Below are 144,179 nucleotides of genomic sequence, written 5' to 3' on the forward strand. Positions count from 1 at the left end.
ATCAAAAGTTAAAGAAGAGAAAAATAAGGGTGGAGTGCAGAAAAGTCAAGCACATAAGAGACAAAGATTACTAGATTTTAAAAGCACGGTGAATGTAAGGGCACGTTATTTGAATGCCCATGGTATTCGTAACAAGGTCAGTGAACTTGCAGCACAAATCAGTACAAAGGGCTATGTTTTAGTGGTCGTTAGAGGGTTGCAGGGTGGAGAGGATTGGGAGTTAAATATCCAAGGATATCAGGTAATAGGGACAGAAGGGCAGGAAGGTAAGGGGGTACGGTAGCTCTCTTAAGTAAGGATGAGACCAGGGCGATAGTGAGAGATGATATAAGATTTAAGGAGCAGAATGCTGAATCCATCTGGATAGAGATTAGGAATAGTAAAGGGGAAAAAAAAATCACTAGTGGGAGTTGTCTATAGGACACTGAATAATAACATTACAGTGGTACAGGCAATAAATCGAGAAATATCTGAGGCATGTAAGAATGGAACAGCAGTTATCTTGGGGGACTTTAACTTGCACATAGATTGGGTGAATCAAGTTGGTCGAGGCATCTTGAGGAGGACTTCATAGAATGCATACATGATAGCTTTCTTGAGCAGCATGTTACTGAACCTAAAATGGAATGTGCTATCTTGGATCTGGTCCTGTCCAATGAGACAGGTAAAATTAGTGAACTTGTAGTTAGGGATCCACTTGGAAATATTGATCACAATATGATTGAGTTTCTCATAAAAATGGAGGTTGCAATAGTTTGATCTAAAACCAGGGTATTACGCCTAAACAGGGGAGACTAGATGAGGGAAGAGTAGAATAGAGTCGACTGTGGTGGGATGATTAAGAAACAGTGAAAGACATTCAAAGAGATTTTTTACAGTGCTCAACAAAAGAATATTCCAGTTGAAAGCAAGGACAGTAAGGGTGGGGAGAGTCTGTAGTTGGGAAAATTCTTGAAGCTATTATTAAAGAGAAATAACAGGGCATCTGGAAAGAAATGGATCCTTCAGGCAAACACAGCATGGATTCAGCAAAGTTAGGTCCTGTTTGACAAAGTTACAGGAGTTCTTTGAGGATATAACAAACGCAGTGGATAGAGGGGAACAGATTGATGTTGTTTACTTGAATTTACAGAGGGCTTTCGATAAGGTGCCACATAAAAGACTTATCCATAAGATAATGATGCATAGAGTTGGGGTGATGTATTAGCGTGGATAGAGGATTGGTTAACTAATAGAAAGCAGAGAGTTGGGATATACAGGTGTTTCTCTGGTTGGCAATCGGTGGTGAGCGGTGTGCCACAGGGGGTCGGCGATGTTTGCAATATACATTAACGATCTGAAAGAGGGGACTGAGCTTAGTGTGCTGAGTTTGCTGATGACACTAAATTGAGTGGAAAAGCAAATAGTGCAGAGGATATGAAGAGTATGCAGAGAGATAGAAATGGGTTAAGTTAGTGGTCAAGGGTCTGGCAGATGGAGTACAATGTTGGTAAATGTGAGGTCATCCACTTTGGAAGGAAAAAATGTAAGATCAGATGATTATTTAAATGGTAAAAGATTGCAGCATGCTGCAGTGCAGAGGGACTTGGGAGTGCTTGTGCATGAATCACAAAAGGTTGGTTTGCAGGTGCAGCAAGCTATCAAGAAGGCAAATGGATTGTTCGCCTTCATTGCTAGAGGGATTGAATTTAAAAGCAGGGAGGTTATGCAGCAACTGTTCAGGGTACTAATGAGGCAGCACCTGGAGTACTGTGTACAGCTCTGGTCTTCTTACTTCAGAGAAGATATACTGGCTTTCGAGGCAGTGCAGAGAAAGTTCACCAGGTTGGTTCTAGAGATGAGGGGGGTTAGACTATGAGAAGGGATTGAGCTGTCTGGGACTGCAGTCATTGGAATTCAGAAGAATGAGAGGAGATCTTATCGAAACATATAAAATTATGAAAGGATAGATAAGATAGAGGCAAGAAAGTTGTTTCCACTGGTAGGTGAGACTAGAACTAGAGCTTCAAGATTTGTGGGAGTAATTTAGGATAGAGATGAAGAGGAACTGCTTTTCCCATAGAGTGGTGAATCCATGGAATCCTCTTCCCAATGAAGCAGTGGAGGATACCTCAGTAAATATATTTAAGACAAGGCTGGATTGATTTTTGCATAGTAAGGGAATTAAGTGTTATGGGGAAAAGTCATGTAGGTAGAGATGAGTTCATGGCCAGATCAGCCATGATCTTATTAAATGGCAGAGCAGGCTTGACGGGCTAGATGGCCTACTCCTGCTCCTATTTCTTATGTTCTTATATAGTATACTGTATATGAAAAATGACTGGAGAGCAATACATTACATATTTGAGTTGAGATGCATTCTATATTGAGTTGGAGTTTATTGGTAAACAGGGAGGAATGACACAGCACTTAACTGAACTAAAGTAAAATGAACATTCCTAGACTGTTTCAAAACTCAGTAGTTTGATGTTTTATATTCTGCGTTTTCTTCATTCATTTTTTGCCATTTACGTTGTTTTTCCTTTTTTGCCTTTTAGGTGTTTGATGTTTTATTTGAACAGAGTCCATGATGTTTCTTTATTTTGTGACAGTCCGTGGGGAGAAGAATCTTAGGTTGTATACAGTGTACATACTTCAGTAATGAATGTACAAACGTTTGTACTATGAATCTTTGAGGGAGTAGTGTTTTTAATATTTTAGTAATATTTGAACAATATTGTAAATATATTGTTTGGTTAAGCATTCTTTGTTGTTTACATAATTCATTATGGGTTCTACATCAGAAGTATGTGAATGGCATACGTTATTACACCATCATGACACATATGAGTGCCTCACTAAAAGAAATGAAAATTAAGCACTCAACTATCCCCAGCTCCCGTGTTTTTCTTTTGATTATTTCTGGAGTTACAAGACATAACATATTCCATGAAGGATTTTATATCATTGGTCATTTCCAGCATTTTCCTTCTGCTTTGCAGATCCTGTAATAGCTCCAACCCGCACTTCACTGCTTCTACAAATACCTTCGTTTTTTTTCTCTTACTCTCTGTAGCTCCTCTCATTAATCTATCAACCAGACAGCTCTGTATACTTAGGGGTCAAAGTGATTCTGTTTGTTCTATCCACCCACCTGCATTTCTGCAACTTAAAAATAATTCTCTCTTTTATAAATACCAAATGATGACTGCTTCCAACATCTGCCCATTTTGATTTCTTGTCACCAATGCTGATTTGGGGAATAAGAAAATGTAAATTGAAGAAATGTTCCCTGCACTGTTAAGACTTTCAGGTATGATATGCAAGCCTATGCAACCTTTTTTTTAGAATTCATAAAGATCTTTCAATTTTACTGCTGCTGCTAGTTCTTTCTTGGATTTTACCTTTTTTTGGATTTTAAATCAAGTGAATCTCTTAATGCCCACGGTTTCAACCTTTACATTGAAATGACCATCATATTTCTTTATCTTTTTATGTTCCTATTACCATCAATTCTATTTTTTATGTTGCTTTCAATTGAATTGCAATCAATTCACTTGTGTCTGCTTATTAATTTTCCCCGGGATACACCTCCTTCCCTTTCTCCTATTGTCCACTCTCCTCTCCTATCAGATTCTTTCTTTTCCAGCCCTAGACCTTTCCCATCCACCTGGCTTCATCTATCACCTCCCAGCCAGCCTCTTTCCCCTTCCCTCACCTTTTTATTCTGGCATCTTTCCCCTTATTTCTCAGTCCTGAGGAAGGGTCTTGGCCCAAAATGTCAAATGTTTACTCTTTTCCATAAATGCTATCTGGCATGCTAAATTCCTCCAGCATTTTGTGTGTGGTACCATCAATAATATTCGGAATTAGATAGGCTTTAAAGAAAATAAGAACAAAGGCAGGAGAAGCAGGAGAAGATTATTTGACTTACTGAGTTTTCTTAATTCATGGCTGATTCTATGCCTTGGCTACATTCTTTCAAATTGCCAGGAGAGGGTGCAGAAAAGATTCAGGATGAAGTTATCTGGACCAAAGGCCTAGAATTGTGAGAGAATAAACTTACGTTCATGCCATCAAGTTGGAGGAGCAACACCTCATCTTGTCTTAGTGGTCTCCAACCTGATGGCATGAACATAGGTTTCTCTAACTTCCAGTAACTGTCCCCTCTCTTCCATCCATCTTCTTTAATTCCCCAGCTGGCTCCCCTTTAACTCTCCTTTTCTCCTCAGCTGCCTATCATCCCCCCAGGGTCCCCACCTCCTTCCCTTTTCTCCCATGGTTCACTTTCCTCTCCAATCAGCTTCCTTTTCCTCCAGCCCTTTAGCTTTTGCACCTATCACCTCTCGGCTTCTCACTTCACACCCTTCACCTCCTAGCATGAGCTCCTGCTCCTTACCCCACTTCTTATTCTGTCTTCCTTTGCTCTTCCTTTCCGGTCCTGAAGACATGTCTATTCTGTTCCATGGATGCTGCCTCATCTGCTCAGTTCCTCCAGCATTTTGTGTGTGTAGCAATGAACAGACTGAGATTGTTTTCCCTAGAATGAACAAGACCAAGGGGTGACATTATAGAGATTTATAAAGTAAACTATTCCTGCAACCTGGACTCACTTTCAAGGACTCCTGATCTCATGTTCTAGAGGTGGGGGAGGTGGGAACAGCAGGGACTCAGTCCCCCTCCTTCAATAAGCATCCACTCTGTTAAGACAGCATGTGTATGTATCTTTACAGATCTGTTATTGAAACGCTGTTCCAAAAGCTGTTGAAATTAACTTTCTGGGAAAAAGTTCTGTATTATACAATACTATGCAGAAGTCCTAGGCACATAGCTGTGTATATGTGCCTGAGATTGTTGCACAGTACTGTAGGTGATATATGAATAGTGGGAGCATGTCTATAAGACCATAAGACATAGGAGCAGAATTAGGCTATTCGGCCCATTGAGTCTGTTCTGCCATTCAATCATGGCTGATCCTTTTTCCTTCCCCTCCTCAACCCCAGTCCCCGGCCTTCTCCCCATTACCTTAGATAACATGTCCAATCAAGAACCTATCAATCTCTGCCTTAAATACAACCAACGACCTGGCCTCCACAACTGCAAGTGGCAACAAATTCCATAAACTCATCACCCTTTGGCAAAAAAAAAATGTCTCTGCATCTCTGTTTTAAAACGGCGCCCCTCTATCCTGAGGCTGTGCCTTCTTGTCCTTATTCTCCTACCACGGGAAACATCCTTTCCAGATCTACTCTGTCTAAACCTTTCTATGTTCGAAAAGTTTCAGTGAGATCCACCCCCTCATCCTTCTGAATTCCAGTGAGTACAGACCCAGAGCCATCAAATTTTCCTCGTATGATAATCCTTTCATTCCTGGAATCATCCTTGTGAAAACATAAAAAATACAATGGAATCTGTTTGTCCAGGCACATACAATCAATCTATATGTATGTGTATATATATAGAAGAAGATATATACAGGAGAAGCTTCCTAAACCTAGCTCTAATGTGGTCAATGAGACCCATTGGAGCACATATCCTCAAGCCAAAAGAAAAGGTTTTATCAAAAAAAAAGTTTTAACAGCCAGCTAAGCCATTCCCCACAGTCTGACAGCACTTCAGTGTTTCAGATGTTTAAAAACCTCTTTGATATTCAGAAATATTCAAGCTCATTCAAAATGATTAAAAATTTATTTTCCTATTTAAAAATTTAAAGATAATTAATTTTTGTTTTAAAAATAGATTGAATTACCGCTCAAAAATGAAGATAAATAAATGCATTTAAATGCGCAAATTGCTTCATATCCCCCATTACAGTCATTTATCTCTATGGGTGTCAATAATCTTAAACCACTCCATCTTCTTGTGGTTTCAGTGGGCAGCTTCCCTGGTTCAATTAGTATTATGAAACTTCAGTATTCTCGGCACCATGCGAAGCTTCCTGGGAGTTACGGAGAGTAACCCTGGCATTTGCACTCAAAACTCTCAGCAATTCTTTGGAAAACCTTGGTCAATAACTGCCACACAAATGCCACTATTTCAATGCAAATACGATCAAACATCAAGGAAGTAGAAAATACCAGCTGTCACCAATCGTCGTGACCTCCATAGCCAACAAAATATATCCTTAACACAAAATCATATCAGGAGCATAAACTTCACAGCATTGTAATATTATATGATTCTACAAATGAGATTTTGAGCCCATGAATCTCATTCCGTGCTTCAAATTGTAGCATTGAACTATGAGATCTGTTTTGGTGCCGTATTTTACAGACAGTGGTTATCATGGTGGGAGCTGACAGATTATACTCTCTATGCCATTAATCTCTCCCCAGTATCCATTACTTAACTGGTATCTCAGTGTAATGTTGAAGCATTACATAGCTTGCATTAAGATGATAACAGTGGTGTTCCAAAGTCACTTTTGAGGGTATAGCTAACCTGATCAGAATATAATTCTGTCCTTTTTTATTGTGACAAATTCCTGTGTTAAAGGTTTTCTAGTGGCAGGTATTGTTTCAAATCGAATTGTGTTTTTATAGCTACAGTCTATCTGACATCAACTGGCTGTGTCAATGGAATTTCCACTCCCTGGTGCCGGTTTAGTTCCAGCAGTTAGCTTTAGGAAAATGAAAGGAAATATCACCTATGGTACTACATGGTTAAGGGGCACCACAGTAGTGTGGTGCTTAGTGCAACACAATTTCAGTTTGGGGTGTTATGGGCTTCGGAGTTCAATACGATTCAAAGGTCATTTTATTATCAAAATATGCAACTCTGAGATTTGTTGTCTGCAGACAGCCATAAAATACTGAAAAGCCACTGAACCACCATTTTCTAAGTATCCGACCTTGCACTAAAAGATCAAGAAAAAAAAACTCGTAAATCCCAACCCCCCCCACCCCTCCCTTGCACAAAACTAACAGGTCACCTACATGGAGAAACAAAAAGAACATCAAACCCCAAAAACCCCAGCCCACCAATCAGCAACAAGAAAGACTGGGCGACAGCACGAAAAAAAAGATAGAGCTGAAAGAGACCAATATGAACTACAGTTCAATCCATAAATCACAGAATTTCAATAACATCTTTGAGAGCATCAGGACTCAGCCAGGGCAACGGCCCCTCCAAGGCAGTAAGGAGCTTTTACATCCCCTGTGGACATGTGGGTTTCTTGCAGATGCTCAGGTTTCCTCACACATTCCGAATGTTAATATGTTCATTGGTCATTGTAAATTGTCCTGTGATTAGGCTAGAATACCAGAATTTCTATGGGTATGAAACACAGAGTGCTACGGCGCTACATTCATTCCACACTAACACATGGAAGCGAAAGTTGGACGTCAAAGCAAAATGAGAGAAGACTCAAATGTGTTTTTTGAGAAGCATGATGAAAATATCGTGGAAGGACAGATTAACGAATCAGGAAGGGTTGCGAAAAGCCGGAATAAGAAGAGGGCTGATATCATCAGTCAGGAAGTGGCAGCTGGAATTTCTGAGGACAGAGAAGCTCATACATCTTGCAGTGATGGGAAGAAAAAGTCACAGTTGACAGCACAGGACATTCTTGAGTTGCATCAAGGGATGGACAGGCAGAAGTTTTGTAGAGCTTCTGAGAATTTGTCAGATTAAAAACAGATGGAAAGCCATGATCATGTATGTCATAACAAATGGCACATAAAGATGATAATGATGATTAGACTCAGGTTGACTAGGTGGGATTTTGGGCAATGTGCCTTATTGTCCACATTGTATCTCAAACTAAAATAAAATTCTTGATGAATGGTTCTAATGAATGAAATGAGGAATGTGGATTTTAAAATAACCCATTTTCATTGTAATCACTTTGAATGGTGAAGTTTAATGTGATTCACTGATTACTTTGTTAACAATTGAAGGAAGGTGTTCTCTAATTACTTACTGTGTGGGCAAATTTCAACTTACCGTTATGTACCTTCCCACTGTTGAGCACATCTAGAAAGAGCACTGTTGCCTGGAAAGCAGAGTCCATCATCAGAGATCCTAACCATTCAGACCATGCTCTCATCTTGCTGCTGCTGTCAGGAAGGCTCAAGTGGCATACCATCGGGTGCAGGAACAGTTGATACCCCTCAACCATCAGGCTCTTGAACCAATGGGATAACTTCACTCATCTTCACTTGCACCATCACTAAACTCTTCCCACAAACTATGGACCTAACTTTAACGACTGTTCATCTCATGTTCTCAACATTTATTGCTTTTTTATTATAATTATTTGTTTCCTTTTCTATTGTATTTTCAGAGTTTGTTGTCTTTTGCACATTGGTTGATTGCCCATCCTGTTGGATGCAGTGTTTCATTGATTCTATTATGTTTCTTGGATTTACTAAGTATGCCTGCAAGAAAATGAATCTCAGCGTTGTACAACTTTGAACTTTTGATCCATGCAAAATCAGCAAAACATTAGATTTCAGAACCTGTCAAATATTGAAAAGCCTAAATAGAGTAGATTTGGGAAAAATGTTTCCTATAGTAGGGAAGAATGGGACTAGTGTGTGTCAGAATAGAGGGACATCCATTTAAAACAGAGATAAGGAGGAATTTCTTCAGCTAGAAGATGATGAATCTATGGAATTCATTGCCACTGATGACTGTGGAAGACATTGATTTTTTTTTTAAAGAGGAGGCTGATACATTCTTGATTAGTCAGGGTGTCAAAGGTTATGAGGATAAGGCAGGAGAATAGGGTTGAGAGAAATGATTAATTTGCCATGATGGAATGATGGAGCAGCTTTTCTGAATTTGCCTCCCATGTCTTATGATATAAAATTAAGTAACAGTCAAACCTGTAAACTCACACAACGGCACGTACAGTGAAAAACATTCTGTCTTATTTAAACACTCAAGCTGTGTGTGCTTTTTCCTCACAGATGTACCTGAGCTCCTGCATCCTCTAGGATAATCTCGTGTATGCCAGGGCTACTATGTACCTACCTGTTCTCAAATCATTCCAAAGTGTTGAAATCCTGTTAACACATTTGCATTCTTCACCACAGAAACCCCACAGCCTTTTGTAGCAAACCTGGTGTACCAGGACTCCATGAATGTAGTTGTACTTACACAGAATGTATTGTTTTAGGAATAGCACCATCTAGTGTGAGGAGAATTATGCAATAAGAATGATCAGAATAACAACATAGCTTCAGAATCAGAATCAGGTTTAATATCACTGGCTTATGTTGTGAAATTTGTTGTTTTGCGGCAGCAGTACATTGCAATACATAATAAAAAACTACAATTTACAATAAGAAATATATATATAATTAAATTAAATGAGTAGTTCAAAAAGAGAGCAAAATATAATAGTGAGGTAGTGTACATGGGCTCAGTGTCCATTCAGAAATCTGATTGTGCAGGGGAAGAACTTGTTCCTAAAATAGTGAGTGTTACTCAGGTAATTCATATGTGACTATTTTGTGAAGAATTTGGACATTGTGCTACGTCTATGTAGGATAGCGGGGTGAAGATATGTCTCTTCCAAAGGAGGTGTATCCTGCTGGCTTTCAGGTCACCCTTGGGCAAGCCACAGCACCTGCTTAGCCCCCCAGTCAGGGTCAGGTGAAGCCATGGGAGCAGGTGGTGGATGGTCGTATGAACAGCTGGTGCATATCACAAGTCCTGGTTATGCGACCACTGATGCCAGGCAGAGCATCTCTGAAGAGTATTGATTATGGCTGGGGTCACCCCAGTTGTAAAGACACTGCCTGGAAGAAGGCAGTGTCTTTCTGCAAACCACTGCTGCAGAAAAAATTGCCAAGAATAATGATAGCTATGATCGCCCATGTCATACGATATGGCACAAAATAAACGAATGAGCATTGTTTCTATTAACACTTGACCCAATTGATCAGTACTCTAATAGCTGCTAAGCTAGATCGATCTAGCAATCTCTCTATCGGCACAGTGCAGAACAGGTCCTTGTGGTTCAGTGGGTTGTACTGCCCAGCAACTCACCTATTTAACCCTAGCCTAATCACAGGTCTCTGGGTGGACGGTAGCTCATCTAGGAGAGGGAAACTCTGATTTCAAACCTCCACTGCCTTGCGGCTATACCCGCTCACGGGAAAGGCTTTGGGAGTAAACCTCGAGGAAAAATCCGGAGTCGGAGTCCCAAAGTTGGCTGACTGCCTGACCCAGCACCGACACGGCAACTCCTGTGATGCTGCTGGCACCAAACTGTATCGACTTTTGTTGTTCCTTTGGACCTGTCAACAGCATGGAGAGGGGGTTCCCACTGCATGGGTGACAGACGGATCTCCATATCAACTCTGTCCTGGCTTGCACTCTGCAGAGGCCACTCCCCAGTGACTACCAGAGACGCAGTACCCATGGTCAACCACGCCCGACAGAGGCCACAGAGAATCATAGAACATAGAACATGGAATAGTACAGCACATTACAGGCCCTTTGGCCCACAATGTTGTGCTGACCCTCAAACACTGCCTACCATATAACCCCTCCACCTTAAATTCCTCTATATACCTGTCTAGTAGTCTCTTAAACTTCACTAGTGTATCTGCCTCCACCACTGACTCAGGCAGTGCATTCCACACACCAACCACTCTCTGAGTGAAAAACCTCCCTCTAATAAACCCCCTTGAACTTCCCTCCCCTTACCTTAAAGCCATGTCCTCTTGTACTGAGCAGTAGTGCCCTGGGGAAGAGGCGCTGGCTATCCACTCTATCTATTCCTCTTAATATCTTGTATACCTCTATCATGTCTCCTCTCATCCTCCTTCTCTCCAAAGAGTAAAAGCCCTAGCTCCCTTAATCTCTGATCATAATCCATACTCTCTAAACCAGGTAGCATCCTGGTAAATCTCCTCTGTACCCTTTCCAATGCTTCCACATCCTTCCTATACTGAGGTGACCAGAACTGGACACAGTACTCCAAGTGTGGCCTAACCAGCGTTTTATAGAGCTGCATCATTACATCACGACTCTTAAACTCTATCCCTTGACTTATGAAAGCCAACACCCCATAAGCTTTCTTAACTAACCTATCTACCTGTGAGGCAACTTTCAGGGATCTGTGGACATTTACCCCCAGATCCCTCTGCTCCTCCACATTACCAAGTATCCAGCCATTTACTTTATACTCTGCCTTAGAGTTTGTCCTTCCAAAGTGTACCACCTCACACTTCTCCGGGTTGAACACCATCTGCCACTTCTCAGCCCACTTCTGCATTCTATCAATGTCTCTCTGCAATCTTTGACAATCCTCTACACTATCCACAACACCACCAACCTTTGTGTCGTCTGCAAACTTGCCAATCCACCCTTCTACCCCCACATCCAGGTCATTAATAAAAATCACGAAAAGTAGAGGTCCCAGAACAGATCTTTGTGGGACACCACTAGTCACAACCCTCCGATATGAATGCACTCCCTCCACCACGACCCTCTGCCTTCTGCAGGCAAGCCAATTCTGAATCCACCTGATCAAACTTCCCTGGATCCCATGCCTTCTGACTTTCTGAATAAGCCTACCATGTGGAACCTTGTCAAATGCCTTACTAAAATCCATGAAGATCACATCCACTGCACTACCCTCATCTATATGCCTGGTCACCTCCGCAAAGAACTCTATCAGGCTTGTTAGGCACGATCTGCCCTTCACAAAGCCATGCTGACTGTCCCTGATCAGACCATGATTCTCTAAATGCCCATAGATCCTATCTCTAAGAATCTTTTCCAACAGTTTTCCCACCACAGACGTAAGGCTCACTGGTCTATAATTATCCAGACTATCCCTACTATATTTTTTGAACAAGGGGACAACATTCGCCTCCCTCCAATACTGTGGTACCATTCCTGTGGACAACGAGGACATAAAGATCCTATCTAGAGGCTCAGCAATCTCTTCCCTTGCCCCTTGGAGCAGCCTGGGGAATGTTCTGTCAAGCCCCGGGGACTTATCCGTCCTAATGTATTTTAACAACCCCAACACCTCCTCTCCCTTAATATCAACGTGCTCCAGAATATCAACCTCACTCATATTGTCCTCACCGTCATCAAGTTCCCTCTCATTGGTGAATACCGAAGAGAAGCATTCATTGAGGACCTCGCTCACTTCCACAGCCTCCAGGCACATCTTCCCACCTTTATCTCTAATCAGTTCCACCTTCACTCCTGTCATCCTTTTGTTCTTCACATAATTGAAGAATGCTTTGGGGTTTTCCTTTACCCTTCTCACCAAGGCCTTCTCATGCCCCTTTCTTGCTCTTCTCAGCCCCTTCTTAAGCTCCTTTCTTGCTACCCTATATTCCTCAATAGACCCATCTGATCCTTGCTTCTGAAACCTTAAGTATGCTGCCTTCTTCCACCTGACTAGATTTTCCACCTCACTTGTCACCCATGGTTCCTTCACCTTACCATTCTTTATCTTCCTCACTGGGACAAATGTATCCCTAACATCCTGCAAGAGATCCTTAAACATCGACCACATGTCCATAGTACATTTCCGAGCAAAAATATCATCCCAATTCACACCCGCAAGTTCTAGCCTTATAGCCTCATAATTTGCCCTTCCTCAATTAAAACTGTTCCTGTCCTCTCTGATTCTATCCTTTTCCATGAATCACAGGACAATTTACAAAGACCAATTGAGTTCTTAACCGTTATGGCTTTGGACTATGGGAGGCAACCAGAGCACCCAGAGGAGATCCATATACTCAGGGGAAGTATGGGTACAGACAAACTTCTTACAGATGCTATTGAAATTAAGCACAGAATTCTGATGCCTCAAGTTAACCGCTACACAACCATTGTGCCCTAATAATTAAAGTATTATAATATCTGCTAAGCCAGATATTTTCTTTAAAGATTAACTTTTACTTATATGGTGGAAAATTTTGGGAGGTTTGCAACCTAATCCTGTTGCTGATAAAAGTGAATTTGAGTCAAAGTGATATATCATCCCAGTGAAGACTTCAGGTCAGAACAGCCCCAACAATTAATGTCTTTTGTTGTGCATGAGTCTGTGGAAGTTGAACTGAGAAAACTGAAAGGGATGAAACTGAGAGAAAGTTACAGTTTTATTTTTCTACTGGAATATACTATCCTGAGATATAGGACAGAGACCTGTTGTGTTACCTGTGGGAAGATATATCATAATAAACATGGGTTTGATGAATGAACAACAGAGGAAGATTCTCTATGAGACATAACAGAAGAAACATCATGGCTTTGGAGTGCTGGATCAGCACATTGAAGTAGATTGTCATGGATTCATGAGACAAAATGTCCGAAGGTCATACAGTTCAGACACACAGACGCAGACTCGTCAGCACTTCAGCATGCTGACAATGCTGCCCATCCGTCTAGTCCCAATTTCAGTGTTCAACCCATACTCAGAATCATCCAGGAATCAAAGATTCAACCTACATTTATTATCAAAGTATGTATGCAGTATTTCAGCACTGAGATCTGTCTTCCCACAGACAGCCATGAAACAAAACAAACAAAAAACAAATCACACCAAAACACAGAGTATAAAACACCAACCCACAAAGTTATTGAAAGAGTCCAGTCATATTGAATACAGCCCAGTTCAGAATCAGAATGGGGTTTATTGTCACTGACCTATGGAATGTTGTGAAACTCCTTGTTTTTGGAAGTAGTACAGTGCAAGATGTAACAAAATTACTATTGTTCATTCATTGTGTGCTGGGATGTATGACGCGGGCGATCATGGTCTTCCTTCTCTATCCATTACCTTGATTGCTCTTGGCAAATCTTCCTACAGAAGTGGTTGCCATTGCCTTATTCTGGGTAGCGTCTTTACAAGACTGTTGACCACAACCATTATCTTCTGAGATTGTCTACCTGGTGTCAGTGGGTGCAAAACCAGGAATTCTGATATGCACAATCTGCTGATGTGACCATCCACCACCTGCTCCCATGGCTTCATGTGACCCTGATTTGGGTGGAGGGGGGTTGCTAAGCAGATGCCATATCTTGCAGGCTATTGGAGGGAAGGAGATAAGGAGATAAAAACTTAACTCCACCCTGCCCCCCAAAATTACTCTAAGTTTCAATAAACTTAGCATAAATAGTGCAAAAGAGGATTAGAGAGATGGAGTTCATGTTGTTTGTATACTGTATTTGAGGTAGATAGTTCTGTGTATTTTGTAATATGATTGTAACTGCATCAAGGGGTGCATCATATTCGGATTCATTTATAGTCTTATGTTAACTTTGTGAGTAATTGAAGATGGTATGTCCTGGTGCCTAAAAATGCGGACGGATCTTTTCGCTATTTAAGTTAATTTTTAACCACCTAATAAACACCCTTGCACGAGAGCGCTGAGGGATTCCAGACATTTTTTCCCCCTGTGGTCAAAACCCATGTATCATAACAATATGCCTTCTTGACTTTATAAACCTCTCTAGGGTCACCCTTAATTCTCTCACGCTCAACCCACTAACTCCACCGCTACTTTATTATTTCCCATCAATCACTTTATGGACATATAATCAAGCTATGTATATAAGCTATCTTATGTAGTTATATTTATTGTGTGTGTTTTTTTAGGTATTATAGCATTCATTAGGTCTCTATTCATTGGAGCGTAGAAGGTTGAGGGGGGATTTGATCGAGGTATTTAAAATTTTGAGAGGGATAGATAGAGTTGACGTGAATAGGCTGTTTCCATTGAGAGTAGGGGAGATTCAAACGAGAGGACATGATTTGAGAGTTAGGGGGCAAAAGTTTAAGGGAAACACGAGGGGGTATTTCTTTACTCAGAGAGTGATAGCTGTGTGGAATGAGCTTCCTGTAGAAGTAGTAGAGGCCAGTTCAGTTGTGTCATTTAAGGTAAAATTGGATAGGTATATGGATAGGAAAGGAGTGGAGGGTTATGGGCTGAGTGCGGGTAGGTGGGACTAGGTGAGATTAAGAGTTCGGCACGGACTAGGAGGGCCGGAATGGCCTGTTTCCGTGCTGTGATTGTTATATGGTTATATGGTTATTATCTTTTGTGGTTTTTTGTGCTGCATCAGATCCAAAGTAACAATTACTTCATTCTCCTTTACACTTGTGTACAGGAAATGACATTAAACTATCTTGAATCTTGAAAGGTTGTCAGGTCTCCCTGCAGATTGCTACCAGATGAATATTATTTGTGATTCACCCGGGTGACAACATTTAAGATCCTTAAGGCTATTTAAGCCATTGTACCTCACAGATATCAGCTCAGTCAAAAGAAAATGTGCTGGGATGTGAAGTTATTATCTTTTTATAGTGGGGACCAAGAGACATCTGGCAAGGTCAATATTTATAGCACATCTTTAATAGTCATTGAATTGAATGACTTGCTTTGCTGTTTCAGAAATCCTTGACGAATTAGTTGCAAACTACTGACAAACAAATGATGTTCAAATGAACCTAAAAGGAAGAAAGAAGGGAGAAAGAGAGGAGGAAGGTAGAAAGGAGGGAGGAAGGAGGGAATAGGAAGTGCAGAAATGAAGGAAGCAGGAAGAGAGGGAGGAAGGATTGAAGAAGAGAAAATAGAAGGAAGGGAGGAAGGAAGGAAGAAGAGAAGGAGGAAGTACAGAGGGAGGAAGAAGTGAAGGAGGAGGGGAGGAAGTAAGGAAGGAGAAAGGAAGAAGCAATGAAGAAGAGAGGAAGGGAGGAAAGATGGAAGGAAGAGAGGAAGGAAGGGAGGAAGATTGGAGGAACTGAAGAAAGAAAAGAGGGAAAAAGGAAGAAAGGAATATAGGAAGGAAAGCAGGAAGGAAAGGAGGAAGGGGAGGATGGAAAAATAAGGACATGTTGATTTGAACAGGCCAGACTAGATAACGATGGTAGATTTGATCCTGTAAAGGTAATTATAAGACCATAAGATATAGGAGCAGAACTAGGCCATTCAGTCCATCGAGTCTGCTCTGCCATTTCATCATGGCTGATCCTCTCAGCCCCAATCTCCTGCCTTCTCCTCGTATCCTTTCATGTCCTGACCAATCAAGAATATATCAACTTCTACTTTAAATATACATAAAGATGGACTCCACAGCTACCAGTGGCAAAAGAATTCCACAGGTTCACCACTCTCTGGCTAAAGAAATTCCTCCTCAACTCTGTTCTAAAAGAACATCCCTCTATTCTTAGATTGTGTTGTCTGGTCTTAATCTCTCCACATCCACTCTATCAAAGCCTTTCAGCATTCGATAGGTTTTAATGAGGTCACCCCTCATTCTTCTAGTGAATATAGGCCCTAGCCATCAAATGCTCTTCATTTAACAAGCAATGCAATCTTGGAATCATTTTTGTGAATCTCCGTTGAACCCTCTCTAGTTTCAGGACATCTTTTCTCAGATAAGGGGACCAAAACTGCTCATAATACTCCAAGTGAGGCCTCTCCAGTGCTTTAAAATGTCTCAACAATACACCCTTGTTTTTACATACTAATCCTCTTGAAAGGAACTACAACATCATATTTCCTTCCTCACCACAGCCTCAAATTGCAAATTAACCTTTAGGAAATCCTGCAAAAGGTCTCTCAAGTCTCTGCATCTCAGTTTCTTTGTATTTTCTCTCCATTTAGAAAATGGTCAACCCTTTTATTTCTTCTACCAAAGCGCGTGACCATACACTTCCCGGCATCTGCCATTTTTTTGCCCATTTTCCTAATCTATCCAAGTCCTCCTGTAGCCTCTCTACTTCCTCAGAACCACCTGCCCTTCCATCTATCTTCATATCATCTACACACTTTGCAACAAAGCCATTAAATCCATTACGCAAACGTAAAAAGAATCGGTCCCAACACAGACCCTTGTGGATCAGCACTAGTCACCGGAAGCCAACCAGAAAAGGCTCCCTTTATGTCCACTCTTTGCCTTCTGCTAATCAGCTGCTGCTTTATCCATGCTAAAATCTTCTTGTAGCTTGATAAGCAGCTTCACGGATGGCATCTTGTCAAATGCCTTCTAAAATCCAAGTACACAACATCAACTGATACTTCTTTGTCTATCATGCTCGTTATTTTTTCAAAGAATTCCAACAGAGTTATCAGGGAAAATTTTCCCTCGAGGAAACCAGGCAGACTACAGCCTATTTTATCATGTGTCTCCAAGTACCCTGAGAACTCATCCTTAATAATTGACTCCAACATCTTCTCAACCACTGAGTTTAGATTAATTTGCCTATAGTTTCCTTTCTTCTGCCTCACTCCCTTCTTGAAGAGTGGAGTGACATTTGCAATTCTCCAGTCTTCTGGAACTATTCCAGAATATAGTGATTCTTGAAAGATCATTACTAATGCCTCCACAATCTCTTCAGCCACCTCTTTCAGAAACCTGGAGTGTACACTATCTGATGCAGTTTCCCAAGAACTTCCTCGCTAGTAATGGTAACTTCAAACACTTCCTGACCCCGACACATGTGACTGACTTTGCAGAATGTGACACAACTCAAGATCAGATGCTATCGACTCTTGCTGATGTTCCAGCACAAACTAAGCAGTTTTATTCTCTTTGAGGAAAGTAGCTACTAGGTAGAACAACTCCAAACTAGATAAGCCATTGTAGTCATAAATAGACCTGTTTGCTGGCAGTAAATACCACTTATATGGAATTTTCCTTTTGATTTTAGAATGCTGCACATGCATTTTACTTAAAATAATGACTCTAGAATGTGGGAGAAGCTCGATGAAGGTGGTGTGGAGTGTGTGGTGTAAAATAAAGACGTGTAAAAGCATGGCTGAATATTTAGCTGCCAAAAGCAGTAATGTAAAAGAAAATCAAAGTTTTGCAGAGCTAGTTTTTAATAGCTGAAATAAAACACAAGATTCTGAATACATTTCTGAAAATTTAAAAAACAGTCATAAGATTTCAAGTTGAAGACACTTCAACAGATGTTGATTTGTAAGTACAAAGAGGGCACAAAAGAGTACTACATGGTAAGTATTTTTGACCTCTGTTACGCACAGATATTGCTAACAAAAAATGAGCCCTCCGATTCCCTAAGGCCATAAGATATAGAAGCAGAATTAAACCATTTGCCCCATCGAGTATGCTCCCCCATTCCAGCATAGCTTACCCATTTCCCTCACAGCTTCAATCTCCTGTCTTCTCCCTGTATCCACTCATGCCATGACCTATCAAGAATCTATCAAACTCTGCCTTAAATATACCCAATGATTTGACCACCACAGCTGCCTGTGGCAATGAATTCCTCAGACTCATCATTCCCTGGCTAAAGAAATTCTTTCTCATCTCCATTTTAAATGGACATTCTTCTGTTCTGAGGCAATGTACTCTGGTCCTAGACTCCTGCACCATAGGAAACATCTTCTCCACATCCACTGTACTGTGGCTTTTCAACATTTGATAGATTTCAATGCATCCCCCTCTCATTCTTTTGAATTCCAGTGAGTACAGGCCCAGAGCCATCAAATGCTCCTCATATGACAACACTTTCAATCCCAGAATAATTTTCATGAACCTCCTTTGAACTACCTCTAATTTCAGAACATCCTTACTTAGATAAGGTGCCCCAAACTGCTGATAATTCAAGTGAGTTCTTGCCAGTGCCTTATAAAACCTCAACATTACATCCCAGCTTTTATATTCTAGTCCCCTCAAAATGAATGCTAACACGGCACTTGCCTTCCCCACCACCAGCTCAACCTGCAAGTTAACCTTAAGGGAATTCTGCACAAGAGCACCCAAGCCCCTTTGCACCTTAGGTTTTTGAATTTTCTCTCCATTTAGGAAATAGTGTGCACTTATATTTCTTCTACAAAAGTGCATGACCATACACTTCCTAACACAATATTCCATTTGACACTTCATCCAACAATCTCTTTAATCCCCTACCATCAGACAGGAGGTACCTTAGAATGAAGACAAGAAACATAAAAACATAGAAAACCTACAGCACAACACAGGCCTTTCGGCCCTCAAAGCTGTGCTGAACATGCCCTTACCTTAGAAATTACCCAGGGTTAGCTATAACCCTTTATTTTTCTAAGCTGCATGTACCTATCCAGGAGTCTCTTAAAATACACTATTGTATCCGCCTCCACCACCGTTGCTGGCAGCCCATTCCACACACTCCAACTCTCTGCATAAAAAACCTACCCCTGACATCTCTTTTGTACCTACTTCCAAGCACCTTAAAATTGTGCTCTCTCTTGATAGCCATTTCAGCCCTGGGAAAAAGCATCTGACTATCCACACGATCAATGCCTCTCATCATCTTGTACACCTCTATTAGGTCACCTTCTTCAGGATAAGAAATGTTAGGATGGAAAACAGCTTCTTCCCCCAGGCCATGAGACTACTGAACTACCTGGCACCACCCAGGTCTCATCATGTATCAAGCCAGAGCAGAGATATACTGTTTATTTTTTAACTTGTTATGTAAATGCTCCTTATTATTTGTTAATTTATTTATGGTAATATCACCTTATGTGTTATGTCTGTGAGTTATATGCATCTTCATCCAGAAGAATATGGTTTCATTTGGTCGTATACATGTGTACGACTGAATGACTGTGAACTTGAACTTTAAAAGAAAGCATGAAGCAAGCAATACAGACAAAACCTGCAGGAACTCAGCAGCTCAGGTACAAACTATGGAAATGAATAAACAGTCAACATGTTGGGCTGAAACTCTTCTTCAGGACTGGAAAGGAAGGGGGAAGAAGATAAAATAAGACGTTGGGGGAAGGGGAAGGAAGATAGCTAGAAGGTGATAGGTGAAGTCAGGTAGGTAGGAAACGTAAAGGGCTGGAGACAAAGCAATCTGATAGGAGCAGAGAGTAGACCATAGGAGAAAGGGAAGGTGGAGGGGACCCGGGGGAGGAGAGGTGATAGGCAGGTAAGAAGAGGTAAGAGGGCATAGTGGGTAATAGAAGAGAGAAAGGAGAGAAGATGAATTTGTTAAGACAAAGATGAGTCATGTCAGTCAAATGGATGGTTATCTTGGAGAAGAGTTTAGCTGTAGAACCTAGGACTGTTACATCTAACCAATTTTACAGTGAGTACTTGCCAGATATCTTTGTAAATGATTTGCAGCATATTTCTCTCAAGATAACTAATCAGAAATACCAAATAGACTTGTTGAAAACCCTAAGGAGCATGAGAACACAGTTGTATTATCTTATGTAACTTTTACAAAAACGGGAGAATTACTTCAATATGTGACGTGGAAACTATACAAACATGAAATTTCCTTCCTGGCAATAATGTTTAGAAGAGTTCTCATTATGTACTGAAATGTCACAACTGATGTTCTATAAACACAAGAGATTATTCAGATGTTGGAAATCCAGAGTAACACACACAAGATGTCGGAGGAAGTCAACAGGTCAGGCAGCCTCTATGGATAGGAAAGCTGACAACAATTCAGGATGAGACCCTTCTTCAAGACAATCAGGACACTAGTCTTGATGAAGAGTCTCGGCTTGAAAAGTTGACTCTTTTTTCCCTTTCCATAGATGCTGCCTGACCTGCTGAGTTCTTCCAGCATTGTGTATGTGTTACAATTGATGTAACGTATTTGGGAACTGCCTCTGTAAATTACACGATGGTCATATCTTCGGGAAGGGTCTTTGAAAGATTAAATCTGTTTCTGTTTCTGCAGCTGTTGACTGACACTCATTGCTGAGTAAAGTACAACGTTCAATGTAAATGCTATTATCAAAGTACATATATGTCACCATACACAACTCTGAGATGTATTTTCCTGCAGGTATTATCAGCAAATCTATACAATAATAATTACAACAGGATCAACAAAATATCAACCAGAGTGCAGAAGATAACAAACTGTGCAAATTCAAATATAAGTAAATAGCAATAACTAGCGAGAACATGAGATATTAAGTCCTTAAAGTGAGATCATTAGTTGTGGGCGCATCTCAAAGCGGATGGGCAAGTAAGTGTAGTTATGTTCTTGAACCTGTTGGTGCAAATCCTAAGGCTCTTGTGCCTTTTACCCGATGGCAGCAGTGAGAAAAGAGCATGGCCTGGGTGGCGGCAATCTCTGATGATAGATGCTGCTTTCCTATGACAGCATTTCATGTAGATGTGTTCAATGGTTACAAGGGATTTACCTATGATGCACTGGACCAAAACCATTACCTATGGTAGGATTTTCTTTTCAAAGACTTGTGTTTCCATAACAGGCCATGATTTAGCTAGTCAATACACTCTCCACCACATACCTTCAGAAGTTTGTCAAAGTTTTAAATATCCTGCCGAATCTCTGTAGGCTCCTAAGGAAGTAGAAGCACTGACATGCTTTCTTCGTAATTGCACTTATGTGTTGAATCCAGGACAGATCCTCTAAAATAGTAACACCCAGGAATTTAAAGTAGGAAAGCTCTCCACCTCTGATCCTCTGATGACTACTGGCCCATGGACCTCTGATTTCCCTCTCCTGAAGTCTACAATTAGTTCTATAATTGCTATCATTTCTGATTTTTTTTTGTTGAAAAGAGTTGATATGATCTGGAATCTTCATATCACAGCCTTAGACAATCTCTGCAACTTGTCAGACATAATGATAAAAGAAGTTGTAAAGCCAGCTTTTAAGGAGGTAGTGTAGATGAAGTAAACTTAATGAGAAATCTGAATGGAAATTAGTTTAATGCTGAATTGGATCTTGTCAGTTACATTGTTTCACGTCGTTTCATTATCTTTTACTTGATGATCAGCTAGTTTTTTGAATATGAGAGAAAGCTGAACAAAATCTCTAATCTGGAGTGAAATCCCTCAGATAAAACTATAAGATATAGGACTAGAATTAGGCCATTTGGCCTATCGAGTCTGCTCTGCCATTTCATCATGGCTGATCCAATTTTCCTCAGCCCCAATCTCCTGTCTTCCCCCCGTATCCCTTCATGCACTGACCAATCAAGAATCTATCAACCTCTGCCTTAAATATACAAAAAGATTTGGCCTCCACAGCTGCCTGTGGCAAAGAACTCCAAAAATTCACCTCTCTCTGGCTGAAGAAATTCCTTCTCATCTCTGTTCTAACAGGACACCCCTCTTTTCTGAGGCCATGTCCTCTGGTCCTAGACTCTCCTACCATAGGAAACATCCTCTCCACAACCACAATATTAAGGCTTTTCACCATTCGATAGGTTTCAACTAGATCACTCCTCATTCTTCTGAATTCATGAATAGAGGCCAAGAGCCACCGGTCTTCATCTGAAAAGTCATTCAATCCTGAGATAATTTTTGTGAACCTCCTCTGAACAGCCACCAGCTTTAGTACACCCTTTTTGAGATAAGGGGCTCAAAACTGCTCATAATACTTAAGTGAGGCCTCACCAGTAATTTATAAAGTTTCAACATTACATCCTTGCTTTTATATTCTAGTCCTCTAGAAATAGATGCTAACATTGAACATAGAAATTTACAGCATATTACAGGCCTGTCAGTCTACAATGCGATGTCGACCATGTAACCTACTCTTGAAACTGCCTAGAATTTCCCTAGCGCAAAACCCTCTATTTTTTTAATCTCCATGTACTTAACTAAGAGGTTCTTAAAAGACCCTATTGTATCCACTTCCACCACTGCCACCGGCAGTGCTTTCCATGACCCACCACCCTCTGTATAAAACACTGACCTTGACATCCTCTCAGTACCTATTTCCATGCACTTCAAAACTACGCCTCCTCGTGTTAGCCATCTCAGCTCCATGAGAAAAGCCTCTGACTATCCACACAATCAATGCTCTTCATCATCTTATACAGCTCTACCAGGTCACCTCTCATAAAAACATAGACAATAGGTGCAGGAGTAGGCCATTCAGCCCTTCGAGCTGCACCACCATTCAGCTTTACAATTCAACCGCCAGGACTTAAGAACTTTTTAAAAGCTATTATTAATGCTTTTTGAGATAGTGATTTAGATGCATATCATATTTTTTTTACTGAGTTAAGTATTGTATGTAATTAGTTTTGCTACAACAAGTGTATGGGACATTGGAAAAAAAGTTGAATTTCCCCATGGGGATGAATAAAGTATCTATCTATCTATCTATCTATCTATCTATCTATCTATCTATCTATCTATCTATCTATCTATCTATCTATCAGTATGATCATGGCTGATCATCTAACTCAGAACTCTGTACCTGCTTTCTCTCCATACCCCTGATCCCTTTAGCCACAAAGGCCATATCTAACTCCCTCTTAAATATAGCCAATGAACTGGCCTCAACTGTTTCCTGTGGCAGTGAATTCCACAGATTCACCACTCTCTGTGTGAAGAGGTTTTTCCTCATCTCGGTCCTAAAAGGCTTCCCCTTTATCCTTAATCTATGACCCCTCATTCTGAACTCCCCTAACATCGGAAACAATCTTCCTGCATCTAGCCCTTTAGAATTTTATACGTTTCAATAAGATCCCCGCTCAATCTTCTAAATTCCAGCAAGTGTAAGCCTAGTTGATCCAATCTTAATTCATATGAAAGTCCTGCCATCCCAGGAATCAATCTGGTGAACCTTCTTTGTACTCCCTCTATGGCAAGAATGTCTTTCCTCAGATTAGGGGACCAATACTCCAGCTGTGGTCTCACCAAGGCCTTGTACAACTGCAGTAGAACCTCCCTGCTCCTGTACTCGAATCCTCTTGCTATGAATGCCAACATACCAGTTGCCTTTTTCACCACCTGCTGTACCTGCATGCCCACTTTCAATGACTGGTGTACAAAGACACCCAGGTCTCGTTGCACCTCCCCTTTTCCTAATCGACCACCATTCAGATAATAATCTGTTTTCCTGTTCTTGCAACCAAAGTGGATAACCTCATATTTATCCATATTAAATAGCATCTGCCATGAATTTGCCCACTCACCTAACCTATCCAAGTCACCCTGCATCCTCCTGACAGCTAACACCGCCGCCCAGCTTCATGTCACCTGCAAACTTGGAGATGCTGCATTTCATTCCCTCGTCTAAATCATTAATATATATTGTAAACAACTGGGGTCCCAGCACTGAGCCTTGTGGTACCCCACTAGTCACTGCCTGCCATTCTGAAAAGGTCCCGTTTACTCCCACTCTTTGCTTCCTGTCTGCCAACCAATTCTCTATCCACATCAATACCATACCCCCAATACCGTGTGCTTTAAGTTTGCACACTAATCTCCTGTGTGGGACCTTGTCAAAAGCCTTTTGAAAATCCAAATATACCACATCCACTGGTTCTCCCCTATCCACTCTACTAGTTACATCTTCAAATATTCTATAAGATTCGTCAGACATGATTTTCCTTTCACAAATCCATGCTGACTTTGTCCGATAATTTCACCTCTTTTCAAACGTGCTGTTATCACATCTTTGATAACCGACTCTAGCATTTTCCCCACCACCGATGTCATACTAACCGGTCTATAATTCCCTGGTTTCTCTCTCCCTCCTTTTTTAAAAAGTGGGGTTACATTAGCCACCCTCCAATCCTCAGGAACTAATCCAGAATCTAAGGAGTCTTGAAAAATTATCACTAATAGACAATAGACAATAGGTGCAGAAGTAGACCATTCGGCCCTTCGAGCCTGCACCGCCATTTTGAGATCATGGCTGATCAATTCCTATCAATACCCAGTTCCTGCCTTGTCCCCATATCCCTTGATTCCCCTATCCATAAGATACCTATCTAGCTCCTTCTTGAAAGCATCCAGAGAATTGGCCTCCACTACCTTCCGAGGCAGTGCATTCCAGACCCCCACAACTCTCTGGGAGAAGAAGTTTTTCCTTAACTCTGTCCTAAATGACCTACCCCTTATTCTCAAACCATGCCTTCTGGTACTGGACTCTCCCAGCATCTGGAACATATTTCCTGCCTCTATCTTGTCCAATCCCTTAATAATCTTATATGTTGCAATCAGATCCCCTCTCAATCTCCTTAATTCCAGCGTGTACAAGCCCAGTCTCTCTAACCTCTCTGCGTAAGACAGTCCAGACATCCCAGGAATTAACCTCGTGAATCTACGCTGCACTTCCTCTACAGCCAGGATGTCCTTCCTTAACCCTGGAGACCAAAACTGTACACAATACACCAGGTGTGGTCTCACCAGGGCTCTGTACAAATGCAAAAGGATTTCCTTGCTCTTGTACTCAATTCCCTTTGTAATAAAGGCCAACATTCCATTAGCCTTCTTCACTGCCTGCTGCACTTGCTCATTCACCTTCAGTGACTGATGAACAAGGACTCCGAGATCTCTTTGTATTTCTCCCTTACCCAACTCTATACCGTTCAGATAATAATCTGCCTTCCTTTTCGTACTCCCAAAGTGGATAACCTCACACTTATTCACATGAAATGCCGTCTGCCAAGTATCTGCCCACTCACCTCATCACATGCCACAGTGCCACCCAGCTTAATATCATCAGCAAATTTGCTGATGTTATTTTTTATGCCTTCATCCAAATCGTTAACGTAAATGGTAAACAGCTGTGGTCCCAATACCAAGCCCTGTGGCACCCCACTAGTCACCACCTGCCATTCCGAGAAACACCCATTCACTGCTACCCTTTGCTTTCTATCTGCCAATCAGTTTTCTATCCATGTCAATGCCTTCCCCCCGATGCCCTGAGCTTTGATTTTACCCAGCAATCTTCTATGTGGGACCTTATCAAATGCCTTCTGGAAATCAAGGTACACTACATCCACTGGATCTCCCCCGTCTAACTTCCTGGTTACATCCTCGAAAAACTCCAACAGATTAGTCAAACATGATTTACCCTTGGTAAATCCATGCTGGCTCGGCCCAATCCTATCACTGCTACCTAGATATGCCACTATTTCATCCTTAATAATGGACTCTAGCATCTTTCCCACCACCGATGTCAGGCTGACAGGTCGATAGTTCTCCGTTTTTTCCCTCCCTCCTTTCTTAAAAAGTGGGATAACATTAGCCATTCTCCAATCCTCAGGAACTGATCCTGAATGTAAGGAACATTGGAAAATGATTACCAATGCATCTGCAATTTCCAGGGCCACCTCCTTTAGTACCCTAGGGTGCAGACCATCTGGACCTGGGGATTTGTCAGCTTTCAGTCCCATCAGTCTTCTCATCACCGTTTCCTTCCGAATGTCAATCTGTTTCATTTCCTCTGTTACCCTATGTCCTTGGCCCATCCATACATCTGGGAGACTGCTTGTGTCTTCCTCAGTGAAAACAGATCTAAAGTACTCATTAAATTCTTCTGCCATTTCTCTGTTTCCCATAACAATTTCACCCAAATCATTCTTCAAGGGCCCAACATTGTTCTTAACTATCTTCTTTCTCTTCACATACCTAAAAAAGCTTTTGCTATCTTCCTTTATATTCCTGGCTAGCTTGCGTTCATACCTCATTTTTTCTCCCCGTATTGTCTTTTTAGTTAAGTTCTGTTGTTCCTTAAAAACTTCCCAATCATCTGTCCTCCCACTCACCTTAGCTCTGTCATATTTCCTTTTTTTTAATGCTATGCAATCTCTGACTTCCTTTGTCAACCACTGTGGCCCCTTTCCCCCCTTTGAATCCTTCCTTCTCTGGGGGATGAACTGATTTTGCACCTTGTGCATTATTCCCAAGAATACCTGTCATTGCTGTTCCACTGTCTTTTCTGCTAGGCTATCCTTCCAGTCAACTTTGGCCAGCTCCTCCCTCATGGCTCCATAGTTTCCCCTGTTCATCTGCAACACTGACACCTCCGAGCTGCCCTTATCCCTCTCAAATTGTGGATAAAATCTTATCATATTGTGATCACTACCTCCTAATGGTTCCTTTACTGCGAGATCGCTTATCAAATCCTGTTCATTACATAACACCAAATCCAGAATAGTCTTGTCCCTGGTCGGCTCTCGTACAAGCTGTTCCAAGAATGCATCCCGTAGGCACTCTACAAACTCCCTATACTGTGGTCCAGCACTAACCTGATTCTCCCAGTTCACCTGCATGTTGAAATCCCCCATAACTACTGCGACATTACCTTTGCCACATGCCAATGTTAACTCCCTATTCAACTTGCACCCAATATCCATGCTACTGTTTGGTGGCCTGTAGACAACACCCATTTGGGTCCTTTTGCCCTTACTGTTCCTCAGTTCTATCCACACAGACTCTACTTCTCCTGACCCTATGTCTCCCCTTGCAAAGGACTGAATCTCATTCCTCACCAACAGGGCCACCCCACCCCCTCTGCCCACATTTCTGTCCCTACGATAGCATGTATACCCTTGTATATTCATTTCCCAGGTCTGATCTCCCTGCAGCCACGTCTCCATTATGCCAACAACATCATAATTACCCATTCGCACCTGGGCTTCAAGCTCATCCACCTTATTTCTGACACTTTTGCATCCACTATTTCTTGGGCTACCTCCTTAAGCACTCTGGGATGCAGACCATCTGGCCCTGGGGATTTATCTGCCTTTAATCCCTTCAATTTACCTAACACCACTTCCCTACTAACATATATTTCCCTCAGTTCCTCCATCTCACTAGACCCTCTGTCCTCTACTATTTCTGGAAGATTATTTATGTCCTTCTTAGTGAAGACAGAACCAAAGTAGTTATTCAATTGGTCTGCCATGTCCTTGTTCCCCATGATCAATTCAGCTGTTTCTGACTGTAAGGGACCTACATTTGTCTTAACCAATCTTTTTCTTTTCACATATCTATAAAAGCTTTTACAGTCAGTTTTTATGTTCCCTGCCAGCTTTCTCTCATAATCTTTTTTCCATTTCCTAATTAAGCCCTTTGTCCTCCTCTGCTGCACTCTGAATTTCTCCCAGTCCTCAGGTGTGCTGCTTTTTCTGGCTAATTTGTATGTTTCTTCCTTGGAATTGATACTATCCCTAATTTCCCTTGTCAGCCACGGGTGCACTACCTTCCCTGGTTTACTCTTTTACCAAACTGGGATGAACACTTGTTGTACTTCATCCATGCAATCTTTAAATGCTTGCCATTGCATATCCACTGCCAACCCTTTAAGTATCATTTGCCAGTCTATCTTAGCTAATTCACATCTCATAACTTCAAAATAACACTTCTTTAAGTTCAGAACCTTTGTTTCTGAATTAACTATTTCACTCTCCATCTTAATGAAGAATTCCACCATATTATGGTCACTCTTACCCAAGGGGTCTCGCATGACAAGATTGCTAACTTGCATGACAAGATTATTATCATTGCTCAATACCCAATCTAGAATGGCCTGCTCTCTAGTTGGTTCCTCGACATGTTGGTTCAGAAAACCATCCCGCATACATTCCAAGAAATCCTCTTCCTCAGCACCCTTACCAATTTGGTTCACCCAATCTACATCTAGATTGAAGTCACCCATTATAACTACTGTTCCTTTATTGCACGCATTTCTAATTTCCTGTTTAATACCATCCCTAACATCACTACTACTGTTAGGTGGCCTGTACACAACTCCCACCAGCGTTTTCTGCCCTTTAGTGTTATGCAGCTCTACCCATATCAATTCCACATCCTCCAGGCTAATGTCCTTCCTTTCTATTGCATTAATCTCCTCTCTAGCCAGCAACGCTACCCCACCTCCTTTTCTTTCCTGTCTATCCCTCCTGAATATTGAATATCCCTGGATGTTGAGCTCCCAGCCTTGGTCACCCTGGAGCCATGTCTCTGTGATCCCAACTATATCATATTCATTAATAACTATCTGCACATTTAATTCATCCACCTTGTTACAAATGCTCCTCGCATTGACACACAAAGCCTTCAGACTTGTTTTTAACAACACACTTAGCCCTTATACAATTATGTTGAAAAGTGGCCCTTTCTGATTTTTGCATTGGATTTGCCTGCCTGCCACTTTTACTTTTCACCTTACTACTTTTTGCTTCTACCCTCATTTTACACCCCTCTGTCTCTCTGCACTTGTTCTCATCTCCCTGCCACATTAGTTTAAATCCTCCTGAACAGCAGTAGCAAACACTCCCCCTAGGACATTGGTTCCAGTCCAGCCCAGGTGCAGACCGTCCTGTTTGTTCTGGTCCCACCTCCCCCAGAACTGGTTCCAATGCCCCAGAAATTTGAATCCCTCCCCCTTGCACCATTTTTCAAGCCTCGTATTCATCTGAAATATCCTCCTATTTCTACTCTGACTAGCACATGACACTGGTAGTAATCCAGAGATTATTACCTTTGTGGTCCTACTTTTTGGTTTATCTCCTAACTCCCTAAATTCACCTTGAAGGACCTCATCCTGTTTTTTACCTATATCATTGGTACCTATGTGCACCACAACCACTGGCTGTTTACCCTCCCACTCCAGAATGTCCTGCAGCCACTCAGAGATATCCTTGACCCTTGCACCAGGGAGGCAACATACCATTTTGGTGACTCATTTGCGGCCACAGAAACGCCTATTTATTCGCTTTACAATCGAATCCCCTATCACTATCGCTCTCCCACTCCTTTTCCTTCCCTCCTGTCCTCTTTTCCTTCATCCTCTGTCGCTTCAAGGAGAAAAGGACAAGTTCACTCAACCTATTCTCGTAACGCACACTGTCAATCCAGACAACATCCTTGTAAATCTCTTCTGCACTCTCTCTATAATATCCACATCCTTCCTGTAGTGAGGTGACCCGAACTAAACACAATACTCCAAGTGGGATCTGACCAAGGCCTTATATAACTGTAACATTATCTCACAGCTCTTGAATCCATCCCACGGATGGATTCAATGCCAACACACCATACACACTTTTAACAACACTGTCAACTTGCGCAGTAGCTATGAGTATCCTATCGACATGGACTCCAAGATCTCTCAGATCCTCCACACTGACAAGTCTTACCGTTTATATTATGTTTTGTCTTCAAATTGGACCTACCAAAATGAACCACTTCACACATATCTGGGTTGAAGTCCATCTGGCACTTTTCATCCCAGTTCTGCATCCTATTACTATCCCACTGTAACCTCTGACAACCCTCAATACTATCCACAACACCCCCAACTTTTGTGTCATCAGCAAGTTATTATCTTACCTTTCTATTTCTTCAGCCAGGTCATTGATAAAAATCACAAAAAAGAGAGGTTCCAGAACAGATCCCTGTGGAACACCACTAGTCACTGACCTCCATGCAAAATACAAACCATTTACAACTACCTTTTTCCTTCTGTGGGCAAGCCAATTCTGGATCCACAAAGCAGGGTCTCTTTGGATCCCATGTCTCCTTACTTTCTGAAGGAGCCTTGCATGGGGAACCTTATCAAATGCCTTACTGAAATCCATATACACTACATCACTGCTCTACCTTCATCAATGTGTTTTGTTACATCATCAAAAAAATCAATTAGGCTCTTAAGGCCTTGACAAAGCCATGCTGACTATCCCTAATTAGATTATGTCTCTTGAAATGCTCATAAATCCTATCTCTCAGGATCTTCTCCAACAACTTGCCCACAACTGAAGTAAGACTCACTTGTCTATAAATTCCTGGGTTATCTCTACTCCATTTCTGTAACAAGGGAACAATATTTGCAACCTTCTAATCCTCTGATACTTCTTTTGTCCCTATTGATGATGCAAAGATCATCACCAGAGGCTCATCAATCTCCTCCCTCGATTCCCACAGTCACCTGGGGTATATCTCGTCAGGACCCAGTAACTTATCTAATTTAATGTTTTTCAAAAGTTCCAGCAAATCCTCTTTCTTAATGTATATATACTCAAGTGTTTCAGTCCACTGTAAGTCATCCCCACAATTGCAAATGTCATTCTCCCTGGTGAATACTGAAACAAAGTACTCATTAAGTATCTCCGCTATGCCTCTGACTCCATGCACATGTTTCCACTAATGCACCTGATTGTCCTATTCTCACATAGCTCATCCTCTTGCTCTTCACATACTTGTAGAATGCCTTGGGGTTGTCCTTAATCCTGCTCAGCAAGGCCTTCTCATGGCTCCTTCTGGCTCTCTAATTCTATTGTAAGCTCCTTCCTAGCAACCTCGTAATTTTCTAGAGCTCTAATTGTACCTAGTTTCTTGAACCTTTCAAAAGTTTCTTTTTAACTGGATTTTCTACATACTTTGTACACCATGGTTCTTTAACCCTACCATCCTTTCCCTGCCTCAATGGAACATACCTTTGCAGAATTCCATACAAATGTTCCCTAAACATTTGACACATTTCTGCCATGCATTTCCCTGGGAACATCTGCTCCCAATTTATAATCCCAAGTTCCTGCCTAATAGCATCATATTTCCCCTTACCCCAATGAAATGTTTTCCCAAATGGTTTGCTCCTTTCCCTCTCCAGCATTCTGATGAAGGGGCAGAGTTGTGATCATTGCCTCCAAAATGCTCTCCCAGCGAGAAATCTGACATCTGACCAGGTTCATTTCCCAATGCCAGATCAAGTACAGCCTCTCCTCTAGTTGACTTATCTACATATTGCATCAGGAAACCTTTCTGAACACACCTAACAAATTCCTCCCCATCTCAACCCCTTGCTCTAAGGAGTTGCCAATCAATATTAGGAAAGTTAAAATCTCCTGTCACAACAACCCTATTATTATTGCACCGTTCCAGAATCTGCTTCCCTATCTGCTCCTTGATATCCCTGTTACTATTGGTGAGGGTCTATAAAAAACACATAGTAGAGTTATTGCCCCTTTCTGGTTTCTGACTTCCACCCACACTGACTCAGTAGACTATCCCTCCATGACTTCCTCCTTTTCTGCAGCCATGACATTATCCCTAATTAGCAATGCTACACCACCACCTCTTTTGCCTCCCTCTCTGTTCTTTTTGAGACATCTAAAGCCTGGCACACTCAGCAGCTGTTCCTGCTCCTGAGACATCCAAGTCTCTGTAATGGCCACAACGTCACAGTTCCACGTATTGATCCACACTCTAAGTTCGTCCACCTTGTTCATGATACTCCTTGCAATAAAGTAGACACATCTCAAACCATCACGCTAAGTGCATCTTTGCTCTAACACTGCCTATCTTTCCTCACAAACTCCCTACAATCTGTCTCCATTTGTGCTTCAACCTCCCCATCCTCTGCCTCTTCACTTCGCTTCCCACCCCAGTGCAAATCTAGTTTAAACCCTCTCCAATAGCATTAGAAAACCTCCCTGCCAGGATATTGGTCTCCCTCGGATTCAAGTGCAACCCATCCTTTTTGTAGCGGTCACACCTGCCCCAATTTGCATTTGCTTTCCTCATCATAGAATGCAAATTAATCTTTAGGGAATCTTGCGCATGAACTCCCAAGTTCCTTTGCATCTCTGCTTTTTGTATTTTCTCTCCATTTAGAAAATAGTCAACCCTTTCATTTTTTCTGCCCAAATGCATGATCATTCATTTTTGGACACAGTATTCCATCTGCTATTTCTTCATCTATTTTCCTAATCTGTACAAGTCCTTCTGTTGCTTCTCTACTTCCTCAATACTACACCTATCTTAATATTATCTGCAAACTTTGCAACAAGGCCATCAATTTCATCATCTAAATAACTGAGATATAGCTTAAAAAGTATTTGTCCCAGGACTGGTCCCTGTGGAACACCACTAGTTACTGGCAGCCAACCAGAAAATGGTCCCTTTATTCCCACGCCTTGCCTCCTGCCAATCAATCGCTGCTTTATTGATGTTGGAATCTTTCCTGTAATAGCATGGGCTTGTTGCTTGTTAAGCAGCGTCATGCATAGCAACTTGTCAAAAACTTTCTAAAAATGCAAATACACAACATCAACCGATTCTCCTTTGTTTGTCCTGCTTGTTATTTCTTCAAAGAATTCTAACAGTTTTGTCAGGCAAAATTTTCCCTTGAGTAAAGCATGCTGACTACAGCCTATTTTATCATGTTCCTCCAAGTACTCTGAGACCTCATCCTTAATAATCGACACCAACATCTTCGCAACGACTAAGGTCAGACTAACTGGCCTATAGTTTCCTTTCTTCAGTCTCTTCCATTTTGAACAGTGGAGTGACATTTACAATTTTTCAGTCTTCTGGAACCATTCCAGAATCTAGTAATTCTTGAAAGATCATTACCCATACCTCCACAATCTCTTCAGATAAAGCAATTTGATCAGCCTGGGGAAAATATTTTATTTTGCTGGCTTTCAGTTTCTGACATAGAAATTCAGATTAATCCTGAATCAATCAAAGTCACAGGAAATCTTGTATATCAGGTTTATAACATACTTATGGTGAGAATTAAAACTATGCTTCAACAAAAATATAAAGTAGACTCCAGTGAGTAACCCACCACCGTTGCTTTGCTATACTTCCACAACCTGATATATGTGAAATGCCTGCAGACACTATTAAGTTTTATTTTCTGCTTTAAATTTATCAAGTGACATGCAACTACTAGACACATGGACAAGGCTCTGTTATTTTGGGGTGAGGATTCACGTTGGGTTATAGAGCAGTTACACAGGGAGTAATTTTCTGTAACCTTTGAAGATTACAGTTTAATCTTTAACTGTCTGTGTGGGATGAAGATTAAGAGGCACTGCGGAATCAGTTTACGAACTACATGCTCCCTCTGGCCCCTATTATCTCAATGCTACAACATTAGAGTTCTGCAAAGGTCAACATGCACAATGGACAGAATTATCCAATACTTTTATTTTACTGTTGTGTTGCCTATATCCAATTCTTTCTCTTGAGTTCTTGCTATCATTGACCAAAAAGACAGAGCATTAATGTCTGCAGGCTTATTAAAAATGAATGGTGTGACTTACAATAGGTTTCCTGAATCTTAATCATAACCATGGTCATCTGCACTTCAATTATGATTTTTTTTACATTTATATACAGATGTATAATTTTCCAGAATATTTATTGGTTTTTATTGATGCATTTTCAGATCAGGTTCAAGCAATAAATTAAATCAATTTGAATTTTCTTATGATATTATTATGTAATCATTATTTTGATTTAGTTGTACTTGATAGAATTGAAAGCCATTGTATGGTTATATGTTTAATATCCAACAATACTAATTTTGTTGTTTGTTAAAGAAATGGTCGGGCTTAACCAGGATGTTTAATGATATGTCTATATAGAACTCTAATAAATACTGAAAATACCCAAAATAATTATTTCTAATAAAATAATTAAAATAAGCAATAAACATGGTCATTCTATCAGAGACCTGAAAGCAGGTGGTCATGGCAGAACTATCAGTGCCTTGGTAAAACTGAACTGAGGAGGTGTCTGAGCATAAAAAAGTAAATGCCGGGAGCTGGTTGAGCAGTGCCAGAGACAGTGGTGGACTGCATGATGTGAGCCTATAGAGGTGGGGTGAAGAGGTTTTGCTGGCTAATTATTTTGCAGAACCTATTCTGTCCTTGGCATTACAGGGTTTGCAAAGATGCAAAGAAAAGAGCCATCAGGACCATCACAGAGGCTGCTGAATGTGCTTCCAGCTAGGTATGGATGAAGAGGTGTACACAGTGGCCCAATGCTTCTGGAATACAAGTCCGAGCCTGATCCATCTGGGCTGGATTACATGAGTGACGGTGCCTGAAAGATCCAAAACACCCAATGACTCCAGGTGACGTTACTGATCCTAGGATGTATCTCAAGATCAGTAGTGTCAATAGTGATTTCCTGATATTGAATGCCTGATTTAATTTATTCATTTTGTTTTGCTTGTTTTTATTAGTGACTTTGATGTGGCCAGGATGATGTTGAAATAGTTTGAATGATAGAGGGAAAATAAAACTTCAAACAGTTTTTCCTCAATTTACCTCAGATTGCATTTATCTGAGTTGCTACCTTCCATCTTCCTTCTCCCTGTTCCCTCTGTTCATACTTACAGCCATGATTGACTCTGTGGGAAGGGGCTAGGATGGACCCCAAGTGGCAACAAGGGCATTTTGAGGACAGGTAACAATCCTTAATTTGTATTCAGTATTCGTTTGTTCATTATAAGCCATGTTGTATGACATGGGCAATCATGGTCTTTCCATGACCACGATTGCTCTTGGCAAATTTTTCTGCAGAAATGGTTTGCCATTGCCTTCTTCTAAGCAGTGTCTTTACAAGACAGGTGACCCCACTCTTTCTTAGTACTCCTCAGAGATTGTCCATCTGATGTCAGCGGTCACATAACCAGGACTTGAGATATGCATCAGCTGCTGATATGACCATCCACCACCTGCTCCCATGGCTTTACATGACCTTGATTAAGTGGATAAATAGGTGCTACACCTTGCCCAAGGGTGATCTGCAGGCTATCAGAGGGAAGGAGTACTTTACTTTTGGTAGAGATGTATCTCCACTCTGTCGCCAATTTCATGTAGAAGCTTAAAAAAGGGACACCACGAGCTTGGAAACAGCAAAGACATTGAAGAATTGCTTTGGTGGAATTGTAGAAGACACACCAGAACAGAAGATCAGATGCTTTACAACTCCATTGAGTGAATTATTCCCACTTTCTGGTTGCCTCTGTATTCTCTCTGTGACTCTGTGGGTTTCCCATGGGGTCTCCTGTTTCCTATGCTGGTTATTGAGTGATATGACTACTGAAAATAGCCTCCAAAGTCAGTAATTTCACACAGAGGGTGGTGAGTATATGAAGTGAGCTCCAGAGAAAATGGTAGAGTCCAGTATGATAACACTGAAAGACATTTAAGCAAGTACATGGATAGAGGTCCACGTCAGGACCACCAGACTCAACAACAGTTACCTTCCCCGAGCAGTAAGGCTGATCAACATCTCCACTCACTAGCTCACCACCACTACTTTCTAAATAAGAGAAGATCTGCAGATGCTGGAAATCTAAGCAATACACACAAAAAGCTGGAGAAATTCAGCAGACCTGGTAGCATCTATGGAAAAATTTGCTTTGCTGTTTCAGGACTGGAACATCAACTGTGCTTTTTACCATAGACATTGCCTGGCCTGCTGAGTTCCTCCAGCATTTTGTGTGTGTTACCACTACTTTATAATTTCCTGTCAGAGTCACCTTATGTACAGACATTCCTGTGGCAAATGTCACTTTATGTACATACAATCAGTGTACATTTATAAGCTATCTTATGTATTTATATTTATTGTGTTTTTATTATTCTAGTATTCTTTATTTTATTATGTTTTTTTGTGTTGTATTGGATCCAGAGTGACAATTATTTCACTCTCCTTATACTTGTGTATAGGAAATAACCTTGAATCTTAAATCTTAAAACCATAACAGCATAAGAGTCTGCTTTGCAATTTCATCATCACTGATCCATTTTTCCTCTCAACTCCAATCTCCTGCCTTCTCCCTGAATCCCTTCATGGCCCGACTAATCAGGAATCTATCAAGCCCTTCCTTAAATATACCTAATGATTTTGTCTCCACAGCCACCTGTGGCAACAAATTCCACAGATTCACCACTCTCTGGCTGAAGAATGTTGAATAGAAAAGGTTTAGAGCAGGGGTTCCCAACCTGGGGTTCATGGACCCCTTAGTGAATGGTTGGAGTCTATGGCATAAAAAAGGTTGGGAAACCCTATTTTGGAAATATGGGCAAAATGCATCTTGGTTGGCACGTACTGTTCGACCACAGGGCCTGTTTTCACATCATGACTCAATGACTGATGGTAGAATCAAGGCAGTGTTACTGTAATTGGCTAGTAAGTAAGAACAGATTATAATGAAATTAATGGGGAAGTTAGATTCATTAGATTGCTCTGACAGCCAAATGGACTCCTTTTATGCATCTGCCACTGAAGGAAATCAAATTGTTTTGATCTCCTTAGTCTTGTTGGGGAGAGTCATTCCTATTACTTGATACAGTTTTGAAATTGCAATATTAAGTGAGAGGAAGGTGACAGGGCTGTACTGCCCACACTGGCATCAGATCAGAATTCCATGTTTATCGACATCATGATTTTCCTGGTTTACATACTGTGGTGAACTACATATGCCTGTCTGGACTGCTCCTGTGGCTCCTCCCACAGACCCCTGTATAAAGGCGATTGAGGCCTGAGCCCGGCCTCATTCTCCAGGATGTAGTGTTGTTCATTCTTCCAGTCAATAAAAGCCGATATTTCGCTTCTTACGTCTCAGAGTGAGTTATTGATGGTGCATCACATACGTCTGCTGAACAAGAGCTGTCAGCCAATGCCACATCTTTTCCAATATGCTGTTCTGCAGATTTCAGCAAGATGTGTGCTCAGTGCCACCTTGGTCCCTGAAGTGCCCAAGGAAAAGGGGTTGACATGTCTACTTCGATGGGCATCATTGCCCAACATGGCCCTTGTAGCTACAAGTGAGAAATATTGCATTTTACCCCCCATTTTTTGGCACAAGGGTATCAGTTTTTATTAGCCACACTGGACAATATTTTTTTTGAAAGTGTTGCTTTGTTAGAATTTTCTTTTGTTTATGATAGTTGCTTGAAGCTGACCTCAAATATAATTTCAGACTACTTATATCACGTAGGAACCTGGAGAAACGAGAAATTAACTTTTATTGAATACAATGAGTTTAATTGCATAGTGGTACTGACATTTTGCAATAGTTTAATGAAGTTGAAATTGTTTTGTTGATGCTTTACATTTATACTCAGTGTCTGAGGCTTCTTGCTTAAGTATCCAACAATAATCGGCCAGCATTGATGGATTCCAGTTGCCCTGATACTGTTTCTCCATGACCACAATGTCCTGGTGAAACATTTCACCATGCTCGTCACTGACAGCACCAAGAATTGCAGGGAAGAAGTCTAAATGGGAATGCAGAAAATGAATCTTTAGTGACATATTGCACTTCATGGTTTTGTACGCTTGAAGCATGTTGTCAACTAGCTGCATGTAGTTTGGTGCTCTGTAGTCGCCAATAAATTTTTCAACAACATCCTTGCATGCCTTCCATGCGATTTTCTCCATTTCCACTAGAAGTTCTTGAATTGCCTGTCGTTGATGACCTGTTTTGATTTGTGGACCAACAAAAATACCTTCCTTATTCTTGGCATCAGTTATTCTGACCTGAATTATGAATTGAAATTATAAATGTAGGTGATTTTATAAAAAATGGTGCATGTTAGGGAAAGTTGATGGTGTTCTTCATGATCTACAGCCCAAAATCCATAAGATACACCCAAAAGTATTTCATTAGTAAAATCTTTGTTGTCCAGTGTTACCGCTGATTAAATAACCAAATAATTTATTTGTAAGTCCACTTAAGAATCAGAGATGGCCAATGATACAATAAAAATTTGGGCTTGTATTTTAATTGATCACATGAAAGGAAGAGTTATGAAATAAGATTTTAATATATTTAGTTATAACTTTTTGAAACTACAAAAATAATTAAAACATTGCATCTGATTTTTTTTAACCACAGTAGAACCTATACCTCAGGGCACAATCCAATGAAGCAGACAGTTAAATGAATCATTTTTCATAACATAATAAATGCCCATGAGGGAATGACTACTTGCCCTTCCGCCACGCAAGAACAAATCAGATATTTTCAGTGAACTCTCGAGTTAAAGAGAAGATGACAGTGGGTGCCTCGATACGTAACAGACAGAAGATGGTAAGTGAATGACTAATGACTCTGGCCACCAACAATGGCAACTAATCAATCCTGAATATAATGTGTAATTCAGTTTAAATTCTGCTCTATTATTCAGTAATGCTGTAAACCATTTGCTGATGTTTGAAATTTCTGGTCAGAATTAGGAACAGGGATCCATACAATACACTGATGCATATGAATTAGAGCTATAAAAATACTTATATATACTAACTGTAATGTAAACCGGAAAGAGTGGCCAAACAATGATCGCAATAATTCAGGAATTACAATAAAACTGATCTATGATTTGTAGCTTTTGGCTGAAAATGGAACATAGCATATACAAGTTAACTTATCATTTTATTAAGTATCCTGCAAGAGATCCACAACCTTGTTATAGGAAACCTGCATGCTCAATGACCCAGAGAGCTGTATTGGCTGGAGTCAAGGCTTTATGCTTTGGCTTTTGGTAGGGTCACCCATGCCAAAGAAGGCAAAGGGTAGAAGCCGCACTGAGAAGTCCACTGGTCCTCTAGGTTCAAGGGTCCATCTCAGGGCTAACAACCCTTTCTAGCCTAAAAAAAATTGTTATGGAAACAGCAACTAAGCATCCTTCGACATCTGTGGGCAACTGAGGACACTGAACCACAGCTGGGGAACAATAGAGAAGTTGGCCAAGGACAGACAGAGATAGAGGAACTGCATTGCTGCCCTAAATGCCGGTGGCATAAAGGGTAATAAATAAATAAGTGTTATTAAGTATAATACATGCAGTCTGAATTTACTTCAAATTTAGATCTTTAGATTATCATATTGGTATCACATTCATGTTTATCTCAGGAACTTTGGGCTCAAGAACTTGTCCAGAGATTCCAGTTAGGCTGGCAGTTCAGTATTAATCTGAAAGAGTTTGGCTCTGTCGGATGATCTGTCTTTTGAATGAAATGTTTAACCGATGTCATGTCTGTCCTCGCAGACACGTAGAAACAATCCCATGTCATTAATTAAAGAAAACCATCATTCAACCAGTCTTGGCTAACTTTAACCGTCACTGAATTAGATCACATAATTTATTATTTTTCATGAAAACTTGTGGTAATTGAATTGGTTGTGGTACTTCCTACATTGCAATAGTGAAAGTATTCACCATCTGTAAGTAACATGGAACATCCCAATGTATATTAAATGAAACTAAGTTTTTCCATTTGTTTTAAAGCAAGATCTTATTTATGATTTCTCACATTCTCACATTGGACACCATGGTAGCATAGCAGCTAATGTGACGCTATTATAAACTTGGTGCTTTACGAGGTTTAGAGTTCAATTCCAGAGCCATCTGTAAGGATTTCTATGTTTTCTCCCTGAACTGCATGGGTTCCTCCCTCAGTCTAGAGGCATACAATTTAGTGGGTTATTTGATGTTTGTAAGTTGTCCTGTGATTAGGCTAGGGTTAAATAGGTGGGTTACTGGACAGTGTAGCTTGTTGGGCTGGAAGGGTCTGTTCCACGCTGTATCTCTAAATAAACAATAAAAATAATTTTAAAAGAATGCATGATGAGATAAGCCAGTAATTCATATTTCAGTAGATCTGGAAGTAATGCTCCCTGATGAAAATTACCACAGATGAGAGCCACCATATTTATTATGTGTCATAATGCAGACTATGCTCCAAGCCTATGCTGTTGCTCAAGATGGTAAAGTTTTCTTCCTAGAATCAATCACCAATCCTAGATGGTGGGATTGAAGATGATAGATTGCAAGCAGGTGACCTTGTCAAATACAGTTTCCATGTCAATTGATGAAGAACTTTGGGTCTGGCATTTAGAACACACTTAGGCATGTGTCCAAGCTGCAAAATAATTCTAAATTCAGATATCAAGGACTGTTAAAAAAATATTTTGCTCCTAATTCTGCACAATATCAAAGAAGTGCTTATTTAAATTTATCTTATAGTCTTCTGGCATTTAGTATGCTGAATACAATAGAGTCATAGGACATTACAGCAGAGGAACAGACCCTTTGGCCCATCTAGTCCATGCTGAATTATTAATCTGCCTAGTCCCATTGACCTGTAACTGGATCAGAACCCTCCAGACCCTTCCCATACATGTACCTATCCAAATTTCTCTTAAATATCAAAATCAATATCCATCACTTGCACTGGCAGCTCATTCTACATTCTCACCACCCTCTGAGTGAAGAAGTTCCTTCTCATGTTCCCCTCAAACGTTTCACCTTTCATTCTCAATCCATGACCTCTAATTCTAGTCTGACCCAACCTCAGTGAAAAAGTTTGTTTGTATTTATCCTTTCTATACCTCTCATAAATTTGTACACTTCAGTCCAAAACCAGAAACATTTGGAAGAGCTCAGACTTTCAAGCAGCATCTGTCAGGAACAGTGGCAAACTCAGGAGCAGGAATCTCAGAGACTTCGGCAATTCAGAAAAACAGAATGACAGGAATTAACTGTAAAAATGAAGAAGAACTCAGGCAAACTGTACAGAATCTTGAAGGACTGAAATTGTTTACGGTACGTAGAAGAATTTGGTGCGAGTTTCACCAGACGAGGATCCACAATGACCCAGCGAAGAAGAGTTAGCATGTCCCATTGAAATACACCATGGATCATGTAGGAATTCAGGACTAATCAGACAGCCCCAATGTTCAGATGAAGCAACAACCTCCAAAGACAACAATTACAATGCAAGACATTGAAAATCCCCTGCTAATTTAAGTACCTCAAATTGAATAAAAGTGATAAATGCAGAGAGATTAACAATTACAATGATACCAAATGAGACCCTTATAACACAAAAAGTGAAAATCCAGAGTTAGTCCAAAGACAAACAATTAGACATAAAAGGTAAACAATCCAAGGAACACGGCATACCCACCAGGTGACACTGAGAAAATACAGTACACATACTGTCTGAAAAATAATTGTTTCTTTTCTTTTTTAAAATAATTTCTGGTTCTGCTGATGGGTGAGTCCAGAACTAGCAGCCACAGTTTAAGAATAAGGGGTAGGCCATTTAGAACTGAGATGCGGAAAAACATTTTCACCCAGAGAGTGGTGGATATGTGGAATGCTCTGCCCCAGAAGGCAGTGGAGGCCAAGTCTCTGGATGCATTCAAGAGAGAGTTAGATAGAGCTCTTATAGATAGCGGGGTCAAGGGATAGGGGAAAGGGCAGGAACGGGGTACTGATTGTGTATGATCAGCCATGATCACAGTGAATGGCGGTGCTGGCTAGAAGGGCCGAATGGCCTACTCCTGCACCTATTGTCTATTGTCTATTGACAGTATCGGTAGAAAGAGAAACAAGTTGAAGTTTTGTGTCCAGATACTCATCCCCAGAACTGGGGTTAGAATGAAGTGATTACAGTTTCCAAAGCAGAATGGTTGGCGTGGAATTGGGTGGAGTGGGGAGGAACGAGGTACAAGACAACACATTACAAAGGAAATAGATTAAGACAGATTAGATGTTAAGGATTAGAGTAAGACATTCTACAGAAACAAGCAAAATATGAATTGCTGGAAGAACTCAGTGAGTCAACAGCATTTGTGCAAAAGGATGGTCATCGCTTCGGGTTGAGACCCTGTATCAGTCCTTATGCAGGGTCTTCAATTTGCCTCCAGAACTTTGTATTTTCTTCCCAATTCCAGCATCTGCAGATACCCTTGTGTCAAAGTGAGCTGAGAAGTTGACAGATACAGTACATCTAAATGGGAAACAACGTGAGGACAGATATATATATATATATATATCTGTTTGTGTAGCCTCCAAACTGATGGCATGAATATCAACTCCTCCCTCAGGTAAACAAATTCTCCCCATGTCCCCCCTTCCTCTATTCTCCACGCTGACTTTTTACTTCTTCTCATCTGCCCATCACTTCCCCTGGGTCTCCTTCTTCTCTTTCTCCTCTGGTCCACTCTCCTCTCCTATCTGATTCTTTCTTTTCCACCCACCTGACTTCAACTATCACTTTCCAGCTAGCCTCTTCCTCCTCCCTTCACCTTTTTTATTTCTGGCTCCTTTCCCCTTCCTACTCTGTTCTGAAGAAGCTGAGAAGCTGTCCCGGCCCAAAGCGTTCTTCGTTTGGTCATTTCCATAGCTGCTCCCTGACCTGCTGAATTCCTCCAGCATTTTGTGCGTATTCTTGCCTACTGTTTCTGATTGAATTTATCTCAAAATGAGCAGCTTGGAAAAGTAGTAAATTAATAAAAAAAGCAGTGGAAGCAGCTCAAATGGCTTTAATTAGTTCATATTGTTGAGGTAATCTGGAAGTCTAATCAACAATAACTGGAGAGAAATTACCAACATCTATAAAAATAATTTCAAATTAGACATATTGCTTGTTGGAGTGGTTCATGCATTTTTCTGTGCAGTGTTAACATCCTCTATTGAATTTTCTTTTCCCACTGATAGAATTCTGACTGCCTGTACACAGAGAACTGGCTGTTAGCTAGGCTTATCCTGAAACTTAGACGTCTACAGAGACCACTGTTCTTGGGGATTGTTGAAATGCTGGTTAACAGTAACGACGCAGTGGGAGTCACAAGCAATAAGGCTGACATTAGCAAGCAAGCACCATCAAAAACAAACATCTTTAGTCATTTGGGATTTGTTTTGAATAGAACTCCAATATTTTTGTTACGTGTACACAAATTTCATATCTGCTTTTCTTGCAAACAAACTAATGCCAAGTTTATTATAAAATGAATAGTTGCCAAGAAAAACTCAAAACTACAATGCTGTGCAAAAATCTTAGGCATATGCAATATATATAGCTAGGGTGCCTAAGACTTTTGCACAGTTCTGTAGTAATTTTATGTATTGCACTGTACTGCACTGCTGCAGCAATCCCACAAATTTCATGGCATATGTGAGGGATGATAAGCCCGATTCTGATATGGGTCTTTATTGTGGACTGCGAGTGGGAAGGAAGCAGGGGGAGAGGAATCATGGTTAGAAAAATGGGAAGCAAGAGGGGAGGGTGTGGGAGGCAATGATCAATATACCAGTTGTTTGGAATCAAATGACCTTGTCTGGTGTCTCAGGACTGGGTGTGTTGGCAGCTGCACCAACCTCTGCCCCTGGCACTCCTGCCCCAACCCCCTCCTGCAGCAGTCCACTCTTATCATTCCCAATATTCTTTGCTCCCACCAGATTTATAAACTTACTGGCCACTCTATGTTCACAAATACAGTACTGTGCAAAAGTCTTAGGCAGTCTAACTATATATGATGTATGTGTCTGAGACTATTGAACAGTACTGTAAAGACTTTTGACAAAAACATGGTTCTGTGAATAATACTTCATGGAAATTTGTATACCCCCTTACATACCATTTGGGTCAAATTTGACCCGTTTTGACATTTGATAGCAGTGAAAACACCCTAAATACTACTTTTTAGCCGAAATTTGATGACTTTTCCTAAAGTGACCCAAAATGTGCAAAAATAAGAATATTTAAAGATTTTTATGCTTTTGTACAGGTGCTACAAAGTTTTGTACATTGAGGCTGTTCCGGGTCAAATTTGACCCGTATCTATTGAAATTGATTTTAGATCTCTGAAACATTAATTAAGGATTAATCACCCATTTATTAATGTCAGATAGGCTATTTATACATTCTAAATAGATCTGTGGTTCAAAATTTGGTATAGACACTTGTTATGAGGGGATTTTTCGGCCGGGTCAAAATTGACCCAGACCATACTGTAAAGGTATAGAATATGAACAGTTTGTAAGGGATGCATTAGGACGTTTGCAGCTTTCATCTTTTATTTCCCATTTGCAAACTCAGTTCACTAACTAATTACACCAGCGCTCTCCCTACCTCCTTAAGAAAGCCATTTCAAAACTTGATCCTGAGTTTGGGTTTAAATACCTGTTCCTTTATTGTGGCTACCTATACACTCATAGGCCACTTTATTAGGTACAGCTGTACACTTGCTCATTAATAACAAGTATCTAATCAGCCAATCATGTAGAAACAACTCAATATATAAAAGCATGCAGACATGGTCAAGAGGTTCTGTTGTTGTTCAGACCAAAATCAGAATGGAGAAGTTAAAAGGAAGATGAGAGTTGATATTGCACGACTGAAAAATTATGCTGGTGAGGTAGTAATGGGGGACAAAGAAATGGCAGTTGAACTTAATGAGTAGTTTGCAGCAGTGGTCACTGTGGAAGACAATATCAGTGTACCAGAGGTCCATGTGTGTCAGGGACAAGGAGTGCGAGCAATTGTTGTTACAACGGAAAAAGTGCCAGGGAAACGTAAAGATCTTACTGGGGATAACTCACCTGGTTAAGATAGATTACATACCAGAGTCCTGAGAGAGGTTACTGAAGAGACAACAGATGCATTGGTCATGATTTTTCAAGAACCACTTGATTCTGGCATGGTTCCAGAGGATTGAAAAATAGCAAATGTCACTCCACTCTTTAAGAAGGGAGGAAAACAAAAGAAAGCAAATTAGAAGCCAGTTCGCCTAACATCAGTGGTTGGCAAAGTGCTACACCTGCCCTTACACTTCCTCCCTCACCGCCATTCAGGGCCCCTTCCAGGTGAGGCGACACTTCACCTGTGAGTTGGCTTGTGTTGTATACTGCATCCGGTGCTCCCGGTGTGGCCTTTTATATATTGGTGGGACCTGACGCAGACTGGGAGACCGTTTCGCTGAACACCTACACTCGATCCACCAGAGAAAGCAGGATCTCCCAGTGGCCACACATTTTAATTCCACATCCCATTCCCATTCTGATATGTCTATCCATGGCCTCCTCTACTGTGAAAATGAATCCAAACTCAGGTTGGAGGAACAACATCTTATATAGCGGCTGGGTAGCCTCCAACCTGATGGCATGAACATTGACTTCTCTAACTTCCGTTAACACCCCTCCTCCCCTTCTTACCCTATCCCTGACATATTTAGTTGTTTGTTTTTTTTTCTCTCTGTCTGCCCATCACTCTGCCTGTTCTCCATCTCCCTCTGGTGCTCCCCCCTCCCCCTTTCTTTCTCTGAGGCCTCCCGTCCCATGATCCTTTCCCTTCTCCAGCTCTGTATCACTTTTGCCAATCACCTTTCCAGCTCTTAGCTTCATCCCACCCCCTCCGGTCTTCTCCTATCATTTTGCATTTCCCCCTCCCCCCACTACTTTCAAATCTCTTAGTATCTCTCCTTTCAGTTAGTCCTGACAAAGGGTCTCGGCCCGAAATGTCGACAGTGCTTCTCCTTATGGATGCTGCCTGGCCTGCTGTGTTCCACCAGCATTTTGTGTGTGTTGGTTGGCAAAGTGTTGGAGTCTATTATTATGAACAAACTTGCAGGATATTTGGAGACTAATGATAAAATAAGTCAAGGTCAACATGGTTTCTTTTAAGGGAAATCTTGCCTGAAAAATTGGTGAGAATTCTTTGAGGAAGTAACCAGGAGGGTAGACAAAGGAGAGGCAGTGGATGTCATTTGCTTCAATTTTCAAAAGACATTTGATAAGGTGCTACACATGAGGCTGCTTAACAAGATGAAATCCTATGGCGTTACAGGAAAGACACTGGCTGGAGGCAATGAGTTGGAATAAATGGAGGCTTTTCTGGTTGGCTGCCGGTGACTAGTGGCGCCTCTAATTGGACAGTATAGGCACCACCACTTTTCCCATTGTTTATCAGTAATTTAGATAATGGTATTGATGGCTTTGTGGCAAAGTTTGTGGATGATACGAACATAGGTGGATGTTGAGGAAGCATTACAATTGCAGCAGGACTTGGACAAATTGGAAGAATGGGCAATAAAGTGGCAGATAGAATATAGTGTTGGAAAATGAACGATAATGCATTTTGGTAAAAGGAACAATAGTGCAGACTATTATCTACATGGGGAGAAGACTCAAACATCAGAGGTGCAGAGGGACTTGTGAGTCCTTGTGCAAGACTCCCAGAAGGTTAATATACAGGTTGAGTCTCTGGTAAAAAAGAAATCAAATGCAATTTTGGCATTTATTTCAATGGGAATAGAATATTAAAGCAAGGAGATAATGCAGAGGCTTTATAAGATACTCATCAGCCACACTTCGAGTACTGTCAACAGTTTTGGGCCCCATATCTCAGAAAGAGTGTGGTGTCATTGGAGAGAGTCCAGAGGAGGTTTATGAGGATGTTTCCAGAATAGAAGGGGTTAACATATGAGGAGTGTTTGGTAGCTTCTGGCCTGAACTCACAGGAATTTAGACAAAATGTGTGGGGATCTCATTGAAACCTACCAAATGTTGAACGGACTAGATAAAGTGGATGTGGAAGGGTTTGTGCTATGGTGAGGGTATCCAGAACTAGAGGGCACAGCCTCAAAATTCAGGAGCGACCTTTTAGAGCTATGGTATGGAGGAATTGTTTTAGTCAAAGGGTAGTCAATCTGTGGAATGCTCTGCTACAGACTTCAGTGGAGGCCCAGTTGATCATTTTCCTGATCGATCAGGGCATCAAAGGATATGGCAAGAAGGCAGGTATATGGGGTTGAGTGGGATCAAGGATCAGCCACAATGTAATGGAGAAGACTCGATGGGCTGAATGTCCTAATTCTGCTTCTATATCTTATGGTCTTATGATCTAGGTGACATTGACTGTGGAATGACGTTTCTAATTTGAGTATCTCAGAAACTGCTTGCCTTCTGGGATTTTCACAAACAGTCTCTGAAGTCCCCTTTGCCATCCGATTCCTAAGTAGACATTGAACCCGTGAACACTACCTCACTTTTTCAATATATATATTATTTCTGTTTTTGTATGGCTTTTAATCTATTCAATATATGTATACTGTAATTGATTTACCTATTTGTTTATATTATTATTATTTTATTAATTTTTCCTTCTATATTATGTATTGCATTGAACTGCTGCTGCTAAGTTAATACATTCATGACACATGCTGGTGATAATAAACCTGATTCTGATTCTAAAGTTTACTAAGAATGATGTGAAAAACAAAAAGCATCCAGTGAGTGGCAGTTTTGTGGGTGGTATTTGCTTTGTTAGTGAGAGTGGTCAGAGGAGAATGGGCAGACTGGTTTAAGATGACAGAAAGGTAATTCAAATAACCACATGCTACAACAGCGGTGTGCAGAAGAGCATCTTTGAATGCACAACTCATTGAATCTTGAAGTGAATCCACTACAGCAGCAGATGACCACAAACATACTCTCACTGGCCACTTTATACAGTACAGGAGGTATGTAATATAGTGGCCACTGAGTGTATCCACCTGGAATCATAGCATACTTAGAGGAAAGAAGGAAATTACTTTGTCCCTCATGACCTGATGAGCACTGACTTATTAGTCCAATCAGTCCCATTATACCTTTCTTTCCCTACAGTCCCCAGATAATTTTTGGGAAGCCTGATCAATTCTGCTTCTAAACATCTTGTAATCCAAGAGTTCCTGATCATAACTAGACTCTAAATTAAAATAAGATTTTCTTCCAATCAATTTGTGTTTTGCCCACATTTGAAACCTGCTTTACTTTTTAACCTTGCTCCTACTTCTTCCAGAACATTTCAAATCTATCTCTGCCTCACTCTATCTGCTGTTAAGATCAGAAGGTTTTGACTAACAATATACACCCTCTGTTCATCATCTGACAATTTCAAAACACTACATTCCAATAATAAGCAATTATTATTATTACTAGTTTCTTTCTGTGTTAGCACAATTTATCAGTCCTTGTTTGTTGGTAGTTTTTCCATTGATTCTATTGTCCTTCTTTGTTCTACTGTGAATGCTTGCAAGAAAATAAATCTTGGGATGGTATTTGGTGACATACTGTTTACGCACTTTGACAATGAATTTACTTTGGACTTTGAACACTGAACTTTAAACACAGTTCACAATTAGATCTACCTCATTTTGTGCATGTTGCCCTGTATTGGCACGTGGTTTAAAAAAAAACCCTCAATATTAAAATTCACACCCATGTTTTCGAATTATTTCATAGACTTGTTCCTTCCCGTCCTCATAGCCACCATTGGTCTGTAATCACTAAGATATCAGAATTCTGTCAAATCTACGGTGATAAACAACCTACCTTCAGTTGTCACAGTCCCTCTTCATAAACCTTTCAACCTCTGTAAAATTGAACTTTAACCTTTCTCTCTTCAACAAGCCTTTCAGTAATTTTGTTTAAAAATCTGAATGTAGGAATATACAAAAGACATTAGAAAACAAGAACAGGTAGGACATCGAACATTAGTACAACACAGGAGTAGGCCCTATAGATCACAAAGTCTCTGCTAACAATGATGCCAGTCACAAATAATTCCAACAACCTGCATATCATCGTTGTCGCTCCATTCCCCATCTGTCCATGTGCCTGCCAAAATGCCTCTTAAACCTTGCTGTCATTAATCTCTTTAAAACATTATATTTAATATTTTAGAATGCCTCATCATCATTATGTACCATGTCGTATGATGTAGGTAATCATGTTCTTTCCATGAACATGACTGTTCTTGTCAAATTTTTCTACAAAAGTGGTTTGCTATTGCCTTCTTCTGGGCAGTGTCCTTAGGAGGTGGGTGACCCTAGCCGTTATCAGTACTCTTCAGAGACTGTCTGCCTGTCGTCAGTGGTCACATAACCAGGACTTGTGATATGCACCAGACGCTTATACGACCATCCATCACCTGCTCCCATGGCTTCACGTGACCCTGATCGTGAGGCTAAGCAGGTGCTCCACCTTGTCCAAGGGTGACTGCAGGCTAGCAGAGGGAAGGAGCACCTTACACCTCCTTTGATAGAGGCATAACCTCAACCCACCACCCATAAATTGCCATACAATAAAATTTCACAACACATGCCAGTGAAATTAAATCTGATTCTGATCTGAAATCTGAAAATTAGCATAATAGTGCAGAAGTGGAATAGTGAGGTAGTGTTCATGGGTTCATGGACCTTTTGGAAATCTGATGGTGCTAGAAAAGAAGGTGTTTCTACAATATTGAGTGTACATCTTTAGGCTCCTAAACTTCCTCGCTGATAGTATGAATAAGGAGGCATTGTCTGGGTGGTAGGTGTCCTTAATGATGGATGCCTCCTTTGAGGAAGCGCCTTTTGAAGATGCTGTTAATGACAGGAAGATTTGTGGCTGAGATGGAGCTGTCTGAGTCTATAACCCTCTGCATTGACTTCTGTGTTCAAGCTTCCACACCTGACAGCCACGAAACGCAGAAAACCATGGAACCTGTTCAAAGCAAAACATCAAACTCCCAATGCACAAAAAATCATGCAAATGGCAAAAAGAATAAGCAAAAAACACAGATTATAAAACACCAACTCACAAACTCATCGAAAGAGTCTGCGCATGTTCAGTTCAAAATCTGAACTGGGTTTATTATCACTGACATTCAGTAGTTGTGAAATTTTGTGACAGCACTACAGTGCAAGACAAAACAAAATAACTCACGTTTGTTCCTTATGTGCCGTGTCATATGACGTGGGCAATCATGGTCTATCTGTGACCGTGATTGTTCATGGCAATTTTTTTTTCACAGAAGTGGTTTGCCTCCTTTTGGGCAGTGTCTTTACAAGACAGGTGACCTAAGCCATTATCAATACTCTTCAGAGATTATCTGCCTGGTGTCAGCGGTCACATAACCAGGACTTGTGATATGCACCATACGACCATCCACCACCTGCTCCCATACCTTCATGTGACCCCGATTGGGGGGGCTAAGCAGGTGCTACAACCTGCCTAGGCTAATAGAAGGGAGGAGCACCTTTGCTAGAGACATATCTTTATCCTACTACCCATTAAATGTTTAAGTCTCTTTATGTGCCTCACTGTCATTTTATTTTCTAATTGCTGATGATTCTATGAAGCAGCTGGGGCTATTTTACCACATTAAAAGTTTTTTAATGTCAAAAAGTCAACTCTCTCTATGCCTCTCATCATCTTGTACTCTCAATCAAGTCACCGCTCATCCTCCTTGGCTCCAAAGAGGAAAGCCCGATCTCATTCAACCTATCTTCATTAAGCCTACTCTCTAATCCAGGTAATCCTGGTAAATCTCTTCTGCACTCTTTCTAAAGCTTCCACATCCTTTCCATAATAAACTTACTACAGTTCACTATTGATAAATGTTTCCTTGTCATTTAAATTAATAAAAGAAGTTATTGAATAAATATTGAATAAAGAAGTTATTGTTACCAGTTATTGAAATTATTACAAATCAAGGACAAAATGTTGCAATAGTGATATTAAACATAGCTTCATTTCAAAGACTGAAATTTATTTAGTTCACCTACAGTATTTTTTATAATCTGCACCTTTACAGTTCCATTTAAATGAAGTGTAAAGAGGTAACTGAGCTCATAACATTCTATTTAATTTCATTGGAACATTAACACACCTAAGCAGTTCCAGGCTATACTTTGCCATTTGGGAGTACACAATGTTAAATGTCATGGTCAAAATAAAATTTAGTGTTTCTAGCTATTTGCAGTTTTCTTCCTTCTGCTCCTGGAGGAGCCAGTTATAAATTCGTAGTTGACCTGCACGTCTGAATTGTGGTAGTGTCCACGACTGGACACAGTCCTGTCCTACAGCCAACAATAGTGGCTCGGCTTGTGGGTATGCTGCCTTGCAGTGCCAGAGACCCTGGTTCAGTCCTCATCTTGGGTGCCATCTGCATGGAGTTTGCTCATGCTCTGTTAGCACATCATACAACTGAACAGCAGATTGTTCCATATAACTGTCCTCGCCCTCAGACTTCTTTTACATTTCTCCCCCCTCATCCACCGATGTCTACTATAAACTAACGGATTCTCACAGCTACCTAGACTATACCATATCCCACCCTGCTACTTGTAAAAATGCCATCCCCTTCTCTCAATTCCTCCGTCTCTGCCGCATCTGTTCTCAGGATGAGGCTTTTCATTCTAGAACGAAGGAGATGTCTCCTTTTTCAAAGAAAGGGGCTTCCCTTTCTCCACCATCAATGCTGCCCTCAACCACATCTCTTCCATTTTACAGATGTCTGCTCTCCCACCACGCTATCAGGGATAGGATTCCTCATGTCCTTGCCTACCACCCAACCAGCCTCCGCATCCAGCACATAATTCTCCGAAACTTCCACCACCTCCAACTGGATCCCACCACCAAACACATCTTACTCTGCCCCCCACATTCTGCTGTTCACAGTGATCGTTGCCTATGCGACTCCCTTGTCCATTCATCCCTCCCCACTATCTCCCTCCTGGCACTTATCCTTGCAAGTGGAACTAGTTCTACACCTGCCCCTACACCTCCTCCCTCACAATAATTCAGGGCCTTAAACAGTCCCTCCAGGTGAGGCAACACTTCGCCTGTGAGTCTGTTGGGGTCACATACTGTGTTTGGTGCTCCTGGTGCGGCCTCCTGTATATTGGTGAGACCCACTGTAGATTGGGAGACCGCTTCACCGAGCATCCATGCTCCATCCGCAGAACAAGCGGGATCTCCCAGTGGCCTCCCATTTTAATTCCACTTCCCATTCCCATTACAAAATGTCCATCCATGGCCTCCTCTACTGTTGGGATAAGGCCACACTTAGGTTGGAGGAACAACACCTAGTATTCTGTTTGGGTTGCCTCTAACCTCACGGCATGAACATCGATTTCTCAAACTTCCAGTAATGCCACCCCCCCCCCAACCATTTTCTATCCCCTTGTCCCTCTCTCATGCTATCTCCTTGCCCACCCATCACCTCCCTCTAGTGCTTCCACACCCCCATTTTTATTTCTTCCATGTCCTTCTGTCCCTTTCATCAATCAACTTCTGAGCTCTTTGCTTCATCCATCCCCCTCCGGATTTCAACGGTGTTTCTCTCTCCCCTCCCCCCACCTTTCAACTCCACTCCTAAGCTTTTTTTCTCCAGTCCTGACAAAGGGTTTTAGTCCCAAAATGTCGACTGTACTTTTTTCCATAGATCTTGCCTGGCCTGATGATTTCCTCCAGCATTTTGTGTGTGTTTACCCCTCATCAATCCCTATCTATCCAAATACTTGTAGAATACCTTCCAATAACTTTCTCACTACTGATGTCAGCCTCCCCGGCCTAAAATTTCCTGGTTTATTCTTTGAGCCTTTCTTATACAGCGGAACAACATTAACTATGCTTCTACCCTACAGTACCTCACCTACACTGAGAATGGTATAAATATCTTTGCTAGGGCCCCTGCAATTTCTGTACTTGCTTTCCACAGGATCTGAGGGAACACTTTGTCATTCCTGGGGATTTGCCCACCCAATTTGCCCGAGGGCAGCAAACACCTCCTCCTTTGTAATCTGTAGACAGCCCATGATCCTGCTGCTGCTTTGCCTCACTTTGAGAGATTCTGTGTCTGTCTCCCGAGCAAATACCAAAGCAAAAAATCTGATAATTAGTCCTATCATATATATATATATATAGAGTAGCAAGAGTGCCTAAGACTTTTGCACAGTACTATATTTACAATCCTTGGGATTCATTTAAGATTGTTGGCTTCTATGTTAACCAATGTTTAAATCTCTACCAGAATTGGCCTTCCTGATTTGACCTTTGACATTATCTGAATCTATCCCATAATAAGCCTTCCCTTTGATCCCTCCCTCCCATCCCCAACAAAATCACTAACACCATTCTCCACCCCTTAAAACATTTCTATTTTCTACCATTTCTCATTTATGAAGTCTTAGGGCCATAAGACCAAAAGATAAAGGTGCAGAATTAGGCCGATTGAGACTGCCCTGCCATTCAATCATGGCTAGTTTATTATCCCTCTCAACCCCATTCTCCTGCCTTCTTTTGCGGTGCTTCTCTCACCTCTGATGCTGCCTAACCTTCTGAGTATTTCCCACAGTCTCTGCTTTCATAATGTTGTTATTCACTTGGTTGCTGCTACAGAATTCCATCACCATGGAATGTGACGGCAACCTGACAGACCAGGCAATGTAGCTCTGTTTCCTACTAGGATGACATCCAGTCCTCAGAGACTCCTCCAATCTGAATTCAGCACCATCACTTCATTCAGTAGGAATAGTGCTTACTATGAGAACATTCAGTACTATGGAAATTTCAAACTTCAAAGTAAATTTACTATCAAAGTACATATATATCACTATATATATATATATATATCTATATATATAAAACCCTGTCATTTATTTTCTTGCGAGCATACTCAATAAATCCATAATAGAATAGTAACCGCAATATGACAGGCCACACCCACTCCCCTTTCAACCAAAGTGGAAAAAAAACAAAGACAAAATGCTTAACAGAAATTACGACATTCCAAAAAGAAATATCGATAAGTGAATGTTGCAGTAACTGTAAGGTGCTCTGCCTCAGCAAGCAGTATTTTATATAGAATTTGACATATGTGATTTACTACTTGTTTAGCGAGTGTCTTTTGTATATCAACTCAAATTGATACCGATGTATGCTAACTCTATAGCATCTGAGTGAATTGTTAGTATCATCCACAGCCTATATTGTAAATATTATATTCCTTTAAACAATTATTGAATTTTTCTTTATGTAACTAGTAGAACATTAAAAACTAGTTCATAAAAACCTTGCTGTATATCATAATTTAATTCAGTAGTTTTGCTTTTTATTGATTCTCTTACAGGGGATATTTTATATGTTTCTTTCTAGTAGTGATTACAACATTAATGATGTTTGGCATATACAGTATATTGATGTTAAAAGATAATAAAATGGAATGAAACAGCCCAATAATTCTGGCTCCATACTCAATCTTATGATGTTGAGACTGAACATATTCAGACAACATGCTTCAATCATGATGAAGCTGATTAATAATGAAGCCCCATCAGTCATTGATCTGGGACCAGGGAAATGTCATTCATCCAAAGTCTCGCATATCTACATACATAAAAATCAGAATCAGGTTTTGTATCACCGGCAAATGTCGTGAAATTTGCTGTTATGTGGCAGCAGTCCATAAGAAGAAAAGAGAAGAGTAATAAGTGTTACGCCTGTGCCCCAACTCTGAGGGGCCGAAGGGTACAAAGTAGCCCCCTCCTTTTTGAGAATCGCAAGATCGCTATTAATTCAGGTCAGGAGACCCAGGAAATGAAAGAAAGACACGCAGAATCCACAAGGGGTTTGGAATGTCCTTGCCCCTCAGCGATACAGAGTCACGGGAAACGGCCATTGTCTCTTGGAGATGGAATTGTGTATTGAGCACTGTGCTATTCATCGAAGCCCTCAAGGAATGAGCAACGTGGGCTAGTTGGGGGATGGCAGCATCCCAACCTGATTGACATCTGAGACCCCGTGAGTAAGGATAAAAGAGGGACTGGGGAACAACCCCTTTAGACGCACCAGGAGAAACGCTAGAAATCCGTGACAGCGTAATAGCGACAGCCGGTGGAAAGCCCACGTGCGTCCTTTTCCATTTGCCTCGGAATTGGTGGGTCTCACTACGGAAGAATGGCTTTAGCTAAAAAGGAGAAACCAGCCCCAACGACATTTCAAAGGATCGACATCATAAAAAGGAAAAACGGGCAAGTTCTAAAAATCCGTCTTTCTCTCCAACCAAAAGCTGCAGCCTGAATGAACTTGAGCGACTTTTATATTTCCATCGGACAATACATTATCCCCTAGATGACGATAGAGCTATTTCTTGTTGATTATTATTATACCCGCGCTTTTAGATTTAGTATTGATGACGTATATTATCTGTATGTTTGCATTGATATCATTTTTGTGTATTTTTATCAATAAATACTGTTAAAAATAGTACCATCAGACTTCAACGGACCTCTCTATCTTTGCTGGTAAGTGACCCAGTTATGGGGTACGTAACATGAGGAAGTGTTCATGGGTTCAATGTCCATTAGGAAATCAGATGGCAGAGGGGAAAAAGATGTTCCTGAATCACTGAGAGTGTGTCTTCAGGCTCCGGTACCTCCATCCTGATGGTAGCAATCATCATCCTCATAGCTTGTCACACCGGACAGCCAGCCGCTCTAGTGTTGTTTGGTTGATGTTGAGCAGGTCAGTGTCAGCTAAATCTGGTGAGAGTGGGCATTTGCGCAGGTCGTGTTCAATGTTCTGCACCCTTTCGTCACACTCAAAGGATTCGCTGGTCTTTAAACCCCACTTCACCAAATTGTTTCCCGTCCTACAAACTCTCACTCTCGCTCTGTTGAGAGTGCACCATTTCCGTCTGTCAAGCAGTACCCCCAGGGTCTGGCGACATTTCTGTGGGTCTTCCACTGCATTGTTTGGTGGGGTTCTGGCTTCTGTTTGCTGCCAGAGGTCAATCCTGTATGTTTGGGGGGATGTTCCATGCGGTAGTTCCTCCACTGTAGCAAAGCTTTTCCTCGATTTTAGGCGGTTGGAAACTGGCACATGATGATGTAGTGGGTGCCGTGGATCCGAGCTCTGTTTACCTTTTTCAATTTTTGTTGTAGTGTGTCTTTGGATCTTTGGGGGAGCAATGCCTGCAAGTCTGTAAATGTTGTTAGTGGGTGTGGGGCGCAGTGTGCCCGTGATTATTTGGCAGACTTCGTTAAGCAACGGGTCTATTTTCTTTGCATGGGCTAATCTGCCCCACACAGGTGTACAGTATTCTGCAGGTGCATAGCAGAGTGCTAGGGCAGTTGATCTAAGTGTGTGAGCATTAGCTCCCCATTTTGTGCCTGCTAATTTTTTTGAGATAGAATTGCGAGAGCCAACATTCCTTCAGAGTTTTTGGATGTGGGTGGCAAATGACAGCATCCTATCTGGTGTCACGTCCAGGTAAATTGGCGTCAGATGGTGTTCAAGCTCTTTCCCACACCAGAAGATCTTGAGTTTCCGAGCTGCTTCTCGATTCCTCAGGTGGAATGCACACACTTGAGTTTTTGATGGACTTGGGTTCAGAGACCATTTTTCATAATACTGCTTCATTGCTTTGAGGACTGCTGTAAGTCGTACTTCAACTTCTTGGAAGGAGTTAGCTTGTGTTGCTATGTATAGGTTGTCTGCATAGATAAACCTGCCTGTGTTAGGAAAGGTTGGTTGCTTGTTTGTGTAAACATTAAATAGCAGAGTTGCCAGGACTGATCCCTGTGGTAGTCCATTCTTTCGTGAACGCCACCTACTATTAATTCCATTCATTTCTACATAAAATCTATGATTTTCTAGAAGGCTTCTTAGTACTTTGACTGTGTTTTTGTTCTTTAACATTTTAGATGACTTCAGTAGAAGGCCTCTGTGATTCACAGTGTCGTATGCTGCTGTTAAGTCAACGAATACTGCCCCTGTAATTTGTCGCATTTCAAACTTATCCTCAATATACTGGGTTAAGTTCAGGACTTGACCGCAGCAAGAGCAGCCTGGCTTGAACCCGGCTTGGTCTGGTGATAGAAGACCTTCGATTAAGGGTGATATTCTTTTCAGTATGAATCTCTTGTAGAGTTAATAGAGGGTACAGAGATCTCTTGTAGAGTTAATAGAGGGTACAGAGCAAGGAAATTGGTCTGTAATTTTTAGAAATGCTGGGGGCTTTATTGGGTTTTAAGAGAGCAACAACTTTGGCTCTTCTCCAATTTTTAGGTATTTTTAATTACCTTAGGCAACAGATAAATAAGGGACAGAAGCCAGTGGAGTGCTTTAGGTCCAAGATGTTTAAGGAATACATTAAGAATCGCATGTATGCCAGCAGCTTTGTTGGATTTTAGCTGTGATACTTCATCCTTTAATTCTTCTAGGGTGAGAGGTGGGACGTTGTTATTCCCGTTTGAGAGAGCTGACTCCATCTCCTGATGTTGCTTTTTCTTTTGCCTCTATTCCTTGTTATTTGGTCGACCATTTAGTATTAGTTGGTGGGCAACCTGACTGGGTGTTACAGCAGCAATCCTCTGTGGTGGTCTGTTGTCTGAGTTGAGTTTCCGAACAGTTGCCCATACCTTCTTACTGTTCTTGGTCATGTCTGTGTTTTCTGTCAGTTCCTGCCAACGCTGTTGTCTCTCTTGGCTCAGTAGGGACAGAACGACTCTCCCATTTCAATTGTACCTTGACCATACGGGTCTTGGTCATATAAGTTGACATACTCATCATAACTTTGCTTGATATCACTAGTCAATCCCTGAATATATTTGGTTCTGCAGCCTCTAGGTATGTTCTGCCATTCTACTTTCCAGATTAGTTGGACAAATTCATCATAATGAACAGGTTCTGGTGTCATGGTATTGATCAGTTGATCAAGGAATTCTGCAAAAGATGTCCAATTCACTTTCCTCAGGTTAAATCTTGGTAGGTACTTTGATGGTACAGTTCTCAGAACTGGAAGGGATTTTACCTGGACTGGGCGGTGTTGGGATTTGGGTGTATGTTGGAGGACTGTTCGTGTGAAGAGGTTGGAGCTTGCCGAGGTAACAAAGGCAAGGTCTGGGTTGTATCCTTTTCTCCATCTGGCACCTGTGAAGGTAGGGGTGTCCTTTGACTTGTATGGTAGCGCAAGGCTGTTGTTTAGAGCCTATGATACAACTTCTTTTCTTTTTGCATTGTTATCTTCGTATCCCCAGTTGATGCTATGGCTATTAAAGACACTAATAATGAGGTACATTTTGTCCTGGAGATCTAGGTTAGGTGACCACATGAATGGATCATTAGGGGGTTTGTAGACTGAGATGATATTTATGTGTCTTGTTTCAACTTTCAGAAGTTCCATTGAGCCAGCTTCAATGTTTGCTGTGCTCATTACTATAGATTTATCTTTAACTAAGATTGCACTTCCATAAGTTTGGCTAGGGGTATCAATAGCCAAGTGCATTTCTGGAACATAGGGTTGGTTGTTCAGCATGTGAGTTTCTTGTATGCACAAGATGTCCGGTTTTAAGTTTGCAAGGATTTTTGCTTTACTGTGGCTGAAGCCTTCGATGTTGTGGCTAACGATTTTCATGATTTCCAGTGGGCTGAGGGTTTATCCTTTTACCACCCAGTGGATTACTTGGTCTGGCGCGAAATGTCAGTATGGTCTCCTTTCGGATTAACAGGGCCATGGCGTGAACGTTCCTGATTCAACCCCGACTCAGTAGCAATGAGAAGAGGGTATATCCTAGATGTTGAGAGTCCTTAATGATGGATGCTGTCTTTTTGAGGCATTACTCCATAAAGATGTCCTGGATGCTGGTGAGGTTAGGGTCCATGATGGTGCTGGCTGAGTTTACAACTTTCTGCAGCTTATTTTGGTCCTGTGCAGTGTCCCCCCCCCCCACCCCCATGTACTAGTCAGTAATACAACCATTTGGAATGCTCTCCACAGTACATCTGTATAAACTTGTGAATGTCTTTAAAGACATACCCAAATCTCCTCAAACTCTTAATGACACTGCCCAGAAGAAAGCAATGGCAAACCACTTCTGTAGAAAAAATTGCCAAGAATGACCATGGTGAAAGATCACGATCCCCCACGTCATACAACACGGCACATAATAATGATGTTGATGTGCACAAAAAGAGAAAAAAAAACAAATATTATAGAAACAGAGCAAAATAGTGTGCAGCACACACAAAATGCTGCCCTGAAACATTGACTGTTTATTCATTTCTATAGATGCTGCATGAGCTGCTGAGTTCCTTCAGCATTTTGAATGCATTGCTCTCGATTTCCAGCATCTGCAGAATCTCTTTTGTTTGCAAAATAGGGAGGTAGTGTTCATGGGTTAATGGACCGTTGAAAGCTGTGATCCATTAAAAGCCTCCCCAGCATCAAGGACATCTTCAAAAGGGAATGCCTCAAAAAGGTGGCATCCATTATTAAGGACCCCCATCACCCAGGACATGCCCTCTTCTCATTGTTACCATCAGAAAGGAGGTGCAGGAATCTGAAGACACACTCTCAACATTTCAGAAACATCTTCTTCCTCTCCACCATTAGATTTCTGAATTGACAATGAACCCATGTACAATACTCAATTTTATTTATGTTTTTATCTTTCTTTTTGCATACTTACTTAATTTAACTTTAAATATGTATTCCTTATTGTAATTTATAGCTTAAATTATTAAGCTATTTTAAGCATTGTGGTCTGGTGGGTGTTCATCGTGTCTGATGATGACAGGAAACCTGTGCAGGATAGTTTTTAAAGTATAAAAGCCATTGCGGTGGGGCAGTCCTGCTCTCTCAACCTCAGAAGTCTGCGTCCAATAATACAAACAAACGTTGCAAAATGGGGTCTTCCTTGTTGTAGTGGATGACCATGACATCTTCTTTGCCTTCACTCTCTATGGAGCATTGGAGTATCCACTTCCTAGCTGTTGGATCGCATCACCCAGTCCGCTGGAGCTGACTTTACATGCTAGGACAGGCATGTTCTTACCTCAATGGGTTATGAGGCCCGCTGGCTACCTCACCAGGTTTAGCCCACCTGTTGAAGCAGTGTACTGGAATGTGGCATGCAAACAGCTACTTAGAGCCACAGATGAGAGCTATGTGTTTGGTGGGGGACCAAAGTTGAGTGACCTGCCCCATTTTGAACATGAAAAGCCCCTTCACCAGACGTATTACCCCTCCCTGGACACCCCACACACCCCATTACAATGTACTGCAGCTGCAAAACAACAAATTTCATGTCATATATAGTTTCAGTGATATTAACCCTGATTGTTGCCTTACATCTCAAAGAACTTCTGAGAATCACAACAGATTCATCATTAGTCATTTCCAGATTCTACTCAATCATAGAGTAGCAAACACTTTAAGGAGAAGATGGATTCCTTAAGTACAATCTTTGCTTTCCTCGTTATGATGGTCTGGATTAATTAAGTAGCATTTTAAGGGGAATTGGATGGATTAGAGAGAAAGATCTGATTAAATCCATGAGGATGTACTTCAAGAGTCTCAATATTTCAACTACACCTTGACAAGAATATTGAAAGGCCAAGATAGAGTGGATGTGGAGAAGATGTTTCCTACAGCGGGAGAGTCAAGGACCAGAAGGCACAGTCTCAGAATAGAGGGACGTCCATTTAGAGCAGAGATGAGGTAGAATTTCTTTAGCCAGAGGGAGGTAAAACTGTGGAATTCATTGCCATAGATGGCTGTAAAGTCATTGGGTATATTTAAAGTGGAGGTTGATGTATTATTGATTCATAAGGAAGTTTAAGATTATGGGGTGAAGGCAGGAGAATGGGGCTGAGAGGGATAATAAACCAGCCATGATAGAATGGTGGAGAAGACTCAATGAGCCAAATTGCCTAATTCTGCCAAAATGAATCAAATTTCAAAGTTTCAAAGATTCAAAGAACATTTATTATGAAAGTATGTTTGCAGTATACACCAGGAGGGAGATCGGTGGGAAGCAATGGGGGGATGAGTAGACAAGGGAGTCGCATAGGGAGCGATCCCTGTGGAAAGCAGAAAGAATGGGGGAGGGAAAGATGTGTTTGTAGTGGGATCCCGTTGGAGGTGGTGGAAGTTACGGAGAATTATACATTGGACCTGGAGGCTGGTGGGGTTGTAGGTGAGGACAAGGGGAACCCTATCTCGAGTGGGGTAGCAGGTGGATGGGGTGAGGGCAGATGTGTGGGAAATGGGAGAGATGTGATTGAGAGCAGAGTTGATGGTGGAAGAAGGGAAGCCCCTTTGTTTAAAAAAGGAAGACATCTCCTTCGTCCTGGAATGATAAACCTCATCCTGAGAACAGATGCGGCAGAGATGGAGGAATTGTGAGAAGGGAATAGCATTTTTGCAAGAGCCAGGGTGGGAAGAGGAATAGTTCAGGTAGCTGTGAGAGTCTGTAGGCTTATAGTAGATATCAGTAGATAAGCCGTCTCCAGAGATGGAGACAGAAAGATCAAGAAAGGGGAGGGAGGTGTCGGAAATGGACCAGGTAAATTTGAGGGCAGGGTGAAAGTTGGAGGCAAAGTTAATGAAGTCAATGAGTTCAGCATGCGTGCAGGAGGCAGGGCCAATGCAGTCGTCGATGTAGCGAAGGAAAGGAGTGGGACGGATACCCGTACAGACTTGGAACATGAACTGTTCCACAAAGCCAACAAAAAGGCAGACATAACTGGGACCCATGCGGGTGCCCATGGTTACATCCTTGGTTTGGAGGAAGTGGGAGGAGCCAAAGGAGAAATTATTGAGAATAAGAACTAATTCCGCTAGACGGAGGAGAGTGGTGGTAGAGGAGAATTGGTTAGGTCTGGAATCCAAAAGTGTTCAGTTCAGTTTAGTGCTGTGTCATTCATTGACTGCAAGCCGCGGAGCCAGTCTGCACTGCAGTGCCCTGGTCAAATCATACAAAGTAGCAAAAAAAGAGTAACTAGAAGCCAGAAACACAAATAAAATGAACCACAGTGTCCTCCAAAAATGTGTCCACATCCACGAGCTACACCAATCAAATCCTGCAGCATGGGACCCAAGATCCCTACACCTTCCTCCGGCAGATCGTGAGCGAGAAAGAGAGGGAGACGAGTCAAGTGCAGGCAGACGCCACCGAACACATACTCGCCTTCCATTCTCATCTTCGTCGATTACAGCCTTGCTCAATGCTTCAATTGGCAAGGGGTAATGGCTTCACTCTCCATCATTAGGCCACACACTACAAGCTCATCCTTGCCGAATTCCCCCAGAGGCAGCAAAAGTGCAAATCGCTCAGTTGGCCCAAAAGAATGTCAACAAAATGCAAATTACAGACCTTAATTGCACATAGTTCAGCAGGAGAAGCATATTTGAAAGAAGAAGAAGAAGAAGTGGTTTGGTGAACTGTCTGCAAGACATCTGGTTGTTCGCTCACACTATCTTGAAAACTACACAACATATCTCAGTGATAATAAACCTTCTGATTCCAATTCTGAACTGTGCTTCTTATCCACAAATCCTGACCAACCTGCCGGATACTTACAGATTTTCTGTTTTCTATTGGCTGCTTGGTGGGTTAAATTCAAATCGCTGACCAACCTCAATTAATATTGTCTATTAATAGAGATTGTGTAACCTCTGAGATTGCTAAAAATCTAGGCAAATCAAATTACTCTTCTATAAAACAGTGAAGTCTCATGTATGAAATTAGTTTGCGACACCAAATCCCAAAACATAAGATAACAAGTTTAAAAACAAAATCATTTCATTCATGGCTGATTTTGACAAGGTAGCATGAAATTTAAAAACAAGTTAATTTATCACTATGAGGGATAAAGTCACTCCTCTTGGTGACTGTTTATCAATTGAGTCTGAACAAAAGCTGATAATAGCGCAGATATTATCAATGTGCTTCTGATATGTCAGGGTTGCTGAAATGTAGGAAAATGATAAATGTAAGATGTTATTGTCCACAGGATATATATCATTTTTTTGTTGCCATTCCATCCAATTTAGAGGTTCAACAGAGAAACACTAACTCCCACACCACTAACAGGGCAGCGCAGTAACGTACTGGTTAGCACAATGCTTTACAGTAGCAGCGACCGAGTTCAGTTCCTGCTGCTGCCTTTAATTTGGTATGTTCTTTCCATGACTGTGTATATTTCCTCTGGGTGTTCCAGTTTCCTCCCACAGTCCAAAGATGTATTGGTTGGCAGGTTAATTGGTCTTTGTAAGTTGACCCGTGATTAGGCTAGGGTTAAATCATGGTTTGTTGGGTGGCATGCCTCAAAAGGCCAGAGGTGCCATTTCTCTTAATACATAAATAGTAATATAAATTTCACATTTCCTGTCTTATACATATGGGCAAAGAATAAAGGGAATACTGTTGGATCTGCTTGTGTATAAAAAAATCTAGCTGTTGAGAAAATGCAGCATCAGACTTCTTAGTTCATTAACAGCCAAATAAATGGCTGTGCAATGTATTCTTAACTTCACTTAAAAGGGGATAACCATTATTTTTCTCTGAAATCTATAATTTCCAAATTTTGTCCCTACTTTAAAATTAATTTTTTTGACCAAGTATTTCTGCAGCTATAAATACCTCCTTCTTTACCTTGATTTCCAGTTGCGTTGAGTTACATACATACACAAGTCTGCTCTACCATTCGATCATGGATGATACCGGTAGCGTAGTGGTTAGCGTAACATTTGTACAGCCTGGGTTCAATCCCAGCAGCTGTCGTAAGGAGTTTGTGTGTTCCCCCTGTAGTTTGGGTAGATATATGGATGGTCGGGGTATGGAGGGGTATAGTAACTGTGGAGGTCATTGGGAGTAGGCAATTTAAATAGTTCAGCATGGACTAGATGGGCCAAAGGACCTGTTTCTGTGCTCTACTTTTCTAAGATTCTATGACTCTATTTATCATCATAAGGTAATAATAGGTAAAGAAGGTTTTTCAGTACACCAAATCAGGAGATCCTGATGATCTGCAAGGTACAGTGATATCCATCTTTTGATGAGGTATTTCCAAGGAGTTCCTCTTGATTCCAAAGTCCATTTCACATGCAAAAGTTTATGTTATTTGTCCTAATGTTGGTCCCTAGCTGTCTGAACATGTGTCCCTTGTGTAATAGAATGCAATATAGTAGATTATCCAAGTCCAAAACAGCTTAATAATCCTCTCAAGTGCTACCATTTCAGTTGAATTGTTCACAGCTCTACAGCCTTCCTCAATAACTCATTCCTCTAATAGTAATGTTCTGCCTTGTAGTTCTTTACAACACTTAATCCAATGCTTAAATATATTTCTTGCTGCTTCTGAATAGAACAGAATAGTGTTTCATTTCTACTATTTCTACTGTTTTGACATTGTAATTCAACATCCCATTGGCTTTGAAAATTACTGCTCAGCAAAAGCACTTTCAGCACTGGTCCTGTAATGCATGCTATTGTTTGTTTTTTATTCCCCCTCCTTCCAGTTTTTGACATTCTACATTAGCTTGCATTAGATTTCACCTTCCATTGCTCTGTCTGCTTGAATGGATGGTTAATTCATGCTGGAATCTTCAGCTTGTCTCACACAATTCTGAATCCTGCATTCTGAGATATTACTTGCCAATTTGACCAATTTGCATTCTGTTTTTCATTCCAATCTATTTAGGATAAAGTGTATTTTTCCTGCTTAATGAGGTACCTGAGAAGCATCTTTGCAACACATATTAGGGACATATTAGAAGTGGATATATTGTAAAAGAAATGTTTGGTGTTCATTGTGCAGTCGTTTAATCAGAGAAGTCCTATATTTCATCCTTAATCTGTGTTGAGTTTTGTATGATGATGTGGAAATGGCAGGTTGGCTGGTGGTACGGTCGTGTACTGAGTAACGCAATCACTTTACAACCCCACTGACTATCGATCAGGGTTCAATTCCGCTGCTCTGTGTAAGGAGATTGCACATTCATTCCATGACTGGGTTGCCTCTGCTGGCTCTGTTTTCCTCAGTTCCAAAGATATATAGTAAGCTGTGCACATGCTGTGCTGGTGCTGGAAGTATGGTGACTCTTGTAGGTTGTCCTTGCTGATTTGATATGACACAAAATGGCACATTTCACTGTATATTTTGAATATTGAGGTACTTGTGACAAATAAAGCTTATCCTTTATTTTAAACAAGACAATGATCTTGGTATGCCTGATGCACCATCAATAACTCTCTCTGAGACATGAAGTCGAGATATCGGCTTTTATTGACTGGAAGAAAGAACAAGCAGTAGTTGACCACCATACTACATCTTGGAAAATGAGGGCCAGGCTCAGGCCTCAATCGCCTTTATACCGGGGTCTGTGGGCGGAGCCACAGGAGCAGTCAGCAGGGGGCATGTCCAGACAGGTATATGTAGTTCACCACAATGCCTACACTAGAGAGAAAAAGAATGTCCTGCAATTATATTAAGGCTTTCATGTTGTCAGGTTGTTTCTGTCACTATGCAGCCAATGAGATACAACGCTGTTGCAATGTGTAAATACAGCAACCAATTCCACAAATACTGATGTGAAAATGACCACAGATTTCTCGTTCATCATATTGACTGAGAAAAGACTTTTGGTAAGTGAGGAGACTGAGGTGAGCAAGGACCCCCACCCCCACCACCATTTAATCAATTTTTACAGGAGCACCATTGAGACTTCCCCGACCATTTGGCACAGGAATTGTAAACATCTAACCACAAGACCCTACAAAAGATTGAGAGCACTGCTGAGAGGATCACTGGGCTCATTCTCCCACTTATTAGAGATATTTATCAGGAATGCTGCATGCATGGGGTCCTTAGCATTGTCAGTGATCCCTTCTGTCCATCTAAAGGTCTCTTTGACCCCCCCCCCCCCCACCATCAAGCAGGATGCACCATTAGGATGGGAAACAGCTTCTTCCGCCAGGGTGTGAGACTACTGAACTCCCTGACACCACCCAGGTCTCATCACAGATGAAGTACCAGTAGCATTATACTGTTTATTTTTTTAACTTATGTCATAAATGCACCTTATTATTTCCTAATGTATTTGTGTATGTGTGTTGTGCACCTTGGGCTGGAGGAACATTGTTTCGTTTGGTGGTATACATGTGTAAACAGGTGACCGTTGAATATCATATTTTATTGTTAAACTGCACTTATTTATTCACCCTGGTAATGCTAAAATAGCTGCCTTTGCCTTTAAGATAAAATGATGATGTCATTATTCATGTGTGGAGTTAAAAGACGTTACAAGGTTCTAGAAAGAACGTTGAGTGCTTTTCCCAAGTATGGTGAAGAAAAGTGGATCATATTTATAATATTCATATACTTTTATTTATACTTGTTTGTACATCTAGAATATTGGTAATGTGACATACTTTACATGTAGATGTTTTAGATTTTCATGAGTAAGGTTTCGGTGCTGGATAGTGTGGTTGTGTGAAGTTTCTTATTGCTCTAGTAGGTTAGTCTTTCTAGTAATCCAACAACAAGGCTATATAGTGTACAAGTTCTTGTAAAAGTTCATTTCTGTCTTACTTTATTGTTTCATGACCGAATGTAATGGTGTAATGTGAATGTGTTAATATCTGTTCATGTAGCATGAGCAAGGAGAACCCGTTTCAGGGTTTAGCCTATATGTATTTGGAAATTAAGCATGTGTGTGCCAATGTGAGTATATCTCTTAGTTAGGATGAGTTATATTTGTTCATATTTTTGATGTTGCGTATAAGGAACAGGATTGGTGTGTTTCTCATGTTGTTTGTATTGTTTTTTAGAATTACACAACCATACTGGTTTTGTATATTTTGTTTTGCTTATTTTCTTACTACATATGTAACTAGTTGATACACAAGGGTGTGGACCAAAATTAAGCTGAGCTTGTAACAGCAGGAATGGTGTTTTTTTAATTTGTTTTGTTGTTTTCATTTTGATACTCTCCTTCTGCATTAAAATATCTAAAACAGGTAAAGGAATTAAAGACCTGAAAAAATATTTGTTGTTCAGTATGTGTATTTTTCCCAGGCTACAAAACATGAGTACGGTTGAATGACAATAAACGAACTTGAACAATGCTCTTTTTCAACGTAATACCATGGGCACATTTCTGTCCACCTGACAAGACTTCAAATTAATGGTACAACATTCCTCCAATAATACAATGGACTGCCATTTGTACTCAAGTATGATGACCCCACACTCTTCTGATTCAGGGCCATGGAGTAGCCCTAAAATAGGTCAAAAACAGATGAGCAGGAAGATCATCCAAGAATTACTAACCGTTGTAGCAATCACATGGCATGCTTACAGGATAAAAATTGACTGCTTAATTTTGAATAGCCCAGGCAATCAAATGAAGTCGAGACCGTAATGCCAATGGAGTGCTAATCAGGATGCCATTACAGCTCAGGGAATTCCAGAGTTCTGAGATCAATTCCAGTGCCATTCTGTAAGGAGTCCCTGTGCATTCTCCCCTGGACAACATGGTAGCTCAGGCTACCTCTCACTGTCCAAGCATACAACAGGCAGGTTAATTGGTCATTGTAAGTTGTTGCGTGATTATATTAGGGTTAACTGAGTTTGTCAGGGGTTGCTGGGGCAGAAGGGCAAACTCAATGCAGTATTGCTAAATAAATAAATAATGGCCTGTCACTACCTTAGAACCAATCTTATGGTCCACATAGTTCAAAATTTTGAAACCACAGTGTTTCAGATCAATCAGTTTTTGGATCAAGTGAGAGTCCTTGTTGAAAAAAAAGTTTCAGAATTTCAGCTCATACTTTCTTTGTTACGTGAGGAAAGAGAAACCCTTTGTTTGAGATCCCAATAGGAGCTGTCACCATGGAAACAAAGCATAAAACATCATCCCCTCAAGTGGAGAGCAAAACAAAAACGATTCTGAGTAAATATATCAGAAGTCATTGGTGCTTAACACACATTGACTTTTTGGTGAAAGTTATTCAATATTTCATTGCTTCAGGCTCCACTGTTTCAGTCTTCACAGATTAGACAAGATGGTGAGATAGATTTTGTGGGGAATTAGAATTTTGTTAAGCAATTAACATCTCTGTGTTACCACAATGCAATTAAACTTCCTCTTCACTTCGAAATGGAGGGCAACTGTTGTCTGCACCTGGTATTGAGCTGAAAGGATGATTAGTTAATGAGGCAAACACTTATTAATTTCTAAATTAGAGAGACCATGGAAGTACTATGGCTCAATCAGCAGCAGGAGCAGGCCATAGCGATGAGATTTCTCGCAGGTTGATGACTCTTGTTTAAAAAGAAAGCTTTGCGGGCATTCAGGCTTATTCTGAAAGTGATGCTTGTTTAAGGCAAGCAGGGTGGCCATTGTTGGGAGTACACCAGTGGTGAGAGTAGGAATACCAGGCTTTGACTCAAAGGAGGCTTTGGCTCGAAAGAGGCGTTGGCTTTGGGTAAATTTCTATTAAGACTCCCTTTTTTCTCTTACTGTACCTAGTGTAGTAAATGTGTGTTATTCATGCTGGATGTTAGAGTCCTGGGAGACTGTGCAATCAAGTCAATCAAGATTTGTATAGCTCAGCAGAAAGCCATTGATTAGACAATCAAGATTTGAATAGCTCAGACTCAGCAGAAAGCAGCTGATTAGGCAATCGAGGTCAGGTGACCAAGCAGTTTGAAAAGCTCAAACAAATAAATAGAGGGTTACCTCAAGCTGAGTGGCCTGTGAGTGAGCGGGCCAGTGAAGGACCAGAGATTAGAGGCTTTGACTCGAGAGATTCTGGCAGTTGGACTGTGCAATCAAGTCAATCAAGATTTGAATAGCTCGGACTCAGCAGAAAGCAGCTGATTGGGCAATTGAGGTCAGGTGACCAAGCAGTTTGAAAGCCTCAAACAAATAAATAGAGGGGTAGCTCAAGTAGAGCAGCCTGTAGAAAGTGACCAGTGAGTTGGTGAGCCAGTGAAGGAGTGGAGATTTGAGGCTTTGACTCGAGAGTCTTTGATGAGAAGAGGCTGAGGATGAGCTTCACTCCAAGTGAGGTAAGGCTGGGTAAGTTCCTTTCAAAGGAGAAAGTTTCAAAAGTTGAGGTAAGTATCGGGTAGGTCATGGCAGCTGAGATCAGCCCTGTGGTTTGTTCATCCTGCAGCATGTGGGAAATCAGGGATACTTCCAGTGTTCCTGACGACTATGTGTACAGGAAGTGTGTCCAACTGCAGCTTCTGGCAGACCGCATTGAGCGTCTGGAGCTGTGATTGGATTCATACTGGAGCATCTGCAATGCTGAGAAAGTCGTGGATAGTGCGTTCAGTGAGTTGGCCACACTGCAGGTAAAGGCTACACAGGCAGAAAGGGAAGGGGTGGCCACTAGACAGCGTAGCAGTAGGCAGGTAGTGCAGGAGTCCCCTGAGGTCATCTCCCTCCTAAACAGATATACTGTTTTGGATACTGTTGGGGGAGATGTCTCATCAGGGGAAGGCAGCAGCAGCCAAATTCATTGCACCATGGGTGGCTCTGCGGCACAGGAGGGAAGGAAAAGGAGTGGGAGAGCTATAGTGATAGGGGATTCGATATTAAGGGGAATAGATAGGCGTTTCTGCGGCCGCAAACGAGACTCCAGGATGGTATGTTACCTCCCTGGTGCAAGGGTCAAGGATGTCTCTGAGTGGCTGCAGGACATTCTGGAATGGGAGGGTGAACAGCCAGTGGTCGTGGTGCACATCGGTACCAACGATATAGGTAAAAAACAGGATGAGGTCCTTCAAGGTGCATTTAGGGAGTTAGGAGATAAACTAAAAGGTAGGACCACAAAGGTAATAATCTCTGGATTATTACCAGTGCCACGTGCTAGTCAGAGTAGAAATAGGAGGATATGTCAGATGAATACGTGGCTTGAAAAATGGTGTAAGGGGGAGGGATTCAAATTTCTGGGGCATTGGAACCAGTTCTGGGGGAGGTGGGACCGGTACAAACAGGACGGTCTGCACCTGGGCTGGACTGGAACCAATGTCCTAGGGGGAGCATTTGCTACTGCTGTTCAGGAGGATTTAAACTAATGTGGCAGGAGGATGGGAACAAGTGCAGAGAGACAGAGGGGTGTAAAATGAGGGTAGAAGCAAAAAGTAGTAAGGTGAAAAGTAAAAGTGGCAGGCAGGCAAATCCAGGGCAAAAATCAAAAAGGGCCACTTTTCAACATAATTGTATAAGGGCTAAGAGTGTTGTAAAAACAAGCCTGAAGGCTTTGTGTGTCAATGCGAGGAGCATTCGTAACAAGGTGGATAAATTGAATGTGCAGATAGTTATTAATGAATATGATATAGTTGGGATCACAGAGACATGGCTCCAGGGTGACCAAGGATGGGAGCTCAACATCCAGGGATATTCAATATTCAGGAGGGATAGACAAGAAAGAAAAGGAGGTGGAGTAGCATTGCTGGTTAGAGAGGAGATTAATGCAATAGAAAGGAAGGACATTAGCCTGGAGGATGTGGAATCGATATGGGTAGAACTGCATAACACTAAGGGGCAGAAAACACTGGTGGGAGTTGTGTACAGGCCACCTAACAATAGTGAGGTTGGGGATGGCATAAACAGGAAATTAGAAATGCGTGCAAAAAAGGAACAGTAGTTATAATGGGTGACTTCAATCTACATATAGATTGGGTGAACCAAATTGGTAAGGGTGCTGAGGAAGAGGATTTCTTGGAATGTATGCGGGATGGTTTTCTGAACCAACATGTCGAGGAACCAACTAGAGAGCAGGCCATTCTAGATTGGGTCCTGAACAATTAGGAAGGGTTAGTTAGCAATCTTGTTGTGCGAGGCCCCTTGAGGTAAGAGTGACCATAATATGGTGGAATTCTTCATTAAGATGGAGAGTGACATAGTTAATTTAGAAACAAAGGTTCTGAACTTAAAGAAGGGTGACTTTGAAGGTATGAGATGTGAATTAGCTAAGATAGACTGGCAAATGATACTTAAAGGGTTGACGGTGGATATGCAATGGCAAGCATTTAAAGATCGCATGGATGAACTACAACAATTGTTCATCCAGGTTTGGCAAAAAAATACACCAGTACACCCATGGCTGACAAGGGAAATTAGGGATAGTATCAAGTCCAAAGAAGAAACATATAAATTAGCAAAAAAAAGCGGCACACCTGTGGACTGGGAGAAATTCAGAGACCAGCAGAGGAAGACAAAGGGCTTAATTAGGAAAGGGAGAAAAGATTATGAGAGAAAGCTGACAGGGAACATAAAGTTGACTGTAAAAGCTTTTATAGATACATGAAAAGAAAAAGATTGGTCAAGACAAATGTAGGTCCTTTACAGTCAGAAACAGGTGAATTGATCATAGGGAACAAAGACATGGCAGACCAATTGAATAACTACTTTGGTTCTGTCTTCACTAAGGAGGACATAAATCTTCCAGAAATAGTAAGGGACCGAGGGTCTAGTGTGATGGAGGAACTGAGGGAAATACATGTTAGTCGGGAAGTGGTATTGGGTAAATTGAAGGGATTAAAGGCAGATAAATCCCCAGGGCCAGATGGTCTGCATCCCAGAGTGCTTACGGAAGTAGCCCAAGAAATAGTGGATGCATTAGTGATAATTTTTCAAGACTCCGTAGATTCTGGATTAGTTCCTGAGGATTGGAGGGTGGCTAATGTAACCCCACTTTTTAAAAAAGGAGGGAGAGAGAAACCGGAGTATTATAGACCGGTTAGTCTGACATCGGTAGTGGGGAAAATGCTAGAGTTGGTTATCAAAGATGTGATAACAGCACATTTGGAAAGAGGTGAAATCATCGGACAAAGTCAGCATGGATTTGTGAAAGGAAAATCATGTCTGACGAATCTTATAGAATTTTTTGAAGATGTAACTAGTAGAGTGGATAGGGGAGAGCCAGTGGATGTGGTATATTTAGATTTTCAAAAGGCTTTTGACATGGACCCACACAGGAGATTAGTGTGCAAACTTAAAGCACACGGTATTGGGGGTATGGTATTGATGTGGATAGAGAATTGGTTGGCAGACAGGAAGCAAAGAGTGGGAGTAAACGGGACCTTTTCAGAATGGCAGGCAGTGATTAGTGGGTTACCGCAAGGCTCAGTGCTGGGACCCCAGTTGTTTACAATATATATTAATGATTTAGACGAGGGAATTAAATGCAGCATCTCCAAGTTTGCGGATGACACAAAGCTGGGTGGCGGTTTTAGCTGTCAGGAGGATGCAGCGTGACTTGGATAGGTTAGGTGCGTGGGCAAATTCATGGCAGATGCAATTTAATATGGATAAATGTGAGGTTATCCACTTTGGTTGCAAGAACAGGAAAACAGATTATCTGAATGGTGGCCGATTCAGAAAAGGAGAGGTGCAACGAGACCTGGGTGTCATTGTACACCAGTCATTGAAGGTGGGCTTGCAGGTACAGCAGGCGGTGAAAAAGGCAAATGGTATGTTAGCATTCATAGCAAAACGATTTGAGTACAGGAGCAGGGAGGTTCTACTGCAGTTGTACAAGGCCTTGGTGAGACAGCACCTAGAGTATTGTGTGCAGTTTTAGTCCCCTAATCTGAGGAAAGACATTCTTGCCATAGAGGGAGTACAAAGAAGGTTCACCAGATTGATTCCTGGGATGGCAGGACTTTCATATGAAGAAAGACTGGATCGACTAGGCTTATACTCACTGGAATTTAGAAGATTGAGGGGGGATCTTATTGAAACATATAAAATTCTAAAGGGATTGGACAGGCTAGATGCAGGAAGATTGTTTCCGATTTTGGGGAAGTCCAGAATGAGAGGTCACAGTTTAAGAATAAAGGGGAAGCCTTTTAGGACCGAGATGAGGAAAAACTTCTTCACACAGAGTGGTGAATCTGTGGAATTCTCTGCCACAGGAAACAGTTGAGGCCGGTTCATTGGCTATATTTAAGAGGAAGTTAGATATGGCCCTTATGCCTAAAGGGATCGGGGGTATGGAGAGAAAGCAGGTACAGGGTTCTGAGTTGATGATCAGCCATAATCATACTGAATGGTGGTGAAGGCTTGAATGGCTGAATGGCCTACTCCTGCACATATTTTCTATGTTTCTATGAGACCCCGAGTCTCCCAGGGAACTACATCTGCGTGAAGTGCATCCAGCTGCAGCTCTTTGAAGACCGTGTTGGGGATCTGGAACAGCAGCTGGATGACCTTTGGCTTGTACAGGAGAGTGAGGAGATCATCAATCAGCATTATAGGGAAGAGGTCGCCATAAAGTTGCAGGAGGTGTGTAGCTGGGTGACTGTCAGGAGAAATGAAAATATGAATAAGCAGTTAGCACAGAGCATCCCTGTGGCTTTCCCTTCAAAAATAAGTATACGGTTTAGGATACCGTTGTGGTTAATGATCTTCCAGGGGAATGCCATGGAGACTAGGTTATTGGCCCTGAGCACAGGTCCATGGTGCAGATGAGATAGAGGGAGAAGAGTAGAGTGGTAGTGATATGGGGACTCAATAGTTAGGGGAACAGACAGGAGATTATCTGGACATGAATGGTATGTTGCCTTCCTGGGGCCAGCGTCGTGGACGTTTCGGATCACATTACATTTTGGAGAGGGAAGGAGAGCAGTCAGATGTCTTGGTATATATTGGTAACAAAGACATAGGAAGGAAAAGTAAAGAGGCCCTGAGAAGAGAATTTACAGAGCTAGATAGAAAGCTGAGAGGCAGGACCACCCTGGTAGTAATTTTTGGATTGCTGCCCATGTCATGCAGCAGTGAGGGTAGAAACAGGATGCTTTGGCAAATTAATGTGTGGCTGAGAAGCTGGTGCAGGGAACAAGGCTTCAGATTCTTGGATCATTGGGTTCTCTTCTGTGGGAGGTATGACTTGTACAAAAGGGACAGGTTGCACTTGAACCCAAAGGGGACCAGTATTCTGGTGGGCAGGTTTGTTAGAGTTGTTGGGAAAGGTTTAAACTAATTTGGCAGAGGGGTGGGAACTGCAGTAAAGGAACTCAGGATAGGACAGATGATTAAAAGATCAAAGATACCATGCAGTCAGATGGTTAGGAAGGACAAATGATAGGACATAATTGGAGCCAGTAGGGTGAGTATCAGTGTGTTAGGGATGTAGATTCAAAAAGTGTAGCAAATGCAGCACTCAAAGTGTTATACTTCAATGCACAGAGTATAAGAAATTAGGTGGATGATCTTGTTGCACTTTTACCGATTATTGGGTTTGATGTTGTGTCCATCACTGAATGAAGGATGATTGCAGCTGGGAACTGAATGTCCAAGGTTACATGTTGTATTGGAGGGATAGGAAAGTAGACAGAGGGTTTGGTATGGCTCTGCTGGTAAAGAATGGCATCAAATCAGTAGAAAGATCTGACATAGGATCGGAAGATGTTGAATTCTTGTGGGTCGAGTTAAGAAACTGCAAGGGTAAAAGATCCCTGATGGCAGTTATATACAGGCCTGTCAACAGTAGCTGGCATGTCCACCATGGATTACAAAAAGAAATAGAAAAGACGAGTCAAAAGAGCACTGTTATGATAGTCATGGGAGATTTTAACATGCAGATCGATTTGGAAAATCAGGTCGGTAATCACAAAGTGAGTTTGTTGAATGCTTAAGAGATGGCTTTTTAGAGCAGTTTGTCATTGAAACTTCTAGGGGATCAGTTATACTGGATTGGGTGTTGTGTAATGAACCGGAGGCGATTAGGGAGCTTAAGGTAAAAGAAATCTTAGGAAACAGTGATCACAGTACAATTGAGTTTAGCTTGAAATTTGATACGGAGAAAGTAAAGTTGTCATGGTCCGGTCCGGAGCCTGCATTCCACCGACTCCGGACACCGGGTCTTGCAGCCATCCCTCCCGTCACCCTTAAGCCAATTAGGATCCTCTTGGCTTAAGGAGGCACACCTGTTGCCTATTCAGCTGGCAGGTGTTTATAAGGGATCCTGGGACTGAGCCTACTTGGGTGGGTGGTTGTTCTGCTCTTGACCTGTTATCCTGCTTGGAACTGGTTTTCCCTGGTTGCTGGTTTGTCCCATATGCACTGATCCTGCTGCTCTGTCTGGTTTGCCTAGTTTGTGCTGCTTGCCTGTCTGTCTGTCCTGTCCCTGGTTGCCCTGTTTCTGTGCTCTGACCTGTTGTGGTAAACTATGTGTATACCTGTCTGGACATGCCCCTCTGCTGACTGCTCCTGTGGCTCCTCCCACAGACCCCTGTATAAAGGCAATTGGAGGTACTGCTCCCCCCTCACTCTCTGAGATGTTGTGGTCACGTTTGCAGCTAATAAAAGCCTATCTTTTACCTCCCGTCTCTGAGAGTTATTGATGGTGCATCACTTGTGTGTCATGTCTGTCCGGCCTGTGCTGTTTGCCCAGTCTTGTTCTGTTCCTCCTGGCTTGGAGTCCCCACAGCTCACCTACTAGTTCTGCCAGTCTGTTCCCATTGTCACCCTGGACCTAGTTCCCTTTTGTTCCCTTGCCTCTGTTGGGTAAGCAGGCTGGGCTGCTGTTGGCTGGTGGGGGGTATTCTGTCCCTTTCCTACCCCTCTTCTCTGAAGGGTTGTGCCCTGCACCTGCCCAGGGTTCTGCGCCTTGCCCAGGCCCCTGTGTTCCTGCCTGGGAGGTGGCCCTGCCCAGGACTATGTGGGCTGCCCAGGGGGCTCTCCTCCTAGCACCCCTTGTCCCTCAGACCCATCTGCTAGCCCAGCCAAGATCCTGCCTTGTCATGAACTCTGGGGTCCTGCCTCGCCTGCCTGAACCCCAGTGTTACCCCTGCATGCCATGGTCTCCCCATCTTGTTCTGTCCTTTAGTTATTCCTGTCCTGCCCCTAGTACTTCAGTACCTGCATCCTGCACTTGGGTCCATTCCATGTCCCCCTGTGACCAAAGTCTGACATGGCAATATTTCAGTGGAGCGAGGGAAATTACAGTGGTATGAGAGAGGAGTTGGCCAAAGTAAATTAGGAGTTGCTGACAGGGATGTCATCAGAGCAACAAAGGTGTGTGTTTAGAGGAAAAATGAGGAAGTTGCAGGTCATGTGTATTCCAAAACTGAAGAAATACTCAAATGGCAAAATAGTACAGCTGTAGCTGATAAGGGAAGTCAATGCTAATGTAAAAATAAGAGTGCATACAACAAAGCAAAGATTATTGGGAAGACAGATGATTGGAAAGCTTTTAAAACCCTACAGAGAGCAACTAAAAGAATCATTAGGAGGGAAAAGATGAAATATGAAAGCAAGCTATGAAACAACATTGAAGTGCCTAGTAGAAGCTTTTTCATGTATGCAAAAAATAAAAGACAGTTCAGAGTGGATATAGGACCGCTAGAAAATTAGGCCAGAGAAATTATATCAGTGGCCAAGGAGATGGCAGATGAACTAAATGAGTATTTTGCATCAGTCTTCACTGTGGAGGACACCAGCAGTGTGCCAGATGTTGAAAGCTGTGAGGGAAGAGAAGTGAGTGCAGTTACGATTACAAGAGAGAAGTTGCACAAAAAAGCTGAATGATCTATGTCACCCAGGCTAGATGAAATGCACTAGTAATGATCTTTCAAAAATCATTGGACACTGGCCTGGTGCAGAGCACTGGAAAATTGCAAATGTCACTCCACTCTTTAGGAAAAGAGGAAGGCAACAGAAAGGAAATTATAGACCAGTTAGCCTGACCTCAGTGGTTGGGAAGATGTTGGAGTCAATTGTAAAGGATGAGGTTATGGAGTACCTGGTGACACAGGATAAGATAGGATAAAGTCAGCATGGTTTCCTTTAGTGAAAATCTTGCCTGACAACCCTGTTGGAATTCTTTGAGGAGATAACATGTAGGATAGATAAAAGGGTTGCCATGGGTGTTGGATATTTGGACTTTCAGAAGGCCTTTGACACAATTCCATACATGAGGCTGCTTACCAAGTTCAGAACCTATGGCATTGCAGGAATGTTACTGTCATGGATAAAGGATTGGCTGATTGGTGGCTGAAAGGATCAAAGGATCCTTTTCTGGTTGACTGCCAGTGATGTTCCGCAGGGGTTGGTGTTGGGACCCATTGTTTTTATGCTATATAGCAATGATTTAGATGATGGAATAGATGGCTTTGTTGCCAAGGTTGCAGATGATACAAAGATTAGAGGAGGGAGAGGTAGTATTGAGAAAACAGGTCAGTTGCATAACAACTTAGACAGATTAGGAAGACAGGCAAGAGAATGGGGCAAATGAAATACAATGTTGGAAAATGCGTGATCATGCACTTTGATAAAATGAATAAATGTACAGACTATTTTCTATATGGGGAAAAGTTCCAAAAATCAGTAATGCAAAGGATACTTGAGAGACTTTGTGCAGAGCACTCTAAAGGTTAACCTGCAGGTACAGTCAGTGGCGAGAAAGGCAAATCCAATGTTAGCATTCATTTCAAGAGGTTGAGAATACAAGAATAGGGATGTGATGCTGAGGCTTTATAAGGCACTGGTGAGACCTCACCTTGAGTATTATGAACAGTTTTGGGCTCCTTGTCTTAAAAAAAAAACATGTGCTGGCCTTGGAGAGGGTTCAGAAGGATGATTCCAAAGATGAAAGGGTTATCACACGAGGAATGTTTGATTGCTGTGGGTCTGTAGTCAATGGAATTTAGAAGGATGAGGGGGGATCTCGTTGAAACCTTTTGAATGTTAAAAGGCCTAGACGGAGTAGATTTGGAAAGGATGTTTCCCATAGTGGGGAAGTCTAGGACAAAAGAGCACAGCTTCAGGATAGAGGGGCATCCATTTAAAACAGAAATGTAGAGAAATTTATTTAGCCAGAGGGTGGTGAATTTTGTGGAATTTATTACCATGGGTCGTTGGGTGTATATAAGGCAGAGCTTGATCAGTTCTTGATTGGACACAGCATCAGAGATCATGGAGAGAAGGCTGGGGAGTGTGGCTGAGGGGGGGAAAAAATGATCATCCTTGATTGAATGGTGGAGCAGACTAAGTGGGCCAAACAGCCTAATTCTGCTCCTATGTTTATGGTCTACTAAACTTAATACAACTAAAAGACAAAGAACATGTTTTTTTCATTTAAATATTGTATTTTATAATATCAGAATTACTTCTGATATCATCAGCATACAATATGATGAGAAATTTGTTTTTTGCAGCTGTACATTGTAATACATAATAAAAACTGAATTACAGTAAGTATAATTGTGTAAAATTGTTAAGTTAGTAGTGCAAAAAGAAATAGTGAGGTAGTGTTCATGGCTTTAATGTCCATTCAGAAATCAGATGGCGGAGGGGAAGAAGCAGCTCCTGAATCACTGAATGTATACCTTCTGGCCCCTGTACCTCTATCCTGATGGTAGCAGTGAGAAAAGGGCATGTCCTCGGTGATAGGTGCCCTGAATGATGAATGTCACCTTTTTTGAGGCATCGCTCTTTGAAGATGCCCTGGCTGCTGGGCAGGCCAGTTCTCATAATGAAACTGGCTGAGTGAGAATGCTTTCCATGGTACATCTTTAAATATTTGCAGGAGTCTTTGGTGACACACCAAATCTCCCAAACTCCAAATGAAATATAACTGTTGTTGTGCCTTCTTTGTAATCAACATGTTGGGGCCCAGAATAGATTCTCAGGGATATTGACACCCACGAACTTGAAATTGCTCACACTTTCCACTTCTGATCCCTCTGAGGACTGTGTGTGTTCCCTCATCTTACCCTTTCTAAAGTCCACAATCAATTCTTTAGTCATACTGATGGATAATACATACATTTTTAAACATGTTTTCTTGTAAAATATTTTGAGTCATTAGTGACAGCTCTATCAAGAAGAGTTTATTAACTCATTTTAACCAGAAATTGAATCACATTATACAATGTATTAGAGAGTCTAGGTTTGACAGGGCAACCGACAACATGCTCGCCTCCAGAAGTGAAACATTCAAAATGGATCCAGCTCAAGACTAAGACCTGACTTGGGTCAGGGACAGCAAAGTTTTGAACAATCTGAAATTCATGGGGAATGCATCAAGGCAAAGCAGCCAGAAATCCTAATGAAAGATGGAACAGATGCAATAGTGGTCCTCATGAAAGGATAGTAACAATCAAATCTACAGCACCCAGAGCATGAATAAAAGTTTCAGCAGCAAATGTGTTGAGATAGAGTTGAAATCAGCTGGTTATTGAAGGGGAAACTGTAATAATGCAGCCATGCAACAACCTTCTGCTTAAAGTTAGAATGATAAAGTGACCGATTGTGGGTTTTGGAATGTGCAATGTTGCAAGTCCGGTTAATTATGGGTGGCAGGGGCAGATAACGGGGGAGCTGCATGGCCTTGGTTGTAGCGAGGACTCGACCTCAAGCTGCGATATTGCCTGTTTATAGCCGTCCAGGTGAGAGGCGTTGGAGTCAGTGTGCTCCTAGTTTGGAACACCTAAGTGAGTGCTGGCCCCTACTGTTGGATTGGCAAAAGATAAACCATATTATATCCAGCTGCAGACTGCTGCAACTTTCAAGGACTTGGGGTCTTGGACTATACTTTTTTTGTGTAACTGAATTTTATGGATCTGATTTGTGATCTTATGTGTGCCTGGTTCTGTGCGTGACTGTTTGTACTGTGATTTGCACCTTAGCCCTAGAGTAACGCTGTTTCATTTGGCTGTACTCATGGGCATTCATGTATGGTTGAATGACGAACTTGAACTTGAAATTTGGAAGAGGAAATCAGGCCACATGTGCCAGTCCTCACTGAAGGGTGTGATTCGAAAAAGGTCAGAGACCTCAGGCTCCTGGGTATCAACATCTCCGAGGACCTTTCCTGGGCCCAGCACATAGATGCAACAAAGAAGAAGGCAAGCCAGTTTTTTCACTTTCTTCGAGGTTTATGGAGATTTGGCAGCTTCTGCAGATGTACAGTGGAATGTATTCTGACTGTTTGCATCATGATCTGGTATGGGAACTCTGATGCATACCAGTCTACAGAGAGTGGTGAACTCAGCTAGTTCCATCATGGGTGCAATTCTCTTCACAGTCAAGGACATCTACAAGGGACGATGTTGCAGGAAGGTGGCATGCATCATCAAGGACACACAGCAATCTGGGCCATGCCCTCTTCCTAATGCTGCCATCAGGCAAGAGGTACAGGAGTTAATGACCCATATCTCAAGGTTCAACAGTCTCTCACTGTCATCAAGCTCTCGAACCAGCCTGAAAATCCTTAACACTATCTTGGACTACAGATTTTTCTCTGTCAATCTTGCACTAGTGTTATTATGTTTATCTCGTTTACTTTTACACACATGTAAATCATGTATAATTTATCTTTAAGTTTATGTTGACTTCTGTATGTATTTGATAATGTATAGTGCTGCTGCTGTAAGAAGCTAATTTTCACAACGTCTATTCCTTGTATACGGATGCTTATAATAAAAATAAACTTGAACTTGATCTTGATGTAATGGTTGTAGGCCTTTGAGAAGGTGCCGCACATGAGGCTGCTAAACAAGATAAGAGCCCATGGAATTATGGGAAATTTACATATGTAGATAGAGCGTTGGCTGATTGGCAGGAAACAGAGTGGGAATAAAGAGATCCCATTCTGGTTGGCTGCCGGTTACCAGTGGTGTTCCGCAGGGGTCCGTGTTGGGGCCGCTTTTTACATTGTATATCAACGATTTGGATTATGGAAAAGATGGCTTTGTGGCTAAGCTTGCTGATGATACAAAGATAGGTGGAGGGGCTGGTAGTGCTGAGGAAACAAAGTCTGCAGAGAGACTTGGATAGATTGGGGGAATGGGCAAAGAAGTGGCAAATGAATTACAATGTCGGAAAGTGTACGGTCATGCACTTCGGTAGAAGAAATAAACGGGCAGACTATTATTTAAATGGGGAGAGAATTCAAAGTTCTGAGATGCAATAGGACTTGGGAGCTCTCATGCAGGATACCCTTAAGGTTAACCGCCAGGTTGAGTCGGTGGTGAAGAAGGCGAATGCAATGTTGGCATTCATTTCTAGAGGAATAGAGTATAGGAGCAGAGATGTGATGTTGAGGCTCTATAAGGCACTGGTAAGACCTCACTTGGAATACTGTGTGCAGTTTTGGTCTCCTTATTTAAGAAAAGATGTGCTGATGTTGGAGAGGGTTCAGAGACGATTCACTAGAATGATTCTGGGTATGAGAGGGTTAACATATGAGGAACGTTTGACTGCTATTGGACTGTACTCCTTGGAGTTCAGAAGAATGAGGGGGGACCTCATAGAAACATTTTGAATGTTGAAAGGCATGGACAGAGTGGATGTGGCAAAGTTGTTTCCCATGGTGGGGGAGTCTAGTACGAGAGGACATGACTTGAGGATTGCAGGGTGCCCATTCAGAATGGAGATGCGGAGAGAAAAAAAAATTTAGCCAGAGGGTGGTGAATCTGTGGGATTTGTTGCCATGGCGGCAGTGGAGGCTGGGTCACTGGGTGTATTTAAGGCAGAGATTGATAGGTATCTGTGAAGTCAGGGCATCAAAGGTTATGGTGAGAAGTCGGGGGAATGGGACTAAAGGGGAGATTGGATCAGCTCATGATGAAATGGTGGAGCAGACTCGATGGGTCGAATGTCTGACTTCTGCTCGTTTGTCTTAAGGTCTTTTGAAATATAGGCTTCAAACCTTTGCCATGGCATACATGTGATACCAAAGTTGTGAACCATCTGATTCAGTGTCAACAGATTGTCAGGCAGAAGAATGGAATTCATGGCTAGGTTAAATGCTCTCTTATTACTGCCATCAGAAAGGAGGTACAGGAGCCTTGGGTCCCACATCACTTGGCCCAACAAGAGTTATTATCCTTCAACCAGCCTCGTGAACCAGCATGGACAACTTCACTCACCTCAACTCTGAATGGATTCCACAACCTATGGACTTACTTATAAGGTCTCTTAAAATCATGATCTCCGTATTATTTATTTATATATTATTTTATTTTCACAGTTTGACTTCTTTTGGACACAAGTTGCTTGTGTGTAGTTTTCATTGATTGTTTTGTATTTCTCTGATCCAATGCGAATACTTGCAAGAATATAAACCTTTAGTTGGTACATGGTGATATTGTGTACTTCAATAAGAAATTTAGTTTGAAATCTGAAATAGTTGGACAACAGGATTATTTATATACAATATCTGTTGTACGTGAGGCCTCCGTTGGTCAGGGTCAACCATGGATGTTGTATGCTAGCTGTCTAGATACACAAGCCTGGTCAGTCGGTACAATATGGAGAGCGAGCTGTTGCCCATGTTTCAGGCTCCCCCTCTCTACGCATCCAATGAGCCCAAAGGAACAGCAAAGACTGATACAGTTCGGTACCAGCCGATTTGCAAGAGTTGCCAGTCAGTGATTGAACTCAAAGTAGGACTGCCTTAGGGACTCCAGCTCTGGATTTTTCCCTCGGGGCTTATTCCCCATGAATGGTTATGCCCGCAAGGTAGTGGAGGTTTGAGATCAGAGTTTTTCTTCTCCTGGATAAGCTGCCAACCATAGTTGACTAGCCCCATCTACCCAAAGCAACTGGTTTTAAGGTGCCAATAACCTGCCATTGCTCCTTCTGTCAGTAGAAATGGTTCTGCTGGGCTTTCTAGCTGAGTCACCTGTGAAGGCCAGGAGTGGACTTGTTTGTCAGAGGTTATTTGAGACGCACACCATTGGGCGCATTTAATAACTTTAAGCAACTTTATAACAATATAGAGGGGTTCTATTTAGCTCGTAGGGTCCATGTATCATTCAAGGGGAGCAATCCCAGTAGTTCAAGTATTCTCTCTCATGCATGCCTAATGACTATCCTTCCAATCATTTTGCCATTAACCTTCACTCAGCAATAATTTACAGAAAGCAGTGGACATCCTTGTCTGGTTCCACGTTGGAGTTTAATTGGTTTAGAAATCAGAAAATTAGTAAGGACCCGAGCAGAGGGAGATAAGTAAAGTAATTTAATCCAATGGATAAAATTGGGCCCAAAATTAATTTTTTCTAAGGTTTTAAATAGGTAATTCCATTCAACTCAATCAAAACCCTTCTCCGCATCTGGAGAAATCACATGTTCCAATATTTCCTTGGATGGAGAATGGATAACATTTAACAGTCACCATATACTAAAATGGGAATATCGATTTTTAATAAATCCTGTCTGATCATCAGATATTATAGAAGGTATAATATTTTTGACATGCTCATATGTTGGTGCCAAAACCATGGTGTCACTTTGGACTATCCTTGCTAATTTGATTTGACCGGAATGACACATTTCATTGTATGTTTCAATATTTTGATGTACTTGTGAAAAATAAAGGTATTAAAATTATGAAGGCATGGAATTCAATTCCAGTATCTTCTGTAAAGCAGTTTGTGCATTCTTCCTGTGAGTGTGTGTGTTTCTTCTGGGTGCTCCTGTTTCCTTCCACACTCCAAAGACATATCAGTTAGGTTAAGTGGTCATTGTAAATTGTCCTGTGATTAGGCTAGGGTTAAATACATGGGTGGATAGGTGGTGTGGCTTGCTGGGCCAGAACAGCTGTTTCTCCAAGTAAAATGTTCCAGAATTTTATATGGAAGATATTCTTGCCCTTTAATTATGTAAGTACAAGCAGCCTAGCAGCTTAGAGTCAGGGGAGACCATTAAGAGCGATTATATAAGTGTAATATGAGGGAGCCTGTTGGAAGAAGCCAGTCGGAAGGGTTTCTCCTTGTAGGAATTCATAGGCTTAATTAGTAGGAGAACCTGTGGGGAATATGAGTCACAATTAGCTGCAGTTAGTTTGTTGTTATGCTATGGACTGTAGTGCTCACAAGAGGGATAGAAACAGAATTAGTAATACATTCCTGAAGGGATTTGTATATATACTTACAGAGTAAAACAAAAATTGTACAATTAAGGGATTATGTAGAATTATTTTTTAGGTCGCTCTTTCAGAGGGTTGGCATAGCTAGGACAAATACTTGGTAGCATAGTGACCAGCACAATGCTTTACAGTACCAGTTGAATTGGTACCGGTTCAATTCCCACTGCTATCCATAAACAGTTTGTATGTTCTCCCGGTGACCATGTGGGTTTCCTCCCTCAGTCCAAGCATGTACCAGCTGGTCATTGTAAATTATCCAGTGATTAGGCCAGGGTTAAATCAAGGGTTGCTGGGTGGCATGGCTTGAAGGTTGGGAAGGGCCTGTTCTGCAGTGTACGGCAATAAATAAACAGGCAATGGTATTTATACCCTGTGGTTTTATGTAATGGTGGTGCTTGGAGATACCTCTACCCAAGGAGGTGTAAAATGCTCCTTCCCTCCACTAGCCTACAGGTCACCCTTTGGCAAGGTGTGGCACCTGCTTAGCCTCCTCATCCCTCCCCCAATCAGGGTCAAGTAAGGCCATGGGAGCAGGTGGTGGATGGTCGTATGAGCAGCTGCTGCATATCACAAGTCACAATGTGACCATTGACGCCAGGCAGACAACCTCTGAAGAGTATTGTTAATAAGACAATGCCCAGAAGAAGACAATGGCAAACCACTTCTGTAAAAAAATTTGCCAAGAACAATCATGGTACTGGATAGGGAAAGAAGACCATGATCGCCCACATCATAGGATATGCAACGTAATGATGATGTTGACTCTATGTATGTACTTTACAAAAAAAGACATAAGAAGTAGAAATAAGATAAGACTGTCTGGTCCCTCGTGCTCACTCTGCTGTTCAACAAGCTGTTCCTTCATCTCATTTTCCTGCTGTAACCAGATATCACCTGATTCCCCAATGTCTGAAAATATAATCATTATGTCCACAGCCCACTTGGTCAGAAAATTCCCTAAGCTCTTTACCCTCCTTCCATTGCTTGGATTTTGTGGTCCCTGATTATACATGGCCCAGTCAGGGAGACCATCCTTCCTGCATCTGCCCATTGAAACCCCACATGGAAACTACATAATCCCTAAAGATTACATGCCAATCATTTAACCTCAGTGCAGTAATTATTCGTTCCTGGAAAAGAAAAAAAAAATCCATGATTCAATCTGGTGAATCTTTGTTCTTCCATCAAAAGTAAGAAAATGGAAAGGAAAAGCCAAAGAACTGGACGAGTACAGCAACTGCTCTTCGATTCATACATATAGAGTGTATAGCAGATGGTGACATTTCTTGTAATCTGTTAGGGAGAATAAAAAACAATCAGGATCACTTCCAGACAGGTCATTATATTATCCAGTTTTATATCAGAGGTAAATAACACTATTTTCAGCTGCAAATAACATTGAAAAACATCATGTTCTGCACTATCATGATGCGAATCTTGGAAAACTCAGTGAACTTCAATACAAGGTATCAGAGAGCAAATTCAATTACAGCAGCGGAGGAGGAGAGAATTCAGCAACAGAGAAAGAAAATAAAAAAAAGAAATGTGTTGAAGAAAATACTTCAATTTTCACAGATCAGAAAAAGTCCAGAGGAAAAAAAGCTAGCTGAATTGAAATCAAAATGAAATTCTGAAAGCATCACTGCTTTTGATTTTAACATTTTCAAGATGATCTGTACACTGGAGAGTATAATGACTGGTTGCATCACAGTGTGCTGTGGATACACCAATGCTCTTGAATGGAAAAGCCTACAAAAGGTCATGGATATGGCCCAGTCCATTGTGGATGAAGCCCTTCCCACTGTTGCTCATTTCTGTACGAAGTGCTGTAGCAGGAAAGAAACATCCATCATCAAGGATTCCAGCATCCCGGCCATGCTCCCTTCATGCTGCTGCCAACAAGTCATGCATCACCAGTTATTACCCTCAGACGTCGTGCTTTTGAACCAGAGGGGGTAACTACACTCACCCCAACACTGAACTGATTTCACAACCTATGGACAATGCATCGACCCACTTTTAAGGACATTAAAACTTAACTTTTTGATAGTGATCCATTATTTATTGATAATTATTATTATTATTACTTTTGTTCTTTGTAACCCTCTCACCATAGGCTTGTAATGAGCTTGCTATTACCATGAACATAAACTAATAGCAACCTAACAATACATGGGGAATAACAATGAAAAAGCCATTTCCAATAAAAAAACATTTCTAGATTAAATATGACTGAGGTAAATACAACACATAAAAGTTTGAATGTCCTTTGAAGTGAAAGTAACAGACAGACAGACATACTTCATTGATCCCGAGGGAAATTGGGTTTTGTTACAGCCGCACCAACCAGGAATAGTGTAGAAATATAGCAATATAAAACCATAAATAATTGAATAATAATTAGTTAATCATGCCAAGTGGAAATAAGTCTAGGACCAGCCTATTGGCTCAGGGTGTCTGACAGTCCGAGGGAGGAGTTGTAAAGTTTGATGGCCACAGGCAGGAATAACTTCCTATGACGCTCAGTGTTACATCTCAGTGGAATGAGTCTCTGGCTGAATGTACTCCTGTGCCTAACCAGTACATTATGGAGTGGATGGGAGTCATTGTCCAAGATGGCATGCAACTTTGACAGCATCCTCTTTTCAGACACCACCGTCAAGAGAGTCCAGTTCCACCCCCACAACATCACTGGCCTTACGAATGAGTTTGTTGATTCTGTTGGTGTCTGCTACCCTCAGCCTGCTGCCCCAGCACACAACAGCAAACATGATAGCACTGGCCACCACAGCCTCGTAGAACATCCTCAGCATCGTCCGGCAGATGTTAAAGGACCTCAGTCTCCTCAGGAAGTAGAGACGGTTCTGACCCATCTTGTAGACAGCCTCAGTGTACTTTGACCAGTCCAGTTTATTGTCAATTCATATCCCCGAGTATTTGTAATCCTCCACCATGTCCACACTGACCCCTCAGATGGAAACGGGTGACCGGTGCCTTAGCCCTCCTCAGGTCCACCACCAGCTCCTTAGACTTAGTCTTAGCTCTTAATCCTTAGACAATACCTGTATGATTACTGACACATCCATGCAAATTTACAGCTTGCCAGGAAGCAGTAACTTCAGTCACACTGGTATACACTTAGATCAAGGCAAGACACACAAAATGCTGCAGGAACTCAGCAAGCCAGGCAGTATCTATGGAAAAAAAGTACTGTTGACATTTCGGGCCGAGACCCGCACTAGAGTTAGATCAAAATTGTTTTGACAAACATATTTTAAACTAAAACAAACAAAATAAAGAAAAGGGCCTATTATATATACAGTTATATTAGTCTATTGTGCACTTAATCGTTGGTATGTAATCAATCCACTTTGCTTCACTTCATTTACTCATGGTACTGAAACGTTCTGCATTGAAAAAAATGGTCCAAGTGAAACATAAATAAACATCCATGCATTGTCCAAGGAAAAGGTGTTAAACTTCCTCCAAGGTCATAGAAACATAGAAAACCTACAGCACAATACAGGCCCTTCAGTCTACAATGCTGTGCCGAGCATGTACTTACTTTAGAAATTACCGAGGGTTACCCATAGCCCTCTATTTTTCTAAGCTCCATGGAACTATCTAGGAGTCTCGTAAAAGATCCTATTGTATCTGCCTCCACCACCATCACTGGCAGCCCATTCCACGCACTCCTCACCACTCTCTGCACAAAAAATGTATCCCTGACATCTCCTCTGTACCTACTTCCAAGTACCTTAAAACTGTGCCCTCTTCTGTCAGCTATTTCAGCCCTGGCAAAAAGCCTCTGACTATCCACACGATCAATATCAGGGGTAAGTTTTTTACGCAGAGAGTGGTGAGTGCATAGAATGGGCTGCCAGTGACAGTGGTGGAGGCGGATACGATAGGGTCTTTTAAGAGACTACTGGACATGGAGATTATACGGAGCTCAGAAAAATAGAAGGCTATGGGTAACCATAGGTAATTTCTCATGTAAGGACATGTTTGGCACAGCCTTGTGGGCCAAAGGGCCTGTATTGTGCTGTAGGTTTTCTATGTTTCGATGTTTCTAATACCCGTCATCATCTTATATACCTCGATCAGGAGAATCTGCTAGCTCCTTACAAATTTGCTCCTCCAATTCTCGCTCCCCATTATGTAGTCTATAATACACCTCTATAAGTGTTACTACACCTTTCCCATTCCTCAATTCCACCCAAATAGTCCCCCTAGACGAGCCCTCTAATCTATCCTGCCAAAGCACCGCTGTAATATTTTCTCTGACAAGCAATACAACACCTTCCCCTCTTGCCCCTCCGATTCTATCACACCTGAAGCAATGAAATCCAGGAATAATTAGTTGCTAATCACATCCCTCCTGCAACCATGTTTCACTAATAGCTACAGCATCATATTTCCAGGTATCACTCCATGCTCTAAGCTCATCCACCTTTCTTACAATGCTCCTAGCATTAAAATAAATACATTTGAGAAATTCTCCACCTCTTACTCTCTGTTTATCCCTAACGGTGCAAACAACTTTACTATCTTCTTTTTCTTCCTTCTTCTCTACATCTTCGGTCTGAGCACTCCCCTTCTCTATCACCTGCCCATCCTCCCTTACACACTGTCTACAAGCTTTCTCTATTTGTGAACTAACCTCCTCTCTCTTAGTCTCTTCAATTTGATTCCCACCCCCCAAGCATTCTAGTTTGAAGTCTCCCCAGTAGCCTTAGCAAATCTCCTCACCAGGATATTGGTCCCCCTAGGATTCAAGTGCAACCCGTCCTTTTTGTACAGGTCACACCTGCCCCAGAAGAGGTCCCAATGATCCAGAAACTTGAATCCCTGCCCCTTGTTCCAATCCCTCAGCCACACATTTATCCTCCACCTCATGTATTCCTACTCTCACTGTCGTGTGGCACAGGCAATAATCCCGAGATGACTACCTTTGCGGTCCTTCTTCTCAACTCCCTTCCTAACTCCCTATATTCTCCTTTCAGGACCTCTTCCCTTTTCCTACCTATATCATTGATACCTATATGTACCCCGACCTCTGGCTCCTCACCCTCCCACTTCAGGATATCTTGGATGCAATCAGAAACATCCCAGACCCTGGCACCAGGGAGGCAATCTACCATCTGGGTCTCCTGACTGCGTCCTCAGAATCACCTATCTTACCCCCTGACTATTGAGTTCCCTATTACTACTGCCTTCCTCTTCCTTTCCCTACCCTTCTGAGCTACAGGCCTGGACTCTGTGCTGGAGGCACGGCCACTGTTGCTTCGCCCAGCTAGGCTGTCCCCCACAACAGTACTCAAACAGGAGTACTTATTGTCAAGGGGTACAGCCACTGGGGTACTCTCTAGTACCTGACTCTTCCCTTTCCCTCTCCTAACCGTGACCCACTTGTCTTCCTCCTGTGACCCCGGTGTGACCACCTGCCTATAACTCCTTTCTATCAACTCCTCACTCTCCCTGACCAGACGTAGGTCATCGAGCTGCAGCTCCAATTCCCTAACATGGTCCCTTAGGAGCTGCAGCTTGGTGCACCTGGTGCAGATATTGACTTCCGGGAGGCTAGAAGACTCCAGGACCTCCCACATCCAACAACAAGAACAACAAGCAGCCCTCACACTCATAATTCCCCCTTTCCTCAAATAACAGAACAAATTTAAAACTATATCTACTTTGCTTTGCCCGTTTCCACCTAAGCCCATTGAACCAAAGCCCTTAAGCCTTTACTCTGCTCCCGGCTCACTCCACTGCCCGCAAACAACACTGCCCGCTGCCCACTATCTGCTCCTTGATGTCCCTGTTACTATTGGGTGGTCTATAAAAAACACCCAGTAGAGTTATTGACTCTAACCCCTTCCTGTTTCTAACTTCCAACCACAGAGACTCAGTCGACAATCCCTCCATGACTTCCTCCTTTTCTGCAGCCGTGACACTATCTCTGATCAATAGTGCCATGCTCTCACCTCTTCTGCCCCCCTCCCTGTCCTTTCTGAAACATCTAAAGCCTGACTCTCTATGTAACCATTCCTGTCCCTGAGCCATCCAAGTCTCTGTAATGGCCACAATATCGTAACATGTGCTAGCTGTTTAACTGAAACTTATCTGCACATTTTCCTTGAAACGAAGGTCTGCATCAGGATTTTCTGACTTTTGTATCTGTCCTATCAACTGGGTTCTGCGAGCATTTCACTACGTTGTTCCACCATGTTTGTTGTCTATTTCATTTCTCTATGTTTCTCAAAAATTCTTCTGTTCCGTGCTCTCTCTAGAATGGATATCCCCCTCTAATTTTTTTCCTGGAGCATTTTATTGACCAGAGTATTGTCAAGACAAAGCCTATTGGTTAATACAAACAAGCCTAACTTAATAAACAACTGAATTTTTATTTTAAACAGCAAAACTGAAATAATAGTATACTGGTTCATATTCTGCATGGAGGTCGGTGACCAGTGTTGTTCTGCAGGGACCCCTCCTCATTGTGATTTTTATAAATAACCTGGATGAGGAAATAGAAGGGTGTGTTAGTAAGTTTGCTGATTACACAAAGGGTATGGGTGTTGTGGATAGTCTGGAGGGTTGTCAGAGCTTGCAGCGGGACATCGGTAAGATGTAGAACTGGGCTGAGACGTGGCAGATGGACTTCAATCCAGATAAGTATGAAGTGGGTAATTTTGGTAGGTCCAGTTTGAGACCGAATATAATTTAATGGTAACACTCTTGGCTGTGTGGAGGATCTGAAAGATCTTGAGGTTAGTGCTGAAAGGAATCTCAAAGCTGCTACGCAGGCTGACAGTGTTGTTAAGAAGACATATGGTGTGTTTGCATTCATCAATTGTGGGATTGAGTTCAAGAGCCGTGAGGTAATGTTGCAGTTATATAAGACCTTGGTTAGACCCCACTTGGAGTATTGGTTTCAGTTCTGGTCACCTCATTACAGGAAGGATGTGGAAACTATAGAAAGAATACAGAGGAGATTTACAAGGATGTTGCCTGGATTGGAGGATGTACCTTATGAGAAAAGGTTGAGTAAACTTGGCCTTTTCTCCTTGGAGCGACAGAGGATGAGAGGTGACCTGATAGAGGTGTATATAATGATGAGGGGCATTGATCGTGTGGATAGCCAGAGGCTGAAGTGGCTAATACGAGGGGCATAGTTTTGAGGTGCTTGGAAATAGGTACCCAGGGGATGTCAGGGCGAAAGTTTTTCACACAGAGAGTGGTGGGTGCGTGGTCTGCACTACCAGTGGCAGTGGTGGAAGCGGATTCAATAGTGTCTTTTAAGAGCCTGTTAGGTAGGAAAATGGAGTTTAGAAAAAGAGAGGGCTATGCAGTAGGGAAATTCTAGGCAGTTTCTAGAGTAGGTTACATGGTCGGCACAACATTGTGGGCCAAAGGGCCCGTAAATTTCTATGTTCTATGTTGTTTATAACATAATTAAAGGACAAACAAGATACTGGAAATCCGAGCAACACCCACAAAATGCTGGAGGAACTCAGCAGGTCAGAGAGCATCTATCGAAAAAAGGGCAATGAACAAAATTAAAGGAACACTTTCTTTTATATAGATTTGCATTTTCCAAAATACTGCAAAGCAAAAAATAAAATGCCCAACAGAAGCTATAAAGCATGGTCTTAAACCTGGGTATTACACCTCTTTTTGCAGAGTTATAAAATCATAGAAAACTATAGCTCAGAAACAGCCCATCTAGTCTCTGCCGAACCATTAATCTGCAGAGCCAAAAACCTGCACCTCCATAGCCCTCCATATCTTTTTAATCCATGGACCAGTTCGAACTCCCTTAGAACTTTGAAATCAAGCTTGCATGTGCCACTTGCACTGGCAGCTCGTTCTCCACTCTCACCACCCTCTGACTGAAGAAGTTCTACCTCATGGTCACCTTTAACTGTTCACCTTTCACCCTTAACCCATGACCTCTAGCTGTAGTCCCACCCAACCTCAATGGAGAAAGTTTGCTTGCATTTACCCTATCTATACCCCTGATAATTTTGTATATCTCAATCAAATCTCCCCTCAATCTTCTACATTCCAGGGAATTTGAACAGTTTATCATCTTTTGCACAGTGGTTAATTGTCCGTATTTATTGGGAATGTTTTCATTGATTCTATTGTATTTCTTTGTAGTTTCTGTGAATGTCCACAAGAAAGTGAATCTCGGGGTAGCACATGGTGATATACAGGTTTCCCCCGCTATCCGAAAGTAGAGCGTTCCTGATGCACCATCAATAACTCTCGGAGACAGGAAGTGAACGATAGGCTTTTATTAGCAGCAAAAAGGGAACACGACATCTCGGAGACTGAGGGAGGAGCAGTGCCCCAATCGCCTTTATACCGGGGTCTGTGGGAGGAGCCACAGGAGCAGTCAGCAGAGGGGCGTGTCCAGACAGGTATACATAGTTTACCACAGTTCCTATGAAACCTTTCATAAGCCAAAATAGCGTAAAGTGAAGAAGCAATTACCAATAATTTATATGTGAAAAAGTTTTGAGTGTTCCCAGACCCAAAAAAATACCAAATTCATACCAATTCATACCAAATAACACATAAAACTTAAAATAACACTAACATATAGTAAAAGTAAGAATGCTATGATAAATACACAGCCTATATAAAGTAGAAATAAAGTATGTACAGTGTAGTTTCACTTATCAGAATCAGGAAGATTTAGCCAAAACCGATTCGTAGAAAAAAATGGCACGTACACGCATGCACACATACCTGCCCGCACAAGGCTTCACGGTCATGGTAGTCTTTCTCGGGGTAAACACAAGTTTAAAGCGGGCGCCTTTTTTTTAATTGGTTTTCTTAATGCATTTTCTACATCACTACAGATAGGAAAAAAAACCCCAAACCAAAATGAAGAAAATTAATACAGTGCAAAAATAAACATACAATAATAATATACGGTAATACAAAAAAGATAATTGAGAAAGCACCCAAATTGAACTCATGGAAAGTTAGTGCCTTTTTTCATAAAAGCGAAAATCCTCTTCAGATTTCTTTCGGTTAGCGAAAATAGGTCTTTCGTAAAAGCGAAGTGGCATAAAGCGAACTTTCGTAAAGTGGGGGACGCCTGTATACTGGATGTACTTTGATAATTGCTTTGAATTTTGAGTGATAATTAACTGCTGACACAATAGTATAATGAGTGAGCAAAGGTCAACAACAGAATTTAAACAGAAAAGATTTAAAATATTTAATACAAAACAGAAAAGGAGATAATAGCAAAACTAGTTTTGTTAAAAAACTGTGCAATCATTAAAAAATTATTAGTTGATTATCCCCCTGAACCTTTAGAACACTGAGGATTTAGAGCAGGGTTTCCCAACCTGGGGTTCACAGAGACCTTGCTTAATGGTATTGGGCCATAGAATTAAACAAAATTCAGGAACGCTTGATTTAGAGTGATTGTGCTGGACACGTTTTGTGGGTGGGGCTCAGAGAGAAGAAGCCAGGGAGAAAAGGAGAGAAATCTGGGAGATGATGGAAGCCAGGGAGAAAAGGAGAGAAACTTGGGAAACAGAATGGAAAATTCTATTGAAATGAACAGAACTGAAATTGAAAACAAGGTAGGGAGAAGGCTGATTAAATCACCTAGAGACCAGGAAAGGAGGAAGAGATGGGGCAGCAAGTCAGTAGGTGGGCCCAGTTATCTGAAGTTGGGTGGTTAGGGCGAAGAGGAATTAGAGTTCATAGCCTTAAGGATAGCTCAATTTGTTTTAGGTTTAAGCTGCCATACAGTGAAAATACAAGATTACCGTGACTTTTTGGATCGGGAATAGGAGTTACAGTGAGGTTAAATGTGACTACCAGTGTACCATACATGCAGAAGAGATGTTAATGACCTTGTGTCAAATTTTGCATTCCTTAGGTGGGTCAGGCTGGAACACACTTGCTACTTGGAAGCGTATAAAACTACTCCATAAGTAAATCATCACCATGCATAAGAGCTACATTAGAGCACCATCTATAAAGTGTAGAGGGTATTGCAGGTAAAGAACACCAGACATCACAGATTTTGAGAGGAGATGTGATTGAGATTCACAGAATTTGGGCGACACTACGAGCAGAGGTCATCAGTTAAGGGTGAAAAGTGAAAAGTTTAAAGGGAACATGAGGGGAAACTTCTTTACGCAGAAGACCATAGGAGTGTGGAATGAGCTGCCAGCATGTGGTGCATGTGAGTTGATTTCAACATTTAAGAGAAGTTTGGATAGGTATATGAATGGTAGTGATATGGAAGGCTATATTCCAGGTGCAGGTCAATGACAGTAGGTAGATTAAGTGGTTTGGCACAGACTAGATGGGCTGAAGGGACAGTGCTGTATCTTTCTATGACTCTATGACTCTATTTTACTGAAAATCAATAATCAAACTTGCAGAATCAAAAATCAGAAAATGCCAGAAGGAAAGACTCAAAGAAAGGAAGCACCTATAGCGAGAAAAACATTAAAAGTGTAGGCTGGAGATAGATCCGTGAGCTAAAATGTTAACTCTGATCTTTTCCTATATAGTTTTCAAAAGAAATGTTGAATTAAAAATCAGGACTAGATTTATTATCACTGACACATGACATGAACTTTGTTGCTTTGTGGCAGCAGTACAGTGAAAAAACATAAAATCAATAAATTACCAAAATGGAAGTACTAAGTTCAAAGTTCAAAGAAAAGTTTATTATCAAAGTACATATAGGTTACCATATATAACCCCGAGGTTCATTTTCTCATGGGCATATTCATTGAAAGACCACCTAACTAGGGCATTCGACCAGAATGCAGAAAACAACATACTACAAATAAAGAGAGAAGAAACAATAATAATAAAGAAATAAGCAATAAATATTGAGAGTATCAGATGAATAAATAAATAGTGCATCAAACAAGAAAAATGAGGGAATGTTCACAGACTGTTCAGAAATCTGATGGCGAAGGAGGAGAAGCTGTGCCTAAATCATTGAATATGGGTCTTCAAGCTCCTCTAACAGCTCCCTGATGCTCGTGATGAAAAGAGAGCACATCCCAGATGGTGAGTCCTTAATGATAAATGTTGCCTTCTTGAGGCACCGCCTCTTGAAGATATTATCCACGGTGGGGAGGGTTGCGCCTGTATTGATAGCCATTTATGCTGTTACACTGTTACCTTATAGAAATTAATGGCACTTGGACCATTCCATGGCTGTAATACACTTGATTCTGCTTCTAGCTGCAGTTGACGTTAAAAAATAGTCCACACCCTTATTCCTTCTACCAAAATGCATGACCATACACTTCCTTACAATGAAAAAAGCACGAGCAGTATGGGAAAAAGAGAAGAGAATTGAGACAAATTAAATCTTATATCAATATATGGCACAGGAATGATATTCCACATGCTCTCCTTTTGCCTTGTTAGATTCTGTGATTCGGTTATATAAATCTACCCTTACAGTACTGTAAGAAAGTCTTAGGCACATAATATAATTCTGTAAAGTGAAAATGCTTTCAAGGTAATGAAATGAAAAGCTTCTAAATATCAAAACATTACTATAAAGTGCAGTAAACAGTAAAAGAACTAAATCTAATCAGGATTTGGTGTAACCAGCCTCTGTCTTCAAAACAGCATCAATTTTCTTAGGTATACTTCTGTGCAGTTTTATAAGAAAATAGGCTGATAGCATCTTGGAGAACTTGCCATAGTTCTTGTGCAGGCTTTGGCTGTCTCACTTGCTTCCATCTCTCCATGAAATCCCAAACAGTCTCGATAAAATTGAGATCAGAGCTTTGTGGAGGCCATACGATCTGAAACCATATTAAAAAAACTAATGTGCCTAAGACTTTTGCACAGCACTGCATATCCATATACGTTTCAGTGCTACTAATGATATTGGCAAGGTATTATTAACTTGTTATGGGGTTGTAATAAAGGTGCTTTCAAAATCAGCTCATTTATAGAGTATAACGGGTATACCTGTAAATTCATTTGCAGTCAGTAGTAATAAAAAGTTAAGGTTATGAAGCCCATAAATTGTGATTTGGTCCTGAAATTCAAACTATAGCACACTGTCATTAAGGATCAGGACACCATTGTTTGGAGCTCAATTCCAGTACCATCTGTAAGGAGTTTTTACATTCTCCCTGAGAACATGTGGGTTTCCACCAAGTGCTCCAATTTCCATCCACAGTCCAAAGATGTACATGTTAGTCATTGTAAATTATCTTGTGAGTCAGCTAGGGTTAAATAGGTGGACTGCTGGGCAGGCGATTAGGCTGAAGGGCTGTTCCACATTTCCACATTTCATTGGATAAATTTCCATTTATTAAAGTACATGAAATTGCACAAATGCATTAAGCAAAAAATCAAACCAATAGTACAGTAGTGGGTGGTGGGGTCTATTAAAGAACATCTCTATTAAAGAAAGTATAAGGTGCTCCTTCCCTGCACTAACCTGCAGGTCACCCTTGGGCAAGGTGTAGCACCTGCTTAGCCCGCCCCTCCGATCAGCTTTACATGAAGCAATGGGTGCAGGTGGTGGATGAGCGGCTGGTGCACATCAGAAGCCCTGGTTATGTGACCATTGATGGCACGTAGACAAGCTCTGAAGAGTATTGAAAATTGCTGGGGTCACCTGTCTTGTAAAGACACTGCCCAGGAGAAGACAATGGCAAACTGATTCTGGGCACAAACAATAATAATGGTCATGGAAGCTCTATTTCTATCTTTAATATCTATATTTTTTCCTTTCTGGGTTCTTTGGAAGACCCTGACCTGGAGTTACATGCTGACTTTGGTTCTGTATGGAATGGGATCTGCTCTCGGGGTCTCACCACTGGGTGCTATTCGATATACCAAGGACGCAGTCTAGATGACTAGAACGCCTTTGGGGTTATGGGATTCCGTGGCTCTGGAGATGGGCAGACTCGTGTTCGGTGCCTCCGCAGGAAATCGGTGTGTCACGGGAGATGGAAGATCGAAAGCAACAAGCTGGCTGCTGGCTGTGTGCCCAGAGACCCGAGTTCTTTGGGCACAGAGCTCAGAAAAAATGACACAATGGACTTTTAACATCGCAAATTAGTTATATCTCCCCTCTCGCTGTGAAACAGAGACACCCCTTAGGGAGAGAGAGAGCCTGTGGTATGTCAAATTACCAGATGAATGAGTAGTCTTTGGGGTACTGCAAGTCTGTGTCTTTATTGATGCTTTGCTGCACGCTTGAGTGCTCGGTGGAGGGTGCTGATGCTTTTTTGCTGGTGGGGGGGGGGTAGTTCCCTTGCTGCTGCTTGTGTGTGGAAGGGGGGAGTTGAGGAGATGCTTTGGGCTTCTAATATTTAACTGTCATTTATTCTTTGGGGCACTCCTCTGTTTTCATGGATGGTTGCAAAGAAAAAGAATTTCAGGATGTATATTCTATATGTTTCTCTGAAATTAAATGTACCTTTGAAAGCTTTGAAAGACCATGATCGCCCATGTCAAAAGACATGACACATAACGAAGAAAGTACAGTGGGAGAGTATTCCTGAGGAAGAAATCAAGCAAAATTTTGAATCCTTTTCCATGTGCTTTGAGACTATCTGCCACTACATCATACATCAAAAGGGAATTTTGCTGCATAACAATGTGGTAACTTTATCTATTGGCCAATAAAAATATCCTTGGAACCATCCTTGGAGATGCCATATCGAGCACAAAATGAATCATTTGAATCAAATAATCCAAGCTTGCAATCTCTGAAGAGTATTGGTAATGGATGGGTTCACCCATCTTGTAAAGTCCCTGCCAAGATGAAGGCAATGGCAAACCAATTCTGTGGAAAATTTTGCCAAAAACAATCATGGTCATGGAGAGACCATGACCTCCCATGTCATGCAACACAGCAAATAATGATGATGATGATGACTGGATGATCAAAATAAATAACACCATATCAGCAATGCAACACATATTTGCTTTCTGAGTAATTCATGGAATTGAAAATGAGCAGATCTTCATGGAAAACATACTATCATGTTGAGTACATTTTATATATAAAAGAAAGATATTGCATGTTTAGCCTTAAGAAAAAAAATGGAATGGAATAAACAGAAAGTTACAGTTTTCATCCAACAGTAAGTGAGGAAGTCACATGGGAAGATGTGTAATGTTATCTACATAACTGCCGTGAAAATTTCCAGTATTAGTGCAGATTCTGGATTTAAGGCAAAGTTCAAAGTTCCAATTTAAAGTTCAAGGTAAAATTTATTATCAAAGTACATACATGTCACCTTATACAACCCCAGGATTTTTTTTCTGCAGGCATACTTAACAAACCTATAGAACAGTAACCATAAACTGAAAACATCTAGAACTGTTAACTGTTAACAATCTATGCAAATACAGATATAAGTAAATAGCAATAAATAATGAGTATGGAATAACAATATAACAGAGTCCTTAAATGAGTGTAGCTATTTCTTTTTCTTCAAGAGCCTGATGGCTGAGGGGTGGTAACTGTTCTTGAACCTGGTGATATGAGTCCTGAGGCACCTGTACATCTTGTGCAATGGCAGCTGTGAGAAAAAGCATGGCCTGGGGTTTTGAGGATCTTCGGTGATGGATGCCGTTTTTCTATAGCAAATATTAACTTCAGTAGCAGCCAATCTTCAGACCTGAATGTGGATTGTAGATTAAATTTAAAATGCAGGCCTGACAACATCTCTCCCGGAGCTGCAGACACCAGTTGATTGAAACGATGAAATATGAGGGCAAACTAACCAATAATATAAAACAGGATAGTAAAAGGTTTTTCCACTTATGTAAAGAGCATAAAGGAGTTGAGCATTGATATTGGACAACTGGAAAATGATGTTGCTGAGATAGTAATGGGGACAAAGAAATGGCAGATTAACTTAATAAGTACTTTGGATGAGTCTTCACTGTGGAAGACACTAGCAGTGTGCCAGAGGTCTGTGAGTGTCAGGGAACAAAAGTGAGTCCCATTGCTATTACAATGGAAAAAGTGTGAGGTGAACTCAAAGGTCTTAAGGTGGATAAGTCACCTGGACCAGATGAACTGAGTACTGAGACAGGTTGCTGAAGAGATAATGGATGCATTGGTCATGGTGTTTCAAGAATCACTTGATTCTGGCATGGTCCTGGAGTGCTGGAAGATTGTGAATGTTATTCACAAGAGAGAAAGGGAAAAAAAAAAGGAACTTATAGGCCAGTTGGGAACCTTAGTGGTTAGGAAAGTGTTGGAACGTATTATTAAGGATGAAGTTATGGGGTACTTGAAGACGAATGATAAAATAAGTCAAAGTCAGCGTGGTTTCTGTGAAGGGAAATCTTGTCAGACAAATCTGTTAGAGTTCTTAAAGGAAGTAGCAAGCAGGGTGGACAAAGCAGAGACTGTGGGTGTTACTTTAATTGGATTTTCAATAAGCATTTGATAAGATTCCACTTATGAGGCTGCTTAACAAGATTCAATCCTATGATTGATACTGACATGGATAGGCAGGAGGCAGCAAGTGGAAATAAAGATCGCCTTTTCTGGTTGGCTGTCAGTGTCCAGTGTTATTCCTCAGGGCTCAGTATTGGGTCCACTACTTTTCACATTGTTTGCCAGTGATTTGGATAATGGAATTGATGGCTTTGTGGCAAAGTTTGCAGGAATTATGAAGATAGGTGGAAGGGTAAGTAGTACTAGAAGCAGTGCGATTGCAGCAGGACTTAGACAAATTGGAAGAATAGACAAAAAAACTGGCAGATGGAATACAGAGTTGGGAAATGTGTGATAATTAATGCATTTTGGTAAAAGGAACAATAGTGTGAACTATTATCTAAATGGGGAGAAGGTTCAATCATCAGAGGTGCAGAGGGACTTAGGAATCCTCATCTAAGACTCCCAGAAGGTTAATTTACAGATTGAGTCTGTGGTGAAGAAGGCAAATGCAATGTTGGCATTTATTTCAAGGGGTGTAGAATATAAAATCAAGGAGATTATGCTGAGCCTTTACAAAACACTGGTCAGGCTGCATGGAGTATTGTCAACAGTTTTGGGCCCCGTATCCCGGAAAGGATGTGTTCTCATTGGAGAGAGTCCAGAGGAGGTTTGTGAGGATGATTCCAGGAATGAAAGGGTTAACACATGAGGAGCGTCTGGCAGCCTTGGGCCTGTACTCACTGGAATTGAATGTATGGGGATCTCATTGAAACCTACCGAATATTAAATGGACTAGATAAGGTGGTTGTGGACAGAATGTTTCCTGTGGTGGGGGTAACTAGAACTAAAGGGCACAGCCTCAGAATTGAGGGGTGACCGTTTAGAACAAAGGTAAGGAGGACTTTTTTTTTAGCCAGAGAGTAGTGAATCTGTGGAATGCTCTTCCACTGACTGTGGAGGCCAAGTCTGTATATATATTTAAGGTGGAAGTTGACAGTTTCCTGATCAGTCAGGGCATCAAAAGATATGGTGAGGATGTAGGTAGATGGGGTTGACTGGGATCCAGGATTAGCGTGATGGAATGTGGAGCAGATTCAATGAGCTGAATGGCTTAATTCTGCTCTTATGACTTACAGTCTAAAACCAAACAATGCTAATTAACATTCATTTTGGATGTCTGGTTTGAGGGTATGAAGAAGGAGGTTTGTGAAAAATATGCTAATTTAAAGGAAGCTTTCTAACTACAGAATTGTACTGCTGTTACCTTTGATCTTTAGCATATAAAAACGTCATGTAATATTGGGTCGAACAAGCCTCTTCTTCCAAGAGTGTCTCAGTTTGGTGAATAAAACACATTTGTATCCACTGGTGACTTTGTTCTTATTACAACACCCGGCACCAGCAGATTATAGTGATTCAGTTCAATTCAATTCAAGACTATTTATCATTAAGCCATATATGAATACTCATGTATACAGTCAAATGAAACAACATTACTCTAGGGTCAATGGGCAAAACACAGTACCAGCAGTCACAAATTGTGCAAAGCACACATAAGATTGCAAGCTCAAATGGTATCACAACCAAAAACTTGCGCCATCAATCCACGGTCGACCACAATACAGCCTCTCTCCTCCAGCCTCACCTCCCCCGGGTGTTGTAACTTGGGCAAGTAGCACTGCATTGAAAAGCAGCAAGCAAATGCAATTTTGATGATGATTGACGCTAAATTCCATTTAAATGGCAACAGATGGCAACAAATTTTGAACTTTGGGCAAGCTAAGTGAATAATAGCATTCAGATAAGTAAATTTTTAAAATGGTGCACTATAATTCGACATTCACTATCAGTAAAAGTCTTGTCGTACAAGACAAGTAGGCAGCTGACGCCATCTCAATATTACATTTGCTGTTTAATAAAATCAGCTAATTCTCTTTTCTTCCTTGCAAATGCATGATTAGTCCTTCACTTCCTTGGTTGTTTCTTTAATGAAACATGATAAATGGATGTTGCCGACCATGTTTCAACTAGTACAGTCCCTGCAAAGAGATGAGTGTATCACTGCCAGGATGTGATCTGGGACAAGGGTAATCATTCAGGGAAAAGTGGCAAGTCAGTACATCATACGATGCTCCACAGAGACAGATGTATCCCTTTTTTCTGTTTTTTTTTTCTGCACAGATTAAGTATTCCATCTATAAATGTAAAAAGATAAAAGTAATTTTACCATTGGTAAACAGGAGACAGGATTACTTTGATTTGAAGAGAAAGCGTAATAGGTACATGTCGTACGAATGATGAATGGTGCATCTCAGGACTGTGCTCATATTGACAGTGGGTCGTCATGATGCAGTCATGTTTAATCTTTTTCGTTGGTATAACATAGACATCTAGAAGTAAGTGGCTCAGAGCAATGTCTCCTCAAGAGCAGTTGGTTTGTGAGGATGCTCTTAATTTTAATGGCACAACAACTTGTGTGCAAAGATTTTAATGCACTTTAATGAAAAAAGCTAGATTAAATGAATAAGACATCAGTGGTGCTTTACTAATTAGATCCAGCTAGTCATTCAAAGGAAATAAGCTCTGTGTTCACATTCTGGTCATTATCAGGATGTTCGTGATGCATGATGAACACGGCAATCTGAAGTTTAAATCTGACCTTGAATATTCTAAGTTTCTTTTGGTCTGGACTCTATAAGATCAAAAAGCTCTATTTATATAATTACAATTTTCATTCCTTTTAACATTTTTGTCCAGAAAGTGCATGTGAGGATTGTCCAATGAGTGATTTCAAGTTTCTGGGTGTCAATATCTCTGAGGATCTATCCAGGGCCCAACATATTGATGCAGCTTCAAAGAAGGTGTGACAGTGGCTATACTTCATTCGGAGTTTGAAGAAATTTGGTATGTACTGTGGAGAGCATTCCGACTGACTGCATCAGCGTCTGGTATTGGGGTGGGGCGCTACTGCACAGGACTGAAATAAGCTGCAGAGAGTTATAAACTTAATCAGCTACCCCATGGCAGACATACAGCTCCTCTGTAGTATCCTGGACATCTTCAAGGAGCGATGCCTCAAAAAGGCGGTGTCCATCTTTAAGGATGTCCATCACCCAGGCATGCCTTGTTCTCATTGCTACCATCAGGAAGGAGGTACAGAAGCCTAAAGACACAAACTCAGTGATTCAGGAACAACTTTCTCACCGCTGCCATCTGATTTCTGAATGGATACTGAGCCCATGCATGCTACCACACAACTTTTTTAACACTTACATCCAGAATGCATGATTGACTTCTTGCTAAAATCTAATTATTTTACTCCGCACCTTTGAAAGCTGTGCTGAACCTATGGAACTTTGGACAATTTGCTTTTCTAGCCACTACAGATAATGTTGCAGTCCCTTGTATTGTGTTTCATAACTTCAAAACATTAAACTAATTCAAAGAGTGACGCGGGGTGTCTGGGAAACACAGGTCCACTTTGAGTTTACTTTAGGAGAGGTGCACATGTATCAAGTGGTAGCATGATGACGTATGCAATTAATGCATTTTTAAATTTAACTCATAATTAATTATTTAAACAAACAAGAATGTTTAATCAAACTATATAAGATTACTCAAATATTATTGAAATATTGAATATACGATATCTTAATTAAGTCAAGTGGCTGAAAAGATATATTTAGGGAAACAGCCCTACTTACCCTGCTGACAGCGTGTTTCATCAATAGTTCCATTAACTAGAACTGGTGTACCAATTACAGATAGCCTCAGGCAGACCTTTTAACAGGCAAGACTGGCAGGAAATCTACACAAGCGTGGGTTGATACTCAAATTAAGATGAGTGCATACTTTGACAGTATTTCCATAGCCAAGTTAATAATAGACAGCAAACATTGGCAAGTTCACTCTGGGCACATACAAACAGGATTTCCTCTGCTTGGTGACTGGGTTAAAGATGGAAAGGCTGCGAAAGACTACTTGTCCGCAATTGCAGTAGCAATATTGCAATATCAGGAATTACCAGAAGGGACATAGCTGTAATAGCAAAACACAATAAGTGGTGGTGTGGTAGTGCAGCAGCTAAGTTCAAAGTTCAAAGTATATTTATTAGTAAAATTTGTAGATTATATACAACCTTGAGATTCCTTTCCTCACAGGCAGTTACAAAACAATTATTGAGGGGTGTAGGCAGGGTTTTTTTTGTCTGAGGTTGGGTGGGTCTACAATCAGAGGTCATGCGTGAAGGGTGAAAGGTGAAAAGTTTAAAGGGAACATGAGGGGAAACTTCTTCACCCAGAGGGTGGTGAGAGAGTGGAATGAGATGCCAGTATAAGTGGTGCATGCAAGCTCAATTTCAATGTTTAAGAGAAGTTTGGATAGGTACATGGATGGCAAGGGTATGGAGGGGTACTGACCAGGGTGCAGGTCAATGGAACTAGGCAGTTTAAATAGCTTGGCATGGACTAGATGGGATATAGGTCCTGTTTCTGTGTTGTACTCTTCAATGACTCTATGTCTCTAAAGTAATCTATTAGAATACATTTTAAAAAGAGTGTCAAATATCCAATGTGCAGAAGAATATCGTGCAGACAATAAAAGTATGCAAATAACATTCAGATCTGAAATTCACGAAAGTGAATCCATAGCCATGAAGCTAGTCATCGCTACAGCCGATCAGGAGCTCGTTAATTGCAGCACAGCCTCCATTCAGCTCAGAAATGAATAACCACGCTTGGATTATTGTGAGCAGTTTTGGGCCCCTTATTTCAGAAAAGATATGCTGGCATTGGCAGCTCATTCCACACTCTCACCACTCTCTGAGTGAAGAAATTCCCCCTCATGTTCCCCTTAAACATTTCACCTTACACCCTTAACCCATGACTTCTCTGTCTCTACCTCTGCAGACAGCTTTTCTACTGATGAATACTATAAACCCTCGGACTTTCACATCTTTTCTTATCTTGTTACTTGTAAAATTGCCATCCCCTTTTCTAAATTCTTCTGTCTCCACTGCTCTAAGGATGAGGTTTTTCATTCCAGAATGAAAGAGATGTCCTTTTACAAAGAAAGGGGCTTCCCTTCCTCTACCATCAACACTGTCCTCAACCACATCTCTTCCATTTCACACACCTCTGCTCTCATCCCATCCTCCCGCCACCCTACCAGGGATAGGGTTACTCTCATCCTCACCTACCACCCCATCAGCCTCTGCATCCAGCACATAATTCTCCATAACTTCCACCACCAACAACTGGATCCCACCACTAAGCACATCTTTCCCTTCCCCTCCACTTTCTGCTTTCCACAGAGATCACTCCCTTAATGACTCCCTTGTCCATTCGTCCCTCCCCACTGATCTCCCTCCTGGCACTTATCCTTGCAAACAGAACTAGTGCTACACCTGCCCCTACACCTCCTCCCTCACTACCATTCAGTGCCCCAAACAGTCCTTCCAGGTGAGGCGACACTTCACACGTGAGTCTGTTGGGGTAATATACTGTGTATGCTGTTCTCAGTGTAGCTTCCTGTATATTGGTGAGACCCGACACAGATTGGGAGACTACTTCACAGAGCACCTATGTTCCATCCACCGGAAAAAGCAGGATCTCCCAGTGGCTACCCATTTTAATTCCACTTCCCATTCCCATTCCAATATGTCCATCCATGGCCTCCTCCACTGTCATGATGAAGCCACATTTAAATTGGAGGAACAACACCTTATATTCTGTTTGGGTAGCCTCCAACCTGATGGCATGAACATCGTTTCTCAAACTTCCAGTAATGCCTCCCCCACCCCCCTTCACCATTTCCCATCCCCTTTTTCCTCTCCCATGTTATTTACCCATCCTTTGCCAGCCCCTGATGCTCCTCCCCACTTTTTTTTCTTCCATGGCCTTCTGTCTCTTTCACCAATCAACTTCCCAGCTCTTTGCTTCATCCTCCCCTTTCAAATTTCACCTATCACTTGGCCTTACTGTGCAACACGGTGTGTCAGATAGAGTGGTCAGCAGCACTGGGGCTCCACAGGGGACTGTCCTGTCTCCTTTTCTCTTCACCATCTACACCTTGGACTACTGCACAGAGTCTTGCCATCTTCAGAAGTTTTCTGATGACTCTGCCATAGTTGGATGCATCAGCAAGGGAGATGAGGCTGAGTACAGGGCTACGGTGGGAAACTTTGTCACATGGTGCGAGCAGAATCATCTGCAGCTTGATTTGAAAAAGACTAAGGAGCTGGTGGCGGACCTGAGGAGGGCTAAGGCACCGGTGACCACTGCTTCCATCCAAGGGGTCAGTGTGGACATGGTGGAGGATTACAAATACCTGGGGATTCGAATGGACAATAAACTGGACTGGTCAAAGAACACTGAGGCTGTCTACAAGAAGGATCAGAGACATCTCTACTTCCTGAAGGAGACTGAGGTCCTTTAACATCTGCCGGACGATGCTGAGGATGTTCTACGAGTCTGTGGTGGCCAGTGCTATCATGTTTGCTGTTGTGTGCTGGGGCAGCAGGCTGAGGGTAGCAGACACCAACAGAATCAACAAACTCATTCATATGGCCAGTGATGTTGTGGGGGTGGAACTGGACTCTCTGACGGTGATGTCAGAAAACAGGATGCTGTCCAATTTGCATTCCATCTTGGACAACGTCTCCAATCCACTCCATAATGTACTGGTTAGGCACAGGAGTACATTCAGCCAGAGCCTCATTCCACCAAGATGTAATACTGAGCGTCATTGGAAGTCATTCCTACCTGTGGCCATCAAACTTTACAACTCCTCCCTCGGAGTGTCAGACACCCTGAGCCAATAGGCTGGTCCTGGACTTATTTCCACTTGGAATAATTTACTTTATGATGACGATGATGATGATGATGATGATGATGATTATTATTATTATTTATGGTTTTATATTGCTACATCGCTACACTATTCTTGGTTGGTGCGAGTGTAACGAAACCCAATTTCCCTCGGGATCAATAAAGTATGTCTGTTTGTCTGTCTTTCTTTCTACCCTCCCCCACCTTGCAAACCTACTCCTCAGAATTTTTTCTCCAGTCCTGCTGAAGGGTCTCAGTCTGAAACGTCGACTGTTTACTCTTTTCTATAGATGCTGCCTGGTCTGCTGAGTTCCTCCAGCATTTTGAATGTGTTACTTCCAGTTCACATCCCACACAACCTCAGTGAGAAAAGCCTGCTTGCATTTAGCCTATCTACACCCCTCATAATTTTCTGTACCTCTATTAAATCTCCCTTTAATCTTTTATGTTCTAGGAATGAAGTCCCAACCTATTTAACTTTTCCATACAACTCAGATCCCCAAGTCCTAGCGACATCCTTGTAAACTTTCTCCACAGTCTTTCAATGTTATTTGCATCTTATTATTGCAGTAGAAATGTAAAGTTTCCTTATGGTTATTTTAGCTGGGCGAGGGAGGGTAGCCGTGAAGCTGTGCTTCTACTACCTACTAAATGCTCCTAATAGCCAATGACAACTAAGTGCATCTCCTGACCTTCAGGCGTGGCTTAGCTACTAAACCTGGTGGAACCATTTCTACTGACAGAAAAGCCAAAGGCAGGTTACAGGCACCTTAAAACCAATCCCTGGGGCAAATGTGGCTCATCAGCCATGGCTGGCAACTTCTCTAGGAGAAGAAAAACTCTGATCTCAAACCTCCACTGCTTTGCGGCTATACCCACTTATGTGAAGGAAAAATCCAGAGCCGGGGTCCCTATGTTGAATTCAGTCCTGACTGGCAACTCCTGCGACGCTGCTGGTACCAAATTGCTTCGGTCTCTGCCATTCCTTTGGATTCATCATCTGCATAGAGAGGGGGAAGTGGCTACATGACCATCAGCTTTCTCTCCATATTGTACTGTCCTGCTGTACATATCTAGATGTCTAGGATGGTCCATGGTCAACCTTGGCTGACAGAACCCTTAGTAATGTAAGGGATTGGAACAATGATTTGAAAACATAAGTTCAGACCTTTGAAAAGCAGTTACTTTATGTCATGCATTTTATATACATGAGTGCATCAATAATCTTGACCTGGTAAGTAAATAACACCTCTATTTTCATGAAAATATCTGCTTTTCTATTTACCCTGTCTACTGTAATTGAGCCTCCTGTGCAACAGCTGTGTGAAGTAGCCTAGCAAAGAACTTATTTCATGAGCATTTACAAATGGACAGATAATACCCTTGCCCACTTCCCATTTGTTCATGAAACTGCTGGACCTCAGGGCAGATCATTTACTAGAGCTGCATAAACAGGCTTTACATGCTTTGTTGTTACTAAGCAGATTAATTATAGATAACAAGCTTTCGGATCAAACTTGGCCTGGAGAAAGAGTAGGTCAGATGATGCAACTCTTAAAGGCTATGATCATGTTTATATATGAAAGATGATTTTTCACAAATAGTCATGATGAAAAATCGAACAATTAAGACCATAAAACCAAAAGATACGGGAGCAGAATTAGGCCATTTGGCCCAGCGAGCTAACTCCACCATCTCATCATGGCTGATCATTTTCCTCACAGTCCTAATCTTCTTCCTTCTTCCTGTATCCCTTCGGGCTCTGACTAATCAAAAATCTATATCATCCTCTGTTTTAAATATACCCAATGAGTTGGCCTCCACAGGCAATGGTGGCAACAAATTCCACAAAATCATCATTTGCTGGCTGAAGAAATTCCTCAACATCTGCATTTTAAATGGACATTCCTCTATTCTGAGGCTGTTTTTTCCTGATCTTACACTCTCTCACCATAGAAAACATCCTCTCCACATCCACTCTATTGAGACTTTTCAACATTCAAGAAGATTCACTAAGATTCTCCCCTCCCCTTATTCTTCTGAATTACAGTGAGTACAGGCCCACAGCTATCAAACGCTCCTCATATGATAAGACTTTTAATCCCAGAATAATTTTTGTGAGCCACCTTTGAATGCCGTCCAACGTAATCAGATCCATTCTTAGATAAAGGACCCAGAACTGCTCACAATACTGCAATGAGGCCTTATCCGTGCCTTATAAAACCCCAATATTACATCCTGGTTTTTTATATTCTATTCCAGTTCAATGTGGAGACTGCCCCAATCACTATGTAGGATGGATGGGAAGAAAACTATTGGCTAGACTACATGAACATCAGCTAGCTGTAAGAAGACACGATCCTCTGCCACTCACCTCAGTACATGAAAACCAAGGACAAAAGTCCATCTGTGAAACTACAGCTATCCTGGCAGAAGCACAAAACACGAAATCAAAAGAATTCTTGGAAGTTTGGTTCTCAATGGTCTCTATAAATAAGCGTATTGAACTGGATAGGATTTACGAACCTATGCGTCTGCAAGACTGGGGCCGACGTGATAACTCCGGACAGCTGAGGAACCAGCTCTCACACGAACAATAACCAGGAATATGGGCCAGCAGAAATCACTCAGCTATCTGGTTAGCTGGGTCCTGGCAGAGACTAGTGGCTAACATGACAAAGAGTCGGGCCAATATAAATGTGAGCTCTTAGCAGAAAGAACACTCAATTGCGCACTGATAATGTCACCTTGATTAGTGACAGAATATTTGTGACCTAGCTTGCAGGCTCAGTGAACAACCCTACAAAGAAGTAGCCAACCCAAGCATCCAATCTTCTCTTTCATGTCAATCATGAACCAAGCTCAGCATGACAGAGAATATTTTTATTATAAAATTGAATTTTATAAAATATTGTCATGCATAAATTGCTTTAACCAAATTTTTTTCCACACAAGGCCATTTGACAGAGGAGCACAATTAGGCCATCTGGCCCATTGAGTCTGCTCTGCCATTCCACAGTAGCTAATTTTTTTTATCCATCTCAACTCCTTCCCTTAGCCCCATAATATTTTTATGAACAGTCCAAGGGATTTGGAGGAAAAAATTGTAGAGAGATCACAGACTGCTGCAAGTAACATAAGGTTATTTCAGTTGGTGATTTTAACTTTCCATATGTTACTGGGAAAGGTTTCTTAATCAGTACATAAAAGTCCCAACAAGAGTATGTGCAATACTTGATCTGCTATTAGGGAATGAGACACGGGAGGCTGCAAAAGGGAACATTTTTCATCTAATAAAAATAATGCCATTAGTTTCAAAGTAAATATGCAAGAAGGTAGTTCTGGTCTGTGGGTTGAGGTTCTAAATTGGAGAAAGACCAATTTTAATTGTATTAGAAATGATCTAGTAAGTGTGGTTTTGGACAGGCTGTTTTCTAGCAAAGGTGTACTTGGTAAGTGGGAGAGCATCAGAAGTGAAATTTTGAGAGTGCAAAGCCTGTCAAAATTAAAGGTAAAGATAACACGTATAGTGGGAATATTATTAGAAGGTATTCTAATTGACTGGATATATAAGTATTTGGATAGACATGGACTGATTAAGGATAGTCAGCATGGACATGTGTGTGGTAGGTCATGTCTAACCAACCTTAAAGAGTTTTCGAGGAAGTTACCAGGAAAGTTGATGAAGACAAGGCATTGGATTTTGTCTATATGGACATTAGTAAGCCATTTGACAAGGTCCTGCATGGGAGGTTGGTCATGAAGGTTCAGTTGCTCGCCATTCAGGATGAGGTTGTAAATTGGATTTGACGTGGCTTTGTGGGAGAAGCCAGAGAGTGGTAGTGGATGGTTGTCTCTCTGACTGGAGGCCTGTGACTAGTGGAGAGCCGTAGGGATCAGTACTGGTTCTGTTGTTGTTTGTCATCTATATCAATGATCTGCTTGATAATGTGGTTAACTAGATCAGCAAATTTGCAGATGATACCAAGAGTGGGGGTGTAGTGGACAACGAGGAAGACTATCATGGCTTGCAGCAGGTTCTGGACCAGCTGGAAAAAATGGGTTGAAAAATGGCAGATGGAACATAATATAAGGTTTTACACTTCGGTAAGACCAACCAGGGTAGGTGTTACACAGTGAATGGTAGGGCACTGAAGTATCCAGTACAACAAAGGGATTTGGAAATACAAGTCCATAACTCATTGAAGGTTGCAGCACAGTACAGGTAGATAGGTTTGTAAAGAAAGCTTTTAGCACACTGGTCTTCATAAATCAAATTGAATGCAGAATGTGAGATGTTATGTTGAAGCTTTATAAGACATTGGTGTGGCCTAATTTGGAGTATTGTGTACAGTTGTGGTCACCTACAGGAAAGACATAAACAAGGTTGCGAGAGTACAGAGAAAATTAGCAAGGATGCTGCCGGCTCTGTATCACATGAGTTATAAGGAAAGATTGAATAGGTTAGGACTGTAATCTTTAAAACACAGAAGGTTGAGAGGAGATTTGATAGAGGTATACAAAATTATGAAGGGGATAGGTAAGTTAAATGCAAGCAGGCATTTTCCACTGACGTTGGGTGGGACAACAACCAGAGGTCATGGCTTAGTGCTGAAAGGAAACTTCTTCATTCAGAGGGTGGTGAGAGCATAGGATGAGCTGCCAGCACAAGTGGTGCTTGTGAGCATGATTTCAATGTTTAAGAGAAGTTTGGATAGATACATGGATGGTAGGGATATGGAGGGCTATGGTCCCAGCTTAAATAATTCTACATGGACTAGGTGGGCCAGATGGCTCGTTTCTGTGCTGTACTTTTCCATGACTCTACGACTCTAAAAATATTTAATTTTCAGTGTTTTTTTCCTGATGAGTTTTGTACTGTTTACTGAATCTTAATCATTTGGAGCAGAATATTCACAGATTAGGTTTGAACTTCCTACTGCTAAAATCAACTGAAGTTGTTAATTTAAAATTTTAGAATGTTAACCAAAGACACGACAAATAAAGTCAAAAGTTGGTGTTGGGAAATAAGCTGCAGATCAAATTTGATTCCAATGAACAGTGGAACAGGTTCAAGCAAGATAGCAGCTTCTGAAGCAAGACTACTCGGAATCATTAGAGCCAAGTGCTGCTGGTGAGACCCAATCTGAACATCACTGAACAGGCTATTTGTGAGTAAGTTCTACTTGATAGCACTGTCAAATATCCTCCATCGCATCGCAGAATACTGAGGTAGATTGTTGAACAGGTAACAGACCCATGTTGATTTGTTTTTCTGGTTGTGAGCAGGACATGCCTAGATAATTTTCCACATTGCTGATCAATGCATCCACCTATTAACCCACCCCTCCATAGCCCCCACCACCACCACTTTATCATTTCCTGTCAGAGTCACCTTATGTACGGACACTCCTGTAGCTAGCAGCACCTTATGGACTTAGAATCAATCCATGTATATGAGTTATCCTATGTATTTATATTTTTTTATTTTTTTATTATTGTGCTCTTTCTTTTATTGTTTTTTTTTTGTGTGGCATCAGATCCAGAGAAACAATTACTTCAACACACACAAAATGCCGGAGGAACTGCAGACCAGGGAACATCTACAGAAAAGAATACAGTCAACGTTTCAGGCTGAGGCCCATCAGCAGGACTGGAGAAAAAAAGTTGAGGAGTAGACTTAAAAGGTGAGGGGAGGGAAGAGAGAAACACAAGGTGATCGGGGAAACCTGAAGGGGGAAGGATAAAGTAAAGAACTGGGAAGTTGATTGGTGAAAGAGATACAGGGCTGGAGAAAGAGAATCTGATAGCAGAGGACAGAAAACCATGGAAGAAAGCAAAGGGGGGAGGACCACCAGAGGGAGGCAATGGATGGGCAAGGAGATAAGGTGAGTGAAGGAAAATGGAATGGAGAATAGTGAAGGAGGGTGTGAGGGGGGCGTTACTGGAAGTTCGAGAAATCAATGTTAATGCCATCCGGTTGGAAGCTACCCAAAGTGAATATAAGATGTTGTTCCTCCATGTTACGTGTGGCCTCATCACGAAAGTGGAGGAGGCCATGAATAGACATGCTGGAATGGGAATGGGAAGTGGAATTAAAATGTGTGGCCACTGGGAGATCCCACTTTTTCTGGCAGACGGAGATTAAATGCTTGAAGCACATAAGAAGGAAGAGTGGACCATGGGAGAAAGGGAAAGACAGAGGCCCCTGGAGAAGGTAAGAGATTGGTGAAAAGAGAAGAGCTAAAAGAGGAGCCTGAGTTTGAAACAGAAGAGGGTTGGGGTTGGGGAGAAATAATTAGAAGTTAAATAAATCAATGTTGGGGCCAACAGGTTGGAGACAACCCAGACAGATTATGAGGTGTTGCTCCTCCAGTCTGAGAGTGGTCTCATCATGGCAGCAGAGGAAGCCATAGACTGACATGTCAAAATGGGAGTGGGGATTGGAGTTGTAGCAGCTGGCCAACGGGAAATTCTGCTTGTTGTGGATGGAGTGTAGTTTCTTGACAATGTGGTTCCCCAATTTGCGTTGGATTTCATCAATGTAGAGGAAGCCATGGCCTCTGTAACTGCCACACTGAGACTGGAGGAGTAACACCTCCCTCAAATTCCGTTTAGGTAGTCTCCAAACTGATGGCATGAACATCAGTTTTTTTCTAACCCTTTGTACTTCATCCCCCTTCCCACTTCTTCCATTCCCCACTTCTTAACTCTTTTTTTCTCAGTTGCCCGTCACCTCCCTGTGGGGCCTCTCCTCCTTTCCTTTCCCCCATAGTCCACTCTCCTATCATACTCCTTCTTCTGCAGCCTTCACATCCTAGCATCTCGCTTCATCCCCATTCCTACATCCACCCACGTTCACCAATCACCTTCCAGCTTGTACCCATTCCCTTTCCCCTACCTTCTTATTCTGGCCTTTTCACTCTTCTTTTCCAGTCCTGATAAAGGATCTTGGCCCATAAGATCAAACATTTATGAATTTCCATAGATACTTCCTGATCTGCTGAACTTCACAACATGTGTTAGTGATAATAAACGATTCCGGTTCTTCTATGCTTCTAACTAAACTGGATTTGGTGTTTTGAAAGGATTCAAAGTACACTTATTATCAAAGAATATATGTAATATACAACCCTGAGATTCGTCTTCTCCACAGACAGCCACATAAGAAAGAAAACCACGGAAAGAAGAGGAACATCACCCAAGTTCAAAATTCAAAGTTCAAATTTCAAAAGTTCAGAATAACTTCTAGTGTCATCGAGTAATAGAAAAGTACACCGCAGAAACAGGCTATTTATCACGTCTCGTCCATGCAGAAAACATTTAACCTGCCGACTCCCATTGATCTGTACCAGGACCATAGTCTTCCATACCCCTATCATCCATGTACCTATACAAACTTCTCTTAAATATTGAAATCGAGCTCAATGCACCACGTGTACTGGCAGCTCATTCCACACTGTTACAACCCTCTGAGTGAAGAAGTTTCCCCTCATGTTCCCCTCAAACTTCTCACCTTTCAACATTGAGCCATGACCTCTGGTTGTAATCCCACCCAACCTTTGTGGAAAAAGCTGGTTTGCATTTACCCTATCTATACCACTCATAATTTTGTATATCTCTATCAAATCTCCTCTCAATCTTCTATGCTCTAAAGAATACAATCCTAACCTATTAATTTTTTCTTTATAACTCAGGACCTCCAGACCCGGCAACATCCTTGTAAATTTTCTTTGTACTCTTTCAACCTTGATTGCATCTTTCCTGTGGCTAGGTGGCCAAAACTCCAAATTAGGCCTCACCAAAGTCTTATACAACTTCAACATAACATTCCATCTTCTGTATAATTAATTTATGAAAGCCAATGTTCCCAAAGCTTTCCTTACAACCCTATCTACCGTGACTCCACTTTCAATGAATTGTGTACCTGTATTCCCAGACCCCTTCGTTCAATCACACTTCTTGGTACCCTGCAGTTCACAGTGTAAGACCTACCCTGGTTGGTCCTACCGAAGTGCACAAACCTTGCACTTACCTGCATTAAGCTCCACGTGCCATTTTTCAGCTCATTTTTCCAGCTGATGCAGAGCCCTCCACAAGCCATGATAACCTTCCTCACTGTCCACTACACCCCCAAGCTTGGTATCATCCATGAATTTACTGATTCAGTTAACCACATTGTCATCCAGATCATTGATACACAACAATGGAACCAGTTCTGATCCCTGCAGCACTCCATGAGTCACAGGCCTCCTGTCAGAGGGGCATCAATCTACTACCACTCTCTTGCTTCCCCCACAAAGCTCATCTGTAACTCAATTTACTACCTCATCCTGAATGCTGAGTGACTGAAGCTTCTTCTCCAGTGTACCAAGAAGGACCTTGTCAAATGTTTTCTAAAGTCCATATAAACAACATCCGCTGCCTTGTCTTCATCCACTTTCCAAGTAACTTCCTCGAAAAACTCTGCAAGATTGGTTAGTTATGACCTGCCACACACAAAGTCATGCTGACTATCCTTAATCTGTCCATGTAAACCCAAATACTTGTATATCTAGTCCCTTAGAATACCTTCCAACAACTTTCCCACAACTGATGTCAGACTCACCAGCCTATAATTTCCTGGTTTATGTTTAGAGCCTTTTTTAAACAGTAGAACAATATTGGGTATCCTCCAAACCTCTGCTACCTGTCCTGTTGCTAAGGATGTTTTAACTATCACTGCTAGGGCCCCAGCAATTTCTGCACTTGCCTCCCGTAGGGTCTGTGGGAACACCTTATCAGGCCTTGGAGATTAATCCATTCTGATTTCCTTATGGTTGCAAACACCTCCTCCTCTGTAATCTGTACAGGGTTCATGAAGTTGATGCTGCTTTGCCTCGCTCCTATAGACTCTGCATTCATCTTCCAAGTAAATACAGAAGCAAAGAATGTATTTAACATTTCCCACATCTGTTTTGGCTCCGCATGTGGATTACCATTCTGCTCTTCCAGAGGACCAATTTTGTCCCTTGCAATCCTTTTGCTCTTAACATACCTGTAGAGTCCCTTAGGATTCTCCTTCTCCTTGTCTGCGAGAGCAACGTCATGCCTTCTTTTAGACTTCCTGATTTCTTTCTTAAGTGTTTTCTTGCATTTCTTGTACTTCATAAGCACCTCATTCATTCCTACCTGCCTATTCCTGCTATACACCTCCTTTTCTCTCTCGTCCAGGGATTCAATATCAATAGGTTTCAATAGGTTCATTTAATGTCAGAGAAATGTATACAATATACATCCTGAAATTCTTTTTCTTTGCAATCATCCACAAAAACAGAGGAGTGCCCCAAAGAATGAATGACAGTTAAATGTTAGAACCCCCTAGAATCATCCCATCTCCAGAGCCACTAAAATCCAGCACCCTGAAGACACGCTAATCTTCCAGACCGCATCCTTGGCATAGTGTAACTCCAGGTCAGGGTCTTCAGAAGAGCCTTGAAAAGAAAAAAAGAGATATCAAAGATAGAAATAGAGCTGTTTCTGAAGATGCAAGCAAAGGAGTCATTGTTTAGTGCCATCATAACTTCGCTCTGCCCCTCTGAAGTTTTTTTTTATCACTGGAAAACTAAGGTTCCCTACACTTGTTATATTTACCTTTTATTCTGACAGGCACATACAAGATTTGTACTCTCAAAATTTCATTTTAAGGCCTCCCACTTTCCAAGTACACCTTTGCTAGAAAACAGCTTGCCCCAATCCACACTTGCCAGATCATTTCAGAGACCATCTAAATTGGCCTTTCTCCAATTTAAAATCTTGACCCGCGGACCAGACCTGACTCTTAACACATTTTCTTTTTTTTACATTTACATACTTGTGACACATCTCTTCCTTTAATCTCTCCCACCCTGTCACACCTAAAAGAACAGAATCCCAGAATACAGAGTTGCCAGTACTGCCGCCCATGCAACCAAGTCTCACTAATGGCTACAGCATCATAATTCTGGTTGTTGATCCATGCCCTGAGCTCATCTGCCTTTCCTATGGTACTTTGTGCATTGAAATATTTCCAGCTCAGGACACTAGTTATGCCATGTTCCATCTTTTGATTTCTGATTTTGTCTGAGATCTTACCAAGATTTGCCTCCACTGTCTGTCACTCTTATTTTATTGTTTTATATGATAATCTTATTATCAAAGTAGATATATGTCACACACACACACCCGGAAGATTTATTTTTCTGTAGGCAAACTCAGTAAATCTATAGGATAGTAACTATAACAGGATCAGTGAAAGATCAGCTAGAGTGCAGAAGACAACAAACTGTGCAAATGCAAATATAAATAAATAGTAATAAATGATGATAACATGAAATAACAAGACAGAGTTCATAAGTGAGGTTGTTGTTGTGGGAATTGATAGATGGGCAAGTGAGTGTGGTTATCCTCCTTTGTTCAAGAGCTTGATGGTTGTGGGGTAGTAACTGTTCTTGAACCAGTTGGTGTGAGTCCTGAGGCTCTTGTAGCTTCTACCTGATGGCAACAGTGAGAAAAGAGCATGGCCTAGCTGGTGAGGATCTCTGATAATGGATGCTGCCTTCCTATGATATTGATTAATGTAGGTGCACTTAATGGTTGAGAAGTCTTTCTCCATGAGGTACTGGGCTGAATCCGCTACCTCTTATAGAAACTTTCATTCAAAGGCTTTGGTTTTTCCATACCAGGCCGTGATGCAGCCAATCAACACATTCTCCACAAGTAATGATGTTCGTCACAATTTTTGATGTTTCCTCTGCAAACTCCAGAGGAAGTAGAGGTATAGAAACTAAGGAATTTAGCGTTGCTAACCCTCTCTACCTCTGATCCTCCGATGAAGACTGGCTTGTGGACCTCTGGTTTCCCTCTCCTGAAGTCTACAATCATTTCCTTGATCTTGCTGACATTAAGTGGGAGGTTGGCGTTAAGACACCACTCAGACGAACTTCCCATCTCCCTCCTGTATGCTGATTCATCACCCCATTTGATACAGCTCACAACTGTGGTGTCATTAGTAAACTTGTATATGGTATTGGAGCTGTACTTAGCCACACAGTCATAGGTTTAAAGTGAGTATAGCAGGGGTCTAAGCACACAGCCCTGTGTGGCTCCTGTGCAGATGGAGATCAAGGTGGATATGTTTTTGTCAATCCAAATCGACTGGGGTCTACAAGTGAGAAAATATGGAATCCATTGCACAAGGGGATTTTGAGACACCAACAACCACCTATGTGCAAAGAACAAATCGCACAAAAATGGCAACAAGAAAGGACAAGCAAAAGCACAGAATATAAAACACAAAAATGAAAGAGTCCGTATATATTTCAGTCCAGCTTGCCATGATGATATGATAGACTTAGATAGGGACATGTGCTTGACGATGATACACAGAGTGTTGTATTTTAAACTGTCTTGAACTGCTCTGTTTGCCCAGAGGAAAGGGCACAAACTCTGCCACTGTGCCACCTGCCTGGTATTTTGTACCACTTAGAATGATGGAAGTGTCACGCAAAACTAATGAAAGTACCTATTGTGAGATAAATGTTCATTTCCACAAGGGTTAAGTACAATTACTTCACACGTACTATATATGTTATCACTCAGGGTATATTTATTTAATTAACAAAAACTGAATCCCTCAGCTGCCATGTTGGATATTGAACACATAATTCTAAATAATTAGCACAAGTCTCCAGAATTCTAATTCTTTGCCAGGTTTATCAGACTGTTCTACTGCGGCATCTTGCTCAGTAATATTAATATCTTTTCCAACAGAGTCAATCTATAAAGTATTTCAGTTATTTTAATGATATTAATAGTTTGTTTTCAAATAAGTTTTGCAATAATAAATTATTAGTTAATCTTATTAAATAGTTCATATTATGAATGAAATGTGCTACTTAATTACATATACTGTCTTCCAAATTCTGTGGTTAGCTATCTTTCTTGTGACGGGGAGGCGTAAAAGTGTGAGATGGACCAGCTGTATGAGTGGTGTCACACCAACAACTTTGCACTCAATACCAATCAGACCAAGGAATTTATTGCAATCTTCAGGAAGTGGAAGTTGAGGGAAGGTGCTTCGAGGGATCAGCAGTGGAAAGGAACTTCTGAGTTCCTGTGTGTCAACATCTCAGAGAATTGATCCTGGGCCCAATATATTGATGCAATTACAAAGATGGCATGACAGGGGCTATATTTCATAAGGAGTTTGAGAGGAATTGGTAAGTCTTCAAAGACTCATGCAATCCAATGAACTGTTGCTCTTCACTGTGTCTGACATGCTCATCATGACCAAGAGGTGACAATAAAGACATTATGAAATGATTTTTATGGCTGTAAATCACTGTGAAGCAATTCATTTGAAAGTATGTTGGATGAGAAGCCAATCTCCCAGTTCTTAAGAACATAAGATATAGGAACTGAACTAGGCCATTGAGTCTTCTCCACTATTTTATCATCCTTTTCCCTTTCAGCCCCAACCTCCTGCTTTTTCCCTATATCCTTTCATGCTCTGACCAATCAAGAAAATATCAACCTCTGGCTTAAATAGACTCAATGACCTGGCCTCCACAGCCACCTGTGGCAATGAATTCCACAGATTCACCATCCTCTGGCTAAAGACTCTTCTGCTGAAGTTTCACTCTTGAAGTTTGAAACATTATCAAAAAGGGCTTAACTTTGCTCTTTCTCTTTAGCTCTTTGCTAAAACTAAATGGGCTATATTACAGACCCTTAGCTGGCAGTTCAATCTTCTTTTCACATCCCTTGCTTATGTCCTGTGTGTCCCACTATCAACTTTTGACATGATGCTGATTAAGCAGAGCTGCAGAAGAGGAAATAATATATACTTATACAAAAAGAGCAAGATGCATTGATGATAAGAGCCAATATTATCTTGACTTATTTTCTCAGATGTTTCTCAGAGCACATGAATGATTTTTATCTCCTACCCACTAGAAAAATTTCATGCGGACAACAATCAGTGTTTATCATATGGATGATCCCCCAAATGATACTAACAGTGCAATGTTTGTGATTTTAGAAACTCTGTATTTTTTTAAAATGTTCTTTTGGTCCATTGAGTAAAGACAGCAGAACTATATAAAAAAAATCACAAGCTTGCCCTTTCAAAGTCTTGCTGTCTGATTTATTTTTGTTTAAAAAATACATTTGAGTGATTTCTCTGCAATTTACATTTTATACAAAGGGTATCAAATACATCAGTTTTGACTTTGCTGCCCTTGGGAAGTGTCAGGTGAAACATATTACTGAAGTAAGCATAAAAGAAAGGATGTATCTGTAATTTCATATTTCAAAGAAAACATGTTCATAAAAATCTCCCACTATACTCAAAGACTGGAGTGATATCTGCAAAGAATATTAAAGTTGCAGAGTGGGACTAAGCGTTCCCAGACAACCTGTATCATAGACATTGTTTTCCCTGGGAAGTTGTAGTTAAAATCAAGTGGTTAGGGTTTCATCATAATACACTTCTCCACCCACCCTACCAATGAAATGGCATAATCTGCGAGATACCGCAATATCTGATTGAACACACATTATTTGCAGCCTCTGCTTAAACACAAAACACATAAAACGCACTGGCCTTGAAATTACACTATGTGAATGATACAGTGGAGAGGTTTAATGCTTTCTTATACAGTCACTTTGTTAGTTGAAGTGAGGTGCTAGCCTATATAAACGAATGCCTCAACGACTCTGTTCAAATACTTGGAAGTGAATGGAATCCATTAAGGCTTGCGGATGAGATGTTAAACTGAGGCTACATCTGCCTTCTCAGGTGGATATAAAAGACTGCATGCCATTATTTCAAAAAGGAGGAGGAGATATCATTGCTCTCCTAGTTGATTTATCTCCCCATTCACAGATGTAAAAATACATAACCTGGTTATTATCCCATTGCTATTCGTGCCAACCTACTATACAGAGAAAAAGCTGTCACATTTCCTACAACTTCATTATCTGAGGAGCCCTGAGATATCCTGGGGTTATAATGGATAGAATATAAATATATTTGTTTCTTTATTACTGGAATTCTGCTTTATACTCTTCTCCATTTCTCTCTTTGGCAGACCTGTGGAAGTGACCATACGACATAGGAGCAGAATTAGGCCATTCAACCCATCGAGTCTGCTCCACCATTCCATCATGTTGTTGCTCCTTTCTGGCACACTGGGCAGCAATCTTGCTGTTTCTTTAGGATTTGTCTTTTTTTACGAGGCCAAGTTGCTAGCTCAATGCTCATCGCAGCAAGGATGGAAAGCATGCAGCTGGGTTTGATCCCGGGATCCCTCACCCTAAAGTCTGGTGTGGATGCAACTATCCCACTGACTTGCCCATCCCATCCTGGCTGATTCATTATCCCTCTCAACCTCATTCTCCTGCCTTCTCCCCATAACCTTTGATGCCATACTAATCAAGAACCAATTAGCTTCCTATTTAAATATGCCCAAAGACTTGACCTCCATAGCTTCTGTGGCAATGAATATCATAGATTCACTTTTCTTTGGCTATTCCTCCTCATCTCTGCTCAAAGTTGACATCCCTCTATTCTGAGGTGTGCCCTATGGCTCTAGACTTACCCATAATAGGAAACAATCACTGTACCACCAAACGGTCCTCATATCCTTTCATTCCCAGAATCATTCTTGTGAACTTCCTCTGGACTCTCTCCAAAGCAAACTCATCTTTTCTTAGATAAGGGGCCAAAATCTGCTCACAATACTCCAAGAACAGTCTAACAGCAACAGTACCATTTCAACAGTTTTGGGCCCCATATGGATGTGCTGTCACTGGAGACAGTTCAGAGGAGGTTCACGAGGATGATTCCGGGAATGAAGGGGTTAACATGTGAGGAGTGTTTGGCAGCTTTGGGCCTGTACTCAGGTGGGGGGGGGGGGGCGGTGGGGTGGTGGGTGGATCTCACTGAAACCTACCGAATTTTAAAAGGACTAGGTAAGGTGGATGTGGGGAGGATGCTTCCTACGGTGGAGGTATGCAGAACTAGAGGGCACAGCCTCAAAATTGAGGGGTAACCCTTGAGAACAGAGTAAAGGGGGAAATTTTTGGCTAGAGAGTAATGAGTTTGTGGAATGCTCTGCCAAAGACTGCGGTGGAGGCCAAGTCAGTCCGTGGGTATATTTAAGGTGGAATTTGATTGTATCCTGAACAGTCTGGACATCAAAGGATATGGTGAGAAGGCTGGTGTATGGAGTTGTGTGCAATCCGGGATCAGGAATGATGGAATGGAGCAGACTCAATGGGCTGAATGGCTTAATTGTGGTCCTTTGTCTTTCATTCTTATGGTCTTACCATGCCTCCCTTTATTGCAGTTTGCTTTTGTGTCCTTTCTTGCAATACTTGATCTTGCAATGTTCCTTCTGCAATAGTCATCCACATCTACTCTATCTTGGCCTTTCGATATTCAATAGGTTTCAATAAGATCCCCCTTCTATCTTCTAAACTTCGGTGAGTACAGGCCCAGAACCATCAAATGCTCTTCATACATTAACCTTTTCATTCATGGAATCATTCTTTTGAACCTCTTCCGGACCTTCTCCAATGCCAGCACATCTTTTCCTAGATGTCAGACCCTAAACTGCTCACAATACTCCAAGTGTGGTCTGACTATTGTACATTGTCCCTGTGGAATGTGTGATAATGCACAAAGTTTGAAGTTAATAACTCATCTCCTTCTGCCTTAGGCCACAAACTTATCAATCACCCCTGCTGTGGACCATTTCTACAAAGAAGGGATCCATATGCTCCATGACCACTGGACTAGGTGTGTAAATGTAGGAGGGGACTATGTTGAAAAATAAATGTGCTAGGTTTTCTAAAATTGACTCCTTCTACCTTAGGCCACAAACTTATCAATCACCCTCGTAAGTAGAGCGGTTCTTTCTACTTTGATTAACCGTGCAAAAGCTATTTCAGACCCAGTGAGTCTCCACAAGGAAATAAGACAATTATGCATGACGTTCCTACAGAATGGCTACAAGATGAAGGAAATCAATCAGTCCCTTAAAAGGGTCGACGTCAAAATCAAGGAACCTTACAACGAGGAAGAACCAGTCAGTCGCTACCGCCTGTCTTCCCTATATTTCCAAGGTTTCTGGAAGGATCATCAAGATCCTGAAGGAATACTGGATTTGTAACATCAACAAACGTGTAAGGAAGCTCAAATGACATTTTATGTGGGTCAAGGATGAGCCGAGCGTCAGGAGGGCTGCAGTTTACAGGATTTCCTGTGAATGTGAAGCAGCACTGTATATATCAGCCAGATGAGACACACGCTGGGAAGGAGCACAGGAGGTGTATCCGTTTTAGGTTACCCACAGAAATTGGTGAAAGTAGACATTGCATTCACAATGTCCATAGGATTCACTTTGATGGCACAAAGCTATTGTGTTGCATCAATTCCTTTTGGGGCCACCTGGTGAAGGAATCCATTGAAATAATACTACAGGAAAGTAATTTTAACAAAGACAGAGTTCTCACTCTAATTGAGAACTGGAACTCAATTGTGAACAAGATAGGACAGCGGAATCCTGATTGGATGAGGACTAACCAATCAGGTGGGACGGATGATGGGGGTCTAAATACTGCTGGACTAGCTATGCTGATGCAGCATCACTGATGAAGATGGCAGAGTTTGTCATTGAAATGCCGATTGAAATTGATACCTGTTCTTGGCTGGAAGCCTGAGTAGAGTTTATTTGTCAAAGCTTGCATAATTAAAAATTTTGAAATAAGGTAAATATGTTCATTAAAATGTATATTTATTTAAGAACCTTTGAAATCTAATAAATAATAAGTTAAATTAAATTAATAGCTCAAGCATACCTTTTAAACACATCTTTTACAACACATTCCTCTCTTCAGTGGTCCACCTGTAGGCTCAATGATGAGTCCACCAGTGAAGCAGAAAGCCTTCTATATGTTTTGAACTTCTATATTTCAATGACCATCTATGAGATTTTGTGACACTGTAAACAAAGTTTTAATACATTCATTCAAGTGATGGTTTTTTTTACGCCAAGCCAGTATTTGAATGCCCACCCTGATTGCCCTTGAGGAGATGGTAACACGTAGCCTTGTTGAATTGCTGCATCTCCTTTAAGTATAGGTTCCTTGATAACAGTTAGTATGGCAGCTCAAGGCATTGGAGCTCAAAGTTCAATTCTGCTGTCCTCTGTTAGGAGTTTGTACATTTTTCCCATGAACTGTGTGGGTTTCCTCCCACATTCCAAAGGTGCAGTGGTTAGTAGGTTAATTGGTCTTTGGTCTTTGTAAATTTCCCTGTGATTAGTTTGGAATTATTGGCGGGGTAGTTCATTGGGCTAGAAGACAATTAGATATAGGAGCAAAATTAGGCTATCTGGGCCATTGAGTCCGCTCTGTCATTTCATCATGGCTGATCGAGACTCTTGCCTATTCCCCTTATCCGTCATGCCCTGATTAATCAACCTCTGCCTTAAATATACATACAAACTTGACCTCCACAACTGCCTGTTACAACAAATTCAATAGATTCACCACCTTCTGGCTGAAGAAATTCCTCCTCACCTCCCTTCTAAAAGGATGCCTCTCTATTCTGAGGCTGTGTCTGCTGGTCTTAAACTCTCCCACCATAGGAAACATCTCTGCACATCCATTCTATCCATGTATTTCACCATTCGATATGTTTCTATTATGTCACACCTCATACTTCTGAATTCAACTAAGTACAGGCCCAGAGCAATCAAAGGCTCTTCCTATGAGACGCCGTTCAAACCTGGAATCATTTTCCCAAACCTCCTTTTAACACTTTCCAATTTTAGTACATCCTTTCAAACATACGAGGCCCCAAACTGCTCACAATACTCCAAATGAGGCCTCACCAGAGCTTTATAAAGTCTCAACATTACATCCTTGCTTTTATATTCTAGTCCTCTTGAAATGAATGTTAATATTGCATTTGTCTTCCTCACCACAGACTTGACCTGCAAATTAACCTTTAGGGAATCCTGCACAATCATTCCCAAGTCTCTTTGCACCTCATTTTTTTGTATTTCTCTACATTTAGAAAATAGTCAACCCTTTCATTTCTTCTACCAAAGTGCATGACCACACTCTATTCCATCTGCCACCTCTTTGCTCATTCTCTTAATCTGTCTAAGTCCTTTTGTAGCCTCTCTACTTCCTCAGAACTGCTTGCCATCCAGCTATCTTCGTGTCATCTGCAAACTTCACAACAAAGCCATCATTTCCATCATCCAAATCATTAACAAATAACATAAAAAGAATTAGTCCCAACACAAATCCGTGTGGAACACCACTAGTCACTGGCAGCCAAGCAAAGAAGTTTCCTTTTATTCCCATTCTTTGCCTCCTCCCAAACAACAACTGCTTTATCCATGCTAGATTCTTTCTGTAATACCACAGGCATATAGCTTGTTAAGCAGCCTCATGTGTGGCACCTTGTCAAATGCCAGGTAAGTCCATGGCCAGATCAGCCATGATCTTATTGAATGGTGGGACAGGCTCGACAGGCCAGATGGCCTACTCCTGCTCCTATTTCTTATGTTCTTATGCCTTCTGAAAATCCAAGTACGCAACATCAACTGAATCTTCTTTGTCTATCCTGCTTGTTATTTCTTCAAAGAATTCCAACAGATTTGTCAGGCAAGGTTTTTGTTTGAGGAAACCATACTGACTACGGCCTATTTGACCATGTGCCTCTAGTACCCCGAAACCACATCATTAGCAATAGTCTCCAATATCTTCCCAACCAATGAGGTCAGACTAACTGGCCTATGATTTCCTTTCTTCTGCCCCTCTCCGTTCTTGAAGAGTGGAGTGACATTTGAAATTTTCCAGTCTTCCAAAACCATTCTAAAATCTGGTGATTCTTGAAAGATCATTACTAATCTCTTCATCTACCTAGAACCATAGAAAATCTACAGCACAATACAGGCCCTTCAGCCCACAATGCTGTGCCAAACATATACTTACTTTAGAAAGTACCTAGGGTAGAAATTACCTAGGGTTACCTAGAGCCATCTATTTTTCTAAGCTCCATGTACCTTAAAAAGACCCTATCGTATCTGCTTTTACCACAGTTGCTGGCAGCCCATTCCACGCACTCACTATTCTCTGTGTAAAAATCTTATCCTTGATATCTCCTCTGTACCTGCTTCCAGGCACCTTAAAACTGTACCCTCTCATGTTAGCCATTTCAGCCCTGGGAAAAAGCTTCTGACTATCCGCATGATCATTGCTTCTCATCATCTTATACACCACTATCAGGTCACCACTTGTCCTCTGTTGCTCCAAGGAGAAAAGGCCAAGTTCACTCAAACTATTCTCATAAGGAATGTTCCTCAATCCAGGCAACAAACCTTGGGGTATACACCACCTTGTCCAGGTAACTTATTTACCTTCAGATATTTCCATTTCCCTAAGGACCTTCTCCCTAGTAATGGTAGCTTCATACACTTTATGGCCCCCTCACCCCCTGACACCTGGAACTTCTGCCATACTGCTAGTGCTTTCCACTGTGAAGTCTGATACAAAATACTTACTCAGTTCATCCACCATTTCCTTGTCCCCCCATTACTACCTCTAGAGCATCATTGGAAGGTTCTATTCCACACTCTCTCTAAATAAACATTTTAAAAAACCAAACACAAGATTTAGGATGGTGGACAAAGTAGATCATTTGTTTGCTACCTCATTACTGTTGGGGAAATTTGTGGTATATTACTTTGCTGCATGCCACTATTTGCTCCTCCAGGCACTACTTTAGTTTACCACGATATTATGAAGACATTCTAAGATTGCAACTTGCTCATATAGCAAGATGCAGTGAGAAGCTTTAATTTGCATGCCAATTGGAGAGATCATTCAATACGTATACATGCATTGAAGTGGTAAAATGGAGTGCGGAATGTAATGTTAGAGTTACTGAGGAGGCACATTGCAGTGGCCAAAAAAAGTGCAAGTGTCATTATAAGGTGTCAGAATCAGAATCACGTTTACTATCACTGTCTTTTATGACATTAAATGTGTTGCTTTGCAGCAGCAGTACAGTACAAAGACATAATATCACTACAAATTACAAAATAAATCAATTGTGGGAATAAAGGAATGGTGAGTACAGGAAAGAGGATGAAGTGAAGAGTATAGAGAAAATGCACAAGGATGTGGCAGGACTGCAGGACCTGAGTTATAAGGAATGATTAGGACTTTTATGATTAGGAAAGTTTAGGACTTTATTCCTTGGGACATAGAAAGACCATAAGACAAAGGAGCAGCAGTCAGCCATTCGGCCCATCGAGTCTGCTCCGCCATTTAATCATGAGCTGATCCAATCTCCCCTTTCGTCCCATTTCCCCGCCTTCTCACCATAACTTTTGATGCCCTGACTACTCAGATACCTATCAATACACCCAATGACTTGGCCTCCACTGACGCCCATGGCAGCAAATTCCATAGATTCACCACCTGGCTAAAAATTTTTTTTCTCATCTCTGTTCTGAATGGGCACTCTGCAATCCTCAAGTCTTGTCCTCTCGTACTAGACTCCCCCACCATGGGAAACAACTTTGCCACATCCACTCTGTCCATGCCTTTCAACATTCAAAATGTTTCTATGAGGTCCCCCCTCATTCTTCTAAACTCCAAGGAGTACAGTCCAAGAGTGGTCAAACATTCCTCATATGTTAACCCTCTCATTCCTGGAATCATTCTAGTGAATCTTCTCTGAAAGATTGAGAGGAGATTTGATAGCGGCATGCAAAGTTATTAGGGGTATAGATGGGTAAATACAAGGAGGCTTTTTCCACTGAGGTTGGATGGAACTACAACTAGCGGTCATGAGATAAGGGTGAAAAGTGAAAAATTTAAGGAGAAGATGAGGGGAAACTTCTTCACTCAGAGGGTCGAGTGAGAATGTGGAATGAGCTGCCAGTGCAAGTGGTGCATATGAGCTTGATTTCAATGTTTATGAGAAGTTCAGATGGATACATGGATGGCAGGGGTATGAATGATTATGGTCTTAGAGCAGGTCGATGGGACTAGCAGGTTTAACTGGATTGGCATGGACTAGATGGGCTGAAGAGCCTGCTTCTGCGTTTAATATTTTGCATATATATTCTTTCTTATTATTTATAATATTGCACTGTTCTGCCACTGCAGAACAACAAATTACATGACATATGTCAGTGATAATAAGTCTGTTTCTGATTCTTCTTCTTCTTGCTGTTTTACGGCGGTTGGCACCCAGCTTAATAGTGCATTACCGCCACCTTCTGCATTCTGATTTCTCATTCTGATTCTGCTTGTGTGTTCATGGGCCATTCAGAAATCTGAAAGTGGAGGAGATCAAAAATTAGTCTTTTAGCATGTATGTTTATTTTTAGTACAAAAGTTCAAAATCAGAATCAGAAACGGTTTAATTTCACCAGCATGTCATGAAATTTGTTAACTCGTCTTATTGCAGAAGAATTCCTTCTTCTCCACATCAAAAGTCAACTACTGCTGGCAACCCGAAACAAAAAGAAAGTCTTTTCTAATTAATCTATGAATTGAAAAGCAGGGTTAAGAATTCAATTCTGATTTCCTTACAAGAATGAAGAGCTCTCTTTTTTCCTCATTTCACAGGGACTAAAGTGCTTGCTCTCACTTTCACATTTTTTGGTTTTATTGATCATTCAACTATAACACAGCTGAACTTCTCTTTGGGCTGGCATTGGACAAACTGCAGAGGATTTGGAATGCATTAGGAATCAAAATTGTTGGAAAGGCACTTGTAATGAGTAGGAAAATACTGACAAGAAATAAAAGCCTGGATTAGTGGGCAGACTAAAACAGTAGCCTGTATTCAAAATTGACATGTTTATTTTGTAAAAAGAATATTTTATTCACAATAGGAAGCAGATTTAACACACTGTGAGTTAATTCTTCTTGTAGAACCGCACAGCTTGCAGTTACTATTCCTGTCTTTCCTGACTAATTTTCTGTTGCCAGACTTTTTTTTGTCTGTTGCCAGACTTAACGAGTAACAAGAGCTTTAGTTTCTATGGAAGAACTGTTAAGGAACTGAAAGTTGAAACAAGCTTTGATAGGGTTACACAAGATCATAATGAGATTAATTTAGGCCAATGAAGTGAAGCTGTTCACAATAGCAGTCGGTCCAAGACCAGGGGCCATTGGCTTATATTTGAGGAAAAAAAGGTACAAGGGTTTGGAATGGCAAATGCATTTTAGAATATAGAGCAGGCCCTTTGGCCCACAATGTTGTACTACACCCATTAATTTAGGCAACAAAACTAATCCCCTATGCCTACACAAGGACCATACCCTTTCGCTTCCCACATAATCATGTGCCCATCTAAGTGTCCCTTAAAAGTCTCCTGTTCTTTCTAGCTCTACCACAACTCCAGGCAGCCACCACTCTCTACAGCCCATTACACTACTGGAACTAGGGCAGCAATGAAGGTCATCCATCTCTGACTGTTTTCAGGGCTTCCTTCATCATGTCTGTAGCTCGGCTTTCACCAATGTCAGACATGCAAGTTTCGGGTGGAGACTCAGGAATACTCAGATGTAGAAGGATTCTTCATTACTGTTTCCATAAGTTTTGTTTTACCAGTCAGTGTTCTTAGCCCTGAGCTGAACCCCTGAACCTGGACTATTCTTAGTCTGGCCTTTACCTTTTAACTTGTTTGACACGTGTGGCCCTACCAAGAGCCAAAGCATAAAGCCCAGACTCCAGCCAGCATAGCTCTCTGGCTCACAGTCCTCCAAACTACAACAAGGTTGTGGTCCTCCTGGAGGCTGTCTCTCACAACTCCTTTGAAAATACCCTCTGTCAAGTTAAATACATGCCCTCTGATATTAGACATTTCAACCCTTGGAGATCAACCCTAGAAAGATATTGTTTGTCTATTCTATCTATACCTCTCTTAATTTTTTTAACCCTTTGTCAGAATTCCTCTCAACCTCCAGCACTCCAGAGAAAACAACCCAGATTTGTTCAACCTTTCATGATAAGCTCGGCAACTCAGCCAATATCCTAGTAAACCTCTTTTGCACCCTCACCAAAGCCTCGACATCCTTTCTAAAATGTGGTGACAAGAACTGTGTACAAGACTCCAGGGATTATAAAATCCTGTCTAGGGTTTTATAAAGCTGCATTGGTTTCTACAGAAATAATGATTATGATAGAAACATAGAAACATAGAAAATAGGTGCAGGAGTAGGCCATTCGGCCCTTTGAGCCTGCACCGCCATTCAGTAAGATCATGGCTGATCATCCAACTCAGAACCCTGTACCTGCTTTCTCTCCATACCCCCTGATCCCTTTAGCCACAAGGGCCATATCTAACTTCCTCTTAAATATAGCCAATGAACCGGCCTCAACTGTTTCCTGTGGCAGAGAATTCCACAGATCCACCACTCTCTGTGTGAAGAAGTTTTTCCTCATCTCGGTCCTAAAAGGCTTCCCCTTTATCCTTAAACTGTGACCCCTTGTTCTGGACTTCCCCAACATCGGAAACAATCTTCCTGCATCTAGCCTGTCCAATCCCTTTAGAATTTTATATGTTTCAATAAGATCCCCCCTCATTCTTTTAAATTCCAGTGAGTATAAGCCTAGTTGATCCAGTCTTTCTTCATATGAAAGTCCTGCCATCCCAGGAATCAATCTGGTGAACCTTCTCTGTACTCCCTCTATGGCAAGAATGTCTTTCCTCAGATTAGGGGACCAAAACTACACACAATATTCTAGGTGCGGTCTTACCAAGGCCTTGTACAACTGCAGTAGAACTCCCTGCTCCTGTACTCAAATCCTTTTGCTATGAATGCCAACATACCATTTGCCTTTTTCACCGCCTGCTGTACCTGCATGCCCACCTTCAATGACTGGTGTACAATGACACCCAGGTCTCGTTGCATCTCCCGTTTTCCTAATCAGCCACCGTTCAGATAATAATCTGTTTTCCTGTTCTTGCAACCAAAGTAGATAACCGCACATTTATCCACATTAAATTGCATCTGCCATGAATTTACCCACTCACCTAACCTATCCAAGTCACCCTGCATCCTTTTAGCATCCTCCTCACAGCTAACACCGCCGCCCAGCTTCGTGTCATCCACAAACTTGGAGATGCTACATTTAATTCCCTCGTCTAAATCATTAATATATATTGTAAACAACTGGGGTCCCAGCACTGAGTCTTGCGGTACCCCACTAGTCACTGCCTGCCATTCTGAAAAGGTCCTGTTTACTCCCACTCTTTGCTTCCTGTCTGCCAACCAATTTTCTATCCACCTCAATACCATACCCCCAATACCGTGTGCTTTAAGTTTGCACACTAATCTCCCGTGTGGGACCTTGTCAAGAGCCTTTTGAAAATCTAAATATACCACATCCACTGGCTCTCCCCTATCCACTCTACTAGTTACATGATGTAATCGACACATCCAAAACAGATGTCAGATACATAATTAATCAATGCTTTTTAAGGGAACGAGAGAGAGAGAATGCTTTGCATGGGTTTTAGGAAAAGATTTGGGAATGGGAACTAATGGAATACTGTAGCTGTACCAGGCACTGCCATAAATGGGGAAAATGGTCGCTTTCAGTGCATTCGCTGATATTAGAATCAGATCCTGTCTTTTGAGTGACCCACACTTTCAGCCATTTCATGCTTCCTTTTTATGGAATTTTTTTTCTGGATTGAATACATAGTTGTGGAATGACTTCCAGGATCAAATCTGGTCAAAGTGCTTGTATAACCAGTCCAATAGTTTTCAGCAACTAGGATGAAGCCAAAATAATAACTTCCTACCAGCTCCGATCCTTTAAAATTTATAGGAGGTGAAATTGGATGTTGACAGTAATACAAAACAGGATAGCTATAGCCCTTTCTTAAATCTTAATACAGAAACTTCAGGTGGCTGTAAAAATGCCCAGCCAGTCACACTGACTCATTTAGTTCATGTCATGTGTTTCTGGTTTCTTGTCCCTCCTTTTTTTGTTGCTATTTTGGGTGATTTTGAATCAGGGCAGCCTCCAGATAACGGACACTAAGCTGAACTGAATATGCCTGGACCCTTTCAATTTTGTGTTTTGTAGTCTGTGTTTTTTTGCTTTTTTAAACTTTTTGTTGCCACTTGCATGTTTTTTTTTCGCAGCGGGGGGAGTATTTGATGTTTTTTTCTTTTACGGATTCCATGGCTTTTTCTTTGTTTCGTGGTTGTCTGTGGGAAAATGAACCTCAAGTTTGTATACAGCATATACACTTTGATAATAAATGTACTTTGAAGTGAGTTACCTACACTTTCAGTCATCTCATGCTTCTATGATTTCTTTGTATGAATTTATTTTCTGGAGCAAATAGATAGCTTTGGGATGACTTCCAGGATTAACGCTCATCAAAGTGTTTGGACAACTAGTCCAATAGTTTTCAGCAAATATGATGAAACAAAAATAAGCACTTTCTACTGGCTTAGATCATTTAAAATGTATAGAAAGTGAAACTGGCTGTTAACAGTAATATGAAATAGGATAGCGGCAGTCTTTTCTTAAAACTTGATGCAGAAATTTCAGATGTCTGCACAAGTGCCCAAGCTGTCACAATGGCTCGGTAGATCACGTTGTGATGTGTTTCTGCTTTCTCCCTTTTTGGCGAATTTGAATTAGGAAGGCCTGCAGATACCAAACATTGAGCTGAACTGAATATGCCTGGACTCTTTTGAATTTGAGTCTTATCATTCTCTTCTTTGATACCATTTGCACAATTTGATTTTTTTTGTGCATGAGGGTTGTTGATGTTTTGCTTTGAACATGTTCAGTGGCTTTTCATTGCTTCACTCTGTCTGTGAGAAGGCAAGTCATAGGGTTGTATTCTGCATACATACTTCAATAATAAATGTACTTTGAATCATTGAATCTTTAAGCTTTTTTATGTTCTTTGTAAAGACCAACATCAGCATAAAATATTGTATTTTATGCAAACAGCTCAGAATCACAACTCCTAGTCTATGAGACAAGGCCACTCAAGTCTACACTCATGTTTGAAAGCATGTGATGAGTTGTGGACATTTTTTGGCCAATACTTTCCAAATACTATAGACATGGAATTTCCTTGTGCTCCAGTTGGAAGCCATTGACACATTCACAATCCTGGCATGGAGACATTCCAAATCCTGACACTCCCAGCATCACAATTTAAAGGAGAATGAACTGTGTCCATTTGGAATGAAGAACTGAGCCATGCCACTCCAACAGTTGGGAGAGGTTTTGGGCAGGATGATGGCAACACCAGCAGAGTGGCTGCCTCACACCTCCAGTGGCCCAGTTCAATCCTAATCTATGTGAAGTCTGTGAGTTTCTCTGGGTCTTCTGGATTCAGTTCACAGATGAATTGGCATGTTAATTCCTACTACCTATCACCCATCCCACAATCTCTTTGCCCCACTACCATCAGGAAGGAGGTACAAGAACATCTGGACTAGGACTGCCAGACTGGGTAACAGCTTCTTCCCCCAGTCTGTAAGACTAATGAAAGTTCTGCCATCTCCTAGGTCTCATTACCAGGACAGCGAGCTGTTTACTATACTATTTATCAGTGCTGTGCACTAAATACTTTTTTGAATTACATTTTATTAACTTGTTTGTAGTAATATTTTGTTTTATGTGTTGTGTGTGAGTGATAAACGTTTTGTGGGTGCACTGTGGTCCAGGGAAACATTGTTTTGTTCGGTTGAGGCCAATTAGTTCAAGTACTCACACACACACACACACACACACACACACACACACACACACACACACACACACACACACACACACACACACACACACACACACACACACACACACACACACACACACACACACACACACACACACACACACACACACACACACACACACACACACACACCCGCCCCGATAAACTTGAACTAGAACCCAATTGGCCTCTTATGAATTGTCCCTAGTGTGTGCAGAGAAATTGTAGAATGGCATGAGTATATGATTAAGGTGATTGGAGGTAAGTGTAGGGGGAATATGAAAGGTAATAGGTGCAGATTTGTGGACCCAAATAAAAAGCTAGAGAATGTTTTTTTTTTCTTCTGCTTCCCTCTTCCGATGGAGTGAATGGGGTTCTATGGGGAGGTAGCAACTTGTCACCAGAGTGAGTAGTACTGAAGCCTCCTGAAGTATTGTGACATTCATACCTCTTGACATAAGAGATTCTGCTGGAAATATTCAGCAACACACAGAGAACACTGAAGAAATTTAACAGCTCAGGCAGTGTCTATGGGAGGAAATAAAGAGTCAACATAATGAGTCAAAACCCTTCAATAGGAACAACATCAATCCCTTGGTGTAGAATGGGGAAGGGGTGGAACAGATGCACAAGATGGCGCCACGCACGACAGCCATGTTGCGAGCTCCGTCCCAACTTTACAGTGTTCTGCTAATTTCTGCGATTTCCTTTGCATTTCTTGTTCATGTAGCTGATAGTCACATCAGATATGATCTTCTGAATATTGGGAAGACAGCATTTACCTACAACTCACTGCCTTTTCGACACTGGGAACCCCTGCTTACACGATCAATGGTGGCTCATTTATCACACCAACGCTACCTTGGAAGCGGCATTAGAGGTGAGGGAGAAGGGCTGGCATCCTGGTGAGGTTGAGACGGTGTGCTAATTGGCCACCGCTCCTGAGCATACTCCCAGCTAACGTTCAGTCCCTAGAAAACAAGCTGTGCAAGCTGAAAGCCAGAATCTCCTATCAGTGGGAAACAAATGCATGTAATGTTTTGTGCTTCGTGGAGACCTGGCTGACGGAGGAGATACTGGACCACGCCATCGAGCACTCTGGGTTCTCCCTGTTCAGGGTGGACAGATCAGAAAACCTGTCTGGGAAGAGTAAAGGAGGTGGGGTACGCTTCATGGTCAATAATGCGTGGTGAGACCCCCGAAATGTACATGCCCTCAAATCATTTTGTTCTCCAGATCTGGAGTACCTTGTGCTGAGATAGACATTTCTGGCTGCCTAGGGAGTTCATGGCTGTTATTATCTCAGCTGTGTATATTCTGCCGCAGGCTGATATTGACCTGGCTCTCAAGGAACTGTAAGAGACCATCAGCACCCTGGAGGCTGTGCACTAGGAAGCTGGTCTCATCATTGCCAGAGACTTTAATTGAGCGTCGTTGACTAAAGTCTCTCTGAAATTTTGTCAACCCATCCAGGTAAGCACATTGGGAGATAGCATACTCGACCACTGCTGCTCTCCCTTCTGCAATGCTTACAAAGTGCTCCTCCATCCTTCGCTTGGGAAGTTTAATCACTCCTCCAACCTGCTTTGGCCCCTGTACAGGCAGAAGCTGAAACAAGAGGTGGCCATCATTAAAACTGTCCACTGTTGGTCTGACCAATCAGTCTCCATGATACAGGACTGTTTTGATGACATCAACTGGAATGTTTTTGGTGATGCACATGTCTCCAAGTTCACGGAAGGGGTCACAAGCTTCATCTGGCAGTGCATCGAGGGTGTTGTCCCCCAAAAATCAGTCAGGGTCTATCCAAACCCTGGATCAACAGTTCTGTGCCCGCTGCACTCACTGTGCAGGACAGAGGTTACGTTGCCGGTAACCACTAGGAACTCACAAAATGCAGCTACGATCTAGGCAAAACCATCAAGGCAGCAAAATGACAATACAGGTACAAGATCCAGACACAACTCTCCACCAACCACACACGCAGCTTATGGCAAGGCCTGCACACCATTGCGGTCTTCAAAACTAAATGCAGTGCTGCTGCCAACATTGCTGCCTCTCAGATGAACAAAATCTTTTTTTACGCTCGGTTCGATGTCACCAACACAGAGCCCCTGAGGGGAGCTGCCAGTGAGACCTGCAGCTTGGTCCTCTCTGAGGCTAAAGTACACCGGTATTTCCAAAAAATGGACAGTCGCAAGGCTGCGGGACCAGACGGCATCCCAGGGCAAGCACTCAGAATGTGCGCAGCACAAGTGGTAGGCATGCTTATAGACATTTTTAATCCCTCCCTCTCCCAGTGTAGAGTGCTCTCCTGCTTTAAATCATCACCATTGTCCCTCTACCTAAAAACATTGAGGTAGCATGTCTGAATGAGTGGCATCCTGTCGCACCCACCTCAATAATAAGCAAATGCTTTGAGATGCTGTCAAGGACTACATCTGCAGCATGCTATCACCCACACTGGACTGCCTACAATTCGCCTACTGACATAACCGATCAACAGATGATGCAATAGCCACAACTCTACACGCTGTCTTTACACATCTGAAGAAGACGGATGCTTGTATGAGAATGCTGTTCTTGGACTACAGTTCAACATTCAACGCCATAATTCCCTCCAGGCTCGAGAAGAAGCTCAGAGACTTTGGCCTTCACCCTGCCTTGTGTAGCTGAATCCTGGACTTCCTGTCAGATCGCCGGCAGGTGGTAAGAGTGGGCTCCCTCACCTCTGCCCCTTTGACCCTCAACACAGGAGCCTCTCAGGGCTGTGTCCTAAGTCCTCTCCTTTACTCTCTGTATGCCCATGACTGTGTCGTCACCCACAGCTCCAATCTGCTAATTAAATCTGCCAATGACACGACATTGATCGGCCTTATCTCAAACAATAACGATTGTGGCCTACAGGGAGGAAGTCATCTCTCTGACACAGTGGTGTCAAGAAAACAACATCTCCCTCAATGTTGCAAAACAAAGGAGCTGGTTGTGGACGACAGGAAGAACGGAGATAGGTTAAACCCTGTTGACATCAATGGATCTGGAGTTGAGAGGGTGAAGAGTTTTAAGTTCTTTAGTATACACATCACCGAGGACCTCACAACACAACAGTGCCTCTTTCATCTCAGACGGTTGAAGAAGTTCAGCATGAGTCCCCAGATCCTAAGGACTTTCTAGTGGGACACAATTGGGAGCATCCTGACTGGCTGCATCACTGCCAGGCATGGGAACTGCATTTTCCTCAATTGCAGGACTCTGCAAAGAGTGGTGTAGACAGCCCAGTGCATCTATAGATGTGAATTTCCCATGATTCAGGACATTTACAGTGACGGGTGTATAAAAAGGGCCTGAAGGACTATTGGAGACCCAAGTCACCCCAAACATAAACTGTTCTAGCTGCTACCATCTGGGAAACAGTACAGCAGCATTAAAGCCAGGACCAAAAGGCTCTGGAACAGCTTCTTCCACCAGGCCAACTGACTGATTAATTCACACTGATACCATTGTATTTCTAATCTATATTGACTGTTCTGTTGTATATCTTACTGTACATACTATTTATTACAAATTACTATAATTTGTACATTGCACATTCAGGCGGGGATGTAACATAAAGATTTTATGTAACATAAAGAGTCCTGACGAAGGGTCTCGGCCCGAAACGTCAACAGCGCTTCTCCCTATAGATGCTGCCTGGCCTGCTGCGTTCCACTAGCATTTTGTGTGTGTTGTTGTATAAAGATTTTAACTCCTCTTGTATGTGAAGGGTGTAAGAAATAAAGTCAATTCAAATGACTCATTCCTTAGTATATTTGGAGAACTGGTAAACGGGTGAGTTTCCATAGAACATAGATTTTAATAATTGTCCTTATGATCATCAAGCTCCATTATTTTACAAGATGTTTGGACAGGTACTTTTCGATTGGATACTGGCTCAGTGTTGGCAAATTAGATTAATGGAGAAAGGCATTACTGTTGTCGTAAATGAGTTGGTCAAAAAAAAAACTATTACAGTTCTATACAATTCTAAGACTCTATGGTCCTAAAAAGTTTTTGAAGAGATCAAGATTAATGATTGTTTCGTATCATTTCAAGTACACAAGTGCAAAGGAGAACAAAATTATTGCTAACCTGGATCTGATGCATCCCAAAAATAACACAAAATGATAAAGAACAGAAAACCAAAATAAAGCTCAGTAAATATAAATACTTAAAATAGTTTATAGACGTTGATTGATTTATGTCTATAAAGTGACGCTAGGCACAGGAGAATCTGTGCATAAGGTGACTGACAGGAAATGATAAAGTAGTGGTGGTGGTGGATGTGGAGGGATGTGTTAGTGGTGGAGGTGTTGATCAGCCTGACTGCTTGGGAAAAGTAACTGCTTTTTTGTCTGGTGGTCCTGGCATAGATACTACATAGCCTTATTTCTGATGCGAGTGGGACAAGTAGTCCATGAGCAGGGTGGGTGGGAACTTCCATGATGTTACTAGCCCGTTTCCATACTGTTTTGTATATATATATATGTCCTTGTTGGTGGGTAGGCTGCTACTGGTGATAGAAACATAGAAACATAGAAAACATACAGCACAATACAGGCCCTTTGGCCCACAAAGCTGAGCTGAACATGTCCTTACCTTAGAAATTACATAGAGTTACCCATAGCCCTCCTATTTTTCTGAGCTCTATGTACCTGTCCAGGAGTGTCTTAAAAGACCCTATCATATCCGCCTCCACCACTGTCACCGGCAGCCCATTCCACACACTCACCACCCTCTGCATAAAAAAACTTAACCCTGACATCTTCTCTGTATCTTCTTCCAAGCACCTTAAAACTTTGCCCTCTTATGCTAGCCATTTCAGCCCTGGGAAAAAGCCTCTGACTATCCACACGATCAATGCCTCTTATCATCTTATACACCTCTATCAGGTCACCTCTCATCCTCTGTTGCTCCAAGGAAAAAGGCCAAGTTCACTCAACCTATTCTCATAAGGCATGCTCCCCAATCCAGGCAACATCCTTGTAAATCTCCTCAGCACCCTTTCTATGGTTTCCACATCCTTCCTGTAGAGAGGTGACCAGAACTGAGCACAGTACTCCAAGTGGGATCTGACCAGGGTCCTATATAGCTGCAAACTTACCTCTCGGCTCCTGAACTCAATCCCATGATTGATGAAGGCCAATGCACTGTATGCTTTCTTAACCACAGAGACAACCTGCACAGCAGCTTTGAGTGTCCTATGGACTCAGATCCCAAGATCCCTTTGATACTCCACACTGCCAAGAGTCTTGCCATTAATACTATATTCTGCCATCATATTTGACCTACCAAAATGAACCACCTCACACCTACTTGGGTTGAACTCCATCTGCCACTTCTCAGCCCGATTTTGCTTCCAATCACTGTCCCGCTGTAACCTCTGACAGCCCTCCACAACATCCCCACCCTTTGTGTCATCTGCAAATTTACTAACCCATCCCTCCACTTCCTCATCCAGATCATTTATAAAAATCATGAGGAGTAGGGGTCCCAGAACAGATCCTTGAGCCACACCACTGGTCACCGACCTCCATACAGAATATGACACGTCTACAACCACTCTTTACCTTCTGTGGGCAAGTCAATTCTGGATCCACTAAGCAATATCCCCATGGATCCCATGCCTCCTTACTTTCTCAATAGCCTTGCATGGGGTACCTTGATGTGTTAGTCAGTTTTGACTACCTGTTGTATTGCCTTCCTGTTCACCACAGTTCAGTTTCCAGTGATGCAGCATGTTAGGATGTTCTCAACTGAGCAACTTGTATTGGAAGATTCATCTCAAATAAAATGACCCATAGGGAAACAATGATTAGACTTGGAGAGGATGACATTTTGTTGCAGAAGCTGACTCTGTTGATACATAGATGCAGTAGCTTGGATTTGATCCTGACATCATGGTTGGGAAGTTGTTGGAGTCAATTGTTAAGGATGAGGTTATGGAGTACTTAGAGACACAGGACAAGATAGGGCAACGTCAGTATGGTTTCCATAAAGGAAAATCTTGCCTGATGAACCTGTTGGAATGCTTTGAGCAGATTACAAGTAGGATATTTGGACTTTCAAAAGGCTTTTGACAAGGTGCCACACGTGAGGCTTCTTACCAAGATATGAGCCCAGGGTATTACAGAAAAATTACTAGCATGGTTAGAGCATTGGCTAATTGGTAGGCGGCAGCATGTGGGAATAAAAGGATTCTTTTCTTGTTGGCTGTCAGTGACTAGTGTTGGTCCACAGAGGTCAGTGTTGGGACTGCTTCTTTTTATGCTGTATATCAAAGATTTAGATGATTGAATAGATGGCCAAGTTCACAGATGATACAAAGATTGGCGGAGTGCAGATACTATTGAGGAAACAGGTAGGCTGCAGAAGGAATTAGACAGATTAAGAGAATGGGCAAGAGAGTGGCAAATTAAATACAATGTTGGAAAATACATGATTATGAAATTTGGTAGAAGAAATAAATGAGCAGATTATTTTCTAAATGGAAAAAATCCAAACATCTGAGCTGCAAAAGGACTTGGAACTCCTTGTACAGAACAACTTAAAGGTTAACTTGCAAGTAGCGTCAGTGGTGAGGAATGCAAATGCAATGTAAGTATTCATTTCAAGAGGTCTATAATTTAAGAGCAGGGATGTGATGCTATGGCTGTATAAGGCACTGGTGAGGCTCCACCTTGAGTATTGTGAACAGTTTTGGACTCCTCATCGGTGAACAGATGTGCTGGCATTGGAGAGGGTTCACAAGGGTGATTCTGGAAATGAAAAGGTTATCATACAAGGAATGTTTGATGGCTCTAGGTCTGTACTTTTGAATGTTGAAAAGCCAAAACAGAGTAGATGTTGAAAAGCCATTTCTCATGACGAGGGAGTCTAGGACAAGGGGGCACATCTTCAGGATAGAGCAGCATCCATTTAAAACAGAGATATGGAGAAATTTGCTTAGCCAGAGGGTGGTGAGTTTGTAGAATTTGTTACCACAGACAGCTGTGGAGAGCAGGTCGTTGAGTGTACTTAAGGCAGAGCTTGATAAGTTCTTGATTGGGCATGGCACCAAAGGTTCCGGGAAGAAGACCAGGAACTGGGGTTGAGGAGGAGAAAAAGAAGGATCAGTGATGATTGAATGGCAGAGCAGTCTTGATAGGCCAAATAACCTAATTCTAAACCTGTGTCTTATGGTCTATGGTCTAAATTGGGGTTGTTGGGAGTTGCTGGGCAGTGCGGTTCAAAGGGCCAGGAGGGACAATTCCACCTTTATCTCTTAATAAATGTAAATGGGAGGTAGAATCAGATCAATTGCAACATTTAGAAGATGTTAAAATATGTTTATAACTACACTCAGTTGTCCATCCATTGAGGTTTTCCCACAACCAATGATCTCACTTTAAGTTCTCTGAAGTTCAATTTAAGTTCTCATTATTTCATATTCTCGCTATTTATTGGTATATATTTATATTTTTATAGATTTGCTGAGTAGGCCTGCAGGGAAACAAATTTCATGATTGTAAGTGGTGACATGTATATACTTTGATAATAAAATTTACTTTGATCTTTAATTTTGAAGTTTGGGTAACTGCATGGATGGGAGGGGTAAGGAGGGCTCAAGTCAATGCCACTAGGCAGAGTAACATTTCGGCATGGTCTAGATGGGCCGAAGAGCCTGTTCTTGTGCTGTGGACAGGGAAGTGAGAGAAAATAAATTAGAGGATTGAAAGGCTTTCAGAGGCAGCATAGGCCAAATGCCCTCCTTGATAAGGGCAGCACAACAGCATATTGGTTAGCACAATGCTTTACAGTATAGGCATCCTGGGCGAATTTCCCACTGAAGCCTGTAAGAAGTGTGTACATTGTCCCCTTGACTGCATGAGTTTCCTCCAGGTGCTCTGGTTTCCTCCCACAGTCCAAGTACATACCAGTTGTTTGGTTAATTGGTTATTGTAAATTGTCCTGTGATTAGGTTAGGATTAAATTGGACAATTGCTGGGCGTTGTGGATTGAAGGGCCAGAAGAGTCTACTCTACACTGTAAAAAAAAGGAAATATTTGAAATTCTGAAGTAAGTTAATCTTTTCAGGATAAATTTTGCCTTGAGATTCTGAGTCATGAAAAGCAAGAATGAAAGAGACCTACTTTAAAAAAGTAAGATGACTTGTCATGCTAATTGTTGTAAGTACAGTGAGATAAATATCAAAGGCACTGTATATACTGAATCATTTATCAATTCCTACTGAATATGTTAAGTATGAGAAGATCATGAATTAACCTAGAACTTCTCAAAAATGCAGGGTCCTGCACAAAAAAGGCACGATTTCAACAAAAGGTAGTTTGGCTTCTGAACAACTTTTACGTACAAGGAAAGATCATGCTTCTTCAGTTTATTAGTTTTCAATTCAGGATTGAAAATGGAAGGTTCCCAACTCAGGCAAACAGAGGGTCTCAATTTACTTTGATATCCTTGGAATTATTCATATGAATTATAATGATCTCCGAGTTTAATAAATATCTGGATTCATCCACATATTGAATCTGTGCATTTGTTTTAGAAATACAAGTTAATGACATCCAGCAAGCGACTTTGCATGATTCAAATTCTGCTGTCTCAGGGCTCACACTGACCTTTGCAAGGGTCTCATATCTTAACTTGAATATTTCAGCTTTGAACCTGCTGCAGTAGACTTGCTGTGATTAGATGACCTGCTGTGACCTGTCACTTGAACTATCTCATAGCACAGCAGAAAGCAACCCTTCTTCCCTCAAAAAAATGACTCCTGTCACTTGCATTATTCATATCGATGAAGAATAAAGATACCATGAGGAGCTGTGAGTTTCTGATTTGAAAGTGGCAGTACTCTGATGTTCAATGTAAAATGCCATGTATTCTGGTTGCAGCTGGAAAAAATACCAGAGATCAAACACAAAGTACTAAAAGATAGAACACAGACAGAAACAACTTCAGGATATCTATTTCTCTATTTTGCAGTTTATCTTTGAATCTCAACAAAGACAACAAATCTCAAAAAGACAACAATTTATTTAGCAGTTTTCACACAGCAAAGTATTAGTCCCCTTTGGCCCACCTTGGATGAGTCAACTATCAATTATCTACATTAATTTGTTTTGTCTGCATTGGGACCATAATCTCCTTATACTTTTTTTTTAATCCAAGTATCTGTCCAAATTAGCATTTGGACAGCACTGTGGCAGACAGGAAGGCTCCACAATGGGTAGTCAAAACTCTGAACGCATCACTGGCACCAGCCTACTCACCATCAATGAAGTATATACAGAACGGTACCAGCAAAAGGTCATCAATATTATGATTGATCTCACGCACCCTGCTCATGGTCTGATTGTCCCACTCCCATCAGAGAGGAGGCTACATAGCCACCACATCAGGACCACCAGACACAAAAGCAGTTACTGTATCAGCCAGTTAGGCTGATCCACATCTCCACCCACTAACACACCCCTCCACATCCTCTACCACCACTATTTTATCACTTCCAGTCAGTCACCTTATGTACAGACACTTTTGTGCCAAATGTCACCTTATGGACAATTTGTTATTGTGTTCTATAACTTAGTGTGTATTTTATATGCTGCATCAGGACCAAAGTAACAATGATTTTGTTTTCCTTTATCTTTTCCACAAAAAAAGGAGCTTAGAACTTTAGGGAATAGGTTTAAAGTGATGGGTGGGGAATTTAAATGAGATCCAATGGACATTTCTACAATTTACAATTCTACCGCCAGGACTTAAGAACTTTTTAAAAGCTATTATTAATGCTTTTTGAGATAGTGATTTAGATGCATATCATATTTTTTTTTACTGAGTTAAGTATTGTATGTAATTAGTTTTGCTACAACAAGTGTATGGGACATTGGAAAAAAGTTGAATTTCCCCATGGGGATGAATAAAGTATCTATCTATCTATCTATCTATCTATCATACTTTTCTTTTACAGAATGTGGTGGTCATCTGAAATGAGTTACCAGAGAAGTTATAGAGGCAGAAACAATTAACTGTTTCTGTACCAATCAGTGATGCAGCTTATTAGGATGCTCTCTAGAAAGTAGAAAGTCATGGCTATTGGCAGAGATAAAATAGATCTGATTATCTCCATCCAGCCAGTACTTACCCGATGTGTTGATGTAGACCTCCCCACCATGAGCTAAATGAAGTATCAGGCCCAAGATTTACATGACTTTGAGCATGAAGCCTACTCAGGATTGGTCCTGAGGATTATCCAGTGTTAGCACTTGGCTTGCATGATGCAGATTCCAGGAGTATCACTATTCAGCTTGTCGGCTAAAAGAATTTCATTGTGTGTTTGCTGCAGGCCCTGATCTAAATGGGCCCTGTTGAATCCAAGGTTCAATGCAACAATGAGCAAAGGTAAATCATTTGGGCTTCACTTCTATCTGGTTGAAGTTTGAGTTTTACATAGAACATAGACTAGTGCAGCACAGGAACAGGTCCTTTGGTCCACAATGTTGTGCTGAACTATTTAAACACTTAAGCTGATTCATTCTGCCTATGCAATGTCCTCCACTCTCTGAACATTCATCTTTCACCTGCCTGTCTAAGAGCTATCTAAACCTCCCTATTGTATTTGCCTCACTATCACCATAGGCAAAGCATTCTAATCGCCACCATTCTCTGTTATAATATTTTACTCCTTTGGACATTCCTGCTCTCACTTTAACTATATCTTCTTAACCCATCACACTGACTGGGGCATTGGCCACTGGCAGCAGCTCAGCAGAGTGCTCAGTCCTGGGCTGACAGAAAGTCGCTCGGCCCTCTAGTTCCATTTTCACCACACGGCTTTCTACATCTTCTGGGTAATGTTCTTCCCACTCCCAGGGATGAGGTCTTTGGAGCTTCTGTTGGTGTTTCTGTTGCTCTGGGTTTTTTACAGGATGGAGTTGCAAGCCTCCATTCTCAACCATCCTCCTTTTGCAGCTGGGCTTGGAACTGTCCATGGCAGAACTACATGCCATCTAGTATTAGACATTTCAACCCTGGGAGAGAGATGTTGGCTGTTTACTGTAGTTACGTGTCTCCTAATCTTAAAAATTTGATAAAGTTTCCCTTCGGCCTTCGGCACTCCACAAAAAGAACCCAAGTTTATCTAATCTCTTCTATAGTGAAGGCTTTCTAATCCAGGCAGCCTTCCGGCAGTATTCAGGTATTGTAAAGTCTGAAATCAAAAGTCCAACAAATATAAGTACATTTTCTGAGTAACAAGATGAAACCAAGAATGAGAGACTTTGGTTGTGTGAAGGAATAAGTGTAGGTGGTATTGTTTCCCTTCTTTGTTTTGGATGAGATTTGCTTGAGAGGCTATGACAGTATAAATC

The sequence above is a fragment of the Hemitrygon akajei genome, chromosome 3, assembly GCF_048418815.1.
Source record: "Hemitrygon akajei chromosome 3, sHemAka1.3, whole genome shotgun sequence".
NCBI classification, from domain to species: domain Eukaryota; kingdom Metazoa; phylum Chordata; class Chondrichthyes; order Myliobatiformes; family Dasyatidae; genus Hemitrygon; species Hemitrygon akajei.